This window comes from Lonchura striata, chromosome 4 (genome assembly GCF_046129695.1).
Source record: "Lonchura striata isolate bLonStr1 chromosome 4, bLonStr1.mat, whole genome shotgun sequence".
Taxonomy (NCBI): domain Eukaryota; kingdom Metazoa; phylum Chordata; class Aves; order Passeriformes; family Estrildidae; genus Lonchura; species Lonchura striata.
This window is the reverse complement of record NC_134606.1, coordinates 19,274,157-19,418,335: the sequence shown is the minus strand read 5'-3', so window position 1 is coordinate 19,418,335 and position 144,179 is coordinate 19,274,157. Positions and strand designations below refer to the sequence as shown.

Here is a 144,179-nt window from a genome sequence, read left to right as displayed (position 1 = left end):
TCATGTCTAAAGATATCTTTTTACTCATAACAAGCAAAGCTACAAATATATCTGACATAAAAAATATATGATAGATGTTGTACCAATCTATTTATGAGTGTGCATATATATATGTATAGATATAAATTTTTATGCATGTTCATATGCCTACACATCTTTTTATTATTACATTTTTTTTACAAATGCAATATTTCTATATATTTTAAGTCAGAAAATATTTTATTTATATGTTCTAATACACAACCTGCAAATAGATGTCTTTTTTTCTTTAAGCAGATGATAGAATCTAGAACTAATTTCAGAGAGAACCACAAGTGATGAATTAAATATCTTGCAAAACTTCAAGTCCTGTTTTTCATGTAGTATGTAGACAATTAAAATTAACAAACTTCTGTATTAAACCTGCTCTACTGACTTCACCATAGTTCTGTGGTTTCACAGTCAATAATAAAACCAAATTTGTTTCTTCAAAGTGAAATACCAACAAAAAACATACCATTTTAAGATTAACATGAAAAAGCTCTGACCTGTTCTGCTCCTTTTAGGACCTTTTTGATGATAAAAAAAAATCACACTGTGGAATCTATGTCCTTTCCAGAAGCAATTCCTGGGAAGTGAATGCAGGATCTAAGCTGCAACATGGGAAAGAGAGAAGGAGATGTCATTCCACCCAATTTTATTATGTTATATCAGTGTTTATATCAGAAAACCCACAAAGGAACTTTCCATGTCACAGCCTAATGTCTGATGCATTGAGCTTTATTATAATAAAGCAGTAGAAAAAGGCAGCAGAAATCTGTGAACCAGAACTTAGGAATTTTCCAGCAATAATTCCTATCCACCTCTAGTATGTGCCACACTGTATAGTTAAACTACATGTGCTATGCATTACAGACTGCCATTAATTTAAGGAATATTTTACATTTAATTTTGTACATCTTGTTACCATTTCTATTTTGGTTTAAATGGGGAAGATTGGGTATTTGATTTTTATTTTCTCTGAGCACAGTCTTTGAATATGTGATTGAGAACAACTATGTAACACATGTTAATGAATTAATGAATTAATATATAATTTTACTTTCAAGAGTTTGACCAAAAATTGATATTTATGCCATGTGAGTGAAAAAACACTCAACAAAAAATTATCACTCATAGAGGTGAAAGCTCTAGGGTTTTGTTTGAAAAACTTGTTTATTCAGAAAAAAAGTATTATAGCAATTTTTTCTCTGGATATCGTGAAAATGTGGAAGCAAGGACCTGATGTCTCAGTTTAACCTTAACTTTCAGTTTGTGTGCCAGAGAAATCTATAATAAATAACATAAACTGCCAGGTTTACATTTCATCCACTTATGAGATTATTTTTTTCTCTGGAACGGTAGATGGGTAAATCAGATTAAAACCATACCTGACTGTCATCCAGTAAACCCACTCTTCCAGTTATGTAGTTCATTTTTCTCTTACCTCTTTGAATGAGTTTCAATGTCTAATAAAACTTTATTTACTGGGAGTGCCAAGAAATGAGTCAATAAATTTATTGAGCAAGATATGAAATAGAAATGTCAAAGATGAATAAATTTTAGCACAGTGTTTACTTTATAATTGCATTTTTTTCATGGAATTCAATTTCTCTGTAGACTCTGAAGCATAACAAAAGCAGAAAATGAAGTCACAGTACCCAAAATGAGAAAATGTAAAATAGTAAACTTCTTTTTTAGAGCAATAACTGAAAACATTATCAATGTTGTGAGTATTTAATAAAATACAGCATTTTCTGTATTACAGTCTAAATTCTAGTCTGTTCTTTTCTGGGAGAACTTTGTTTCTTTCTTTTAATTTTTGTACCTAAATAATAATCTGGATTAGTCAGCTTGTCCCTGTACGGCCTGAATTTCTGTGGTACTTTTCATTTGTATTGTACCATAGGCAGTAAGAGCCAAAACAGGAACATAAAGCTATTAGCCCAAGCTACAAACAAAAGCATGTTTTATATTCTGCCATGAGAACTTTAATAGAATTATTCAAGTCTTGGCGATTCTGAAAAAACAATGGCTTCTGGGATACAAACTGATGTATTTTTAATCCCTATTTTAACCACAAAACCTCCTACTTCATTGAATAGAAACAAATTATCAATTCAACTCTTTTCTTCAGGGCTGTGGTGTGTTCTTTCATCAGACTTGCTATATCACAACCTGGGATTCTTCTGCATACATACTGAACACTACACACAGCCGAGCCCATGCTTTTCCAGACAGCTTGGATTCACATAGACAAGTCTCAAAATTTTCTTGGACAGCAGGAAGGATATGTATGAACCTTTATCACCAGTGTCTGCAATACAGCTGCTGTCATTATAGTGAGGTCTAGGCAGATTTGAGTTAGCAGCCAAGCAAACCTGTCAAATGTAATGTTTGAGTCCGCAGCCTTCACTGGATGCCGCGCTCCCGCCCCGGTTCCCTTTGTCTCAGCCCCGGCTAGCTCTCATCCTGGGGCGAGGGCGGGCGATGGAGGCACCCTCCGCCGCTCCCAGCTGGGGTTTGGAGAGTGCCTTTGTGGGTTCCGGGCAGCGCTGGCAAGCCTCGCGGTGGTAAATGAAGAGCGGATCCTGCTGGGGGCTAAGTCCGAGTTTATTGTAGCCCAACGGGGCCAAATGTCCTAGAACGGTGCCAGCCAACAGGAACAAGCACAAGGTGCTTGCACTGGCTTATAAACTGTAAGGGAGGGGTATCCAACGACCAATGGGGATAGGGATAGGGGGTGGCTCTGGGATGGGGGGATATGGTGGGGTCCAATGGGGGAAGGATATGGGGGGAGCCCCAGGTCCTCGCCCAATCACCCAGTGCCCTGAGTAGAAGCTTCTGGATGGATGGGAAGGGGCACCGAGTGATAGACAAGGCACCCGGGGGGGGTAAAATGCCTCTTTCAGGGTGATGGATAGATACTGGGAAGGCGGGAAGGGCGGACAAGGCGGGAAAACTGGGGATAAACCAAGTTGCACACGGGGGTACAAAAGAATAAACCAATACATAATACAGGGATAATAAAACATATACATAACGCAACTCCACAACTGGACTTTGATGTTCTGAGGACTCAAGTCATCTAGCTAAAAATTAGTACAGGTTTTGCATTACACAAATCATAGTGACAGCTACAGAGTAGGCACACGATTTGTTACTGCTCAGTGCTTTTTACAGTCATAAGTCTCAGCAATCCCCATTACAGCGCCCACATATTAAGTACAAGTTAGGATTAATGAATTCTCAGCTGAAAAAAAAAAGTCTCAGCCTCAAAACGATAACTGTTTGACAGCTTGTAAACAGAAAATATTGAAACTACATTATCTAACCCTGAAGCTCTTTTTGTTTCTTTGGTCCAAAAATATAGAATATTAGAAAATGCAATAACAGTATTTACAGGTCTTTTCTACAGGCTCAATGAAATTCTGTTCTTGACTGAGATTTGTAAGGGCAATAATTACAACATTGTAGCTCACAAAAATATTTAGGCAAAGATTTTAAATCAGCACACATAAAACAAAAGTAAGAATGCAACATTTTTAGCTGAGATTCAAATACACCTACAGAGGTTATATATAGATTCAGTACTGTGTTATCACTGACCAGCCTTATGATGTTTTGCTAATCAGAATGAAGCCTATTTAGAAACAACATAAAAATAAATAAATAAATAATGAGGCTTACACAGTTCAATTTCCAATTGCTTTAACAAAGAGAAGCATACTTCCTTTGAAGGATGAGGGAAAAATATGGAATTTTTATGAAAGGCTTCTTAAAGTAGACCAAAAAATACAGGATTTATTTTATGTGAGTGTATGGTACAACAGAAGTATGGAGACAAAATTAATGAAAACCACTGAGTAGTGTAAATTTTAAATGGCTACAAAGGTATATTAGGACCCACCTTTGCAGCTGCTCATATGGACCTATGAAATGCTAAGCCATTTCAGCTGAAAGCACTGCACAAAACTGGTGAGATCCTTATCCAAATAGGAGAGTTTGCCTGTCAACTATCTGGATTCTGTCTTGGTTTCACAGGTGAAGATATAAACAAACTTTAATAATTTGCCAGAAATTTATGACCTGCTTATTATGACAGTTTTTAGCTAATATTTTTTCTTTAATGGATAAATAGATTTTTATTAAAAATATAATAGTATGTTATCTGATATGAATTGCTTACAGACTATTTACTCTTTGTGATTAACTGTTTCTGAACTGAGAGCAGCTTTATTATAGTTAGCCTTAATCTCCTCTTGATCTCATTTACCACATGTTCTACAGTACTATAATCTTAAATCTTGGGTTCATTTGCAGTTTAATATTAGAATAATAACTTCAGATAACAAATACTGCTTCAGGCTTAGCCCCATATTGACCCTTTTACAGTCAGTATTTACACATTTCAAGAATATATTTGTATGAATAAAATATTCAGTTTCAAAAGTCAGTTACAGGGATGTAATCTCGCATTAAAAATTTTATTCCTCTTGAATACACGGAAAACAAACAGTAGTGCTATCTTGCTCAAAAATCCACACCTATGATTTCATCATCAATTTGGTCTCAAATATTTTTCTTTCTGATTCCTCTAATGATTATGTTCACAAATCCATCTCCAGGATATATGCCATACAAAAAAGTCCTATGTTACTAGCCAGGGAAATTTCTACTCCACAATTTTTGCTCCTAGTCAGCTCTGGGCAATGGTCACCTATGATAATCTTTGCTGGTGGCTTTTGTCCTCTGTTCACTTATGCTGAGTATTACAATCATAATAAAGAATTTTTATTTATATTACTTCTGTTGTCCTTTTGCTACCAAATACAAAGGATAAATTCCATGTAGGAAAACTTCACATTCTAAAATGGGATTGGGGATTATTTTAGGTGATGTTGGTGGATAAAGTGTTGAAGGATTTGAATGCTCGTTTTGTTAGGCAAGGCATGCTTTAAAAGCCTCGTAATTTAAATTTTAGTTCACACTCCATTTGCGGAAATCGTAACACTTCAACATTCAAAAGTATTGAAGATCAGACAGGTGTTTTAGTATAAGGACATTACTATTATTAAATCCATGCTACCAGAACTCATGAAATCATGGTTTTGTAATCACATACAACTGTTAGTAGCCTGGTTATTTTTACTTGCATTTGACTAGGCAGAATATCTCTTGGGTGCAATTTCCCTACTTAGCTCTGTGAAATGTTAGAACAAAAGAATACCAATTTCATAGTAGAATTGTAGCACAAGTATTTAATTTTTCTATAGAAGTCTGTAATAGGTCAGAAAAAATATTTGTGATGGTTGATTTTTAATAGTTTAAAATAAAAATTTAAAAGCAACGAGGTCATTTGAACATCTCATTTTTGCACTCTGAAGAGCTTTTTAGTAACTTTCTGACTGTTCAACCTATGATAACAATAATAAATTATCTCTAAATTAGATATTTGCTGTCTTATTAATAAATGCTGAACTTTTTGTGGATATGTGACACTGTTATGCATCCATGAAAGGAAAAATAGCATTTGGAACTAGATAATTAAAACAGTCACATTTCCAGGCAAATGTTATGTTCCAATGTAAATTAATCTTCTGCTACAGCAAATTACCAAAATTGTTCTAGGCACTTTAATGAAAGCAGAGTGTTAACAGGCAAATATAGAGTCCCCTAAAAATCCAATTCCCAAAATGTGTAGTTACTGGTGAAAAAACACTGAGAATAAAAAGTATTAAATTATTCTTTCTAAACTATGAAAGCCCCTTTTTTGAGATAGGAAGCTCAGTGGTGAGTTTTCACCAAAGTAATAAAGCCATTTCTCCAATTTTATTGAGTCTGTTTTTACCTTTTTCATCAACAGGTGTGCAACATGGGAAGGTATTTGGAACATGAAAGACATTAGCTCTCTTGGTTTTGTTGCCTTATCCACTTCAAGTATAGGAGCCTGGATTCAATTTGATCCATTCTGATGCTGACAGATTATTATAGCTCTTGTGTTCTGTTAGGTTCTCTCAAGTTCATGTCTTGAAATTTCATTTCTGAAAGCCCTGAGAACAAGATGGGGAACTAGATTCATTGTAGTCCAATAAAAAACATAGTAATTTCAATTCTCTGCATTTGAAAATGCATGAGAAATCTATCTTTGATTATTAGGCAATATCCTGAAAGGTAGACTTTCCAATCTACTTATAATTGGATAAAAGCAGTATTATAAAGCCACTTGAAACACAGGTAAGTTCTCCAACAGCTGAAATACAGGAACTGACTTAAGAAGTATGGATTTCCACCTTGCTGTGGTTTGTATGGTTGAGTTAAATATCTGTGTTCAGAAAAAAAATGTATATGGAAGTTTTAAAGTCTTTTTCAGCCTGCTAGAATTGAACAGTCTTCAGTATTTGTAAGGTAATGACCAGAAATATAATAATTTACTAATGAGATTTTAGGTATCTCTAAGATTAGGGACTTTAGGGGATCTATGTTAATGTTTTATTTCAGATTGATAGAGTGTTTTGAAGAGAATCTTTCCATTTTACCCTCTTGCTAGCCTCTAGTTTACATTCTGACTGCAGAAATTACATTTGAGTACATATCACTGGGAGACTCATTCCACTTGCTGAAACATAGCAGCAGACTGAAGTAAACCCCACAAAATTAGTAGCTTGTTGTTGTTAGGTCCTCAACACCAACCATTTCACAATACAGATCCACTCCCACACTACCACAGTAACTGTGATCATTTCTGGGATCTTAGTTTTGGACGGTTACAACTTCACGGTTGCCTGTCTCAAACACTGTTAAGACCACAAGACTTTGCCATGAGATAAGCACAGAGAGGAGCAGCAGGGTGGCAGTGGTTCCAGGCCTGGGGAGTCTGGCTGGCACTTCCTGGCTAATGCATCCAGGCAAGAGCTCCCACTGCGGCAAATTGTGTGGAGGGACTACTGCCCATACAAGCATCAAGCATCCTGGTCAGAAAAAGCTCCCCATGTTATGGGTCAAATGGCATCTGTGGCCTCTCGTGTCCCCACCTGCCTCTCCTCCACTCTGAATATGCTTCAGTGGATTCCCGGAATTTGGACTATATTTGTCCAAATTTGTATCTGATGGGAATTTAAGATAAAGGTGGTACGACTATCCAGGTGTTAGCTCAGACCTAGGGAGAGGTAAAGAAAGCTGAGGGTAGGGCACTGAAAATGGACACAAAGAATCCACAAAAAAAGCCAACTCAGAAGCTGTGTTGAAATGAGGTCTGATGGAATAAAAGATAATTCCAGCAGAGGATTAATTCCCACATGGGAGGAATTCCACCACAGTCCACTGACTCAAAGAAACCCACCAACTCAAAAGAAGAGAAAGAGAAGTGTGGGATTAATTAACATTAGAAGTGAGAGAATAATTTAACCAATAGAATAAGAGAACTGTGCAGCCAAAGAGCATTAATTCCTTTGTTTGATAGCATGTATAAATAATGAAATGTTCTGAACAACTTTGGGACCCTCACCATCAAAAAGCTTAACATAAAGAAGGACAAATTGGATGTCAGTGGATGTATGGGTGGTGATTATCTTCTGCATAATTTGTCTCTCTCCCTCCCTGACCCCCTTTCTATTTATTTCTGTCTCTCAACCTTGAATTTTACTGTTAAATAAAATCTGTACTATTGTCTTTGGCATATGGTCTTGTTTGCACTTTAATTTGGGTAGAGGAATTTTGAAACATCATGTCTTATGTTCACAGAATGTAAAGGATCCCTGGATTTTAGAAGAGACGTCTTCAGCCTATTCAGAGATATACTTGAAACAGTCCAGGAGAGCATGTTGATACCCAAGGATCATCCCCTAAAAACTCAGAACAGTCCATTCCAAGAAGTAGGAAATAAAGCAAAGGCAGCAGGGGGCCAGCATGAACAAGGAGTTCTAACTGGACTTGGTCGTTGAAAGGGAATGTACAGGAGGAGCAAGCAGTAACAGGAGATCCAGGAGGAATAAAAAGATGCAGTCTGATTGTGCAGGGATGGGTTGGGAAATCAATGGTCCACCTCGGACTGAATCTTGACAAGGGCTGTGAAGGGCACAAGGAAGGATTCTACAACAATATAGATGGTAAAAGGGGAAGCTAATGTAAATGAGGAACCAATGCTGAAGAGGGCCAGGGTCCTTGTGACAAAGCATGTGGAAAAGCTGGGTGCAAGTCCAGGAGGAAAGTCTAGAGTAAGGTTTATCTTCAGTGGAGGGGAGCAAAGCAGGGAGAACATAATCAATCTGCACATACATAAGTTCAAAGGCCTGATGTGTTGTACCCAAAAGTGCTGAAGTCCAACAGCATGTGAAGGGATAAGAGTTTTGAGATAAAAAAGAATAAGGAAAATACTAGTCACACTTGTTCTTCCAGAATTTAAATGTTGTCTTGAAGTTTTTGAACTCCTGAAGTTCAAATGAATGACAAACTGAGGACAACACTTAAGAAGCTAGAAGACAAAAACAACTCCACAGACAATTGTTCTTACTTCATGGAAATGGAGGAAACTAATCCATACAAATGATCAAATCAGCTTGACCAGGAGAGGTAGGTAAAAACCCTTTCTGAATTCTTATATCCACAGAAATGTGTGATATTCTCAGCTTGAAGCCCTGAGCCAAGTTATTGCAAATCAATCAAGCTCTCACTTTTCTGTTATACTGACATCAGTTATATTGATATCAATATTGACTATATTTAGATTGCCACGAAAATAAAAAACAAAAAAATTATATCCATTCCATTGATTGGAGCTCAACAAATAATGGAATTTTACCACAAATGATTTTGAGATAAATACTTAAGCTCTTAGCCACTTTACCTCTAAATAAAACATTTTTGGTCCATGTTTAACATATATTTGGATGAAACAGAACTTTTTCCTACATTGGTTGAAGATGGCAAAGTGATTTTTCATTGTTAAAGCCAGGAAAGAGTATGAATTTTTGTTTGTTGGGTTTTATAAATAAAATTTTATTTAAGAAAATTTAAATATTTGAGAATTTAGTAGATTCCAGACAGCTACAGATTGTATATCTTTAATTTCAAAACTGGATTAGAGTTAAATAACTTTTCTTCAGTAATTTTCCCATTCTGTATTGTTATATATTCAGCTACAGCTACCTGATAACACCTAAAATCCTTGAGTTATGTGGAACAGGACATCAAGTCTAAAGCCAATCTAAGCCATGCTTTTTGCATTTCAACGTGTTTTCTAGTCAGTGCAACAAAAGCAGAAAATAGGACTCATTAGTATTCCTGTCTATTAAAGGTCATCATAAAACACAAGCATTACATTGCTAAATATAATATTGAATTTAACTGCTTTTTACATGGAAACATTAAACTTAATTATGTTTTCTCTTATCACTTTTATTAATTTGTCCATATATCTGCATCTATCTCTGCCTGTTTGTGTTATGGTGTGCTCAGCCCCCCAACCTGACCTTTATATCACATGATTTTACCCAAGTGATAATCAGCAGTGGCAGAAATGGAGGTGTCTGCTCTGGTCATGATGGCTGCAACCAACTTGTAGTGGATTTGGGGGAGATAGATAAAAACACAGCAGCAAAGAGCTAATCTTAGCAATGTGCCTCCCCTAAATATGGTGCTCAGGTCAAGAACCCAGTCAAGCCAAGCTGGGAAGAAACTAATTCTGTAGTTGGTATGCAAATGTAACTATGAAGCAATTACCTTAGCCCATAGATAGTGGACAGTCCAGGGCCCATTGAGCTCTCCTGCACAGCAGTGGGCTGCAGACCAGGATATCTCCTTGAATAGTGGTGCCTCTAAAGGTTATTCCTTGAGGCTGATATATTTCTTCCCACAAGCGATTCTCATTAAATTCTCATGCTAAATTTTGAAATGTCAGCTAAGTGATATGAAGAATTTATTTTCCACACAGAATCCTTTAGATATAAACCATTGATCAAGCTCTGGAACTAAGTCTGAATCCAAATACACCTAAACTCCCCTTTGAAAAGGACAAACAAATGTTCAGAACACAAGGTGGCCCTTTCTGAACCTCATGACTCAAGAGGTCTCCCTGACAGTTTTATTTAACCCAGTTCCTCTGTGCAGTAAATAATTTAGTGTACCTTGCCACAGAATCTTGTTAAACCAATGTTTCACTTGCCATCAAACTTTATTGAATCACTAATTTGTATTAATAAATGTGTTGCTACTTCTATTTTGCAAGTGAAGTGTATCCCTTCATCTGTAAAAGTTTGTCACATAACTTGTGTTTACATATAATATAGAGAAATATGTGAATAGGTAAATATTAACAAACTATCATGGCTTCTTATGGGAATTTCATCCATGCAAACATGTTGAAATGTGTCCTGAGGCTTTTTGGAATTCAGACTTCTAGCCACCAGTGGCTGCTTCAGCTGTTGTTATACTTAAGAATAAATGTTTAACTTAAAACCGGTCAATTCTCCCTAATGTCTGGGCAAATATGTCCCTACTTTTTAAGGGCTTGCACAACATATAGCTTAGGTTAATTGAGCTCTGCTTTCAGCTGTTTACTGCTGGAAACTTAAGGGGACAATAGCTTTGAAATCCTTTCTTACTCCAGAATTCACAATAGACTGAAAACTTTGGAGTTTTCAAAAATTTTCTGCTATAAGTAGCAAAGACATAAGTGCTGACACTTTCAGATGAGCAAGCTCACAATAGAAAATTAGTTTCTTTTTCCATATGGAACTAATCCTTCCCAGCCAGGAAATTCAGAGACACAATGAGTTTGGGTCTCATTGTCTCAAATTTCTTCTTAAATTCACTCTGCTTAACATAAAAAGGAAGTAAAAAAACCAATGCGTGCACATAGTAATTAACAGAATTTTTAAAGTCATGCTTGGAAACCTTTAGCAAACTCTTCCTTCGGAGAAAGCAATTGTATGTTCTGATCTGGCAGCTTCTTTGAACCAAATAAAAGATTAAAAGAGGACATACTGTGAAAGAGATTACACAAACTGTGCTGTGCAGCTATCACTGTTTTCTATTAGACAGCAAGAGCACTTACTTGATTACAGTTTTCTAAAAGCAAGATTCATGTTTTCGAGCAAAATATCTCATAAGGAAAGCAGCTTATGAAATGATTTGTCAGTAATAACCAGCATCTGGAGCCTAAGGCTGAGAGAGACTTGGCCTCTTATTTAGCCACTTCCAATGACTCTCTAACCAGAAAATCAATTAAGTGACTTTAAAATAACAGAGGCATATCTGCATAGCAGAACAGAATTTAGCCCAGAGGTATTGCTTTTCAGCCTCTAAGATGATGATCATCTGAGAGTTTGTCTGAGGCAGAGAGGTCAGCAACACAGTGAGACAGTCAGATGGTGGGCAGAAAAAAGGAAAAACAATAATAATAGTAATAATAAAAAAATTGGTTAAACATGAGAATTGAGCAGGTAAGTAAGAGGTAAAAATTTTATTCTAATATTATTTTCATGGAACAGTGACTTTAGAAAAGAGACTATGAGAAAAATAATTTTAACTGTGTCTGAGTTTGTCTGTGTCTCAGACCATTAAACTGGAGTGTCTTCACTGTGAACTGAGGTGTGAACTGAGATAATTATACTAATTCTTCTGACTGGGAAAACTGACGGTAATGGGAGAAAAAGAGCAATTTTTAGAGGGCATAGAAGAAGCCAGGTGACACAAATCTTTTCCACCTAAAAGGATGCCACATTTTATAATGGAAATTCAAACGTGTGGAAGAACAGTAAAAAAAAGAAATAGGAATGTTTTATCTTCCCTGTCTTCCACTGCCATTGTACAGCTTGTCCTGTCCTATAAGCTTCAGGAGGCATTTGAAAACCTTCTCAATATCTCTTCCTCCACTCTGTATTTATTTCCATCCAATACAGCTGGTCACAGTAGCTAATCAGTTACATTAGTCTGCCCTGACAACTCTACTTTCCCTATTTCTATGCATTGCATTCAGTACAAAAATATACAGGACAAAAATGCACACCTGCCAAAAAATATCTTGAAATTACTACTTCAGAACTTAGCAATGAAAGGGTTCAAAAGAGACCAGAGGGATGGAGGAATATAATGGCAATTCTGGGATTACTGTTGTGACCAGAGACTGTTATTCCATCATTGGGCTACAACTTTCAGTTAGCAATAGTGCTGAAATAAATGATCCCACACAAACACATGCCTGTACATTTGCTATTAGCATTTGTAGGACCATTGAAAGAAATTGGGTGATGGAATTAATTTGGAATACAAATTAAAGTTTTTTCAATACTTTTGTATTACTTCCTTGATGATATTTTTTCATCAGTTTTCATTTCTTCACTACTTTCAAAAGTAGATACTGTACTATATATAAATAAACTTATATATGGTTCTTCCATAAAGTGTTATGGTGCTTGAGCTCCTCCAGAAACTGGAGTCCCTCTTGTAGGCAGGAGAGACATGAAGAGCCACACCTTTTGTTCCTGCCAGTACTGGGCAAAAGGATAAATGGTGCCTAGACACTCATCAGGAGCTGTCAACTCATATGCTTTGACCTTTCCTCAGCTGCAGCAAGTCAATGTTTTCAGGCAGTGGAGAAGATCAGTACTCACCTTATACCTAAATATGCCTCAGAAACATCAGAGCTTTCCAGTCTTATGAACCAGAGAAAACTTTTCATGTTTTGGGTTTTTCTAATCTAGGATTTATTCTTTTTCTTAGGACTTAGAAGAAGCCTCCTATTTGAAGAATTGTGAGCACCATGTCTGAAAAGAGTGAAGGCTCAAAGATCCTATTTTATTCTAAAAAATCTCACAATCCAAGCTTTGCTAGATTATTATATCTGAAAAATATAAATGGATATATTTTAATATCAAATATTTATGCAATGCAATGGTGAGTTGCAAAAGCTGGAACCTTTATTTCAGCAAATCAGCCAATTAGTCAGAAGAAAATACCAGTTGATTTTTTTTTGCTATAGACTAAATCACAATGAGAATTTTGTGCTCTGGAGCATGAGTCAAATAAATCCATTGCATTGTGCAGAGGTATGTACAGGGATGAAATGAAGGAATACTGGACAGTTCCTTCTCTAGTCTACATTCAGAAAGACTTGGTAACTTTTTGAAAACCTTCTCACACTGAGCAATTTGAATATGTCTTCCTTATGCTACAGCCCAGAACAAAGAAAGTTTTAATGTGTCTATTGCTGATTTCACCCTTTTGTAACACATTTGGGGCCAGGAAAGGTGAATGACAGAAACCATGGAGATAACAATGATAACTGCTAATCAGCCCTAGATACAGAGAAAGTCAAAGTGATTTGCCTCATGCTGCCTTATTAACAAGGCCATTAGCAGCTTGTGCTGATGATCCACTTTACAATGTAATAGGGAGACAATTACCCCATAGGAGGTGAGATCAGCACATCATGTGTGGGCCTCAGACTTAATATCAAAGACTGAGGACAAGATGAAAACTTTTGCACAGGGGCCAGGCCATCAGTCAGAATATGGGCAAGGGTGCATCCAGCAAGAGTGGTTTGTGAGCCTGGATCCTGCAGCCAGTCTTGCCCAGACCAGAGGGAAAGGGACTGTAACTGGTGTATGATGTGAAAGACACAAACATTAGACTAAAAGTTGCTCTCTATCTGAACCATCCTGCTTAATAAATGAATTTGCAATCCATTGAATTATGTGGTTCTCCACATGACATGGAAAGGTGTGAGTCTCTATATTTTGTTCCCTACCCAAATCTAAAAATAAATTATTATTTTCATAAAAATCAAAGGATATATTGTAATCAAAACACTTTTCCCAAGGTGTTTTTTTCCCAGGTAAATTATTAGCTTGTCTGTTTCCATGGGAGAAAATACATAGGTATGTAAGTACCACCTATCTGCAAAATGTGAATGAAATTACCTATGAAGGTAATATGTATTTTTCACTCAGTAATGTGATTTTTCTTTTATAGAGTCCTTCCAAATGTTGTTTTGCAGAAGATATTCCAGTAGATCTGCTTCTGCCCCCTAGAGCAAAAGAGTAGTGGTAATGGGCCAGAATGGCAGAAGAGATCAGTTCAGGCAAGGAGCAGCCAAAACTGTATCTTTTTCCCTAAGAATTTATTTCTTGTCATAATGACAACGAATTCACTTGTCATCATTCCCTCTTTTTAATTCATATTAACCATGTCAGCAGTCTATTTTATTAAACAGAGATCTGTTGAGTCCAACCACCCTCCTTGGTTCCTTCCACCTTACTCTTGTCCACCACCCTCAAGGTTACCAGAGTCAATCCTTCAGCCCTGGTAATATCCCAATCATCTGATCCATCTTCACCTCCTACTCTGGCTTTTCCTCTTAGGCTCATTGCCCTCACTAAACAGGGAGTCTAGGAGCACCATTCAAGTCTTGGGATTCCACGTGTCACACATTCATATTGACTAGCAGGGTCTTATGTATACCATTAAAATTGGCATGCATATATATAACAACAGTGCACATTTATCAGATACCACCTATTTCAGAAAAAGAAGGTGGCACTTTGAGAGAAATATTTTACTCTTGTCTTATATAATAATCCTTCTGCACTTATTGCAAGTGTAGCAGAGATGTCTGTGGTGTTGACACAGTAATTCAAAAACTACATCTTTGATTAAGAATTGGTTTTACATTATAAGGGATTTGGGGCGGGAGTGCGGCAATAAGGGAACCACACACATAAGTTTGATTTATTTATTTTATTATATTAGGAAAAATCTTGTATTGTTTTATTTTAATGAGGTAGCTCTGACAGTTTTCACCTGAAATAGCTGAAAGTGAGGACTAGAACTAGTCTCAGCATAAAGCTATCTGCCAGGGAATTTTTCTTCAAATCTGGAATGCCTTTGATAATATCCTTGACCTTGTAAAAACTTTTTCCCTGCTGAAATGAAAGAATAATAAAGCTGTTAAGTAGTATAGGGGTTGACTAATCAAAATTCTGTTTGCTTCAGGATTCCTTAAGCTCAAAATGAGGCAGGAAATATTGTTGACCAAATACTAAAGACGAAGCAACTGATCTGGCTTTTCCCTTTGCTGGCTTTGAGTCAATAAAGATAGCATTTAATTACATGTCACTAATGGAAACAAGAAGAAACTTAACTCTTTTGAATTGTCAAATTCATTTCTCTGTGTTAATCATGTTTATTTTACATTGGGTGTCTTGTAGATCCACCTATCCCGTGTGATGTTTACTTTCTCAGTTATATTAATATCTGTGGAATTACCTTTTGAGAATTACAAATAAGAGCACATTTTCAACAAAGACTCTGGTTGTGGGAACTTGCCACAGTCTTCTGTGTTTTGAAATAGATATAACTGATGAGTCAGAATTGCATGTAAACCAAATCATCTGTCAGCTACAGATACACATTAATTGCACTTACTTGATCAGATGTCAGTTTTACACTTTACTGCTCCTTTTTTAGCTACCAGCAGTTTGGATTCAGACATGTTCACCCCTATCCCATAAAAATCAATAAACTTGTAGTTATTTAAGGGTAAATATAATGCTTGTTCCAGGCAGCAAAATTGACTGTGAAAATCTGAAGCAGCTGAATGCAAGAAAATCTTTGCAATTACATTGTTAACACTGGCAACTAGACAAAATTAAAATATTTGCTTTTGGTCATTTGAGTATACCTGGGGTGTTTGGTATCACTGATATAAAACATAAGGATAGTAAATAATATCTATTCAATTTTTCTGTGTAATTTTGTGATTTTTTTCTTGTATTTTTACTCTGTGTGTTTACTTCAAAAACAAATTTCAAGTCCAATCTATAGACAAGAAATTCCTCCATCGCCAGTGTGAGAATGGTGTCTTCTTGAACAAAGTCTTGAATAAAGGCTCATAGCTACCACTGACTTAGCTAGAGACAAAAAAGGATGGAATGCAATGTTTCCAGATGTTAAATTCCCTAATACAGAACAGAATAAACCCCATGGTAAGGCATGGACTCTGGGATTTGCAGTGTCTAATATTGTTTGAAATACTGAAAAATATTGTTTATTTCATGGAATCCCATTGTTCCTCTGTTGGGATATAAGGAACAGGCCCTTGGTCTACAATCATTGTCTCTAATTTTGTAGTTGGAGGATTGGCATTTTCTCTGATATAATTTTACCAGCAAAATTTTAAGACTAAAGTCTTAAGCAAGGAGTTTTGACTGTTACATTGTGATATTTGATATTTTTCTATATTGGTCTTTTCCTCTGTCTACAGGAGTTTATAGATATAAAGTAATTTTTATTACAAGAAAAAAAAAAACAAAACAAAACAAAAAACAACAAACCAAAACAAACCTCAGTTTCTTTCAGTTTCTTCCTCTGACTGCTATATAATTCTAGAAAAATATGATGCAAGTCCATAGACATCAACAGGAGGTAGGGGAAAAAAGAGGCAATATTGTCTTGCCTAATTTTTTATTCAATAAGTTAAACATAATATAAAATATTTCAAAGATCACAGCAACAAATTACAGTACCTTAGAGAATTGGTGTTTATAAAATGATAGATATATCAGTGCAGTCCCTGTGGGAATGGAACAGCAAGGAAAGGAATAAACAATTCTGAAGCTGTGTCACAGAGGAAAAAAGGGTAGGATTTACCTAATCTTTCACTGTCCAGAAGTTAAACATGTAGTCTAAGGCACTTGACTTAACTCCTTTCTGTGTTGGAAAGGAAGGAGATCAGCTTCTCTAGAGGAAAATTTATCTTACCTTACTGAAATGCTGGTCTTAAGAATGGATGAATTGCTCTCATGAGTCATCTCTTTATGTTTCTTCACTTTGAAGAAAACGTTGGCATTAATGACAAGCTTGGATTAGGTGTCTAACTTTGAGGACTAAATTAGGTGAATGGCATCTTACCTTTATCCAAGGCATAAGTCTTATTCCAAGGGATACATGCATTAACTTGGTCTCCTAAAAGCATAGTTTTCAAAGGTCTTTATTCTGCTGCAGATAGGCCTCTAATGGATTTTAAAAGCATATAAATAACTAACAACCTCAACCTTGCAATTATTTTGGCCCAGACACACAAGGACTTTACACTCTTAACTCACGTATATACACTTAGTTCTTCCTAGATTCTACTGAGAATTAAGTTTTTGAATGGGACTTTTCAATTTTGCTGCATATTTGTACTATTAAATGGCTGTGAAAAATTGTCCTTATATGGCTACAGAAAAACTGGATTGCAATACAATGTCAAATTCTTTGGGGCTACCCTTAATTATTTTACTTCATGTATTAAAACTTCTTTAGGTGAAACAAACTCACATCAGCTAAATTTAGGTTCACTTTTTTCATAAGAGTGCACCAGAACAGGTTGCCAAGAGAAACTGTGGATGTCTCATCCCTGGAAATGTTTGAGACGAGTTGGATGGGGCTTTCAGCAATCCAGTGTAGTGAAAGATGTCTCTGGCCATGGCAGAGGGGTTGAAATGAGATGACCTTCAAGATCCCTTCCAACCCAAACCATTCTATAATTCTATGAATCTATGATTCTACAGAGCTGTCCTATTTCTTAGTACAAATTAGATATTAAAAAAAAAAAGAAAAAAAAAAGAAAAAAATACCAAAACAAAACAAAAGGAAAGCCCTTCTGGAAGGATTAATCAAGCCATATGGACTGTTGTGTTCTTTGCACTTTGGAATTTGATCTCATTCATCTAGAGCTAGAATATGTGTCTATACATCATACTGCTGAAAAAAAGAACAGAAACACTACAAGTATTCTTAAGCCAAAACAAACAACTTTAAATAGTTTCTATTCTTGAATTGCAGATTCACAGTATTTCATCAAATTATGGACCATAATATATAGTTGTGTAACTTAAAGCACAATACCCTTTATTGTAACATGCTGCCATCTTCAAAAATCACAAGTCTTTGAAACCAAGTCTTAGAAAAAGCAGGCATACAGAGTTGGTAAATATACTGTGTTTCTTAGTAAGGAATGCAGCTCCTCTCTTATTATCTACATAGAGAATATCAATACACAAGCAACTGCATTGGGGAAAAAATGCATTTGTTTGAACTTATTACAGATGGAGAAATTGCAGTCAAAATTAAAAGTGCAAAAAATTGCAAAAAGAGAGAAAGCAGCAAATGAAGAAAAAGTGCATTAGTGCATTTCATATATATATATATATGTATATATATATGCACAAAAGAAACAAAGCAATTCAGTATCTGCAGTAATTAATTTATAAAGCAGGTATGTGGGGAAATAAATAATGAAGGTTCCTAATACACTACAATACCAAAATTTTATTTTTTGAAGAGTTAAATTTATCATTCAAACAGATGCTTTGGAAACTCTTTCCAGGAGCTACTCCCCAAATATTAATGCTTACATGTTACATTCTTTTCTGAAATCTATTAAAAGAAGCTACCCACTCTTTCAGCTTTGAAGACTTAGCACCTTTGGGGAATTTTATTATTACTGTATTGTTTTTGACATTTTTTTCAGAGATTGTCCCACCGATACAATGTCAAAAAGACTGCAGAATGTCATGCTCTAAGTAAAAGTAAAACTTAATATGATATTTCTTTATTTGAGGAAAACAGTTATTGAGAGAGAAAAAAGTGCAACCATTTGTTTTGCAATTAGAGATGAGAATGACACAACTAAAAATGAAACACGGTAAAACTACTGTATGCACAAGTTGAGATCCACTCCATATTACCTAAACATTTAATTTCTACCTACTGATTTTCTGCATTCTGGGACAGTCAATGGATATGTGTCTTAGTTTTTACAAAAGGAAAATTTTTTACCTAAGATATGGCAATTAAATCAAGAAGAGAAATCTACTCTTTTGATCTTCAAAGGTATTTTTCTCATTTCTTTAATTAGAAAGAAATTCACACACTGTAGGTTTAATTCAGTCACTTTACTGATGGCTTGCTTGTGTCTTTTGAGATGAGTGTCAGTAACGAGGGCATATAACCAGTCCATATAACCAGTCCTCCAGCTGCTAAGAACAGTGAGTCCCTTAAAAGTCTTTAGTATCTGATAGCCTCATGGCACTGCCTTACATATTGTAATATTGTAAAGAGTTTCAAATGGCACTTGACATATATCATTATTTTTGAGGAAGTGAATCAATATCTTTAGGAAAGTTAGGTCATTAGAATTTAAATATGAGTGTAAATTGTTTGCCTTGATTAAGTCTGTTGAAATTATCCCTCAGTAAATAAGTAATAATTGGAATAAAAGTCCTACTGGAAGTGAGCATCAAGTGAAAAAACACAGGTGATAGGTGTATCTTCTAATTTAAATTAGCAATTTGATGCAACTTAGAGAAACTTACATATAATTTCATTTCATCCGATCTTAAGTCTGTCTGATTTTGTACATCAAAATCACCAAGGCACACTTTATAATGCAAACACATAGTTTGCCAATCCACAATTTAGCAGGCTTGCTTACATTTATTGCCAATGAAATATATCATTCACTACCCTCTGTAACAACTTCCGGGACTGAATTATATTTTGGCATACTGAAACTCTCTTTCTCTTAGATTTTTATTCTGGAACCTTAATTTGATGATGTTAAACTATAATAAACTTAGCTCTTTACCAGAAAATCCTGTACATTATTCTACATACCAAAATGTATAAACATACCTAAAGGTAGCTAAGACAGAGAAAAGGCAAGAAAAATCCTCTCAGAGAGCTGTGAAGTGATGCTACAGATTTTATTTCATATAATATAATAGATATTTCACCCCAAGGCTCATTCTGATAAAGTTTTTTTGTCTCAGTAATAACCTCTATAATAAAGTCAGATCATATGGATATAGTCTAATTAGTCCTCACTTTTATTTCACAAGTCAGATTTGTTTAAGGTATTCAAAAATGTAGGCAAAGATTAACTCTCTGGCTGTAAGGAAAAAAAGTAGAAGGGAATATTAAACAAAAGGCTTTGAGAAAAAAACAGTGGGAGTCTGAGAATGTATGAAAGGGTCTATAGGCTTTCAAGGATTCTGAAAAGCTGAGGCTTTTGCTTGTATTGCTCTCTTTTCAGGATTATTTATTATTCTGTTTTGAGTATATGCTGTGTTATAAGTTTTAGACACTGATTATTATCTCTAGGTTTCCTGGATTTTAAATGAAGTCAATACTTGCCTCAGAAATGTCACAGTGTCCATTAATATTAGACTGACACAGAGATGAGATTGTTAGTTTTCTGTTAAATTAGCTTTATTCCAAGAGCATCGTGTTTATAATATAGCCAGTTGCCAGCCCATTGGTTTCTTCCTTAGTGTCCAGGAAACTTGCAAGGGTGTAAGTATCACCAAAAATTCAATACAAGAAATAAAGCAGGCAGTAGTATAGAATATTTATTTTGTTTCTTGAAAAGAAAGCAAAAGTAAAAAACCCCCTCTTTTATTTCTTCCCAGTCTGACTTGTATTGAGAGATATTGAAAGTATGTGAGTACTTAATTTGAGTATTATGAGTATTTTTTGAGCACTTAGTTTTCTGGACATGGATAATAGTGTGCTGAGCTTATATTAAATAATAATTGGTATATTGATGACAATATAGTCTTCAATCAGTTATTTTTTAAAATTGTATTATTTTATCATGTTATTTATCCATTACATATTTACAACATCTAGGAATAAGTATACATTTATATACTTCAAGTAGATGCTTTTATATAGAAAAGTACATACACAATTGACCTTCTTATGGAAATAAAATAATTATGAAAATGTCTGTTTGAAAATCTCTAGACTTGATCTAGTATTTCTAATAAAATATAAAGAAAAAAAAAAAAAAAAAAAAAAGACAAACCAGGACTAAAAAAGGGATTAATACTGTTTTATGAAATAACTTCATATTTTCAATGGGTAAAGATCACAGGTTTCAAAAATTCAGAGAGGAAATACTTATAGAAAAATCATTTTGTCAGGAGTAAATGCCCTTGTAAAATGCCTAGAATTTCTTAACATCACTACATAATAAAATCATAATAAAATTTTTTTGTACCCTAGAAGACAGAAGTGATAACCTGATTTACAGAGTCTGCATATTTCTAGCTAAAGACTCAAACTCAACTGCCATACCTTTCTTCAAATGTTTCAGCAGTGACTTCTTCTGAATATTCAAAATAATTATTAACTGTGTTCTATCAAAGCATTAACAAAAAAAAAAAAAAAAAAAGAGAGGAGTAGAAAATATGTTTATGTGCTCTCAACAGAGAAAGCTGAGAGTGCTGTCACTTCCCTGTGGTACCATCCTCTAGCAATCATTTGAATTTGTTTTTCAAGTTCATAGCTGTACTCTCCCTTGCTTTCCTACCCAGAAAATCTTGCCTCTGTCTGTGCCACTAGGCTCTCCTCAGCACACTGCAGAACTTGGATGTCATCCAGGGAAGAGCTGCAGAGTTTGCTCATGCCCTACCAGGGGGGAATCAAGATCTGGTGCATATGCAATGTGTCATCCAGTTTTCTCAGAACTTGTAAAAGATCCAGCTGCGCTGTTAATCTGATCAGGCCTCAGGCCTTCCACAGCACATCAGTTTTACTTGATTTATATTCTAGAGCCTACATTAGATTTCTAGGAATCAATGTGAGATAGATTCTTACCAAGGTGCTCACACTGAAAGAGAAAAGTAAGGGTCAAGAAAAGGTAATGGGTATAACACATTCTGTAAACATGTTTTCTGCTTGTTTGTTTGGGAAATAATTTTTCTTCCAGAGTATCTCACAAGAAGAAGGATCAGAGAGAAGATAATTGTTTTTAAACATTTATATTGTTTATTAAAAAAAAAAAAACCATAGGAACTGACAAAAACTAGCTATTTGGCTACTTGGAAATTATTTTTTTATTGCTCTGAATATACAATATCTTTCCTTTTGTCCTGTTATGATAAAATTATCATTATTATAATGAAATAATTCAGTTGTTTCCACCTTTTTTTTTAATATCTTAGCAAGAAACATCTTCTGGGAAGCAAAACAAATTAAAACAAGAAAATCTGAAAGCACAAAGGCAGCGAATTCAGATGGTCACTGCAGAAAATTTTTACTCAAATAGAAAAGTTACTAGGAGTGTTGCAGTAAAGTATAACAACAAATCATATGCATATACTAAGGGAGGATTTTCAAAAGTAAGACTCCGGTACAAAAAATCCAATCCTTTCAAAGGAAGAAGGAGCACTTTTTCAATTAAGCAAATAAAAGAATGTTTATTTTTCTTTAAAATGGTTTCAGAGAGTCTTTTTTTTTTTTCCTAAGGATAATTGAAGAATTGGGAAATACCTAATTAAGATATTTCTTATTATGTCTTTTGAATATTTGTTAGGGAAAACTTCCTGTCTGACCATTCAGGAGTTATAATCCCACCACCTGCAGCTTTAACTCCTGGTGCTGAAGTTCTGGATTGCTCCAGTGACCCAAGGGGACCCACCTGAGTCAGACCAGGTTTTCTACCAGCTCTACACTGGGTTTCCCACAGCAGAGTCTCAGGGCTTTGGTTCCTTTGAGTAATTTCCTCATGGTGCAGCAACAGAATAACATCTCAAGCTAGTGCTTCTGAGGTGGGACCCCCCAAAAAAAGAAACACTGAGCTTTTATACCCTCTCAGTCTAAGTGCATGAGAATCTGTGGCAATTGGCTCCTGCATCTCTGAGTGTGTGGCCAGCAGGCTGGTGCCACAAATTCCCGTGCTATTTGCAATGCAAAGATTGGTGCCAGTTCACAGCCTCTTGCCTCTGGCTTGCACCACCCAGACCTCAGCCTGCAATGGGCACTAGAGCATCACACTGAGCTACCTGCACTAAATCTATTCTTTGGCATATTTTGTTGGTACTTGGAATTAATATTCAAATGAAACAACTGAAAATCAGAGGGTTGGGGTTGATGTTTAGGTACACATGGGTTTGGTAGCACCCCTTGAGGAATACTGCAGAAAATGGATGTTGAGAGTTTTTATTAAATTACGTAAGTATAGCATCTTGTGACAGAGAATCACAAAATCACAGAATGGGTCAAGATGGAAGGGATCACAGCGGGTCATCTGATCCAACCTCCTGCTCAGGGAGGATGGCTCCCTGCCATCCTAGAGCACATGGCACAGTATTGTGATCACTGTGACCAGATGGTCTTTGAATAGTTCTGGTGAGGGAGACTCCAAAATTTTACTGGGCAATCTGTTCCAGTGAAAGGACACTTGGACAATAATGAATTTCTTTCTCATATTCAGGTGAAGCTTCCTGTGTATCAGTTTCTGTCCACTACCTCTTGTCCTGTTGCTTGGCACCACTGAGCAGAGCCTGGCTCCATCGTCCTGCCACCCTCCCTCCAGGTACTGACTGACACTGATGAGCTCCCCTCTCATTTGTGTCTCCTTGAGGCTGAACAGGCCCAGCTCCCTCAGCCTGTCCTTGTAACAGAGATGTTGCTGCTCCTTAACCTTGCTCATAGACCTCCCCTAGACCTGTTCCAGGAGCTCCACATCTCTCTTGTACTGAGGAGCCCAGAACTGGACACTGCACTCCTGCCTCTCACCAGGGCTGAGTAGAGGGGCAGGATCACCTCCCTCATCCTGTTGTCAGCGCTCTCCCTAACACACCCCAGGGTACCACTGGCCCTCTCAGCCACAAGGACACTGCTGGCTCATGGACATCTTGTTGTCACCCAGAACCCCCAGGTCTTTCTCTGCAGAGCTGCTCCACAGTAGTTCAGAGCCCAGCCTGTGCTGGTACATGGGAGTTTTTGTTTGCCAGGTGAAGGATCCTGTATCTGCCTTTGTTGTTCTCCAGAGAGTTCTTTTCTGTTCATCTCTTTGACATCAAAATTCAACTATATTAAAACTTAAAAACAGCAAAAGAATAATTGACTCCCTAAAGCTGCTAACATATGTTTTAAATATAAGAAATAGTCATACATGTATGTACAATATTTACAGTCTCAATAGCCTTGATATGAGAAATTAATTTTTTTTTTTTGTAAGCATGTGAGAAGCAACTGGAAGAAACAACAAATTATAAGAGGAGAAATATTAAAAATATTGACAATGATCTTAACGCATGAGCACTTCTGCAGGTTGATGGCAAATTTACTAGTTTTATAGGGCAAAAACTCTGAAAAAAATTCCAAATATTTTTAGTTTACTCCCAAAACAGTGTGTTCCTTACAAAATTAAAAAATGTTAAAAAAGGATTTGTGAAAATGTGTAGATTACATAATTATGCAAATTTCTGAAATTTTGAATAGTTATTAGAACCCTACCTTTCATTTTATTTTGCAGTGGCTGCATTTGAGGTTTTATTTTGGTTCAGTGTGGGCCTTTCTTACTGTTATCCACCAGCACCAATATTGGATATTTTAGTCATTACTTGTCTACCCAGACATTCTGATTGAATCTGTAAAAGAGTTTTGCTGGAAATGATGAAAAAAATTTCCTACTTGTTTCATAGAAATAAAGATGAGGTAACAAATTTTTACCCCCTGATGCATTTTTGAGGAATGTCTTAAAGAAAATAGGAGGCCAGATACAATCTTTATCCAATTGGATCTGAACCCAAATTTCCCAAGGAACAGAACTGATCCTATTTCTGTTTCTCCAGCTGTTGATTTTTCCCTTGGGGCATAATTAGGGTTTCCATATGCCCAGTTCCTACTTCATGCCATATGTGTTTCCTTTATATCTGTACTTGATATCTCAGCATTCTGATATTTAAAGAACCTTGAGCTCATTTGACAAAGTATCAAACAGAGGTAATAGGATTAAAGGGGAACTTCAGTTTAAAGTTTTCCAACTTGTAATAGGAATCTAAATACTCAGTTCTCATTAAAGTTGTTGATAACTGTATATGCAAATGATTAGAAGCTAAAATTAAATTATCTAAGATGAGAATCTTCCCTTTCCTTCCTTCATTCCCATCTCTGTTGTTGAACTGGAAATTCTACTATTTGTTCTATTCCCATATGAAGAACTGTGACTAGATTTTGAGGCCAGATACTTTACAGAAAGTTGCAAAGTCATAAAAAATACATTGTTGTATTAAATAATATTCTTTTTAATTTTATTCAGAAAAAATACTGTATATATTTACCCATAAATCAAAGTTCTTAGTATTAATTCATGTTCAGGTAGCGATGGGCAAAATCTTGAAGAATAACCACTTAGGACCAACAACCATCCAGGCCATTGTGTTTCAATAAATATATTTCTTAGAATAAGTTTGGAAAACAAAGCATGAATCCAAGAAACAAGAAATTAATGAGTTTGCAGGATTGGTTTTTAAGTCAGTGCTGGTGATGGTGCTTTACTTATGGTTATTTAGACATGTTCATCATTATTGCTGACAGTATGCAGGAGAATAATTAGCCATGTATAATTATTGTTTGACTGAAGAATTAACTTTTTTAATTGATGCAGTTCTCTACGCAAGCTTATGGGGTAAGGGGTTTCTATTACATTTTGATGGGAAGCAGTTGAGGGCTGTTGAAGGATGTTTGAAGGATGAACAGAGATAATGATTTTATTCAGTTCAAATCTTTGATCAAAATATAAGTAGAACTTCTACCCCTATAATGTGCTTTTGAGGCTGATGTGTAATGGTTTTTCTCCACTGATACTTTAGATAATTCATCTCTAATGTATTTCTGGGTCATGCAGTGTACCTGCAGGTGCTCCTGATGGTCTTATGAAGACTCAGTACTTTAAACTCAAGGTCTAATGACCAAAACAGCTTCTAAAATTGAGCACTGTGTGATTATTCCAACTTGTGGAGAGATACTAGGGAATCTCCAGCTGCTTTGGGGCTTGTTAAAGTCACTGGTGCTCATACAGCCTGAATTTGCAAGAGTTTATGCATTCCATTTAAAAGAGAACAGTCTGATTTCAGCTGAAGTTAATTTGCTTGTCAAAGTAGCACAACTCTGAGTTCTACTCATTTGAGATTCTTACCATGAAGTCTCCTTCAACTTCAGAAAGGTTTAAAAAGTGAATAATAGTTTGAGAAATTCAAGCCTTTAGAATATAATATCAAAATTATCTCAAAAGTGTGAATGTTTATAGACTAGTGAAAAAAACTACACAATCTCTGGGTTAAAACAAGAGGAAAAAACAAACAAACAAACAAAAAAGCCCACTGAAACCCAAAACAAAGAACTTGACTATCAGTGTTCTCACAATCAGCTCCCTCTCCCTTGGGAGTTGTGCACAGAAAATGTGCAGTAAAGAGTGAGACTAGTGCAATAAAAGCAATATTAGAAAAATCCCTTATAACTGACAATCAGTGTTTTGATTTGTTTCATGTACATCTTGTCTGGAGTGTGACAAGGTAAATGCATAGCTAAAGTTTCTGTGCATGAAGAAAGACTCTAAGTATCTGAAAGCAGGAAGATTTGAAGCATATTTAATTTTAGATAGAGCAAAGCTTAAACATTTAGTGGTTATGCTAGGGAGAAAATTAAATTCATACCCCAGTGTATGAATTCCTTTAGTTTCTTCAAAATAGGCTTTGAGATCTGCTACTATCTAGTGATTCGTTATGCTCCTCTTCATAGCTATTTCCAGAACACAAATCAAGGCCTGACAATGATTGAGTCTTTAGAGCTATGAAAATGTAACATCTATAGAGATATATAGGTATAGTCACAGCCATTTTGTTCCCCCAACTGTATCTAAAAGAAGGTTTAAACTAAAACTGAAATTTGCATTTTATTTTAAGAACATATTTTTTGATAAAGGCTGATTGCTAGCATCAATGCCATGGAACAGTGTTGATGCAAGTGCTTATATTTTTTGCTTTTCTCCAGGAAAGGAATACAGACTGATTTAAAAACTAGAGGAGAGAAAGAAAAAGATGTTTTGAATTTATTTGTAAAACATATACTTTCCACATTAAATTACTGGATTTTTCTATATTTTTTCCCTTTTTTAAAATATTATATCCTTCACATCCATGGCAGAAATGAGTGATTTTTATCAGGCTAATAGTCTCAGGGTTACAGTATTTGGATGAGTTGAGTAGATTCCACAAAGGTGGTAAGAAATAACAGGTGGGAATGCATTGGGATGGGAACAACCACCTTACACCTATACTTAAAATAGATAAAAATTCTTAATTGTCAAAATTCATATCTCTGAAAGTGCTAAGGTTCTTGTATCATCTTGTCCTTGCACAAGAATGAGAGACCCATATATTAGTGGGGCACACCCAAACCATGTTTTACTGGAAATCATTACTGTTTAAAGCAGAGTGGGTTTGGCCATCAGTAGGTAATAAAAAAAGTGTTATGTAGTCTATTCAAAAAGTGCAAAGTTTTATCTTATGAAACTGAGATACTAAGATATATTTTCTATTTTTCAAATATAATATTTGAGTAAAAAGTCACTATTATTAGCACTAAAGTAATACATTAATTGAGTATTTTGAATGTGAAGTAGACTATCTGAAATAAAATCAAGGACTGCTTAAAGGTCAGACAGAACTGATGGGAAGAAATAAACCAAGTCATTGATATGTTACAAGCTACAGATCTAACCTGGATAAAGCTGAACAACAATTAGGAAGAAATTAAGGTAGAGGGAGAATTAGAACACATTGAGGTGGGAGAAAAAATTGCAAGATATTTAGCAATCCACTGCATTTCAGTGTGTGAATTCAGTAAGAGCACTTTGTTTCTTTATCATATCCTTTTTGTGCAACTCATATGAGAGCAGTATTTTGGGAAGAGATTTCAATGTTTGAAGTGAAACACAGTAAATAGTAATACATTAGGGAAAACAGTAAAGAGGATCACAGAGCACAGGCCATATTTAGCAAATATTACTTATTTCAGTAGCAGTGTCTAAAAAGAATGCTTATTGGTAAGTTTGATTTATCATCTTAAGTTTATTTTACTTTCAAAATCTTTGGAATCACACAGGCAGTTTGAGCTTTATACCTATGTAAGAGTAAATTACATGTTCATGCTTGGGTATGTAAGGCAACTATTTGTTGGTGATTTTATACATAAACACCTCTCATCTCTGCTTTTAAAACCTTTTTACCCTGGAACAAAACATCTGTTACCAACATGCTACTTTAGCCCTGCCTTCAACTCTGTCATACACCCTGACGAGATAGACATCTACCATTTCTTCCACTTGTTGACTGCAAACGTGCAATACCAAAACAATTCAAACAAAATGCAGATGGACATGGAAGACTGCAGATCCCTGAGAATGACCAGGCACAATTCAGTCAGGAAATGTGCTTTTTGATGAGAAAATTACCTTAAAGAGCACTGGTACATTGTATACATCTTGTCATTTCCAAAGGCAGGTTTGGGGTTAAAAAATTACTGAACAAAACATGAGAATGACAGTTACTATTATTTTTTTTATGAAGGTTTAATAGAAGTATTGTAAGCAACCTTGCTGTATCTAATCAAATATTCCTTTATCTTCCTTTACAATACTTTGTCTATTTACAAATAAGTCAACTCTGAATCTGATATACAGATGTTCGATGCACAATTCTCACATTGTTAATTTTGCATGACTATTCTTGTATAGGCAGTTTAACCTGGAATAATGAACTCTGAAGATGATCTTGTATGGAAGAATTGGATACTGTTCTGTTAGTTTTTCTTAATGTACATATATTAATTATATATAAAGAAAATTTTGCTATTTAAAGGACCAGGATAAGCACATTAAAAACAAAAATTACAAACCTCACAAAGACTGCATGAGAACTATGTTAAAGGTGAAATCACTGATTTTACATAAGATCAGCAGATTGCTCTAGCAAAACTCACTACTGTGCAAGCAGCCCTATCAAGAAGGGTGCATGAAAGGTTGGTAGAAATTCTGTGCAGAATTTAGATTAGCTACTTTAGTGTACTAATATAAGTTTTAATATCTTCCTTAATAATAAAATTCATTTATACCCCAGACATCAGGTTATTGGTCTCTTGGCCCCTTTGAGCAAGTAATTGAGCACCTGTATGGGGACAATGTGAATTGAGGAGTTCTGATTAGTTTTCTCTAGTTATAAATTATTTATCACCTCATTCCATTTTCCTCTTACACCTATTGGGACGTTTTCACAGTCTTGTTGCATAATAAGAAAGTGAACATCAGGATTCTATTTGCTATGGTTCACCCTCATGAGCCATTTAGCATTTTGTAATTCCACAGAAAAAGCTATCAGATCAGTGGAAATGAAGTGAGAGTTTTATAGATGTTTTCTGTTATATGATTTCTTTTTTAAAAAGGTAATGACTGACATATTTAAAAATGAGTGAATTGGCTGACAATTCTTAACCTCTGATGTTATGCAGGACATATACTGCTGAAAGAGCAAATATCTGTCCTACTTCCAAAATACATACATCATAAAGTACATACAAAATGCTTATATTTATTCATGTTGAAAGCAAATACCAAGTTTTAACGCAGCTTAACACATTTAAAGTGCACTTCTGCATTTTCCATTCTGGAAAATGTCTTTCTTAGAGTGGAAGGTTATAAAACAGTAGTCTTTACAATCATGTGATTTTTCACACCCACTTCCTTCTGTACACCTTTTATCTTAAAGGAATAGATCACAGTTTCTTTTCTTCCATTTGCAAGTGAGACAAAATGGTGATGTAAAATCTGTGAGTAAACATTTAGTCCTATGAATAGAAGATAGCCTTTGTACTCATTGACTCCAGTCCATCAGTTTGGACTAGGAAGTGTAGATTAGTGCCTTCTCAGACCTTTTATTTTTCACATAAAATCCAATAACATAAAATATGGTGTCAAGTATTTGGGTTTGCATATAAGAGATCATACAGAAACCAAAACACCTATAATCAAAAACTTGTTAGTTAGAAAGGACTTAGTGGCTATGTCACTTGTTTGTAGCACAGTTATGACCTGCCCTCTGTTACAATTAAAGGCCAATACAACTCCATATTGTTTGCTAAAAGACCAACTAAACTTGTGAAGAGATCATAAGCTGAATTCTGTGTCTGCTTCCTTGAGTTCATGTTGCAGAAGGGTGTAATTAAATATGACCAGAGGAAAGAAATGGTAAAAAAATATCAGCAAATTTGAGGCCTACTTCTGAGAAGAAGCTAATCTGACCATCCAAGTTCCAGGTTCTGCAGCAGCTTTCCAAGGTGGGAGAGACATGAAATTCCCTGTAAGTGCAAGTTACAAGGTGAGGGACGAATGCCTATGGTAGCAGACAACTTGATCCAGGAGCCCTCTTAGCTCAATCTTCCTATGTTTCTCTGACATTATTCCAATGAATTGTTATTGTTGCACGTTGGAAATACTGGATATGCCTAAATTCCTCACATTACTCCTGTCTGCTGGACTAAGCCCCTCCTTATGTTACTTGGAGAAGCTGACTGGTTTCCCCCAAAGCACAGACTTGCTTGAGACCTAAGAAAGGCAGTTTAGCTTCATCTTGTGTCATGTGTTTCAGTATAGTACTATTCAGAAAAAAAAGTACTGTAATTCTGCAAGCTATTAAGTCAGTTAGAAACCTTACAATGACCTAAATAATTAGGCCAGGCTATGGCACAGTCTCGCATGGTTATTATTGCTGTATTTTAAGGGTGGCTGGAACTCCTCATCTATTGAAGTTCATCTAAAAAGTGTACATGAATGACAGTATGTTCCTCACCTCCTGAGGAGACAATGCCTCCTTGAGACCTCACCACCCACTTCTTCATGGGTCTTTATAACAGTATTTGTAGGAGGCATTATAGCACATGTTGACATCCATTTGGCTTATTATAACTGATTTTAATTATTTGGTGCTTTGAACAAAACTTTCTTCTTCTGTATTATTAAAAATATGATATATATTCAGGGAAAATAATGCATTTATTGTTAAATTATCAAATCCAGTTTTATGGACAAAGTCTAGGTGGAAAGCAATGATGATGTGTGATGTATTCACTAACTGATCACTAGAAAAAAGGAAACAAATTAAATAATTCTACACCTAATTTAATTTGTCAGAATATATTAATCATATAGGGCTAATGCTGCCCTCTGACTAATAAATTAATTTTCAACTGGTATAGTACAGATTGTGATCAAATGTCTGAAGGCAAAATTAAACCTCCAATTTGGATATTTCCTGAACCTGGGTAGCTGTTTGACTGTCTTATTATTTCCATTATTCTATGGGAAAATAATTATTTTAAGTGGATTGCATAAGGAATCATCTCATTTGTTTTGCAGAAAGGACACACAATTTGCAACATCAAAAGGCAGCTCTTCAGAAGGAACACGGCAGGTCAAATCTTCACTTAATGCACTGCAATACAGCCATGTAGATAAAACATGACACAATATTTTTCAGTACTCCTATTTTTCATTACATCAAATTCAGGCTTATGATCTAATTCAATTCTAGGCAGGAACAGTAAATTCTGAAAGAAAAGGAGATTCAGGTAAATTCTAAAGAACAAGCCAGAAAAATCTTTAAGAAATTCCCGAATACTATTACTACATCTAAAAAAGTTCAATGTGCTTCCACTTTATAGATTGGGTTCATGAAATCCATCTGGAAGGAAGAATGTTGAGTAGTTGAGGTATTTAATTAAGAAGTATTATATTCACTGTGATATGAAGATACTTGAAGACTGATGAAATAAAGGTATTATCTATATATTTATATTAATGGTTTACTCAAAGTGTTTAGATAATGCTAATTCTTATTCTTACACTAAAAATGAATTTGGCATTTGCATGGAATTGAAATATAATTGAGAAATGCTGTTGGAAGATATATTCCACAAGCTTTTTTCTGGTGGGGATTTTGTAGAGGCTGTTTGTTGTGGGGGTTCTTTTTTTTTCCCTTTTTTTTTTTTTTTGGATGCAACAAAAATATAGATTATGAGGCAATTTTGAAAATAAAAGGGATTGTTTAAATTGTTTAAATTGATTGATTCCTATACAATATAATTTGATTCAATATTCTATTCAGATTGTTTTGTCACAGATAGTAACTAACCCATTAGACCAGAAAACCCACCTTAATTTTTTGTGTGTTTTGTTTTTAAACTAACCAGCCAAGAAAGAATATGCATCTGTTTTCCATTTTTATCCAACTTTGACTACTTCCAATACTGAGCTAGTTTCTTACTGCAACCATACCAAACTGTCTGGAGCACCTTGAGAAAAAAAGTGGTTTGTTCTCAGGAATGCCCAAAACCATTCATAAAAAGATACATAATAATTTCTGTCCTAGAATGAAATGCGTTATCATGTTCACAAGCATGAACTGAGCCATAACTATGGCTCACATGGTATGGCACTGAGGTATATGGTTGGCATAGGATAACCTTCCAGTCCTGTGCCTCTTATATATGCATTCAGATCAGGATCAATTGTGATCCCTTTCTGTTCTTTCCATTCAAAGGAGACAAAGGTGAAAAAAAAATACTTTTCAAGTTGTTATCAACATTTTAATTTCTAGTTTCCCAATTTTAAAGAAAAACTTGTTGATATTTTCTGCACATTTTGGATTTGTTTCTTTGGGGTTTTTTTCACTCTAACACATCAGTTTGACCATTAAACTGATAAATTAAAATTTTAATCAATTCCCTTCAGCCACATCCTCTGCATCCTGAAATTAGAGTGGACCTGAGTCATGCAGTGGTGAAGACAATATTGGCAGAGAATTGATTCCTCAGTAGATTAATTCCATCTGTTATATAATTTCATAATATATAGGGTGGACTTAATGATCTCACAGGTCTTTTCCAAAAGAAATGAATTTGTGATGCTCTGATTCTGTGACATCAATGTGCTGCTACTTTTTAAAACCATATGTCCATAAAGTATGTTAGTAGATTCATGGTTAAGATACAATTCCAACTGTAAGTAAAGAGGACAAGGATCTAGTTCTAAAACTCGAATTTCTTATGTGGGTTTTGTTTTGCTTATTTTTACTTATTTTCACCATATTCTTCTAGTCTGCCATATTTCAGATAAAAGACTAAATTAAATTTCTTTAATTGTTTTTCTTTGTGCAGACAATAATTATGTGGACCACCATAAGAAATACATTTTTTTCCGAAGGGTTGCCCTGAGAATTACTTTCAGTGTTATGGTTATTACTCTGAGTAGCAAACACTCTGTATAGGAGATTTCTTGGATTCAAATTGCTTATTTGTCAAAATGTGCTATAAAAAAACATGAAAAGAATTTTTTATAAAAGCATTTCACTTTTCGTAAAAAACATATTTAACAGCAATTAAAAATCTGATATCTCTCCATGCCCTCAGAGAGCAGATGAAGAGGATCACTAGAGAAATATTAGACGCTTTACTAGTTTTATATTTTAATTAACATTGATTAAAACAACACTTTCTATAAACCAAAACATTATTACTATCACAGGATATAGTAAAAAAAAAGATTTAAAATAAATTGTTGCATTACAATCGCTATGAAAAATAACAATAGTTTATAATAGAATTGGGCAGTGTTAACGAATTCAATTTATCTCCTAACTGATGAATTCTCCTTGCTCTGTTCTGCCTGATCCATTTCTTTTTTCTGTGACTTCTTATCCTAAGTAAGGCAAATTTTGGAATTGTGTTATAACTCTCACCAGAAGACTTCAGTATAAATCTGGAATTTTTTCCCTCCTTAAGGTCTGTGCTATGAGTTTATATTAAAGTAGTAATGAATGAGGAAAAAGCTAGAGTGAAGGATAGTTGCCTAAAGAATAAATTGATGTGTAATTTGCTTTCTCTCTTTATATAAAATTATTTTGTTTTCAAGGAACATATTCATAGCATTTGTTCTCTTTAAACTTAACCAGTAAAGTTAAGAATAAAAGAATGGTAATGAAAAGCTGAACATTGAAATATTTCAACTTTAGATTTTGAAATAATGTATCATTTTGAATTTTTCCAAAATTAAATTATCAATATAACTATTAAAAATGAACAAAAAATAGACAAAAATGTTTAAGTGCTAATGAAAAAAAGAGTGGTTTCAGGTAAAATTTTGTTTCGAAGAGTGATCCAGAAATTCTAAGGATTTCTAAGGAATCTAAATTTATGTTTCATTTCACATCATGAGTGTAGCTTCAAAGCAACTTTCCTTAGCACCCCAATGTTAAGCAATATGCTCTGTTTAACATTACATAAGAGACCTTGCAGCCTTCACACTGATTTCCTTCAATGACCCTAAGCTAGAGGGCATCTGAGGTACCACAAAATCTAATAAGCCTTTGAACCCCAGAAAGCAGGCACCCACAAATGGAGTAAATACTGTACACCCACCACCCTAAAGATGCATCTCCTAGTGCCACACCTTTTGCTGATGCAGACACCAGCTTTGAGCTCTCATCTTAAGAAGATGAAATGGAAGGAGAGCAAATACAAGTGATATCTAAACAAAGGTTAGAGAAGAGTTCTACCCAGAGCCTAATGTTTTCTCCCTCCCCAAAAAACTAATGGGCACTCATGGAAATGGTAAATCCTGAAAGAAAATAATGGAAGAAAAACAACACATCACTCACTTTCAGAATGAATATTCCTCAAAAAGATCAAATAAAAATGATACCTGATAAGATAGCCAGTGGAATATGCCCAAGTTCAATATACCAAGTTCATAGGTAACATGACTTTTGGAAAAGCCACTTTTTTTTTGACTGAAAATTGCAATCTTTTCAAGCAAAGGGGAGTAGTCACTCAAAATATGTAGAAAAACTCAGGAAAAAAAACCCTCCAAAACACCTTAAAGTGTGTTGCTCTTAGAAAACAACTGAGAACTGATTTTGTTGCACTGTGTAAGCAGCTACACAGGAAGAAAATACATACCACTACAGGGCTATGTAATCTGGAGGGGGAATGCATGCTAAAAAATTATATATTGAAGCAAAACTTAACTATATTCAGATAAGAAATAAAGCACACAGATTTAAGAGTATGTCTAATTAACTACTGGAACAAATCATTAGAAGCGTGGAAGATTTTCTGTCTCCTTGTATCTGTAAAACACAACTTTTAAATGCTCCACTGTGTTGTCCTTTGGGATGATTGATGCCTCTTTCCTCTACTTTGTCAAAACTGTGAACTATTTTGTCTCGTTTCAGTATAAATAGATCATGTATGATGTGTGAAACTTGGTGAACAAATTCGGTACATTCTTAGGCAATTCTTTTCAATTTGAGCTTGCCTGTATACATCTAGTTTTACCTTCAGTAGGAGCTTTTCCAAAAGTTATTTAAAAATAAATAATTCTGTACAGTTTTTTGAGAGATATATAACTATGGAACTAAGAAAAAAGGAGTACCAGAAACACAGTTTAAGCCTTAAGATTTGTTGGCTTGTGTGGACAAAAACTCTTGAGCTCTACATTGATGAAGTGGGAAGATTAAACATATGTTTTACTTGCTACCATATTTATTTGCATATGCTGCCTTCTAGATGATCATATGGTCCTTTTACCTTTTGGCAAGATGACATATTCCAAAGAAATATGACAATGTGATCAAAGTTTGTAAAATGTAACTATCCCATATTATACTTTCTTCGTCTGTTTATTGTCTAGAACTGCAAAAATGATTCACAGATAGTTAAATACATTGCAGTTAGTTTTCAAGTGATGTCACTTCAGGCACGCTCATATGGATTTTATGGTATGTCAAGCCCCAAATTTATAAAAGGAATGAGATCCTTTGAAATAATGCTGTTGTTCCAGAATATAGACTGTTTACCATCAGATAAGTATCTTTAGACCTGTGTCTAGTAAGATAATCACTTTCCAAGCCTTCTGGCTTTAAATTGATAAGCACATTGGGAAAGGTCAACTAAGACCCAAGACAACTGGAAGGAGCCAACTAACTCTTGTGCTGTCAGCTTCGGCAGGGAAGGAAGGGAACTCAGTCTGGCATTAGCAGAAGACAGATTCCCTGGTTATCCATGCATGTAAACATATCAATAGCTCTTTTAATAAATTGCACTACGTTCTCAGCAATGTGTTCAATTCACACAAGACAGTGAGTATTACATTTGCCAAATTAAATGAACAATTCGTATATTCATGTTTCAGTTTTATTTGCTTTTGTATAAATGAGAAAATTAAAATAGCCTTTCTGAGAAAACCCTCTGTGTCTCTTTTCTATTATTACATCTTCCTGAAAAAGGGCAATTGCACCAGATCATAAAACACAATTCCACATAGAACAGAAGTGAAAAAAATATTACGGTTCATTTTTTATATAGATTGGTTTGTCACTAGATCAAAACCATAACATAATGACTGCAGTAGCCCAGATCAAGGATTCTTTTAGCCCACCACTCTGTCTGTTAGGTAAATATCTGATGTTCTCTTGTTCCAGGAGAGACTGTAAAAGGCATGTGCCATTTACTTGTTCCTTGGCCCTCAGAAAATAACAGAAATCTGTTCTTCTGCTCCCTCTATTGTATGCTCCCTCCCTGTTATCTCTACTGTAACATTAAGAACGTGGGTCTTTGTTTAGCATTGTGGGTTTCCCCTCTCTTTATATGAAAATTGTCCATTTTTATTAGTTTTGTCAACCTTTTATCAGTTTTTTCAAGTTTTTTGTTGCTTTATTTTCAGGCTTTGAACAATAATTACATTTACACAGAGACATAAAAATACTTTCTATTTTATTTTCTATGATACTCCTAATAAACTCTAAAATCTGGGGCTTTTTTTTTTTTTTTTTTGGTTTTGAGACAACAATCTCACAGTACTATCAAAACACCAAGATTTCACTTCTGACAAGAGTTAATCAAATTAGGTAGAGACAAATATGAGTTGCTATGGTTGAGGATTTGAGGTGAAATATTCGACCAAACTAAATATAGATTATGCACTAAGATTTCTGCACACAGTCAAGTCTGTTTCAGAGATGATTCAGACCAGAAGCCTGAATAGGCTGCCCTCTTTTTCCTAGCAATGTGATTGCTTAAGACACAAATTTGGCTTAATAATGGGGCTGCCTGAGGCTGTCTTATTTTTAAGGAATGATAATTTACAAAACATATTTTGTTGCAACAGAATCCTATTGAATGAATGAGCAATGAAGCCCCAGCCATACAATTAACTTCTTTTGAGCATTTTCTCTAGATATTGTTACTAATATGTGGATGTAATTCTGCTGGTTCTGAAGGACAGGAAGCTTTCCCATTCACACTGAGGAAGGGATTGTTCAGGTGACATGATGCAGCTCTGCAGAGGGCTTTTGAGCCCCCACCACAGCTGGATTGAGCCCACTCTGAACCACAGTTACGTGGTGTCATGGAGTCTCATGTGTCAGTAATCAGTTGTATCAAGCAACTTACTTCATAGCTGAGAAAAGCAATGTTCTGAAATCCATGATTTGTTATTCTCAGGTTTTCCTATGAAAATAAGTTGTGCCAGCTAAGTGGTAAAGAAAACATAAAACAACTTTGGTAATGTTCATTTTTTGGAAGTTTTAAAAGCTGTCTAGCCTCTACTGTCAATAAAAATATGAATCAATATGCTGAATTATCTGGGAATAAGGCAAAAGCTTGATGCTGTATCAGATTTGAAAATTCATAAATCTACCTTGTTGCTTATGGATACAGCTAATGACCTCTCTGGTTTCTTGTGGGATATTTTTTTGTTTGTTTGGGTTTTTTTAAGTATTATTTAAATTACTATTTTTATTACTAAATTATTTTAAAATTAGTATTACTAAATTATTAAAAAAAAAGAAATCTGAAATAAAAGCAATCTTCAGTGGAAGACATTGATTTAAAAAATAAAAATGGCAATGAACTGCTAGAATTCTATCACTAGAATGGTACAAAATAGTGTAAAATTTCATGTGCACAGTTTTAGCAACCAGACTATGCATTTAAATGCATTAGACTAGAACAGACAATGATAAATGAACATAATGGTACCTATACATACTAATTTCCAGAAGAACAGCAAAACAAATAATGGCTTTAGTGACAATAATATTATATAGATTTTGCTTAGGGGAAGAAAATCTTAGCTGTGCCTTGAACAACATTTGTTTCAGTTCCATTTAGGTGATCACAATAGCATTATGCCTCAAATAGAGTGGTCTCTGTCAATAAAACAGAACCTGAAATGGCTCCTAAAAAACCCTCAGAGTCTATGATAAAATAGCAACATTTTGATAAGAATTAGAAGTGATAATTTTATTCTTTTCTTAACGACAGCCACAAATTTGGTTTATATGTGCCTTTTTGTTCTGGAAACACTTTTATCAATAGCAAATTTCTCAGATTCCCATGGAAGATAAACAAATACAAAGACTACTTTAAAAATATTCCTAAGGTCAAGTACAGTTAGAAATGAATGTGCATTCTGTTTCTGGTTCTTCTCACTGTAATAATTCAGAGTAAATTATAATGTATTATGCTGTAAGTCCATAACCTTAGAAAATAAGAGCCCAGTTGGTGCTTGACTTACAAGAACAAAACAAGCTTACAGAGCACAGGTCTGTGTTGTTTGGCAAGTAGTCAATAAAACTGTACCTTATGAATTTCTTTCCTAAAGGTTCTAATCAAAACAATTTATTTCAGGTATGTAAACTCTGCTGTTCAGACTTCAGCTACTGTCAGTGTACGATACCAGCATCCGCAGGAGCTTCAGCCACGCTAAACTGAGTCCCAGAGCTCCCCCATCTGTCTCAGTACCAGACACATTTCCTGCTGGATCAACGTAGTGTGTCAGCTACAGCAAAAGAGATGTGCCTTTTTTCCAGCTCTTACTAGCTTTCACAATAACTACTTGAATAACTGAAATCTTCCCCATTCCAAGGACTATATTTCGGGCAGTTATACAATGGAAAATAATTAGAAGCATTATTCTGCGTGAGTAAACTATGCTGAGAAAGGAATGCAAACTGAAAGCCCAACTACCCATAATGAATTTGGACAGAAAACTGTAGACAAATATTTAGCAAATTAGGAATCCTTAAAAGTGAATGTATGCAGTCACACGGAATTGGTTTTTTGCTGTTAATCTGTTCCTTGTATGCCTCTGAACTATGTTTACTTAAGGCTGAAGCATAGTATATAAACATGTATAGGTTGGCTATTTTTCTTGAACCTTATGGTCGTTTTATTTTAGAACATTTACTGAATGCTTTTTTCATGCTAGAGATAAGGCTTAGATGGCATATATTATAAATCTACTGATCTCTGCAGTTACATTTTGATGCATCTTCCTTTATAAAACCTGCAAGCAGATTCCAGTCTCAGCAACCTTTTTTTTTTTCCTTAAAACAAAAGAAAGTATATATCCTGTTTTTTCTGAAGACCCCCTAAGGGAAACATACTCAAAGAAAATGAAGTCTCCTATTTTAGATTCTTGTTGTGCAAACACAGTGGGTTTCCACCTGCCCCAACATGCTGTCAAGTTTCAGAGGATGATGTCACTTTTCTAAATTAGTTCAGTTCTGATTTCTCACAGATTAACAGCAAATATCTTTCAGGTAAGATAACTTTTATTGAAGATTAAAGGGAAAAACAAACAAAGTAAATCATAAAGTACATATGGAAGACTATCTAATATATGGCTTTTTATATCACCGTGTCAGCCTAGCTCTTAACTCATGGCTCTGCTCTTCCAACAGGTTTCACTTCACTCTTAAAGGGTAGTCAAAAAAAAAAATAAAATAGCCTCATTCCTCTTTCATATTGACTGACCTTTTTTAGTTAATCTCCTGCTGAGGGATAAACAAGAACCTTATTATTGCTGGGCACCAATTGTTGTCACAGGAACATGGGAGCTTGTAGAAAAGGTTTTTAAATAGTTAAGAGTTATATGCTGGGCCTAAAAATAAGATTACTAACCAAATTATTCACTTATTTGATGTTTTGTGCTTTGTTAGGGACACAGCAATCATGAATTGGTAAAAACATGCACGAGGGTTTGTAGATTTGTTTTTTATAGGAATATCATACTAATGAGGCAAGTAAGTACTCATGTCTGGTCTTCTAAGGTAGTCACTAAGATGGTATTTGTATACTTACAAATCTTGTTTTCTTCAATTAAATTCATTCCATTCTTTCAGAACAGACAAACTGATGTATTATATTGATCCACTGTTCTTTGGTTCTTGCCGTGACTGACTTTGTTCATCACTATCCAGCTGTGCAATTTATGCCAGAACTGACAAGGACTCATGCTACCCATGTCACAGGAACCTGCCAGAAAGCAAGTATGTATTTACCTTCCCACTTCATCCCTTCTAATTGTATTTTTATCCTCATCTGAATTTTTTTTCTGGAAGCTTTGTTTTTCAGCAAAGTGAATAGGAAAGTTGTTGTAGAACACCAACAGAGTTAATTAAGGAAAGGTATAACTGATTATTTAAGACTTTTACTGAAAATGTGCTTTATTAATTTTCCTATATGAATTAAATCAGATTTTAAAAAAAATATGCAGTTGACGATTGGGGGCATAATCGTGTATTTTTATAATTAGTGGTAGTTTGAAACTGGTCAAAAATGTTAGTGCAGTCAACATGAATCAGTTTAACACATCCACATTATCTCATGAATAACCCTTAGAAAAGCTACCTTTATTTTATTTCTGACTTATGAAACAATTTCCCCCATAAAGTTTGTGCTAAAGAGACAATTTCTGGTATCGAATCATTAAGACCTCACTGAAAAAGCTACCTAGGCTTATATATTATTTTATACTGTTCTTTTTGCATTAATAAATGTAAAAATCTGTCTAAAATTGTTTCAGCCAGTCACATCATTATACTTCAGCTTCTTTCCAGACTCTTCTTTCATAAAGTGCTCTTTGCATCATATAATGCAAGTGACCATGATATATAAAGCTCAGGTTTGATGATGAGGTGTCCCTTATTTCAACTGCACTAAGAACAAAACATACTAATAAAAATATTAGTAGGAATGCTATGCAATAAATTGAGTTGTTCCTCTACATCTCAGGTACAACTGAGATGAATATTGCTATGCCACAAAATCATAGCATTATAGCATAATTCAAAACAGGAAGGGATTCTGGAGGCCGTTTAGTGCAAACTCCTGTTCAAAAGAAGTCCAGCCAGATCATGTCCAGGCAGTCCTAGAATTTACCATATCAGTGATAAAGGAATAAGAAATACCTCAGTCTGTGCAAGCAATAAAAATTTTAGATATATGTATTCTTACATAAGCCGAAAACCCCAATATTATGTTATTTTTTAATAGAACCAAGCAGATAAAATTTATGCCAAATTTAGGAACGTATGTTATTTGGCCAAATCTATGGGAAAATATAAAGTAGCTATTTATTGCTGTTGTTTAATTTATTTTAAAAATAGATTTATCTTTCAGATGCTTAAAGAAAGCAAGTATTAAAGTACAAAAAACCCCAAAGCAGGTTGGATCACTCTAAACTGAAACAGTTAATAGTGACAAGCACTCATTTGTCATTATGGGGATAGGAAAGAGTAAGAGACATGCGAGTTTTACTAGACTTTCCTTCATGAGATATATGTTCACTTTACCATACCACAGTGTATTTATTTTGTTAATACTGGAACTGTTGCAGAAAACAAAACAATCTGATCTGGGATTTTGAAAGGTTTTTTCCACCTTAGCACCTAGTTGAAGCAAGTTTCAAGGACAAAAGGAATTGAAATTGAGGACAGGGCACCTATACTAAATGTATCTCAAATGGTTTATTTTAAACCAGCTCTAGTCAAATCTTATCTAATATCTATTAGCAATTTCAGGCTCACTGGGTACTCTGCTTAGAAGTGCAGCTGTGTTCCATTTGAAGGGAATTCATCTTGTGTGCTCTGAAAATGCTCTGGAGTGCAAACAGGGGTAGCACATGGGAACAACATTTTTGCCTTAATAAATCATTCCTCTTATATCTAAAACCCTGATATAGGAGTACCAAAAGAATCAGAATTACAAATATGGCTTCTTATATAGAGAATTAGCAATCTAAATTTCTCCTAGATCTGGGAAGGCAACCTTAGAAAACCACTTAAATCTTAGCATCTGTATTTCCTCTTATGTTGGCACCTAAACTTATCTGGTTTGGAGTCCTAGCCAATTCTGTACAGATCTCAGCAGGGTCCTTCTCCCAATACTCGTTGGTCTTCTCAGATCCAAAATCTCAGTGTGATCTGATTCCACCACTGATGTGATTTCCACGTTAGAAACTGACACCATGAGTGCTCTTATTCAAAATTCCAGAGATGGAATTTAATAAAACAATTGAGACATTAAAACTGTAATCCTTTCTTATTGATACTTTAGGATGGCAGTTGTTTATCAAAGTTTTTACTGGATTTAATCAATTTACTACATCTCTTTTATAAAGAGAGACTAGATGCAGCCTTTCTGTTGTGGTTTGGGCTGTTTGCCTATGTTGTGATTTCTATAAAATCAAACTGTTTTAAAGATATTTCATGAATGTATTGTATTTAATATTAGAGCATAGCTCTCAAATTTTGCAAGACATGTCTGATGTTAAGAGTAGTATTATGATACCTATGCCAAAGATGTTTGCAGTGATTGCATGATGCAAAATACAGGAATTTGTTTAGGAGTAATACCTTTCTCCCTCTGGGTGAGCATCTAAACCAGAAAATTATACAGACACTTTGTTATTACTCTTCTGCAAGGTGGGATAACATTAATAAGAGACAGATGAAGACTCTCTCATGCTCTCAAAAAGAAATGAAAAATGAAACCAGCCCAAAACCTTAATCAAATTCTGTTATTCTTCCTGAAGGATTAGTGGACATAAAACATTTCTTTTAGAACAGAAGCACATATATTTTTTCCTGTCTCATGACTGGCCACTCTCACTACTTTTCAATTAATTGAGAGAGGTCAAATAAAGACCATATTTCGTCCTGTATTTAAACAGTAAGTTAAACTTTCTCTGCTAAAAAAAACCAAAAAACAAACAAAACCAAAAAAACCCAAATTAAACCAAACCAAACCAACAAAAAAACATAAAACCCCAAAAACAAACAAAAAAAATACCCCACCAAACAAAGGAAACTGTTATCTGTCATAGCTAAAAGATGAACACTGGTACAGGGAAAATACCTGTTTTTCCCCACTGCATTTCTTTTTCACTAGTGTATTGATTCTGCTACCTTTCTTGTTGCTTTGCCTCCTGTTCTGTGGTATTTGATTTCTTTTATCCGTATTTAGTAGATCTGGGCAGAATTATGGACTGTAGGCCTAGAGGAACTATGATAGTGGCTGGCATATTGATGTTCATTATTACAATCTATAAATCCTTTCATTAAATCAAATTGACCTTTCATTCTTCTGTATAAAATTTAAGTGAGTCTAACAAACAAACAGTACATATCTCCCTCTGTCATTTTTTTTCTATTCTTCTTATTTCTATTGATAAAAACACCATAAATCCCCTTATTTTCCAAATTTTTACCCCAGAAATTTCATTGTAGTGGAATATTATACAGCTGAGAGTCAACATCAAAGTAATGCTCTCTGCCTTGTACTGCAAGAGTTTCACATTTTAAGTCCATTAGTTAATAAAAAAAGAGTGTCTAGTAAAATCAAGCTTTAGAATTATAACAGCTTCATTAAATCAGCCTTTGTCATTGCAAAAAGTGGCCTTGTAAACCCTGTAGGATTAAAAAGCAGATCTCTCCCAAACACTATGTCCTTCCTGCCACTGTTGTAACCTCTTAATACCGTGGAGAAACACGGGTATTCAATGTGTTGGCTCATCCACCCAGGAATAAGACAGTGTTACTACCAACTCTGCAGTCTTTCCAGAAACAGAGAAGCAGACCTCATGATGTACAAGTATAATAGTCTTTAAACTTATACATTTCCTCTCTGATGCACTGTTCAGATGTATGTACAGATATGCTGAACCTTTCACTGATACTCATGTGTTTAAATGGGAACTTTTGCAAATCAGTCACAGAAAGTGACTGAAAGCCTACACAGAAAGTGTAGGCTACCCCTACACTTTTAATGTAGCTGTGCTTTGCTCAGTGATGTAGAAATCTGTCCATCTCTCCCAAAATCCCCAACCCATACATATGTGGGATAGATATATGCATATATTTTGCAGTATTTGTCTGAAAAATCTATGAGGCTAGCATGTAGGAAACAGTGGGGGAAAAATTCCTCTTACATTACCATCTTCTTGTCAATAGAGGCTTTGTTATTTTTGACAGAAAGAGTATCATTTGCACAATAAATATGTAGGTAGCCAAAAAGGAAAAAAAATGGTTTTGTTTTTCACAAATAGGTAGCAAAGCTGCTTTCCATTTGATTCATTTTGCTTGTACTTCCTTATAAGCATTACAGGTTGTGGACCTATATTGCCACCTTCCCTTGTAGTTCCAGAGACAGGACAGCTTACAAAAGAGCTTCATTTTGTGTTCCCACAGTGTGCTGAACCCTGTGAAAGGTTTCCAAGTAGTTTGTCAAATCTGTTATGATTTTATCAGGTTTTATACACTTTATAGTAGGAAACAGAATTAGACTTAATGATATATACATATATATGTGTGTGTGTGTGTGTGTGTGTGTGTGTGTGTGTCTGTGTGTGTCTGTGTGTGTTTGTGTAAAGACACAAATGAAGGCAGAAGGAGACAAATATAAATAGTTATAAAAAAATATATAATCCCATGATATTACAACATACATAACCTGCTCAGAAAGCCACCTAAGTACAAAGTGTTAATTATCAGTAGAAGTACAGTTTAAAAGGTGTAACATTTCCCACCCATCCTTGACACTACAGGCCATTCCTTTGTCCTTGCCTGCTTCTTTAATTGCTCATGTTATTAGTTGACAGATCCCGTTAACCATTGTAAGGTTAAATTAAAGGCAGAAAAGAAAAGGAGGACAGCAAAACAGTTTAAAGATGTAAAATTAGTCACAATCATGAAAGGATACTTGCAATAGGGACAGTAGCCATTTGGAAACTCTAACCTTTGGAAGTCACTTGGCTGGGAAATTAAAACAAAGAAACAAACAAACAAAGCCTCTCCTTGATCTTTAAGGCAGAGAGAATCTCAGAATTTTTTTTCCATCTTGCTGTTTGGAATGCAAGAAGTGAAAGAGACAGGCTCGTTTCTTATCTGACATGAACTAAATAACCAGCAGTGAAATAATGTAAAAATAATTGTGTTTTTACAAGTCAAACTTCCTTTTGGAAACTAATCTGGTAGTCTGTTTCTTTAAGGATAAAACAGGTAGCTGGAGTCAGTGAATTGTTGAACTGAAAAATCTCATTTCCAGGATTCTTCTTTGACTTCTTTGCTTTACTAAGTGTTCTTGGACAGCTCCAAGGAACATTGTCCTGAACAGAAAAAAAGATTGCTTTATTCTCAAGCTGCAATTATCTTCCCCAAACCTCAGATGGCTCTGACACAGCTCATTAACATGTCATGCCTACCAGTTTCATTTTTGCACCCAGTCTTACCTCTTCTTTCCCTGAGGAGCTTTTCTGCTCAGCTATGCACAATACTTGCCAGCTCACTATGGGTCCTTCACACCACAAGTGCTGTGGGAACATTTTGCTGTGTCTGTGTGCATGAAGCTTTGCACAAGTGCCTTTCCCTTCTGTGCTCATTGCTCAGATCCAGAAGACTCCAGCAACTCCATCACGGCAGACTCTGGGTTGAGGTTGATTTAGGTCACTGAGTAGCAGTGATGGGATATACACTCTTCAGAAGCCCTCCATAGTTTCCTGATGTGTTTTGTTTAATGAAGAGTAGTAATTAACCATGACCAACCTTGTAATTATTAACATGATACTGTTAATGAGACTATAACTTCAGCTATCACTTTGTGAATGCCAATGTCAACCATAAAAAGAGAAATTAAAAATATAATGAAAAATGTAGGCACAATGACCATCACAATATTTATTATGAAATTACCAATCTTCAGTAAAAATTAAGCTTGAGGCAAATTGACTTTGTTGATGCACTGACATTTTAATTCACGGCACTAGTTGTTTGAATTGTTTTGCAAATGTAGGTAATATTTTTAAAGCAGATTTGTCCTTTGTTAAGCCTTCTTAGCTTTCACATTTGAAGTTTATCTGTTTAGATACTTGATTTCTCTGTTCTCTTTTTGGGTTTAGGTCAGTAATTAATCCTAAAAGAAACAAAATTCCTACAATTTTTATCTGAACTAACTGGATAGATACATGCAAAAAAAAATTGCACAGTTGGTTTTGATTTGGGATTCAAGTTTTGCTTTTTTTTATTCATTTTCTCCTAAGCCTTGTTTTTTTACTTCCTCTTCCAGTTTTGATAATGGTAAGCACTGCACTTCAAAGTAAGAGCTTCCCTATAAAGGAAATCTATAGGGGTTATTTTTTAATATCATATCTATTTACACATTGACTATTCCATCCAAGTGTCCATTAATGGTCTACCTTGGAAGAAAAAGTATTCTTTTTAAAATATTTGTTTACTCCATTTCAAAAGTAGACTTAGAAGGGAAAAAAAAAAAAAAAAGCAATCTTAATGAGATATAGCAGGAAAGAGAATTATCAAAGCTTGCCTACACTGGTATTCTGGGCCTTTTTCTAACATAGACATGTCCAATGCCTAGAAAAGGGCAATGCAGAGGCCTAACAGAGCAGTTCTGATTTTTTAAGTACATAGTACCAAAGAATATTGGAACATTTTCCTGGGACTACTTCAGCTGTTCTATTTCATCTATAGTACTCACTTACAGTCTGCTTTCAGCTGCCTGGTCTTGCTCTTCCTAAGTTCTTTCACTATCAGGAATTCAAATTTTAAGTGCCTTCCTTGTTAGTGCATGTAGGTCTGCTTATTATTCTGTTTGCTGGGGGTACAATAGGAAATTCAATTTTTGAGTTTAGCTACGCCAAATATATACCTGACACTGATTTACTGGAATTTTTTGTAAACCCAGTTTGACATTGTCTGTGTTCCCAAAGAGAAGAAAAATCACTGACATTTAGAAATTGTTCCCTGTTACAAGATAATGTTCTTTCTCATCAGAAAAAATAAACAAGACACAGGATGTCAAACAGATCTTTCAAAATGCCACTCAGAATTTTCATTTCAATTTTACTCATTCTTATCTTGAAACTAAATATTAGCCCCACTGAAGTCAGCATTGAACTCCCTTTTTAAAAAGGTCTGTCACAAAACAGTATGTGGGTGGTTTATGCCTCCTAATGTCTTTTCAAAATATGTGTCTCACCAAGTGCTGTTATGTTGTCACAGAGGCTCTCTGAGACTGACCACAGTTGACTAGGTACTTCTGTTCAGAGAAAAGGATTTAAAATCTCTTGTAATGTCTTTCTCAAAATACATGATCTGCAGAATGTGCTCATTAACCACAAACCAAAGCCAGATTTACTATCTGTAAACGTTCAGTAATAACACATCAGTAAAAAAGAAAATCCAGCAAAGGGATGTTATAAAATTACTTCTTTGGAACCTACAAGGATTGACAAAAAGCATCTTTTTAAGTAGCTGGTTATTTTGTTTAGCTAGCAAAAGCAGCAGCTGAAAACTGATGTCAATCGACTCCTGAGAGGAAAACATTTTCTTTAAAATAAGGAAGCAATGACATTGCAACAATTTTGCTCAAAGATTGTTTTCTTGTTCGAAGTCTTGCTAAAGAGGCAGTAAGTGCAGGCTTGTATGGCTTTTTTCAAGTTTATCTGCTGGTTAAAAACTAATATTTCTTCCCAGAAGCCCTGTTTCCTTTATGTCTATATTCAGGTGTCTTTCTTGCATATACACTACATTTCATTGTAATAAAGACAACTTCATTTCATAAACCATTGAGCAAAGCACTATGAACTTTTTTGTAAAACATGACCATAAGTGTCTCTCTGAGCTAGATTTCTGTCAATTACATATTTTTTAAACAAATTAAAAATTAAAAACAATTGAAAAAATCAGCCAAAAATGTCTTCATAGTAAGAAAACCAAGAATGGGATGAGAGTTTCTCTATGTGAGAAACTGATTTCCTGATTTCATAAGAAGGTTATAGGGAGATATATTTTTCCTAAAGTAGATTTTGTTAGGAGAATCATTGTATGCCAGACAGCTCATGGCCTCTGTCTCCATTCTTTGCAAAATAAGTTCTAAAAGATCTAAATGAGTTCAGTTAAAAAAAAAAAAAACACACTGTGCTACTTATATTTTTAAAATTTTAAATTTAATTTTTTTTAAATCCCAGTATTTTGCTATTTCTTTGGCAATAACAAATAAAGAAAAATTTTCTATGAGGTGTCCTCCTGTCCTTCAAAAGTTACATATTTGTATAAAAAGAATTAGAGATGAAAATTAGCTCAGACTCTCCTTGTGTTGTTCTATTGTAGTTTTCAAACACCTCACTTTTTAAGGTGGGAACTAAAACCCAACATTCAAAATTTAAAGTTCAAATTTTTAAATATCTCACAACTGCAGATGAAAAAAAAGCAAGAACCTATATGGGATACCTTCTACTCTCCCACAAATGGAAGTACTGAAGTTGATACTCCTGTTATGCCAGTAAACTGGAATTTGAGGTCTAGGTTCTGCTGTTCTGCTCCTGAAGCAAGGGCTTACAGACACCTAAAACAGCTGTAATGGCATGCCAGCTGCAGTTCTGTTGGACTCCTGCATACCCAAATGGCAGGGAAGATATTGCACCATCAACTGCCAAGCCATCTAGCAGCCCTTGGAGACAAGGTGGAAGGGATGTGTCACTGCCTCTGCATTCAGCACCATCAACAGCATCCATCACTGTAAAAGAAAGAGTGAGTGGGAGTTAACCTGCAAACACAAAACCTTATTCTTAATTCAGTATATAGCTAAGGCTGGCAGAGTTGGGAGTAAAAGGGAAGGCCATAATGCACTCACTGAATTTTCTGCACATTTTCCAGAGTTTGAATTGTACCCCCAAAACACTGAACTATGTCTCTAGCTTCCATCCTAATTTGAACACAAACTCTGATACTACTCTTGAGCACAAGTAGTGACTGAAGGTTCCCCTCAAGGAACCAAAGGAATCCTTGTCTTTTGTTTCTTCCATAGTTTTGACAGACCTGTATGGAGAGCCTTTCAGGCTCTCATAATATTAGCATTAGTATTAGATTAGGATGAATCACAGTGGTTGAGGTTAAAGTGAGGTTTGCATTGAAAATTATGGATTGTTCGTGAGTCAATGTCTCCATCCTGCTAAAATATCTGAAGCCAAAATGGGATGTGTGCGAAACCTCTCACTGAGTTTTTGCCAGGGAATGGAAAAAGAGTGGAGATAGACCTGGTTAAAGAACAGATGGACACACACACACAGAGCTGCATGAAAAGTGTCAGTTTATGCAATAGCCAGAGCTCAAAACTGGTAAGGAGTGGCTCAGGATTTGCTCCACTGTGAGCCACTGATGCTATAGTTAGAATTGATAGTACAATTACATTCAGTGTTGGGAGAAAAAGAATAGGTTTATTGCCAAAATAGCAAAGGCTAAATTAAGGACTGTTTTATTGTGGGCTATATTTTGCCTGTGACCGTATGTTACTATTAATAGTATTTTAATGGCTAGAAACAGCATACATTTTGGGACAAAGACCTCCATTTACTGCTGCGTTCCGCAAAGCCCACAAATCTGGTCTAGACATTCAAGTCACAAGGAATAGTTTAGTATTTAGAGGCTATAAATAGGGTCACAGCTGGACTAGACAAAAGTTAGATATAGAGATCTAGTCATCGAGAGAAGGAGGGTTTGCTACATTTCCAAATTCTGTGAGGCCTATGAGATTATTGAAGGATAACTGCTCCAAATCAAAAAATCAAAAATTTATGAATCACCAACTTACAGTTCAGTACAGAAATAAAATTAGGCCTAGAGCCATTTGCGATTGAAGAGTTCAGATTAATGTCCTCACAGGGCTCAAGATGCATGAGTGAATATATCCCTATAATATGTCATATTACTTTTTCTTAGAATTTTTCTGGCATGTATATTATGTTTCTGTAAAAAATTGTAAATATAGCACCGAGAACAAGAAAAACCTCACTATTATGAATTTTTCTGTATAAGCCTATAGTAAATTAACTGCACCAGAGCTGATCAAAAAATATGTCTCTCAGAATAGGGAAAAAGAATTCAGAATAAATTAATTCAACATATGTTAAATATGTCTCACAGTTTGATTACTGGGTTCATTTAACACGTATTTCTAAGCTCAACTTGGCTTTCTTCATTGCTTTGCAATTTTGTTTTACAAATTTTGTACTTGACACTTTATGTAAGGTGGGAATCACACTCCAAGACTTACAGTAATATGAATGTAAATTGGGCATAGAAGCACAGAACAAAATGGTATATCTGGATATATACTGATGCCCCTGAGATGAAAATATATCCCACTTTCTTGGACAGAATTATGAAAAAGATTGAGCTGAGAATAATCTAGGGTACATACAACCGTCTGCTCTTCTGAACACATTCTTCCTAAATGCTATATACTCTGACAGATCCACTAAACAACTGTTTTGCAGTGACATCACTGGAAATGCTTTCTTTCTTTTTTTTGGGCAGGTCTTTGACTTTTTATTTTCATCTAGGCATATATTATGTTTTTGTGATAAAAAATGAGATACTGGGCATTATCTTACCTGTTAATGGTTTTGAATATTTAAATGGGAGCTATCCACTTGTCTATGACCTTCCAAGTTTAAAATAAATTTAGTATGTGCTTGAGACTTATCTGCACATATTCAGACCTGTGATTCTGAAATGAAATTTTTATTAATTTCACCACTGTTTTTTGTTTAAAGGATAATTAAAGTTCATTAAAGGCTCCTTAATATTATTTTCTTGTTTAAAACTACTTTTTCATTTAAATTGATGAAGGAAAACATTAAATAAAATGTCTACACACACAACATATGTGATGTCTAGTCAAGGCAAATAGTTAGAATTTAACCAGTTGGAAGAAATGTAATTGTCAAAGTGGCTTAAAAATTCAAATGGTTTATATATTTGCAGGCACTGTTTTTATAAGTGTAAACATTCATGCAATAAAGGTTTCAATTCACAATACAAACTGAAAACAGCACTCTACAGAATGCATTATCAAGTGTAAGCAACCACATAGAAGACTAAGAGCCAAGTATGTGTCATGGTGTGTCAGGGCCTCAGTGCCAGCTTAGGAGAGGCCCTGATGCCAAGGACAATGGCACAAGATTCAGTTCTGTGGGTACTAGTCAACCCAAGAGAAGAGTATATCCCAGTATATTATTTTTTCAAGCTTGTTCTTCCTCAACGTCCATTACAATTTAAACCTGTACAAGCCACATTTTTTTGAATTTGCATTTTCATGCTTATATTAATATAAATTGAAGTAAAGAAATCCTAGCAAAAATTTTACATTGTATTTGTAGCATGTCCAGAAACACTGAAATTCTTTCTAGAGATGAGAATACACATTTGATTCTTTTTCTTTGTTTGCATTGTCTCAAACCACACAAACTGGTTGTGAAGAGTTTACCTTGTATACTGAAATCACACTGGTTGTTTGTAACTGAGCACAGAACTCAAATTGTGCCATTTCAGGTTTCTAATTTATAAGTGTATGTCACAAAGAGGGTGATATATTTAAAAAGTGATACCTTTTACTGATTTACTGCAGGTTGGGCTCCAAATAGGGTTTCTTAAATGTAGCTCTTTTACTTGTCCATATTTTTCATATGTGATTTTTCTTGGGGGAAAGAAAAATGAAGGATTTACCATGAAATTAAATTATTATTTACCCTTAATGTATGAATCCAAACTTACTCTGTATGCATCAGTTTCCTAATTATTTTGAATAGATTTAGAACATTTTTGGACTGAGATTACACAATTCCTATGTTCAAAAGGATTCAATTTTTTTTTTGTTAAGAACCTCAGTCCCCTTTTGCCTTATACATTCATGCATGCCACTGAAATATTCTAAATGGATTACTTTTTTTGAGATGCAGTAATTGCAGGTTGGAAGAAGCAGGTCTGCTTTTGAAGAAAGATGAACCAGATCTTTCTCTGTGATCGCTAAATTCTCAGAAAAGACTATGTACTTAATTTTTCTCTGGAAATACTACAATAATAAATGAATAGAAAAGATGAAAAACATAGTGCAAGAAAGACCTACGTCCTATCATAATGAAATTATTTCTGGATTTTTTTTATTTTTTCTTTAAGAAAAAGTTAAAAAGTACTTTGCAAAAGTGCAAAGCCACCCATGACTCACCCATGAAGCCATGGGTGAACCCCAAAACCTCCTCAGTGATTAAAAAAAACTGATAAAAAATTATAACTCTTTTTCTCCCTATACATGCAGATAGCACTGGTGATTACTCCTACCTTTTGATACAACGAAAGTCCTATGGTGGCTCTTTGAATGCTTGTTTGTTTTCTTCTTTGTCCCAAGTTATTTCTCATATCCTAAGGGGAAGAATATTAAATGACTTCCTAGTTAAGACAAATGTAAAAAGGCACAATTTATTCATACCAGCTAGAGTAACAAATTTTATAAAGACATAGATGAATAAACAGAAGGGAAAAAAATCACATTTCATTTCATCATGTCAAGACTACCTTGTAAGAATATCTCTCTCAAATAGCTGATTTGCCACCTGCTTCTTACAAGATGGCAGTCATGATTTCATGCTTCATGCTGCATTTCTGTTTGGAGATTCTGATAAAAGCACCTATCCATGAGAAATAATGTCCTTTCTTTCACAGAACACATTTCAGGACTGGGCCCTTGGGGACTACCCTCAGATATTCATCATGGACAAGCCTGTTAACTCAGTTAACCTGTTCTCCCTTCAGTTCTTCCAGGGAGTTCAGGCAGTTTTAATGTCTTGTCCCGAAGCTGATTTTATCCACTTTTACCCAGGAGCAACTCTGGCTTCACTTCTTAGATATGTATCTGTACAGCTTCTTCAGATACACAAATGGTACTGTCTAGACTTGATCAGATATCCCATGGTTTACAGAAGAATCCACTGACTCAACAGAGGTTAAAACTCTTTCTTGACAGAGTCCAGAATGAATCTCCAGTTTCATAAGTTTAGTTAAGATAAATTAAGGACTTCAGCCAGTTAAGGCCAATGTCAGCTTTCTGACTAAGAGCTTTTGGGAAGTAAGATAGAAACAAGGGTTTTAATCACTTTTTCCATAAGAGCCTTGTTGAGTCCGCAGCTCTGCAGCTTGATCCTGAGCTACACCACAGCTGGAATGTTTACACCTGAATCTGGTACTTTACCTCCTCGTCCCAGACCTGGATGTGACTTGCTGAATTATCACTGGCCTCAGACTGGCCCTGAAACCACTTTCTAGACTTAAGTCTGACCCTGACTTTTCTTGTTCAGCATGCTGACACCTTGCAGGTGAAACAACTACTCCAGCTGCCTTGCTGCCATCCTTGCTTCCTTTGGGGCACAACCTTCCCTGGGAGACCCTGCCGTGGCCGTCTCTACAGTGACTGAATGACATGTTTTGCTGTGGACTGTGTGAGGACATTTTGTCCGCATGAATCTGTGAACTATTACCTTTGATAGAAACTTCAGATGGAAATGGCTCAACACAACTTAACTAAAACCAGGCTTTGGCTCTCCATCTTTGTGGTTTCAGTGCATTTGAAATGACTGCTTCTCAATGCTTCTCCTATAACCACAAGCAGTTCTGTTTTCTCCATCCCATCCTCTAAGCAGGCTGAGGCTTGGTCTGTGCATTTGGACTTCAGTTCTTTCATCAAGGAAGCCTTACTCCCTGTCAGATGCAAGTGTCAGACAAACACATAGATAAGCATGTCCTGCACTTTTTGGTATGTGAATATGTATTATTCCTTGTAGTACAGCAACTGGCATTAAGTTTATCCCAGTTTTCCATATTTGAACATTTAGAACAGACAAAAGAGAGATGTTACAGGCCATGTTCACAGGAAGATGTTAGTCTAGATTTACATCTAATCTCAGAGATGTACTTAATGCTATTCATGTTAGCCTGAGGACAGCATGGCACAGGAGTAAAGAGAAGTACAATGACACAATAGGGAATAGCATAGATTAAAATAGAAAATGAGGGAAGAATTTTCAAAAAATATGGAACTAGCAAAATGCATAAATATAAGAATGCTAGAAATATAACCATTTTCATGAAGGAAAATTATATTAACCCAGAAAAGCTTGATAATCATTACCACCAATATCTGGAAGAGCTGCAAGGGGGCAGTTTAATAATTTATTATCACAAAGCAGAGTTCAGCTTCTCAGTCTTCTCTGCAGTGAGTGCTAGTGTGTTTCATCAAGGATGAAGGACATGATTGTAATTTCAGACTTTACATGTAACATATCCTTCTAATTACACTTTTTATAAAATATAAAAAATGCTTAAAATAATTCTACTTTTGACTATCTGTGCACACTTAAGAGACAGTAAAATGAAATTTTAAAAATGTATGTACATAAGAAGGCTAAATAGGAAGAGATAGTATTATATCCTACCTTATAATAGCTCCATCATAGTTCCTAACAATTGCTCCAGTAAAATCTGTATTTTCCCACCTTTTATTCCGCCTATAGTCTAACAATATTTCCCAAAATTTCTCTGTCCTACTTTTTTCCCTAAAGCAGCTTTATGGAACTGAGGCCAAGATCTGTGCTTCTATTCCTGCTCTGCTACATACACTTAAATACATGCCTATAAATGAGTGAAGAAATCTACTTATTCAGGAATCATATCCATGCTGCCAATTCAGAGTTCAAATAAAGTCACTGATGAATTCTGATTTTCTACCCTGACTTCTAGAGAAAGACTACAATTTCCTGCTGCAAACCACTTTATGGGGCCTTAGCAACATCTATGAACATTTCTCAGAGGAATTCTCTTTGTTTTAAGTAGTTCTTCTCTTCAAATTAAATATATCTTAAAGCGATTTGCAGGCCTCAGCTGTATAAGCAGCTAAAAGTTCTACTGTATATTTGTATTTAGACAATTCCTATTTAAATGGCTTTCAGATGGAAATTCAGTCTCATGGCTCCCAAGGAAATTTGAATTTTAAGAAATCATGTTTCTTGGTTCATTAAAGTTGAGCAGGAAGGACTTTTCGCTGATATGTTTTTGGGTTTTTTTCCCCCCTCAAGAAGTTATATAAATGACTAGAGAATTGTTTGGACTAGAGGTCCCTAGAGGATTCTCTTGCCAAAGAGCAACTCCTCAAGGACATCACATTAGAACTGCCTACCTGTGTGCAACTATCTGTCACTTTTAATGATAGGGGATCACAAAAGGTCATTATGCCAGTCATATATTTCCTGAAAACACTTGCATACTATGTGCATCACCGGGTTTTATGGCACACATTCAGGACACTGAAATTCCTTTCCTGACTGCTGATAACTCTACATCTGCTGCTGGACTGGGGAGAGCCTTAGCACGGGAGAGACTTGGCCTTAGGCCATCTCTGGGTCCTCAAACCTTTGCAGGCAATTTAAAAGGAAACAACATGGATATTGCTTATCTACATAGCATAGGCAGAAAGTTGCAGTTAAATACAATGTCCTCTGCTCCCAAGTAGCATGCAATACCATTTAAAATCTGATTTAGAATGGCAGATTACTTTTGTCTTCCAAAGGCAAAAAAAAAAAAAAAAAAAAAAAAAAAAAAAAAAAAAAACACCTAATCAAAGATACATGTAGTCTGAGTATAATTACCAGGACATAAGCTATGCATTTTTTCTGGATGGTTCTTCAAAACAAAGTTTAAAAATGAAAAAAGCTGAAATAGTAGGAATAGCTCTTTGAAGATTACTTTTATATATGCCTCAGAAAAATATAGAATGGAAAATAAATAAAAATAACTCACTGCAACACAGTATAAAATCTGACACTTCAAAACAGTAGGTTCTTTTATCCCCAGGGAGATAAACAGGAGAGTTGAAAACTACATTAAGGGTACTTTATGGTATAGTCTAAACATCTAGGAAAGAAGTTTGGCTGTCTGCCACCACCTTCTGAATTAGACAAGCAACTTGGAGCAAGAAAATTCATGCTTATTCAGCAGCACTTTAGGGATGTTCTTCTTTAATATTTTAGCTTGCAATGAAAGTTTTCTTCAAGATGTTAATAAAGTCAGATGTGATTTTAAAACTTCTGAGTAAAAAACAAAACTGATGTATAGTTTCTTTTTAGTTTAGACTAGTTTCTTATTTCCTATGTACCACATCTTGTCTCTCAGCTTCTACCTTTCATGTTTTGAATGTGAATTCCAAACACATTTCAGCCTAAATTTCTACAGATTTTATGAAAATTCTCATACGGTGACTGGATGAGAAATGCACAAAATATTTCCTTTGAAGTAAAGGCTTCAGGATGATTGTACTGCACTACTATTCTTGTTATTCTTGTTATTTTTTTGGCTATTATTATTGTTGCTGTATAATAATAAATGCATGAGCATATGCAAAATAAAGATGTTATAAGCTCCACAGCAACTGAAAAGATTAAGGCTTCTCCAGTGTAGGTAAATGTAAATAGAAAGCACAGGATCAATTAAACAAAAGTTAACAATTTGCATTGCTCATGAAAAGACTTGCATATATGTAAATTTCCTTGGACTACATTTTCAGTTTTTTTCAGGTTTTCTCAATTTTTGTATGAATTCATAAATTGCATGATTAGATTTCTAAATCAATAAAGAAGCAAGAAGGTAAAGTGAACGTGATATCATATAAGTTACACAACTGTTGGCCCTGTGGCATAGAATAATTTAAAAAACCTTTAAACAAGCTGACCCAGGGTACCACAGCTTGTGTAGACACAGGGTCTCGCACACTGTGGGTTTATTTGCTCTCATTCCCTTTGTATGCCACTGTAAATTAGGAGTCATGCTAGAAACTGAATGAGTATAAAATTTGTATGTAAACAACAAATACATCTACCATGATCCATGAAGATAGAGCCCTTGAAATGCCTACCATCCAAATAAAATTTACAAGCAAGGTAACCCAGGCCTTTTATCCTCATTCCCTAACATAAGGTTTTATCCAGTTATGACAAAGGACACAAGCACTCTCACTAACTTGCTCTTCCATGTTACAAACAAAGCATGTGAGATAATATTAAATGACTGCTCCCACTATGTTAGCATTCATGTATGAATGAGAGGTTGATTACTGTTTTAACTTGTGGTCAGCTCCTCTCGCTGCGATACCCCAAGTGGTGCCGTGCTGGGCGGCGAGAGGGAAGAGAACGGGCGGCCGCTCCCCCGGGAAGCTCTGCTGTCCCAGTTGTTGGTGCGGGTACAGACGGAGGCGACACGGGACTTGGGGGTGAACAGGATGGTTTTATTCAGCGAGCCCCAAGACCCTCCGGGGAAGGTGAACAAAGGTTTTATACAAAAACTCAAGAGGAGGGGTTTAGGAACAGCAACCAATGAGGGTAGGGCTGGGGAGGATGTTAGGGTGGGACTAACATATCATAAACCTATCAGGGGAAGCAGGGGAGTAGAGGAACACAAAGTAACCAACAGGGTGTTGAGCCTCACTAAATAGACAGGGAATACTCCAGAAGCAGGGGAGGGAGCCTGGGAGGAGTGACAGGGAATGTTCTGGGGAAAGGGGCAGGGAAAGGGAGGATTGGCAACTTGGAGAGGAGGGGGTTAGGGAAGAGCTTGGGAAGATTGACAACTGGGGAGAGGAGGAGATTAGGGAGAGGGGGTTGAACATACACAGGACAAATATCAAATTAAAGAAAAACACACCACAATAGATTACTGATGATGCCTATAATTACCCAGAGAAGGAAGAGACTTCAGTATGTAACGTGCCTTTCTTGTACAAATACTATACTCCACACCCTACGGTGTAATGGAGGTCTGTAAGAAAGTCTTTAAAGTTATTTAAAACATCTTTTTTGTTGTTGTTGTTTCTATCTTTTTATGTTTTGTGTGTGTGTGTGTGCTGGATAGCTGTCCGTTTTATCCATCTGCAGGTGTTTTTTTAAAATGGGTTTATTGCTATTGCAAGGACAGAGCTGAGTGGGCTGCAGCATAATTGCAGATAGGAAGCACACTGTGAAAAAGCTGATGTTTTAAATGTCAAGTCAATTTTTAAAGGGAAAATGGCCCAGAGAAAATATAGATCTATGATTTAGGGACACTATTTTTAAACAGCTGATTGCTGATAACTGAAATAATGTTCTAACTTCAAGCAATTATGAAGTAATTTTGAAATTTAAATTGGTACCTTTTAAGGAAGATTCAACTTTTCATTGCCAGATGACTGACTTAAGAAACTATGAAAAGTATTTTAGTAAATAATCATTTTAATGGAATTATATTTTATTTAATTCCATCAAACCTTGTATAAAGCTTTATTTGCTTTCTTCATACTTACATACTAATTTAAATTACTTGTTTCTATTTTGTAAGAATGTTAAAGTTTAATTTGAGCTGTAAACAGATAAAAACAGGTAAATTCGTAACACAGTTTTAAGTTTTTCTACCTGTGTTAGTTAAATGTAATTATTGTTTTTGCTACTGCATAGACTATTTTTTGGTTTTATCTTTTTATCAGGTTTTTCGAGATTTTTTTAACTGGCCCTTATTTACCATGTATTATCCAAAACTGCATTTCATATAAAAGTAATTAATTTGTACTGTTTTTATAAAAATCTTTTTTAAAACTACTATTATAACATCAAAACACTTCCTAGATGTACATTTCCACAAAGACCTTTGAAATTAGGTGGCACTATTTTTTCCCTTTCTTGTGTTTTTAAGTAGAGATGTAAACCAAAATTAAGAAAAAAAATGTTAGTTTTGTTTGTCAAGCATGCAAATGAATGAACTTGGTTATTATCTCTCCAAGGATTTTAATACATTATGATACATTCAAAGCACAAGTTCAATTAGTTTAAAATGAAAGAACCAAGAAATTCTGAAAATATGGCTTCAAGTTGCTTCCCTATGATAAAGGAAAAGCATTGTAAATATTGTCAGACAGAACTTTGTTCAGAAGAGAATCACAAGTCAGGAAAATAATATACATCTCCCTAGTTTTGTTTTTTTTACTTTAATGCTAAAAACTTTACACCATTTTCTCTTTGCTTTCAACATAAATGCCTAAAATTTCTGCAACCATAATCCCTGAATATAGTAGGGACCCTAAGTTTCTGGTCAGGTCTTAAGTATCACTCTGCATGTGTACAAACAGGTGAATTCATATTATAGAAATTTTTTTTAAATTCTAAAAATCCTATATTTCATTTTTTTTGTTTTGATGATATGGTAAAATTTGGAGCCATCTGTGGCTTCTAGACTTCATGTCTCTGATTTTAGACAAGTTGGATGTGCACACAGTCTCAGTTTATGCATATTTATGCAGTGTAAGATGCTGATGATAGAGCAGGAGTGGCAAAAGAATACAATGTGCCATTGTCAACTTCCTTGCTTGCGTTTGCTCTCCACTCCAGGCTGTCAGGAGCCATGGAGCCCCCCTGGGAGCAGGCTGGGCAGGTTTGTGGTGGATCTGGGAAGCAGCATCCTACCTCATTCTGCATCAGAAATGAGTAACCCCAGACTGGCGGCTGGGATGCATCTCCCAGTGGGCTGGAATGGAAAAATTCCTCTTGCATGGAACAATTTATTTCTCCTATACCCCTATACCTTCTTTTCTTGTTTAAGAAGTTTCTCAATGTGTCTGCATTTATGAAACAGAAGTTGTTTTCAGCCCTGGACAGATGTTTAAGTTCAGCTAAATAGCAGTTTTAAACACAGGGCACCGAGTTTGCAAACTGCAAAAGATTGGCTGGTCAGAAGAAGAAAACAGATGTTGCACATATTCTTACAGCTCCTTTTGAAATAATGATAACATGTACAAATAAGTTAGAGGAAATCTAGCTTATGTCCGTGCATTCCGGAATATTTACGGGAATTAAAATATATACAATTAAAATCAGGAACAATTTAATAAGATTTAGTAGCTAAGTACTAATTTCCTTTCCAAGTATCCCAAAGCATATTATGTATTTCTGTCTGGTAATGAAATCCTAGTATTTGTTAGATGAAATGTGGCATCTGATCTGCCACAGGCCAATAAACCAGCTTGCACAAAAAGAAATGGAGAAATAGTTCTTCCTTTGCAAGGTCAAAAGTTTTCAATTGTAGAATATAAAAGGAAAATGTAAATTGGGATCTGGCCAGAACTAGAGCATAAACATTTCTTTTCTACTGAAAAATGTCATAGAAACTTTTTCCTGTCTTAGGAGTGGTCTCAGTGTATTACCCTCAGTGCCCATTTGAATGATGCACTTAGAATGACAAATGTCTAAAGAATGCATTTCAATAGGTTGAATATGATTTTTTTTTCTTTTAATGCAGGTATCAAAAATATCACAAAAGCACTTAATTTACTTTGATTTTATATCAAAATCTTTTATGCACAATAAGGAAAACTTGTCTACAGGTTCCTTGTGTTTCACTGATTCCTTTCAAAGTTATGTATGTCTTTTGCAAGTGCTTTCATTTCAGAACCAAGATTTTCTTTGGAAACTGATGTATTTCTAAACAGCCTATGTCTCAAAACAACTTGAAACTGTGCAAAGCAATTCTGAAGGATATAACTTTACAGCCATTGCCAAAGAATTCATTGATTTCTAAGTTTTAAAAATCCTTTCTTATATTTATCCTTTTGTAAGGATGTGTCATTTGAAATACATGATCTCAGAATGGTTTCTTTCCAAATTTATCCTTCACCATTTTGAACTGGTAGAGGTTTAACAAATTATTTTGAAAATTAGAGAATTATTTCTGGCTTCTCTGCTGCCATTATGAGATAGACAGTATTCAAAACATCGCTTTCTATTACACCCCATTTTTGAAGTTCATTTCTTTAAACTTGGTCTTTGAAAAAAGTAACAAACACTGCATATTTTACAGTGTGCTTTGACAATGCATGGCACTGACATTGAATACCATCAAATTTCAAGTGGTTTTTTGTTTCAGTTTTTATGATTATCAGTAAATACTGCAAAGTTGCATACTACCATATCCTATGTAAAACATGTTAACATACACTATTTCTGAGAGGAACTCACAAATAAACTAGAAACCTATTTTACATGAACTATAAAATTTAGACTTATGTAAGAGGACAAAAACATTTTGTTCTGAATCTTTTTCAAACTCCACTTTTTATTTTGGCCTAGTTTGAATTTAATTAAAAAAAAATAAAAGGTGCTACCAATGTCATGGGAAAAACAAAAACAAAATAAAGCAAAAGCATTCTCATTCTTCATTGACTAGTTTTGTTTTTACTGTTGTAGTTAAGGAAGAATTCCATAATATTTTCAGCAGCCGAATGCTCTGCAATCCTAGAGGACTTTCCTCCATGACCTCTATAGCAGCAGAAGAAAAGGAACAGCTATGAGGTACTGATACTCAAAATTTCACAGCCAAATTTGTTTCTAAGGAAACTGTACTAAATAAAGTTTGACACTCTTTCATCAGGGCTACTGTATCAGTGTGTCCTGGGGAGACAAATTTAGTTTCCTACTTTTCATTCCATCAGGATGGTAATAGCAGCAGTTTAGAGTTATTTTAACTTCCTCTCTATGTCACTTTTCACTGAGTTCTTAAAACTGCTTTGGGGATTATTTTTTCTCTGTCTACTGGTGGTTAATTTCCTTTAATCCCAAATCTTTCAGCCCCTGAAACACATCAGACGTACAGAATTAGTCTCCCTTTCTAAATTACTCTTCACACCTTCATATTCTGTCACTCTGTATATTTCACAAAAATAGGTTCTCTTCCAGAAGTATACATTTCTATATTTCACACCCTTTATATATATGAAAGTGCTCAGAGCCTAACCTTTCTGCAAGTGTAATTTCAGTGCCCAAGGTATTGACACAATGGGTTCAGTTCATTTGCTCCTTGCCGACTCCTTGTTGACGGGAAGTCAACATCCATTTGAAATGCTTTAGGATGATCTGCCGATGTCCATCCATAAGTCCAGAGTGGCACATATCTCCTGTGGGCTCTTTGTCAGATATGTCAGCCACATTTAAATCTCCCAGGTCATCTCAGATGGCACTAGACACCTTTGTTTACAAGGCAGAATCAAACACTGCACTTCAGCACATCATTTTTCTTTGGGACCTAGATAACTGTTTAAAGTTAAACAGAGCTTCAGGGCACCTCTGAATTTGGAAGGTATCTCTGCACTGCTAGAGTCTGTTCAGTAAAACCCCTGATTTGTTCTCACACAAATGGTAAAATGAACCCCAAAATAGCCACTTGAAACCTTTTCCGGGTAATACACCAAACATTGTTCTCCTAAATCTACAACACAGCAACAAAATATACAAACCACAGCACTTAAAGATATGAAATGAGATTGCATGATCTAATAAACAGGAATGCACTACACAGAAATGGTGATTGTTTTTGTGGTGGTGTGACAGTTTTACAAGGATTTATAAGGGTTTGGTAATTAAGTTAGAAACTAGCTGTTAGATAGGTCGTGTTGGTATGTTCCATGTGTCCCCTATTCCTCCCTAGAAAGGTTTTTCCCCATTTGCTGACCACAAAGTTTTCCCGCCACAGGGTTGTCAATCTCCCTCTGTACCTAAAAATACCCCTGTCAGTCCAAGTTGTACTGCCCCCTCTCCCTGTCAATCCCTGAAACCACCCCCATTTTCCTCTAGAATGTTCAATGTCAGTCATCCCTGTTCTTGTTAGTATTGGTCCCTGGAAGCCTTTTCCCTCCCTAAATTCTCCTCATTGGCCCCCTGCAGTGATGTAATCCCTTCCTGTTGGCTGTTCTGTGTTCATCCCCCTCACGCCCACACCCTTTATAACCCCCTGTCAGATCCCAGGTTGAATGACATCTGTCACTGTCCGGGTTTGGGAGAATAAAGGCTCTGCAGACCTCATACAGGTGTCTGCTCTCTATTCCTTTGCTTTGGGTCTTCATAGCTTTGCTGTGCCTTCGTCACCCACGCCGAGGCAATCACTGCCACCCGGCCCTCTGAGACAGGAGCTGGGGGCAGCCACACTCGTGGCTCCCTCCGGTCACCCGAAGGGGATAAGCTAGCCGGCGTAGACGATCCCCGTGACGGAGCAAGCGAAAGCTACAGTTTTTGTTCATTACAAAATTACAGTATAAGTAGATAGGTATTCTGCTTTTAAAAGTTCTCTAATTTTCTGCAATTGCTTAGAGGGTGATGTTCTCTGTTATTTTTATTTTGGCATTTGTTGAGGGTTTTTTTGTTTTGGTTTGTTTGTTTGTTTGTTTGTTTTTTGTTTTTTTTTTTGTGGTTTTGGGGTTTTTTTGTTTTTGTTTATTTGGTTTGGGTTTTTTGGTTTTTTTTAAATTTTTGGTTTTTTTAACTCATTGATTTACTGCCCTGTGGTGGAGGAGGCTTGCTCCAAACTGGAAAAAACCTTCAAGAGTATTTAACTCACACTTTGTCTTCAAAGAATTACTTATTCCTTTACACATGTTGGTCTCATTTTGTTGTGCAGGAAATGTCAATAATTTTCAATGAGAATGGGGTGATACCGCCTCAGAATTTCTAACTTTGCTAATGCAGACTTGTAAAGGTCTACACATGAGCAGCAGCACTAAGTACTTGGTAGGCTGATGGCCTAAATATATTTGATTTACACCAGCAGTTAGAAACTCCAGCTCCTTTGTTCTGCAGCAAAAGTTTCAAGGAGCGCCTGTTGACATTTTTACCAGGCAGTCCTAATGAGTCAGAAACACAGGAGAAAATTAAATGAAAATACAAGAAAATAGAAATAATATTTTCCTCTAGATAATTTATGAAGAGTGCATGTTCAGGCTTCCTGGAAGGTTAGCTCAGACAATAAAAAGATAAGGCCTTGCAGAAACTGATTCTTGTCTAAAAAAATTTAGATAGGCAGAATATTTATGTAGAAGTTTAAGTCATACTATATTTTAAATGTGAAAACTGAAGCCTAAAAATTAAAATCAGAGTCCATCTTTACCAAATGAATCAGTAGTAGAATCTTCCTGACTCTGCCCTGCAGTAAGGGGGCAGTGAGTGACAGTCTGTTTGGTACTTCGCTGCCAGCCAGAAGGACCCATGACATAGAATAGCAGGTACTTTCTACAGGTATACGTGTATATATATATATATATATATATATACATATATATATATGTACACATACAGAACTATATATGCATATAGAACTTCTGGAATTTCAGTGCAGTTTTGCGTATATGGTGTCCTACAGTATCCTGTATAACATGTTCTGTTTGTTCCTCCAAATGACAAAGCCTCAGCATTTTAGTGCAATAATTTGATATTTCATCATTTCTAGGAGATTTAATTGTTCTGAAGTGCAGACAAAAGCTTTCTATTCATTTGCCGTTTTGGCACAATTTTATGGTATTTCTAATATTTGCAGTAGGCTACATCAGACAAGTCACTGTGCTTGTCTAATTATCACCTTTAGGATTTTAATTTTGCTTTCCCCAGATGTCTTAGGAAAACTGTTTAGCTTATTAAGGACTGCAGTAAGAGCTTCACAGACTTCATCTTTACAAAAAAGAAAAAAGATGTGAAGCATTTATGTAATTATGTTATTCTCAAAAATCAAAAGCAAGCACTGATTTAAAATTATTACAGTTTTTTTTCTCAGATTCCTACTCTGACATGTGCCTGTAATACCGTTATTAATTACACATACCATTAGTACATAATTTTATTAGAATTCCTGTTTGTTTGTCTCCATTTCACTGCTTCCTTCCTTTCTCTTTATCTCCATTTTATAAAACATTGTCCTTGAGATTTTTTATTTCTACTATGTTTTATTTAGAAACTCTTTTTTCTCATTTTCTCTATTTACTTATATGCTTGTCTTCTTGTCAGTTGGGATCTACTTTTCATATTGTATCCCACAGGATTTGCACTGGAACAGAGGAAAGGTTTGAGGAGGAAGGAATGACAGAGAGAAACTAGCATGAACTGACCATAATCTCCTCTTCCTGCAGCACCTGATTCCTTGCTGAATCAGTGCAGTGGCTACAGTAAGGGGGGAGGACAGGAGACTGGGGTGAAGGACTGAAGATGAGACTGTGAATGGGGAGTGAACAGGAGAAAACTTAATGTTTGTCTTTTGGTTTCCCACCATCCACATCTAGAACTAAATATTTATTTTAACTGGCAATACATATAGTCAATTTTCCTGAAGTTAATTCTGTTTTTCCTGCAATGCTAAGTTGTATGAGATTTATCCATCTTTGTCCCAACCCTTGAGATTCCTGCTCTTCCTGTTTTTTCCACTATTACTGTCTTCTTTCCCAGAGGTTGGTTGAGGGCAGCTGGGTGGAATCTTGCCTGTTAGTCAAGATTAAGCAACCACACTAAATCAGAGCAAGGTATGCATAAGGGTTTTTTGCACCCTGCAGAAGAAATCATACTAAAACTTCATCTCACTTACAATCATCAAACTCAAGGGTTATCCTTCACGATCTCTAAAAAAAGCTCTAGTATAAATGTTTGACCTTAAACCAAATAAGAACTGAGCAAAATTCAAAATTTTATTTCAACTTATTCTTTTTCTCCTTTCTGCCTTCTTCCTTTTCTGACACAGTGTCTTAGCTTTTTTTCTCCTACTCTCTTTCCTCATTTTCTTGTGTCTTCAGTACCATAAAGGAATTAAATTGTACCCTCATGTATTATCATTGTCAATACTTTAATCATATCTGCAATAAGTTGCATTTTTAAACAATGTGTGTCACTGAATCTCCATTAGGGTTATGGTATCTATGATATTGCAGAGCAACTAAAATCTGGTCAAGAATTCCTCATGGTACTTAATGGAGTCATTCTCTTTTTATGCAATCAACTGATAAATTAAATTACTATGTTCAGACTGAGGGCCTCTGAATAACAAATACCCACTGGTTTAGTTTTTTTCTTTATTATCTCATTCTGCAATTTAATAAAATCAATGTTATTGGTCTTGTCATGTCTAGGTTATCATGGCTAACTTAACGTATAGTTCTTTAGATACTTTTTTTAAGTAATAACAAGTGAAAACTAACCTTTGCTGATGACCATAGATTTTTTTCCTTCCATTTTTTCCTTTTGATATATGCTGCAACATATGAACTTATACATTCTACTATTAATATAGTAAACACAAGAGAATGTAACATATATTTACATAGAATACATCAGATGCTCTTTTACAGATTTCTGAAACAGATGATATTTTATTGTCAGTGACATTACCTGAATTGGCTATGTCATTGCAGGAACAGTATGGTTTGAGCATGCATTGGCATAATGTACTGGCAATTCTCAGAACAGCAGTTTTCATAAACCCCAATTAGAGATGACAATGCCAAATAATCATAAATCTTGATGAAGATTGGGAGACAATGATTTGTGTTCTAACAGCAGTATGACAAAAAAACTACAATTAGTATTCATTGAATTCCATGAAAATGAGCCAGAAATCATTTGAAGAGCAATAAATCTATACAGAGGTGCCTGTCTAAGATGATTTGAAAGAAACACAGGGTCCTAGAAAATGAAATTTGTCATGAATCCATCAAAGGAACATTTTCTGGGACTGTAATTATTCAGGATAGATTTTTGTAATAAGATACATTTCACTAATTTTTCTTTGCTCTTTCATGCTCTTTGGTTTTCATTGTGTTATGTTTGTAACATGAATTTGTTTAGTCCCGAGATCTTGCTATAGAAAAATGTAAGCAGATACCTCTAAGGAATAATAAACTGAAACACAGTTGGCATAAACACATTTGGTACTGACACCCAAATGAGTAGTGTGTGGGCAGCAGTTTAAACACCAGCTTGCAAAGCAAAATGGCAGTATAACAGAGCAGGAAGGTGATCATCTTTCTCCATATGGCTCTGCTGAGACCACACATACAATCCTGAATGCTGAAATTTCCTGCGTGTTTCAGTATGAGGGTGATACTGACTAAATGTGTCTCTATTCTCAAACATATTCATTGATATAACAGCAGGTATTCTGGAGCCTTTCATGAGATAGGCGCTTTATTTCCGGTATTGACATTGCACAGTACTATCCTTATGCTTATGTTTCTGAGTGGTTATTTTTAATATTCCACTGAAGAATATATAATGAACATGTGTCAAATCAGTTCAAGCATTGTTTTCTTTTAGAAGTCAATTATTTTAGGAAATATATTTTTAATTAAAATAAGAACTAAAATTTAAACAGAATTCATATAAAGCTTTTCACAAAACAAATATCTCTCTATCCTTTGTCCAGCGTGAAAACATAAAAGTTCCACTTCTATCAATATTTTTCTCTAAGCACTATATTTCCAAAATAAGAGAAAATTAGGGAGAGTGATTTGCCTATAGCATTCTTTACTTTCAGAGTTCCAGAGCTGGATTTAGAATGTACGTAAATAATTTTGAGTGTTTTGACCTAACTACAGTTGCTGCAAGTTTTCTTCCTAATGTAAGGTTATTAAAATGGAAGAGTGAACTAAGCCCTGTTCTGTTACTTTCTGTTCTGATAAACTTGTATTCTAAAATAGTCTAATTTAGTTTCTATTCTTTTCTCAGGCCAAGAGTATGTATGGTCACCACTTTAGAATCTTATCAACCCCTTGATGACTTGTTAATGTCAGGATGCTTTGTATCATAAAAATGAAATAAGAAGCCACACTTCTAGGTATCCTCAGATAATAATAAGTGTGTTATTATAGATAATTAAAGTAATAGTGTTGATATTATACCATTATCTAAACAACTACTGAAATAAAACAGGCTTCTGTATTTTAGCTTTTACTTGAAATAGTTTAACTAGAATCTAGTCACTTAACCAGGTGGAATAGATCTGCACTTCTACCAGGAAATATAATTTCCCATTGTGTTCAGATATATTTTAGTCTGGCACTCATTTCATTATTCACTCCTGCTCTTATTGGTATTCACATTATTAGAATTTTTTTTTTTTTTTTGGTGAGGCATATTTACTGTTAGAAATAATTGGCTCTGTATAAAATACATTTTTCTTTTCTCATAGTAATCTTTTCTAATAGTAAGTAAATCATCATCATGATGATATATCATCAAAACTCGTAATTAGCCTTGTCCTTATTAACGTATTATTGAGAAATAAATTGAAAGTTGATGCAACCCTCGTAATTGTTAGTAGAAAATATAAAAATAAAAAATGCTGCTAACAGATGGAATACATTGATAGCACCTGTCTCAACCATCTAGTGTTGTGCAGATCTACTATGTGGATGAAGTGATGCCAGCATGTAGCTTGGAGGACATTGACTCAGGACACTAATTTATGTAAATTAATCCTCTACTTGATCAGTTAATATCAAGATCCAAATAAAAACTCTCCAAAGACCTAGGGCATACAAATAACTTGTCCAAATTTTATGAAAATTTTATTGGAAAGGAAGTGCTAAATTAGAAAATGTAGTGCAAATTACATAATTTGACAAGGGTGTAAGCAAGTGGTAGCAAGTTTCCACCATTTAGTACCCTTTGGACTAGACCAGATCATCATCTAATTACTAAGTATAAATTTAAAGCATTTGGAAAGAGAATGACATTGTAGAAACATTGAAGTACCACATAATACGTAAGTTCAAATTTATGACTAAGATATCTTTTGGTTATGCCAGAGGTTTTTCTACAGCTTCCCTGACACAGAGGCATGAATGCACACAAGGTCAATGTTGTACATTGTACAAAAATCCCTGAAAGAAAAATTTCAAATTTATAATGTCACTATACAGGGCAAGAAGAGATCCACATGCTAGATATTTGTAAAATTAGGTTGACCCATGCAACATGGCAAGAGCTCTAAATCTCTATTATGGCAACTAAAAACTGTGTCTGGGGTGAGATAGAAAGGTAGAATCATATCACCACCAGCATCTTTGTAACACATTGGTCATCCTTGTGAGTCTGCTTACTACCAAAACACAGTTACACAAACTCAATTAAATTAGCCCAGGCTATGAGTGACCCAGGCAAGTCCTAAAACCTGCACTGCCACATCAGTGCAAGTTTATGGATTTCTGTCGGCAAGTCAAAATCATATATACCAAGTAAAACACAGAACAGTATTTTAGCATGAAGAGAAAAATCAAATAGATTCTTCACTGAGACTGCAGTCAATCACTGGAACAGGTTTCCCAGGGAAGTTCAAGCAATGTCTGGACTACAGTCTTTGTCATATGATTTAAAGTAGTCCTGCAAGGAGCAGAGAGATCCTTGATGATGCTAATGAGTCACCTCCAACTTGAAATATTCTATAAATCTATGAAAATAATTTTAACTAGAAAATTGAAAATTTTTACTTTTCTATTAAATATTTTAAGCTCTTCATTGGTAAGTAACTCTTTCAGACATCAGATATTCAGACATCAGATAAACCAGATAATTTTTAAATAACACTAACTGGTATTATTCCTCTTCTTTCATCTCCTCTGAAGTAAAGCTAAGTACTTCTTCCTTTGTAACCTAACATCCTGTTCCTCTTCTTTCTGCTTAGGGCTGCTCAGACCATTTTCTTTTTGACAGAATATTGTTTTTCCTTAGGTAACATTTCACATTAGAAGCTCTTTAGCTTTGCTCCCTCTGCATTTTGCTTATTCAGAACTGGTATTTACTACAGTTGGTTGTAGTGGGTTTACGTGATTTTTAAAAGTGCAGCAATAAAAAAAAAAAAATTAAAAAAAGCTAGATTATCTACACTTAGAGAAAAATTTAACAAGTAACAACAAAACTAATATGTTGGTTGTTGTCAGTATCTCCATTATGGCATTATGTTGTCACTATCTCCATTATGGCACAATGTGCTCACCTGAGGATTAGAGGCAGGCAAGCAAAAACATTAATTTGAAATATTATTCATGGTTGTGCTTTAGATGGTGATGCAGTGATTACAATATTGGGCAAACAGCCAAAACATGATGTTCCCTTCCTTGATAATATATTTTAGGATAAATATATTCCAGTTAATTAAATATAGTATTTTTTTCCTATAAATCTTGGAGTTTATGTCTACACTACCAGTAAGTGCAGCAACATCAAAGATCTCTAATCTTACTTTGGTCATTGTTGCAAGAGAAGTAAACTAAATTATCTAGAACTGATTGGAGGGATCTCTACATTACAAAAATTACAGGAATATTAAAAAAAATACTTTTCCTTCTTACCTGTTCTACGTCATTCTTTTTAAAACTATTATTATTTTGTCATACATATGCAGTTTTAGATAGGACTGATATCTTCTGCATTAGTAGAAATAATAAGTAACAACAGCACAGAAAAGATCCAAAAGTTTGCGGGTGGTTTTCATCACTTTGAAGGCCAGATACACTTTGTAAGACATAAATTTCATCCAGTGATTTCCGTGGTATTTCTGAGGTTTAAAGCCTGACTTCAAACACTTCAAATGGTATCTTTTAAAAGAGACATGTACTTTGAATTAAACATTTTAAGTAATGTTAGTAAGACCAAGCCTGTCATACAAGATTTGTTCCAGCAACTAATTCTGTGTGCTAAAAAGTTTGACTTTATTTGGTAAATCTGTCTAACTATAGTTCTTAAACTGTGGATTTTTATCTGTTGCATTTATGTAGCATCATAAGGTGAATGGACTGTGATTAGAAATTATTAAATTCCTGTTAATGAATTAAATAAATTAAATATCTCAAGCTTCCCAGAATCCATGTTTTTGGATAATTCCTTTTTTTTTTACATTTCCCAGTTTTCCATGTTCTCTATGAAATTTGGGACACAATGCACTATTCTATTAATGGCCTTACTACACTGAACAAAGCTTTACTATTTAACATCAGCATAAATTTTACTAATTTCCTGCCTTTTTATTATTTTCATGTTCAGATTTTAAAGTACCTCAAAATTTCATCATGGTATTGATGTGAAAACTCACATTCAGTTATTGCTCTCCTTGATACAACTTGCCATTCCATGATCCCTTTTTCTTTTCTTTCATTCTTTAATCCCAGCAGCAATTTGTCTTTTTTCCAATTATTTCAGTTTATTGAATCGTGCTGATTGTTCCACTAGCCCTTAATGATTGATCTGTTCACATTGTAATGCTTCATTTCACCATTTACTCAGTGAGATCAACAACTCCTTGATCTATAGGTAGGGTTAGTTCCTGCTCCAGGTGAAGGAACAGGATGCTGTCTCTGTTCTGAAGATGGTGGTTTTCGAATATACTGACAGACAATGGAGATCTTGTTTACTCTGGAAATGAAGACTACTAGCACACAGATATTCTCCTTTGGATATATGCAGGCATAAATGACCCTAAAATATTGAAGGCAAGCATGGAATTAGACATTTTCAATTTTATGTCATCTCTCCTACAGGTCTATTTTAAATTTTTTTTTCTTTAAAATCTCATGAACTAAAAAAATTACTAGATCTTTTTTAATAGCAAAACTCTTATTGTATTCACAAGCTGATGTGGAAGTATCATCCTTATGAAGTATTTATGGACATGTTTTATTTATAGAACGCTCTGACAGTTATATCATGCAGAGCACTGAAAAAATGGCAAGGAATTTTTATATTTTATAAAAATATAGTCCTTAAGAAAAAGTCATTATGCCTTTCTAAATTGATAAAGTACACAATAAACTCTAGCACCTGCTCATTTTCTTAAAGAAATATCAATTCATCTCAATATTATCTATTTGTACAAGCGAGAAATATGCATGTAGAGGACACAAGACAATCCTAACTACATTGAACAGATGCTTCATACTTTAGTGTTTTAAATTATGTATGATGCATGAATGTTTATTTTCATTAATGTGCAAATTGGAACTGAAATTTTGCACAAGTTTTGTGTGTCCTGCCTCCCAAGGAATATGGCCAATTAAAATGTGGGGGTTTTTTTCTTCATATTAAAAAAAATATGCATTGAATACTGTTCATTAGAATGCAAGAGTTTTCAGTAGATCACACTTTCCCACACAGCAGATACTTTTAATGTGGCCATTCCTAATTTCTGTCTGAAATGTTGCTGCCTACTCACTTATAACCTAGGGCAAGATTTCGTTTTCTAGAGCATCAACATCAAGTTCCCTTTCTCCCTCCGATTTTAGAATCTGAGCCCATTAAAGATCTGTTCCCTAGCAGGATAAAAGAGAAATAACCATAAAACAAGCAAACAAAAAAACCCTCCCTCCACATTAATTTTGTTAAAAGCAGCTCTTCTGAGCAACATTCACAAAGGATGATACAATTTCATCCCATGGTCTTGAACCCATTTAGGTCAGTATTAACAGCATCTGTCAGTAACGGACCATTCACACCTGCCGTTGCTATCATGTAAGTAATTAAAAAATGACAAGAGGTCCAATTATTATGAAGTTATCATGCATATTTTCAGCTAATAGAACATATCAGCATGTAGGCAGACATTTTTTTAAAATGATTAAATAATTAGTTTGTGAAAGGGAAAACAGTTACCAAAAGCCAGTTTTTATCAACAAGAAAACCTTTAACACTGGTTTAACATTATTTCACAGCTCTTTACCATTGCATATTTTTGTAAAACTTAGTAGCACCTCCATAACTTCCTAAAACATGTTGAAGGCATGCCTAATGATGACAGTTCTGTTTTCAATGAAACTGTAGTTATGAAATGAGAACTACTAAATAATTGCTGTTTCAGTGAATATTCTTCTCTTTTGTGGTGAAAGTTTAGTACATACCTACATCCAGTCATGTACTCATTTCTGGAAAATATCTCTGATGTAATGGCTGCTCTCTAAGTTTTATTCTTAGGAAGATAAAATATAATAATTTTTATTTAAATTTATTACAAGCTGACAATACTTGTTACAATATTTTAGTTTACTTTAATCTTAAAGATCTTGCAGAAAAATAATCATTAAAAGAAGTTTTTCTTAACCTCAGTAGTTCCCATAGCAAACTATATAATACCATTATGTTTCAGGACTAGAATTCTAATTTGATTATTCCTCTATGACTTTCATAGTCAATAGACATTATTTATATGGCCTGGGGTTCCCAGGCTCCATCTGACACCGGCTGCCGAAGGTGTCCCGGATAGCGATGTCCAGCTAAGCACAACCTGCCCAGGTCCCTCAGGCAAGCTCCCAGCAACAGGCAATCTTAGCAAGCAGCTCATCTCTTCAGTGATTTCAGCTCTTCAGTGGTTTCAGCTCTTTGGTGAATTCAGCTCTTCAGTGGTTTCAGCTCTTTGGTGAATTCAGCTCTTCAGTGAATTCAGCTCTGGTGAATTCAGCTCCTCAGTGGTTTCAGCTCTGGTGAATTCAGCTCCTCAGTGGTTTCAGCTCTCTGGTGAATTCAGCTCCTCAGTGGTTTCAGCTCTTTGGTGAATTCAGCTCCTCAGTGGTTTCAGCTCTTTGCTCGTTGAGTGCCTGGGCAGACGCAGGGAGAGAGAGGAGAAGGCTGCATGAGGTTCCACAGCGGTGTCTTTATCGGCAGCTCCTGCAAAGGGGCTCAGTGACAGCTCTACTGCTGAACTGGGCAGAAATGGGGGTTTATAGAGGGTGTAGGGGTTTTGGGAAATGGTCCAAAAGTAAGGGTCAAAGTGAATATGACTTATGGTCTTACAGAGAGATAACAAGGGTACGAAGGTGGAAGGTGGAATGTCCAGTCATCGTGACCAGTCATTTCTTATCTTAGGCAAGTGACTGCCCTTGCAGGGCCTCTGGCTGCTACAGCTATTTGGCTTTGAGATCGCAAAAGCTTGCTCTCTAAAAGAAAAGATTATTCCTCCCTCCCACAAATTAAAGTATACTTTCAATTAGCAGAAATTAGAAGAGGAGAATATGTCTTAAAAAGTCTAATACAAAGCCTGTTAAAATCAATAACAGAACATCCCATAATTCCATGAGCATTTTATCATGCCTCTGTTGTTTTTATAGCTAGGCCTTTTAGTCTCCTTGCCATTTAGCACAACACACAACCTTGAGGGAACATCCAGAAGTACTTATGCAATACACAGAAATATTGAACAGCCAAAACAGAGGTTCCTAAAGTGCAATACACACATTATTTAAATTAAAAGGCAATTAAATGAATTGAGGATGGAAGTGAAAGGCAAGACAATAAAAACATTGGATGTGCCAGCCTGATTAAAGACCAAGGCATACTGAATGCTGCTGAGTAAGCCAAAGAGTAGGAAATAGAGACCAGCAACAAAAAAAGAATATTTTTATATTCTGATTTAGTAAAATACATGAATTTCCATGACAGCCTTCGCTCAGCATTTACAGTTATGAATGACTACTTGCACACAATGGATTAGTGCTGGGGTTTCTTTGTGCATTGAATTCACTCTAGTTTGCAGTTAGGAAATAGTCATTTAAGATACTCAGTATAAATCTGTGGTCAAAGGTGGAATGTCAAAATAACTCTGCAGTTCGTAAGTTCAGTATTTATTTGAAAGGTTCAGATTTCATAGCAATTATGATATAATAATAGTATTCAAAACAATGCTTTTGAATAAACAACAAACCGTGGCTTAGGTAAGTGAAGGAAAGGATCAAAATGGATGCTTGCATTCAAAGTCTGAAAATCTGAATTTTGCCTGTGAAGATGTCACATTTAAACAGTGTTCCCCATAGGACTGGTTGATGAGAAATAACAGATACTAATCCTAAGATTGCAGTGACACAGGTAAGGTCCCTGATCCCATTTAGGAAAGTTTGTGCAACTCCTACTTTGTGAATCTTTCTCATCTGTTGAATGTTGGACACAGGCATGGACCACTAGGCATGGTGAATTCCTAGAAATTTTTCTGTGTACAACCCAGCACAGTCATAGGCACCAAAAGAGATTTCTAGCAACACTGATCTTTTTTTTCCTATCAATTGTTTACATATTTGCTTAAACAAAGTATATGCTGACAGCTACTTAAATATTTGTATAAATACAGAAGGAATATATAAACCCATCTCATTCAAGAATCTCACTCCTCCAAGAATTTAATTTTTCTTCCTATGACTTTTTCTTGGCTTGTATGTGTATATGAGAGAGGATAAAGAATTTTATCTGTGAATTCATAAAATCACTGTACTGGTGTCCACTGGTATAGAGTTAATTTCCTTCACAGTGGCAGGTATGGGCTATGTTTTGGATTTCAGCTGAACACAAACTAATTTAATGAACTATATCATCCAGGAAAAAAAAAGAGTGGCCTAGAAAAGTGGTTTTTAATACAAGGACATTTTGTATAGGAAAACAATTCTCTATCCTAAAATTCAGCAAATCATTTCAGTTTTGAACACAATTTACTTAATTTTTGGACTACATTAAAACTGAGCATTCATGCATGTTGGAAATGAAGATGGCAGGCATGACAGCAGGCTGAAGCCCTGCACAGCATGCTTTATCTAAAAGAGTATACAGAACTTACTTTGTGTAATCAGCAGTCCAGGATGTCCTGTAAAGGTCATGTAAGTACATGTGGACAAAAGGCAGGCACTTCCAAAATACAGTTATGAAAATGTGAAATTACAAATAAGGCAGCAGGCTGATGGGCTTTAACTTGTCATATACAATAGCTGAAGCAGCTAAGACCAAGCCAATGCATGCTGAAACTACCTCTGAAAACTGCACCCGTTTGCTCTAAACTTTTCACTAGTTGATAGATGTTCCGTGGATACAATAGTAACAACATTTATTTTGGATGCTGGACTATATGTTAACAAATTTTGATAGCAGACATAAACAAAATGAGTTCTTAGACATTTTATTGAAGACTTCAATAAGAAGGTGTTATAGGAACTTTTCTTAAAAAATAATAAAATATGGAGGCTGAAACACTGAATTGGACTTGAACCTGTGACTCCTATATCCAATGCAAACATCCTAAAATTTGAGAAGGCAGGAAGATTTGAGGTTTTTAAATCTATTTTGCTTTCTTTGTAGTGATCTGGTTGAAACTTTCCAATAAAGATAACTGGAGCAGTCCAAGCAATTAAAAAGAAAGTCTGTGCTAAATCTGCCATTCCCAATGAAACTTGTAGTGCACTGGGTACCTCACCTCTTATTGCTGTCAATGCCCTCTTTAGGTGAGCAGTGAGCATGATGGAGAACACTGATAGTCTCCAGTTCCAGACATTTTATGCATTTCAAATTCTAGGCAGAATCTGAATAAGAGTTCTTAAGATCTAAATTTAAAAATTGACTGGAAATGGAAACATTCATTCACAAAGTATTTTGGGACATAACAACCCATGTATTTCAATAGTACTGAGTCCCTATATGTTTTAGGCAAATTCTTCTGATTTTTTTCTCATTAAATTAGCTAAATATTTGAGAAAGGAACACCTACTGCTTAATCTTGCCCTCTTCACTGAGCCTTTATTTCTGGCCATTGCTAAGTAGGCCTGAGGCTAAATGGCTCTTTAAACCAACCTCCAATATGTTTTCTCCAAGGATTTGGACTACATCTATTAAATACTAGCATCTACATCTTAATCTACAATTAAGTGTTCTGTGTTTTTTTATTAGTATATAATCTTTGAACTAATCAATCAATATCTTAATAGATTTTATTATATATATCTAATCTCCAAAATTTGAGCAAATGTATGAGAAATTACTGTTGTTCATTTATAAAAGGAACATCTATGCAGAACACTCAGCTTTTGTTTTTCTGCACAGCTCCTCAGAAAGAACATTTTTTATAATAACTCTTTAATGATTTTATATATTTACACTAGTGTAATGAGATTTTAAGGTTAGGAAATGTACAAAGAGTTTAGAAAATTTTTGGGGAGGAGATTCTAACACACAGATTCTACAAATACTGTAAGAAGCTGTTGTGGAAAAATTAAATAAGAAAACCACGCAGTGAAAACATCTGGCCTAACGGTAAGGAAGAACTCTGAAAAATCCCCTGAAGGATTCTGTGCTGGCTTACAGACTTCCAGCTAAAGTATGGACTGTGATGAAATACACACAGACAAAAATTTTACTCAAAACTCTCTGCAGAAAATATAGTATGTTAAAATAGGTAAGTTATTAATTTTATTTTGTTTTGATTAGTATCTTTTCAAAGTGAAAAAATATCTCTCATTTCCAGTGCATTCATCCTACAACTATCCAGACCATAACCAAATTTACAAATTTGGCAAAAATATTAAATTCAAGTGTATCAAGAATATGCAACCTATTATTTGCAAAGGAACTTTGTCATAAAATCATGTTGAGACAGCCTTCAAATAGGACTAGAAATTAAATGTAGGTTTGAGGTCATTCTAGTTCAAGGTGATACATTTGAGATATAATTTGCTTTATCTCCTTGTAACACACACTTCTTTTCCAGAACATGCTAATGGTGCTATAATTTTAATTCTACAGGTGTTCAAATTTACCTCTATGTAAAGGGCTCATCAAAAGAATAATGCACTTAAATTAAGTTTTATGTGTCATTTAAAAGGTTTTCATGTTATTTCTCAGAACAATAGTCACTCTTTTTCTGTGTTCTGGTTAGTGTGTATATTCATAATTGCTATGGGCATTTGCAGTGATCATAACACTCATTAAAACAAAGGCTACTTAGCATTTAACATGAAATGGTGGGTTTAAGTAATTTTTTTTCTTAGGAGTCCTATACCCTTGCAATGACATTCTTCTTTTTTATTCTGGTATGCAACAGAACTATGCTCTTCACAAGGTTATTCTTTCCTCTTTTTCTATGTTTTGATTTCTTCAATTTGACACGAGCCTCCTTGCAGAATACTGCATAGTGGAAGTGTTAGAATGAGATCTGACACATGGCATCACAAAAATAAGTGTCTTCATGAGCAACAGGCACTTGAAAGCTTTATTCTCCCAGAAATGTTGAGTTTTATCACAAGAACAATTATCTGCAACATTGCAACTTTGACGTGGTTACATGACCTGAAGCTGGCTCTCTTAAAAGATTGCCTTCTACTGTGTTTATCATAATCAAGTTTTACCAAAAAAAGTGATCAAGTGGAACAAAAGCCAAAATACACAAGTATGAAATTAATGCATGTGAAGAAGAGGAATTTTTCAGCTACAGCTCTGTTTATACATGTCAGTGAGGTTAACTGAACACTTGCTGTGGTTACAGCTAAGACAAGGTTAATTTTTGCAGTAGTTGGGAGCAAGTGTAGCTAAAGTCCAGGTGTTATTCCCTATCATCTCACATCATCACCAGGGGCAGCAGAAAAGGGAATCTTTACTTCCAAGGAGAAGGGGTTCCTTCCAGTCAAGCAAGCGTGGTGGACAGAACGGTGGGGTAACGCTGGTTTGTGTCGTATGGAGGCAGCTGGGTCAAGCGCTACACTCTGTTTTGTACGATTTTGTTATTAATATTGTTGCTGCTTTCTTATCTCAATGTCTGCAGTAAATTTTTTTATCACAGCCTGTGATCTCTGTCTTTTGTGCCGTCAATTCTCTCCAATGCACTGCAGCAGGGAGGGGAAGGGAAAGGCAGGTCAGGCAACAAGTGGCATGTGATTTGGAAAGTCTCAGTGGGAGCACTGAAACCCTTCCTAAACCACAGCAAATGTAAAAGTCAGAAAGTAATTTATGAATTGCATTTAGGAAGCCAGAAGGCAAATATTTAATTAAAATAACTTCTATTTCAGTGTCATATTTTAGTATAGAAAGTCTTTAACCTAATAGTATTCAAATCTTTTTTTGATTCAAATTTTTAGTAAGTTTTCATGTCTCATCTTTATCAGCACAGACTTCAGTCTATCTGCTAGCTAGGTAGAGCTATAGCATAAGATATAATGAAACATACATTATCAGAAAAAAGATTTATTACTGTGATACCAGAAAAGGTGTCATTTGCATATGAAAGGAAAAAATAAGGCAAGTTTAATGTTCCCTACTGTTTGTTTTCTTTTTGAATGCCCAGGGAGAGAGGATTTTCAGAAGATCTTTACCATTTATCTCAGTTGTAATCTGACTGTGTAAATGGTAAGGTAGCTCAGATAAAGGAGACAAAAACTGCCATGTTACTTGAGTAAGAGAAGAGCAATTCATTAACTGTAACATCACCCTTCCATGGAATCTTTGTTTATATGAAAGAATTAAACCTACTCAATGCGTGTAACAAAATAGTTTTAATACAGAAGTGGGAAACATCCTTGAAGGACATAGGAAAAAGCACAGTGGAGAAAATATAGGTCAGGAAGCGTGCCAAGTATGGCCATTTAAATTCAACTGAAAGGGAAGGTATGATTTTCTCATAACAATATGGAACTTCCTACTAATTCTATCTGATGAAAGTATAAGTAAACATACAGACAAGAAATAGACAACCAGCCACACAAATCAAGATATTTTCTTCTTAATTCAAGCCTTGATTTAAATCAATGAATATTTGACCCATGAGGGTATAACGGTGAGAGCTGCAATGGCAGTCTGTGAATAGTAATTTTTTCCCTTTCAAGAAGACTTCTAATTTTACTGTAAAAAATTTTTTGCTGTTCTACAATAAAAGAACATTTCTCCTCCATTTCAAGAACCTAATCACTATGCCCACTTACCTTGGAAGTCTTGGCATCCCAGCAATGAAGATATAAAGGAGCAAATAAAGTAACTCTGTAGCATGAACAGACACCATACATGCTCCATTTGCTGCAAAGAAATATTCCAGACCACCTCTGTATGACTTCACTTGTATATCAAAGCTAGATGGACAGAGGACCAGACTTGTTCCATATATTAGAGAATTTTACCCTCAGTATAATTTTCTGCAAGAAACAAATGCCATAAAAAGAAAAATATGCAGCATACAGCCTTACTTTTGATAATTATTGTTTCTGCAACACTAGCTTTCTGCTTATTTTCAGTCAGTTTTCACAGACAACAGTAGCAGCAATAGCATGGGACAGAAGTTAAACTGTAACTCAACCAAAAAATAAATATAAAACAGAAGCATGTTTAATCACATGAGAAGAAGGAAAGTTAATGCTTAAAATATCTTGTGAATAACTAGAAAATTGTATACAGGTATATCTTACAACACTGATCTTACCAACTGATTCACTGGGATACCAGGTCTCTAGGGGAACTTGTGGCAAAGGCCAAGAAAGATAATTAGGAAGAAGTAGAGTATGGGCAAAAATATGTTCCAGACTCAATAGGTGCAGAATCAGGACAGGCTGTAGAGTGAACAGGAGTCTGACAATATGAAGAAGAGGCTACCCTGAAACAAAAGACTTTCAACACTACATATCAGAGTTAAAAAAAAAAAAAGAAATCTTGGATTTACAGTGATCCCCCAACACAGTGTATTGACAATAGATGGAAGAAATGCAATGGATTCTGCAATCTTGCAAAAGTCTGCAAATCCTCAAAGTGTGTGTGAAGCAGGGATTATGAAAATAGGTTATGCTTTGAGTGCACTCAGCAAGCATAAGCCAAAGGGACTGTGAATGTACTTATAAATCATTAGGGATTTCCATAGGAATCCTTGCAGAAGGTTAGTAATACAGTGTGCTTAACATCACTCTTGTTGTTTTACAGTGTAAGCTTGCAATATTTCCTTTTATAATTTTAATGTGACTTTTAAGAAGGCTGAATCCAATTTAAAAGCATGTATTTAATGACCTGCCTTTCTCTCATACTAAGCAAAAGAAATAGAATTTGAAAGGTTGTTTAGAAACTCAAGAAATCAATAAAATGAAGCAAAATAAAGATAAAAATAAAATTATTAGCAGAACCCAGGAAAAAAATCACATACAAAGATAGTAAAACTGAAATATTTTGTATGTCATATGTACTAAAAAAAGACAGAGGAAGGATGTAGAAAATTGCTCTTAGAATCTGCATCACCTGTATAGTGACTGAGGGCAAGTCATTTTAGTGAGATTTGACAGAGGTGTAAAATGTAAGATGCAGATGGTAATTATTCTGCTCTACTTGGCACTGGTGAAGTTTCAGTTGGAATGCTGCTTTTTTGGTCACTGAACCATAAGAAAAAATGTAGATAAATACAGAATCCAGAATATGGTGACAGGAATATTTAGAAGCTTTGAAAGTTATCCACAAAGCAAACACAAACCCAAAAAATTGCCTTAATTTGGTCTTGAAAGGATTGATAAAAAACAGGTAAGAGTTTTCAGATATTTTAAAGGAAATATATCTTTGTCCACAGAGAGTATATAGAGAGTAGCATGCCTAAATGACAAGGTGTTCTGACAGGTGCTCAATATGTCCAAAAAAATATTTCACATGGGTCAAAAATGTTTAGGTCTGTTGATAAGATATTTAATAGTACAACAAAAGAACTTGTGATTCCGCATGTCTACCCTTATACCTATATATCAGTTCTAATGAGAGGCTTGAAATTCAAAGTGAGTGAAGGTTCAGAAGAATCAATGTCTATCTCCATGGGTGCTCCTCCAGGCTATATCAATATTTCACTTCCATTGCTAGTAAGTCTGAAACAGTGAACTAATGACTATAAAGTGATATTGGCATGAAAGTTACTCTGGTCTTATCTGCTGAAGTGTGGAAACAGCATTTTTCTTTTTTTAAATCACAATAAAACAAGATTCCTACATAAGTTCCAGTGCAATTCACCATCACATTGTCTTTGAACTTCTTAACTTCTAAATCATAACCAAAATTCCAAGATTTCACAAATGGTTTTCGTAACCAGTTATTCTGTGATTCATTACACTAATGAAAACAACAGTGAAATTTGCTTCATCTTTTTACATGACTGTAGAGTGCCAAAACTTTTCAGCCACAATGTTTGAAAGGTCGTAAATGTGTCAAAGCCGTTTCAAAGCTATTTTCTCTTTCAACATAGAGTTGAAACTTATTCATAAAGCTATTTTTTTTCAGCTGTATTAGAAACCATTGCACTTTTTTCTTGCTCTACTAGATCAAGTTTATTAAGTCACAAAAACACACCCAAGATGTAAGTACTACCTGTTAAGCAAGACGTAACTTTCATGCAATGTTTTAATAAAACATTAATATGATAGTTTTAATAAAAGTTCAGGAAAGTTACTTGCATTTCTGAGCTCTTTGGAAAAATTGACAAGTGTTTTTGATAGCTACCTCTTATTAGAATGCAAAGCAAACCACCATGCTCACAACCAGATCATCACAGAAAGTTGAAAATATGTGTGACTTCATCTGTCAAGCTTTGATAAGGCCAATTTCTTTTCATGGCCACAGTCAAAACACTTTTTTATGTGAAGTCTGTTGTTTTCTGGTTGCCTGTGGGTGGATTTGTTTGTGAATACACCAAAGCTCTTAGGAAATATTAGTGACCATCTTTTTAATACAGAAAGACTCCTTTTCACTGATGCCTCCTAGTCCATATAATTTTTCTGTAAAAAAATTACTCACATTTTATATAAATATATCTGTATCTGTAGGACAAGGGTCACAAAACAAGCAACTTCCAATGGTTCATATGATAATTATTATTTAAATTAATATAGAAAATTATTGTTAGTTAAACCTCTCTAGTGTCATCTAGCTGCAAAGTAGAGATTATTTTAACAGTAACTGAAGTAAATATGGTTTTGGCCAGGTCTTCAATATATTTTATATTTGCATTATTTGCTATTAATTTATCTTGCTTGAATATAGTTCTTCATCCACTACAGGAATTTCCTCTTTTCTCCTGCAAGGTAGTTTCTGGTCTACTGTGCTTTTGTGATTTTTTTTTCCTAATATTTATAATTTGGTGGCTCATACAAAGAGATAACTTGAGCACATCTGTAGTCAGAGGAGCATCTGAATGGAAAATTTTATTTCTTGTTTTCATTTTTTTCCAGTTAATTTATGCTTGAAGGAATTTTCCCTATTGACTTTGAAATGAAGGTGCCTTCTTTCAAGGTGGTGTCAAAGATTAAATGGTTTCATTTTTCCATTAGCAAATACATTGTAATACAGTTTTGAAATTATTGTTCATCAGTTGACACAGTCTAAGTAAAGCCCATTTAAACATAATTTGGTCTATATGAGCTAGTATTCTTTTAGAGTTCTCATACCATTCATGCTTTTGCTTTTAATGATAATAGAATTTAAAACATGATTTCAGGTTTTTCTCTTTTTCTGATTAGCACTTACAGCTAAGAGTTCAGTACTTACTGCTAAAATATAGTAAAAGTGAATTTCCTGCCCTGTTCCTTTCTTTAGGCAACTGCTAGTCACAAGTTGCAACAGCACAGTTTTTGGTAGCTAAGCTACTGGACATGACTTAAATTTGACAGCCTTGTTATCATAAGAGGACATTTACAATTATTAATATTGTTAATGTTATTGGAATAAAAGTAATCATGTCCACTGCTATTATGTCACTGGTGCCAGATAAATTAAAAAAAAATAGCTGAAGGTGTAGAAAACCATGGCTATGGACTCTGGTTCTAAGCAATTCCTTAAGTGTTACTCTTACCTGGAGCACAGTTGTGGTCTAGGCTCAAAGCTGTTGCAAGTGTGACAAAAGAAGGAACTCCTTCTTTCATCATTAATGCAATTGAGCTGTTCCACTGACTTCCTCCTCATTTATCCCACCAGTTGTCTTTTTCTGAAACCAAAAATTAACATCTCTTCTGAACCACAGAGTCACATAAAGGGTCATTTTAAAAATTGCAGGAGATACACAAATCTTAAATGTGACTAAACAGCAGAAGTATAGAACACCTTGTACAGTTTTAGATACTTAAATTCTTATTGATCTTCTACATATTCATAAGAAATAGCCCATGGATTTTCTAGATTAGTTAACAACAATTTGAAAACTACAGAACTGTATGAACCTTTAAAGTACCCTCCATGTCTATTGTTTTATAACTCTATTTTTAATGTTCCCCTAAGTTAGCTTTACTGGAGAATATTATAGCAAAAAAAAAACGTGACTGCCTGCAAATCAAAACTGGTTTTGTATTATATGATGGTTTTAATATAATAATGTCTAAGAATAAGCTGTAGATTACTCCCCATGACTTGAAATAATATGCCATGAAATCCAGGCTTAGACATAAAACCTACATAGTATATGATACTGGAAATCAGCATCAAAATAATAAACATATATTGAAAGCCTTCAGGGTGAAGTAGTAAGGTAGGTAGTAACATTACCTTGCAGGAAGAATACCAAAGAATCACTGATTGACACCTAGAGATATTTTATTTAACAGACTTTAGAGATCAAGAATATCTGCAATGTGAGAATTGTGTTAGCTGGACTGGAAATTTACAGATGTTTGAAAACACAACTGAAAACAAACAGAAGTGTCAGTATAATGTGGAGTGCCAGAAGCTGCCATACACATCATTTATAGTCAGTATGAGGCACAGTATCAGTATTGCCACATGAAGTTGCCCAGCTGCCTTATGAAATGGCTTCCCAAAAAATCACATCATAAGAAGAAACAGGGTGCTGAGTGGCTGTATTGTGTGCCACTCATTTTTCTTGGGTTTTATCTTTCTATCCGTTTTATTATTATGATCTTTTTTTTTTTTTTTTCTACTGTTCAACTGTTCTTATCTCAACCCATGAGTTTCACTTTTGGGGTTTTTGTTGTTGTTGTTGTTGTTTTGCCTGATTCTCCATCCTGGCTCACCAGGGTAGGGAATAAACAAGTAAGGCAGCTGCATGGTACTAAGTTGCCAGTTGTGGTTAAGCCACAACAGTACTTCAGTTTCCAAGTAGCAGGAAAGATGTCTCCAAGTAATGTCAATATCACATCTGTTCCTATATATTCTTATAGCAATCCATAAAAGTAATACACTCTATATTATTCAAGTGGTTGCTATTCTGCAATATAGCAGAAATCCATGAAATATTTATATTATTAATACATATTACACAAATCCTAGCTACACAGTCAGTTATATAGTTTCTTCAATGGAGGAAACTCTTATGTGGGACTAACACTTTCTTTTGCACTTCTAATTCATAGACTAGCAAAAAAAAATTATGCTACAAAAATGTTAAAAAATTCAGTAATTACTATTTGTAGAAAAAAAATCTCTGATTTCTTAGGACTTCTCAGTACAAAAAATTGTTTGAACAACTTTATTGCCAAATTGTTTATGTGTGAAGATCTAATTTCTAGCATCAAACTATTTGAAATCCTAGTCACCATATCTATGTGTTATATATATTATATAAATACATATATCATATATATATATGATATATGCATATCACATATATGTTTACCTACACATACATACATATAAACATACCAGACAAAACTATGTGTATAAATATGTTATTCCTGTGTACCTCATGTGCACATTTTTATACCTAAATTTGTAATTCTTTTTAATTTGTCAGTTTAATAAGAAACAATAAGGTAATTAAATTATTTCTATGTGAAATTTCTAACTTACTTCTCTATGTCATGCAATGTATAGACATTGATTCCTCTATGTCTGTGGCACCCAGAAGATTTCCATTCACTACAAAATATCTATCCTTATGATTTTTTCGTATAAATCCAGGCCAAGCACAAATTGGAAGCTATCAAGTTGTAAGATAGTTATACTGGCATGGTGGCAACTTGGAGAATTCTTACTCGCTTCAGTAGTTTAAGAAGCATCATTTATACTGTAGAGAGTAATATATATGTCCCATCTCTAAGAAATGGTCACAGTGAGGAAGGTGCCTTAAATTTCATAGGTTAGGATATTTGAGGAGTAATGAAGAAGAGGGAATGGCAGGAAGATGGAAATTTGCCACTGGTTAACCAAAATGCAACAAAATTTTTATTTTCTTGGGACTCGTCCCTTATCATTTCAGCTCTGTGCTCTGCTATTCTTCATACTGTGCTCTGCTTTCAAGGCCTCTGGTATCATACGAGGCATATATTTTTCTTGGCTGCATCAATATTTTACAGTCATAAATATCCAATTTTATATAGAATAACCACTTTATCTTTACAAAACTATGGTTGGACCATAAAAAGAGAGATAAAAGAAAAATAAATTAGCTGTGGGCCTTGTAAATTAGATAAATTGATTTCACAGAGAAATCAAGTAAAACAAAATTACAGGCAGGTTAAGAGAAGTTCAAACAGGGCAAGTTCAACAAATCTCAACCTTAAAATATCTGAAATATCAGTAAAAAGTTTATAGTCCATTTCCAGGAATGACAATATGGCTCTGGATTCTGCAACACAGAACTTTGTTCTACTCTCTGCTTGTTTATTGCTGTTTCTACCCATTTGCCAAGTCTGTTTTATCTGATCCTTTTTCTCATGAATGATACATTGAGTAGGGGTAGCAATTTGCAGAAAGAATGTCATAGTGTATAAATATTTGTTTTTATCAACAAAGCTTATGGGTATAACAATGTCAATCCAACATTCATTATGTTTGGTAGCACGCTTCTAAAGCTATGTGCCATATGTTCTTTTCCATGAGACAGGGAAATTCCACTAATCCAATGCAAATCAGAGTAGGGTATAATCATAGCAGCCTGCAAAAGGAAGCAAGTGACACCAGGTTGGAAGTGATTGCCATGAATATGTTGTATCTGTACCAGTATTCATCCCATGATAATAGCTTCTGGTGGTTTGTCTAAAGAAGAAAATGTGAATAAGCTGGAGAAGGAAAAAAGGCATAAAATAACACTTAGGAGGCCAAAATCTGTTAGCTAGTTTTACTGATGGTATTGGAAATACAGGGTAGGATAGAAAGTCAGAAATTTTTCAAAGGTTAAGTAAACAATACAGGAATTCTTTTGTTTATTTCCTCACAACTCATTTCTTGAATAATTTCCTGCTACGGGGTCCTTCAGCTATAGATCTACTACAGTGAGATTCCAAGAGGATTCTACACAGCAGTTCTTACACTGGACTCAAATTATACAAAATTTCAATTTGACTTTGAAGTACAGAAATTTGCATGTGCTTTCATTGAAATTTTCTTGAAACCAATAAAATACATTTTACCTGTAATTAATCTCACTCTATTAGAAGTTTTAAGTGCTAACTTCATAAACTAGATGCTTAGAGGGTATTCCTAATATACAATTTTAGTATGTGTACTTTAGTTTCATTTTTTTCTTATTTTGTTTTTGTGGCCATTGAGGTCATTCCTCTCTATCATGTTTTCCATTTCCATTTTGCAGTCAGACCTTATCTCACTTTTGTCTTATCTAGACTCTACAAAGGAAATTCTTCCTTTCATTCTTATAAATCCAAGGTTCTTTCCATACCTCCTACACTACTGTAGGCTATTGTTTTTTATTACTGTATTTGTAATATCTTAAATTAAATGACATTCTATAAAAAGTATTATTTACACTTAAAATAATAAAATAATATCTTCCTGCTATCTTATATAAGATTGCCTTTCTTCAAGATATTTCATATTGTGAAGAATATGTGTAGTTTCACAGGAAAACCTGCTCAGTTAATATGGTTTAAATCAAATTTACAGATCCATCTGTTCCTAGGTGCTGAAAGACAAGTTGGGGAAGTAGGCCAGCATGGCTGAACAGAGATTTAACTGGAACTCAAGTTAAAAAAAAAGGAGAGTGACTTATGAAAAAAAGGAGAGTGACCTATGAAAAAAAAGGCAGGATAACTCAGGAGGGCTCACAAAGATATTGTGAGGTCATGCAGGGAAAAACTCACAAGGGTAAAAGCCCAACCAGAATTTAACCTCGATACTGCTAAAAAAGATTAAAAAAATATTATTCTAATTAGATTCAAAACAAAATGGGGGGTTCAGGATAATCTCCTTCTTTATGGAATGGGGAAGGAAATTTTGTGACAGATAAGGAAAAGGCTGAGGTACTCAGTGCCTTCTTTGCCTCAGCCTTTAATACCAAGGCTGGTTACCAAGGTAACCAGCGCTATGAGCTGGAAGACAAGGACATGGAGCAGGGTGGAGCCCCTATTATCTTGGAGGGAGTACTGGGTGACCTGCCACACCACTTGGACACAAGTCCACAGGGCCAGACGGGATGCAGCAAGGGTGCTGAAGAGCTGGTGCACATGCTCAGAGTCACTTTGAATAGCCAAAAGGAGAATGAAGGGAACTCCAGGCCTATCAGCATCATCCTCAGTGTTAGGGGAGATCATGGAGCAGAACCCCTGGAATGCTGTCACATAATACACATAGGTAAACCAGGGCATCAGGCTCAGCCAGCATGGGTTTATGAAAGACAGGTTCTCTTGATCAACCTGGTCTGCTGCTATGACAGTGACCCACTTAGCAGACAAGGGAAAGGCTGTGGGTATTGTTTACCTCGATTTTGGTAATGCCTTAGACACTGTTTCCCATAGCATTCTCCTGGAGAAACTGGCTGCTCATGGCTTGGATGGGTGCAGCAGCTAAAAAATTATCTGGGTATCCTGGCCCAGCAAGTGGTGGTGAATGGAGTTAAATCCAGTTGGTGGCCAGTTGCTAGTGGTGCTCCTCATGGACCAGTATTGGGCCCAGTCATGTCTAATATCTTAATCAATAATATGGATGAGGGAATTGAACATACCCTCAGATGGTAGATGACACCAAATCGGCTGGAATTGTTGATCTGCTGGAGGAAGGTTCTACAGAGGGATCTGGACAGGCTGGATCAGTGAGTTTCAATACAGCAAAGTGCCAGTCCTGCACTTTGGTCACAAACCCCCCAGGCATCTCTTCAGGCAGAATGACTGGAAAGCTGATCAGTGGGAAAGGACCTGGGGGTGCTGGCTGTCAGATGGCCAAAGCCAAGCAAGAGGCCATGATGACCCAGAGAGACTCTGACAGCACCAAAACATGCTCCTAATGCTCCTCTGGTTTTCATCCTCTTTACTGACACTATTAAACATTTTTCTGGTTCTGTTTGGCTTCTTTTTGAATTTTCTTAGCTGATTCCTTCATTATTTATGAAGCCCTCTGACAACCCCTTGTTAGTGTATCCGTATGTCATAGTAGTTTTTTAGCATATTCATTTTTGGCAAACATTATAAGAACAGAATGCTTTGGCTGTAGTATACAAATGCAATCTGCAGATTTGCATTCCCATTGTATCATCTATTGTTTTCCGGGCCACTTTAGCAAGGAGGGAGGATGTACCAGCTGCATTAACAGTATGAGGTGCTGTTCCATACATGGCTCATGGTCATTTTCAGGCCTGTTTTTCTCCAGTTCATACTCTTACTTTTATTTGAAATATTGCTTATTTGTCTTGAAATATTGCTCTTTTTAGTACTGTTATTAGTTTTTTGTTTCAATTTTAAACTAGACTTTTAGTTTGTCAAAGTCATTGGGCATTTTGATCCTGCCCTGCTTCTTGCCTTGGTGTGTGAATTGACACAGCTAGCTTAGGGTCATCCACAAGTTTTATACAGAGGCTCCAAAGTACCCTCTCTGAAATGCCCAATGCAATCAGAAAATTTTGAAAAATAAATAAATTTTCAACAAACTTTATATCATTTTCCTATCTGCTTTACTTCTAGCTCTTATTTCCATAGTTTCAGGCAATTAACAGATAATTTTTTAGCTAGTTTACATATGTGCATCTGTGCAGTTTTTCACAGAACCCTTTTATTTAATACATTAATTTTCTTCAATGCCATTTTTGCAAACAATGTATAAAAAACTTTTTACTGAAATAATTGACTGATTATAAAGTGCATATTTTGTTTGGCCTCTAAATGTACCAGTGCATGAATTAGAACAGCCTTTTTCACTAGCAGATCTCATTACTTCTCTAATATTTTTTCCATTAATCAGCATGTGCAATTGATGCTGATATGAAAGTAGAGATTGAGTCTCATTAAAGACATTGCTAAGAAATATTGGAAGAGTTTAATTATTTTCATATATTATTTTCATTATAGTCATGTTCCCTGAATAATAAAATCTTTCCAGATCATATTTCTCTTAAAAATTTCAAGCTCTGAAAAATGAACCTGCTGCAATTTTTAGCCCTAAATAGTACTTGAGGAATATTTCAGTGTGTTCCTGCCTGGATCAGATATATTTTTTTTGTTATAAAATGGAATTAATTTTTATTGTTTGCCTACATGTATGTGGAAAGCTACAAAATATTTTAGTAAATATAAAAGGGTTATTGATTCTATAAAATTAGCATCAGTATTGTGTTATCATTCAAATTATCATTTGTTATTCTGATCTTCAAATTCCATAATAAGATTGGAGCTGAACAATAAATTGAAGCTTTTACTAATCATCTTTTACCTACGTTATGAACTAGATATAAATCTTCATTTTTTTTAATAAGACTTTTCAAACATCCATAAATAAAAAATAATAACATTATAATGTATTTCACTTGTAGCTGAATGCAGTACAAGAAAAAATAGATTAAGACAGAGCCAATCACCTAAGACTAGAAAAATAGATAGTCCAAAATTGGGATAGCAATTTTCTGAATCAAACTAAATACTGATTTATATAGTCACACCTCCATATCTCTAACTTGAATTTCATTTGTTTCAGTGGGATATGAATACAATTAATATTCATATAATAACATAAATAATACCATACATAAGGCTAGTTTTGTAAAAAATGCTGTGCATAATTTAATATTTAAGTTTATCTATATTTGCAATCACATTGTGTTAACATCTATTTTTATATACTTTATAATTGTTAATCTGTATAGCTTTAATTCTTAAATATCAGGTATATTATTGAGAAGAATAGCACAAAAGAAGAAACATAAACCAAGTTTTCATCAGAAGTCATATAAGAACAAAAGGTAAATGATAAGTTATTTTATCCCATGAATTATTCTAGATGAGTAGTAAAAATTTGTAATGAAATTTCCCATTCAAAGCATTTATTACCTGAGATTTTGAGAAACTAGATGATGTAAAAACACTTATCTTTTTTAGTTTATCTCAATTTCTTATTTATTCTGATATTTTAAAGCTCATTGTTAACTATTTCATCTCCAAGAAATTTCAACCTGTAAAATGATTGCACTTTGAGTTGTGATTTGCACTGAATCTATAAAAAATATTATATTCAATTCAAGTTTAATTAGTTGAACTAAAATTGTGTAAGGGCAGAAAGAGTCAGAAACATTGCCACTGAATGAATGTGAGAGTCATCCACTAAGATACTTCACTTGTATAAAGGAGTTTTACACAAGTAAACTCTTGTGTAAGAGTTTCAGTATATAAACTGAGGAAGTTGCTGCTAAAGTGGGTCAGTATTGGTTTGAGGATGGGTTTGGCACTGGTCAGCAGCTGGGGAGCAACTATACTGTGCATCACTTGCCATTCTTGTGTTTTGTCTTTCTCTTCTTCTTCTTATCATTTAATTTGTTTCAATCATTAAACTCTGCTTATCTCAACCCACAATATACTTCTTAATCTCCTCCCACACCCACCAGTGTGCTAGGTAAGTGAGCAAGAAACTGTGTGGTAGTGTGTTTTTTAGTTATATTTGTTTAAGTCATTATTCAAATTGTTTGTAATGTCTCATTATTGTGTACCCTTTGTTCCTTTCAAAGTAGTTCAGTCCTAAGCCGTACCTTCTCCTTTCCCTATCAATCAACCCTTTATCCAGTTCTTTCTATATCAATCCCTGTAAATCTGCCCCTGATACCCATCCATCAATGTAAACCCTACCCTTTTATCTAGAATCTTCCCTGTCATTTATAAAATCCTTATTCTCCCATTTGTTGTGCATGTATGCAAAGCCAGGATCCTCATAAGACAGGAAAACTGGACAGGACAAACGCAGGTCAAACCAATATAGTTAACCAAACGTTCTCCCTCTATTAGTGAGAAGATGGCAGTTTTTATACACTTCTATATAGTTTACAGTTTACAAAGGCATGCTCATTGGCAAGCTAACATTGTTTGTCTTTGTCTTAAAGTGGACTAAACTGCACACTATAAACCTATACTACTTCACACCCAGACAGCCCAGCACTTCACATCACACCTTAATACAATTTCTGACTGTGCCACAAACTCTTAATTTCTAACTGCGTCAGAGGCTTGGAGGCTGCACAAGGCCCAGATCTGAGACCTAGACTGGAGTAGCTCAAATCTTATTCCAAACATAAATCATGCCCTCTCTCTCTCAGAAATGCTGCAACATGTATGCTCTTGATTTGGAAAAGGATTTATCACCTTTTCTTACTCAACATATTTAAATTTTGGATTGTAATTGCTTAAAATTTTCTCCTGGTATTTTTTGCATGAGAAAAATTAGGTTGTTGGAAAGTAGTTGTTTTAAAGAATAACACACATTGTTTCAGGGAGTGACATGAGGAGGTGCAGAAAAGGCATACGTTTGGGAATGCAATTTAGGCCATGTGACAAAAACAACTATCTTGTTTTGTAAATGAACCTAAACCATTTAAAAGTACGTACTTCAAATTATAATTTAATATTGGAACTGTGTTAAGAACATCAGATTGCCATAAAGATCATTGTTTCGAAAGTGCCTCCTACTGTATTGTAAATGAGAACTAAAAAATTTTATTCTGCTTTCAAAAATGATGAGTTTTATCTGAACTTGGTGAACTGAGACTTGTGTGTGTCACTGGCCTTGGTGAGAATATGACTGGAAATGCTGTTTGAAAGGGAAGAGGAAATAAGTCCTCACTGACAGAGAAAGTGTTGAAATTTATCAGAGCTTTGACTAAGAGGGTGAACTTTGGAAGACTTTTATTAAGTATGTTATTTTCACTAGTTACAGATAATGTTGTCCTCATCAAACTTATTGTAAATAGATAATTTTCTTCTTTCAGAGGAAGCTGGAAAAGCTCTTAAAATTTTCTGCCTTTCCCTTAAATTGGTTTTGCATATGCTTAAAAGATACCATATGAAGCAGAAATCAAGAGGCTGAAGAAATACCAGGGAACAGCAATATTTTTTTTTTGTTTCAATGAGAAATGTCATTAATATTTCCTGCATTTTTTTCATGTTGAAATACGTACTAAATCATTAATTGCACATTCTTGTTTCTTTATGGCAAATTACCCAATGGTGTAACAGACTGCAAATAGCACTATGTATTTGCAACACATACCAAATGTTACTAAACTGAGAATTAGATTGAGAATAATAAACTAAGATATAGATCATTGCAAAGAGGAACTGTGAGAACTCAACTTCTGATTTTCCATTTACCCTATAAAATAATGTTTAAAAATTAGCTGACTATATCTGAAACAAAATTTCTAACATGTAAGAGGGTGGGGGAAAGAATAAATATAATTATTAACTCTGCATTTTGAAAATTAGCCCTAAGTTTGGTATTGAGCAGGTTTTGGGGTAACCTCCCAGTCATGTTGGGTATTGTTGCAATAGCCTTCAAATTATAACAAGTGATTGCCAGTCAGACATTTTCAATGGTTAGTGGCCATTTGATTTGGTTTCTTTTGTTTAATCTCAGGTAGAAATTGAGGAATTAACATGTGAACATATTAGCCTTTTTTTTTTTTTTTTGTGAACAGAAGAATATCTATGTTGCACTAATAATCCTCATATGAATAAATGTAATGAAAACAACAAGGGATTTTGCAAATAGGTTTCATATTACACATTTTGGACCACAATGAATGTTAACTAATTTTATATTTCACTGTGTTACTTTGGTGGGACTTGAGGGACCTATGGTTGATTTTAAATTGTTCCTTGTGCTATAGACACTGTTCTGTCAAGTGAGTATAATTTTTTTTCTAGAATTTTGGCAACACTTAGTAAATGTTAGGCATCTGGAGAGGAAGTAGAAAAAAATTAGTGCAGGAATAATCAGGAATAATTGGGTAAATTTGGCATACCATTGCAGAATAATTTCTCAGAAAGAGCATCCTGAGAAAACTTCTCTTGTCAGGGTACTTATTATCCTACTTCCACTCATACACATGAAAACTCAGCTCCTTGGCATCCTGAAAACTTTGAAGTACTGTTTAAGTTTTTTGTTTTTTCACCTCTCTTCATTTATTCCTTTCCAACTGCTCTGAAGTATAGGATGTGGCTTGCAGTGCTCTTGTTACAATTTATGCTAAATTCCAAAATTTAAATATCTGTTCATAGGTACTCAATGAGGTATCTTTCTCCTATTTATCTGTCTGTCGACCACATTGCATATGTGATTGAATATTTCCCTTTTATGCACACAAATTAATAAATGCTCATTTATTAAGGTTGATAATTCAGAGGTTTCATATTGGATGTATAGATTTAAGAGATTAAGTTATTGTAGTCTGCATACACTCATGGGAGAAGAGAATGTAGAGGTCTTTAGGTTCACCTTTAGTCTCTCTCCTATTTCCTTACTATTGTGCTTGTACTTTTTGAGGAATGGAAGTGAGAGTGTGTCTATCACTGCTCAACAGCCATGCTGCCACTCTATTTTAACAGTCCTTCAGTCCACCCCATTCTGGTTTTGCCCTGCAGTACACAGGGAAGACTACTCTCTTCCAAATCACATTTGAGCTGCATTAGATCTTGAAGACATTTTTCTTAGTACAGGTGTACCCCAAAATGTTTTAATCTTAAAAGCTTTCCCTTTTAAACAATTAAAACTGCATAGATTGGCAGTTTGCTTGAAAGAACTCCCAGACTGAGTGCATAGAATAACCCAGAAAGTAAATATTTGAGCAAAATAGAAATAAGTTCAAGGCTGATATCCACTGTCAGCAAATGGTATTAGAAAGGAAAATGTTTCAGTTGAAATTTGGATCACTTAGTGTTGTCTATGTCAAAACCAATTATTTGAACTTCATTCTGTAGTAGATAGCTGGCACGAATGGTTTTGTAACATAATGTACTAATGTGCTAAGCAGAAAGTACACTTTTAAGGCAGATAGTGCAGCCAGTATAATTGCAGTTACCTAATTGATGCCCTGGCGTACATATGCTTTCTATCCAAAATTTATATGATGATAGTCTTAGGCACCACCATTACAGGCACCACCATACAACAATTCATTGTGTGGTATCATAATCAAAAAGAGAGAACTGAAAATAAAAAACACCTGTTTTATCAAAGTAGTGTTATGAAGAACGGATGTAGAAGGTTCTCTTCATTAGAGATCTTTGCCACTACAATGAATTTGTAAAGGGTATGTAAGAGTGTTTTCTTAATCTGTCATCACATTTTTAGATTAAATGGTAACAAGTAAAATAACTTACCCTGCAAACAATCAAACAAAGCTAAAATTATAAATTTTCTGTCAGCAATAGGTAGACGACTAGCATCTTCAGATGTTTTGAAGATCCTCTTATTCTGAACTTTATTAAAAGTCTATTGTACAAAACAATCCTTCATAGACATATAAGACCAGCAAGAAATATAGAAGTGAACCGAAAAATATTTTATAATTATGTAGAATGGCAAAAATATACTCATCATTTATTGCGATAAATTTTTCCTATATTTCCACCAGCTTGCTATTCTTCTCCCTAGATTTTCTTTAATTTTAGTGTTAATGAGTACAAAATAACTATTCTTAAAACCATGAAATTTAAATGTCTAGTAATTCAAATATGGACTTAAATAAGAAGTAATTTTAGAGCCTCTCTTGGGACAAAATTTTAGTTACTATTAGCAATCACTCAGAAAAAAGAAACATAGACATTTAATATCATACATCTTTCATGCTGAACTCAAATAAAAGCACTGTTTAGTACATTGATTTAAGCATCTAACTGAATTATAGCTCAGAGTATAAGAGACAACAGAAGACAAGAAGTGTGACAGATGTTACAGAAAAAAAAGATTTTAACAGATATGATGTGCTGGTTTCAGCTGTGGTAGAGGTAATTTCCCTCACAGTGGCTGGTATGTGGTTGTGTTTTGGATTTGAGCTGAATACAGGGTTGATAATTTTTGTATGGAGAAGGTTTTGTTCTTGCTGAGCAGGACTTACACAGAGCCAAGGCCTTTTCTGCTGTTTGCACTGCTGCACTGGCAAGGAAGCTGGGGGTACATGGGATGTTGGGAGGAGACAAAACCATGGGATTCACAAATAGAGGAAGTAAAAGGATAGACACTAGGTCAAATCTGATTTTGTGGTAAGACAGGAGCTAGCAATTTTTCAGTAAATGTTTCTGCAGGAATGTAGCATGGATAAAATTGCAGGCAAATAAAAAGAGACATCAATAGTGATGCCTCAGGTTTTAGATTTTTCAGATTCTGTTCTGCTTTAGTGTGCAAGTCTAGGTTTCATGTTAAGGGATAGTAAGGAATAGGTAGACAAAACAATTCCTTCTCTATCTGGGGACCCAAGGACAGCTGATCCAGATCTCAGGCCCAAGAGCATAAACAATGTGGACTGAAGACAGAAAAACAAGGATGGGTCTTTATGGTCTAAAGCTGTAATTGGACAATTAGCTCCAATACGCCAGCAGACCAAAACTTATAAACATGTGAGACCCCGCAACCAGTTGTCCCTTTTGTGGCCATTTTGGGTTGTGATGTCCAAGGTGGATCTATTGAGGCCTCTTAATAAATACCTACTTTATTCTTTAACTCTCTCTAGTCTGTTCTAGGTCAGCCTTCGCAAGGCATCAATAGCACTTCACAGTAAAGAAGCTAGACATTGTATCAGCACAGATCTTCCATGGTGGGTAACATCGCTATAAGCAAAGCATTAAAATGTATTATACATTTAGGAATGTTACATGCTAGGAACAGGTTTTATTGTTATTAAACAAAAATACAGAACTGGATTTGGGACAGAGATATACAGCAATCTGATAGACCTTCCTTTGAAGAAAGGGTTTGGCCATTTCTATTCTTAAGGTTTCTTGAATTAGATACTCAGCAAAGTGTGACTAGAGATGGCCAGTCTCAAACATAATGTTCATAACCTATATCAGCATCACAAAAAATTACAGAGAGTAGATGATACAACTGGAGTTGTTTTCTACCAGTTTGACCTCTTGGTGAAAAAACTACCAAGACAGAAAACCCATCAAGTGTGAGAAGCCACAGTGGAACAGCATTGTGAGGCACAGGAAAATCAAGTATTTCTGTTCCATAATTGGCAGCAGAAAACAGGATGTTTTTGAAGCTTCCATGTTCTTCATATGTGGGTAACTATAGGTCTGTGGCACACTACAAGAAGAGATTTAGAGAAATTAGCAGGTGTAGTGGTGTATATAAGAGCAGTTAAAGAGATAATGGGAACAAGAATGAACTGGAGGAATTTTTTTTTAAATATAAAATGAAAATAAAGCTACTCTGCACAAAACTTGTTTTAGAGAATATCATAGGGTTGGAAGGGAACTTAAGGATCATCTTATTCTTACCTCCCTGTCACTTTTCACTAGACCAAGTTTTTCAGCTATGTGGAAGTTTAGTTCATCACTTGGTTTTGATATAAAAATAGATGATACAGAACATCTTAGAGACTTGTTTGTAATGTACCATAACATTTTATTTATGCGCACTTGAACACAGAGGTGTAATAGAGCCATTTGAAATAGTCTTGTGACTATTATTATACTAGAATTGCAGTAGCTCTCCTAGTCAATATACCTTAGGACAAAAATATTGCTCATGATGCATTACTCCGTATTTAAAAATGTATTAGAGTAGAAAGGAGCAAGAAGTCTATACCTGAGTCCTAAATAGTTAATCTTTGATTAAAAATGTTTACTAGGACTGTTTTTTATAAATACACATTAGGGGAGTTTGTGCTAGAAAGGGTTGTGGTCTCCATGCTGCCTGCTGCTGATCTATAGTAATACAGGCAATAAAAACTTAGCACATCATTAGGAAATGCATATGAGGAGAAACTCTTGAAGAGATCATATAATCTCTTGTGATCTTTCCCTTACAGTTTCAAGGTACAGGTGACTATCAGCAACAAAATAAATCATAGGAATATTTTGAAATAATTTAATCTGAAGTCTTATTTATAGAAATAAATCAGATCAGCAAAATCACATGATTTTTGTCTTTCTGAATTACCTGGAATTTTTTAAAATTCAGGCTATGGTGTTATAATCTGTAGCAATTCTAAGTAAACAGTATAATGAAAGAATATAGATATGGTCTTTGCTTTAAGCCTGGTGAATATATGTACTTAAAAGATATTGCCTTGATATGTCTTGAAAAAATTATTTTTAAATTTCTTAAACTTTCTATTCTTTATTTTCCACTAATTTTAGGCTCTTTTTTTGTCTTTAAATTCTACATAATTAATATCTTAACTCTGATATTATTTTTCCATTGATATTTTGGATAACTTTTTGTAGGTATAAATGGATTAAAACTTAAATCCTGGACTGGAAAACCCAAGCTCAGTAGGAAATATTTCTTATGTAAATAAAAAAAACTCCTCCAAACAACTTAAACAGGGCTGTCTTGAATTTCTTTAAAAGTGAATTAAAGTTTCAGCTATATTTACTCAGAAAATGTGGCAAAAGTGGCTGCAGTTATAAATGCAGTTACTTCAATCAGACAAAGGGGTTGAGTGCACTCTCATCAAGTTTGCGGACGACTCCAAGCTGAGGGTGCAGTTGACACACCTGAAGGAGGGGCTGCCACCCAGAGGAATCTGGACAAGCTCAAGAATCGAGCCCGTGCGAATCCCATGCACTTTAACAAGACCAAGTACAAGGTGCTGCGTCTGAGTCAGGACATCCTCTGGCATCAACACAGGTTGAAGGATGAACAGATAAAGAGCAGCCCTGTGGAGAAGGACTTGGGGTCAGAGGTGGGTGAGAGGCTGGACATGACCCAGCCATGGGCACTGACAGCCCAGAGAGCCAAACGTGTCCTGGGCTGTGTCAGATCACCATCGGCAGCAGGGCCAGGGTGGGAATTCTGCCTCTCTGCTCCGCTCTCCTGAGACCTCAGTGGAGTAACTGCATCCAGCTCTGGGATCATCAGCACAGGAAAGAGATGGACACATTGGAGTAAGTCCAGAGGAGTACCACAAAGCTGACCAGAGGGATAGAGCACCTCTAAAGACAGGCTGAGAAAGTTGGGGTTGTTCAGCCTGAAGAAGATTCTGGTGAGATCTTATAGCAGTCTTTCAGTAGCAAAAAGGGGGGTTTAAGATAGCTGGGGAGGGCTTCTGACTCAGGCAAGTAGTAGTAGGATAAGGAACAGTGGCTTTAAACTGAAAGAGAGTAGGTTTAGATTTACATGTTTTCTGTGAGGGTGGTGAAGTAGTGGAACAGGTTGTCCAGAGAAATTGTGGATTCCCTAATCCTGAAGGATTCCCTATTCCTGTTCTCCCACTGTAACTCACACTGAGTGGAAAACTTTTCCTTTTGTTTTGCTAACCATAAAACCTATATCAACCATGAAATGAAAACTTGTAGTTGGTGGGCATGTACAATGACTAATTCACAATCTGTTTTAATGGCATATAAACTGTGGATTCATGACACAAGAATTTTAGCAGTTATATATCTGAATGCAAAACAAGATAGTTTATTTTTATTTTATTTAGATAATGTTAATTCTCTTTTGTGTTTAAAAGGCTCAAAAGAAAATTTCTCCTTTTTATATAATGCAGAGAGAAAAGAGAATACAATGCTCTTGTTTGATATTATTATGGATGAATCTGATGAATCTGTATAACTACAGGTTTAAATCTGTCAGTCCTACACTATTGAGACAAAAGTCTGTTTGTAATGAAATGCTGTTAAAAGCTAAATGAATGTGCAATGGTCTTTTAGCTCTAATTGTATTGTGCCGACATTCGGTATAATTATATGCAGTTGAGTATAATTTTCATGCCACTCTAAGAAACTCTGGAGTAAATTGAGGTAGCTATCTGTTTTCAGATGAGTTTGATCACTTTATTTTACCCCAGTCTCAGAATTTAGTTAGAGAGGTCTGAAACCCTGTATTTATCATAATCTGCTTCATTTGTTCAGTCCCCATGCGGCAATTCCAATTAGAATTTTATCAAAGTCGTCCTTACAGCAATAATGATAATCCTTTAGCATCTATCTGGATTAGGCCTCTGTTTTATTCTACTAATGAATACTCTAGAGGGGTCTGGGCAATTTTACAGAACAAATTAACCTTAGAGCATAGCCATTTAAAGTGTTCATTATACTGGACACCTGCAAAGTGTACTGGGCTTAAATGCAATTTAATAGACCCTTCTAGGCCTGTTTTAAAGTATCCTGAAGACAGTATGAATAAGATGATATTTAAATTATGATGGTTAGAATGGTGTTTTTTCTAGCATTTTCAATAAATATCAGATGTCCTGTATATGAAACATCACTTTTGAAATACATCAAATAGCATCATGCAATTGCAGCTTTTGAAACCTAAAATGAAAAGTTTCAAAACACTGAAATCTGAATTGCATGTCTCTTCAATTCCACCTTTGTGGTGCTCAAAAATGAATGTCCTACATGTGATACATTTTGTTTCTGATTCAAATACTCCTATTACTGCAAAAATTCATGAACTGTAATTCTTAAATAGGCTATAATGGAAAGGGATTGAGGAAGAGAGGTCAAAAGAGCAGACAAATGGAAAAGGTAATTGGTATTCTCTGTTTTCAACTGTTCATATCCCCAAGCCTACCCCTTTTATTCTTTTTTAATTTAAAGTCAAAGTCTCTTCGTTATCTCATTACACTACAATTATAACATACTCCAGTGCCAAGGACCCAGAATAACTCATCTGCATTGTTCATCAATCTAGACATTGCCACTAGAAATAAATGCAAGCTCAATCTGAACACATCAGATACTGCTTGCATGACTATTGTTATCGTACTCATTCAATAGGCAAATAATTTGGTCTTTACTAATGGTTATGAGAGTTAAATAAATAGACTTTATATTTTAATACATTAATCCAATTTCTAAAAGTATGAACATATTTTCCATACATAGCCAAATTTTTCTAATTCCACACTGCAAATCATGCTAGCAACACTACAGGAAAACTTGCTGCATTCTTGGATAGAATGAAATAGAAAATGCAAACAAAACCTAAAAGCATTCAGCTTTCCATATTTGCTTATTTTTAATTTTTTTTTTAATTTATCTTGGAGCAGAAAATCTTAAGCAAAAAACAGAAGTATAGACTTAGTGTGTGTAAAATCAAGACAATAAATGTTTTCCTCATTGAAATACCAAATAACCTACTGTGGTAGAAGACAATGACAAAACTGAAAGCACAGATTAGGCTATATTTTCCCTATTCAGAAGGCACTGGTGGAAAAACAGCAGAGTTCCAGGATCAAGAATGTCTGAAAAAACCTGCTGTCATCTCAAAAAGGTTTTTTTTTTTTCGTTCAAGAAATCTTCAGACTTTATTTTATATAAACAATGTAAATTTTCTCAATTTTATCTTTTGACTTTTTTTTAAATAAGCTGCTTATTTGTAAGCATATTTCAGCTATTAATTGATATCTACTAATCTGTTTCTACTATTTACAGGGTTTTTTTCCAATGTCTTCTAAAAGATTGTTTGCATTCTCTGCTGCTGCTGAGGACTTTCATTCACCCACAGTGATACAACAGCCACTATTCTGCAAAGTACTCTACTGAAATCTGTTGCTAATAAAATGCGAGCTGCAGACAAGATTAGAGTTATCTGTAAATATTTTGGTTTTTGACTAATGTGATATACTTGTAAAGTCCTAATATAAACACAGCTGAGTTAGCTCAGGTACTGTAACATATAAATTAGACAAAAATGATGTGACAGCTGTGTAGGTAAAACACAAAGGGGGATTTAGAGTGGGTATAGAGGAAAAAAGAGCCACCTAACCCAGTGACATAACTTGAAATTTATTTACTAAGCAGCATGGATTTAGCAGGTGAATAGTAATGCCTAATATACAGCTTCTAGTATAAGATTTCTATGCTGTGGCACTCACAAGCTGAACAGGATTGTGTCTCCCCAGCCCAGTTTAGAGCACTAGCACAGACCATGTAAACAGTTCTTACTGATCAATGTGTTTGAGTCCTGGAGAACATTCTGGCCCATATCTGTTGCCCATGCCCATGCACAGAGCCCTTTTCCCAATACTCACAAAGGTTAATGTCTTAACAGTATATTTCTTTTAAATTAGATAGACTAAGTCACGGATGATATTGCTAGTTTTATAACCCTTTGGCTTTCTCTATATTTAAAACCAATTAGTGGTTGTTTTCAAAGTTATTATCACCTTCTGGTTTCCTATTCCAGATGTGCTAAAATATGTTATATCCTTTCTTCATGTGCTAAAAGATGTTACATCCTTGCTTCAATGCTATGTCAATTCATACCAGAGTACTTTAGAGTTAGAAATCAGCAGAGGATATGAGGATATCTTGGCCTCATTTTATTATATTAAAGTTCTGGAAGTTTCTAGTTCATAACAGTCCATAACAAAGATATAATCAAAACTGAAAAGCAGCCACCTTTACAACACAGTTGATCTATATATTTTCTGCAATAGAGGTAGTCTCATGCACATACAGAGAGGACTGTGTGAAGTTAACACAGCTATGAGTTCTTTCTAGGAAAATTACAAAGACTTTATCCTATTCGAGCATGCAGGTTGCTGTGACAGGGCCTCATTATCATGCCACAACAAGAGAAAGGTAGAAAATTTAAGGTAAGATTAGACATAATATTTGAATTTTTCCAGGCTAGGGTTGTACTCTTGTTTACTCTTTTTCATTTTTATTTAATTAAAACTATCATCACTTCCATGTTATTTTGACCAAACCATCTTTCCTATTTTTTTTTTCAATCAGAAACTATTTTAAAAACCCTAAAAACTCAAAAACTACACTGCTTTCACAGCTACAGATAATACCTTATGTATTAAATTCTATGAAAATATTGTATAAATCTGACTGACAGCATTCTAAAGGTGTCAAATATCCATGTTCTGACTTTCTGAGGAGTAGACAATTAGAGGGAAGCCAGGTGTCATATCTTCATTTGTTCTGATCTTAGTACACCCTAGAAATATATTCAGCCTACTCAAGTAACTAATATAATGGCTACAACAGCAGTAAAAATTCAGGCTTATCTCAGTTTTCTCACACATTTTGTTTTCTTTCTCCTTGCACCATTTGTTGCTTCTTTTTTTTTCTGCAAGTTTCATCAGGACATGTATTGTTATCCTTATGAATTTTTCCTGAAAGTGAACATATTCCACCACCCACGTGATAGCTTCTTAGTGATACTTTTATGGAATACAATGGCTTTAACCGATATTAGAACTTGTCCAATTCCCCCTCTTTCTCTAGGTGGCAAATAGGTTCTATGCTTTCCTTCTCATTTCAAACAACTTACTCATTGTCTCTGGGCTGTGCCTTGGCCATAAATCTTTGTTCCCCAGTGCAGCATAGAGAAAATAAAATTAAAAAAAAAAATCCACATTTTGGAAGGACTGATATGCTGTGGTCTGTTTTCAGCAAAAGTGTAGCTTTCAGCTGGGGGACACTGAGTGTAGAATTCATTGTGTAAATGTAGACTGCATGAAATGCTCTAGGGTATCTAAAATGAGGTGAGTAGGTATGACAAAAGACCTACAGGATAACCATACCTTAGTAAGGTAACTGGTGAAGGACTAATGGATCTGAAACCCCTGAAGTTGCAATAGTGGCCCATGTTTAGGCAGCTGACTGTCACACTCAGATTATTTGAAAAGCCAATGCTTGACAGCTGTCCTGAGCTGATTTGTAAATAATCACATAACTTCATAGCATTCCAACCAGACTTTTATTTCGTTTTTATTTTTCTTTACTTAAGGAAATAATATAAAGTATAAAACCACAGAAAATGTACCTTTGTTATGAGTATGCTGGAACAGTCTTTAAATTTCCTCACTTACACACTCAGTGTTCTTAGATGTTCTGGCAGGTACACCACTAAGATCCTCTGTCACTGCATTTCATGAGAGACTTATTAAATAATCCCATCTGCCTGAAGCAATAACTACCACAGGAATGAAGCGATTATCTATTGTTACCTCATTTACAGTTTTTCTAAATGTAATGAATTTAAACACACTTTACTTGGTGTAAAATATCACCATAACATTAAGAAGCTGTCATTTAAATATGTTCATACAATATCTACAATTCAAACTAATATGTTTTGTGATATAAAAACTGGTCATTTAATGCAGCATGGAAAAGCAATTTGAATTAAAATGAGAAAAAAATCAAAACTATTTTAAAATTACTTGAAAGTAGAGAGTGTAGGTAACAAATGAGAACATACTGGCTGCTGGTCTAAAAGCTGTTTTACACTGTGCATATAAAAGGGCCTAAAGCATAGACAAACCCACCATTAAAATAATATAGGAAAAACAGGCAATTAGGTTGGAGCTTGAAGCCTACAAGCTGAGAAGTCTAGGTTCTCAGAAATTTCACAAGACAATTGTAATTGGAGTAATCTAACTTGCAACTGCATGAGAGTTGAGTTTATTCAGTCATTGGATTGCAAGCTCATTCCAGAGACCAGTTTGAAAATCCAAATCCAAGATTTTTAAAGTTTTTCTTGCCTTGTGGTACAGAAAAATAAGTAATTTTCCTAGAGTAAAGAGTGCTTGGTTCTGATCACATAATTTCTTGGTTTACAGGTGAGATGGGGCCAGCTCTACCTATATTCTCCTACTTGCTTCTGTACTGTAGTAGATAGGGACAGGCGAACGGAAGATTTCGGGATGTGACGGAAAGAAAGACCCCTTCCCCCTCTCACCCTGCAACATGTTATCCATTTACCCCAAAGAATGTAACCACACCTAACCCAGTAGTTTTCCACTCCTGACTAACCCTAGAGACCCTACCAACCCCCCCTGACGTAGCACAGTCCCCCAAGACTATTTAAACCCATGAGATAAGATAATAAAGGCTTTCGACCGTCCACCACACTGGTGCCTGCGTGTGTCGTTGGCCCGAGTGGCCCAGGGGAGACTGGGCTGCCGTGCTGTTCCTTGAAACCAGGTCGCCTTGCCTTCCCCTGAAGGCAACATAACTGGTGCCGAAACCCGGGAATAATTCGCTCGGGCAGCGGGTGTCGCCTGGACAAGAGCAGCGGCCAGACCGGTGAGACCGTGTTCTCGGCGAGGGAGACGTCCCAGGACCCGCAGTCGTCATGGACGCCACTGCCAGGGTCGTAAGTGAGGTTCATAAGCAATGGGGAATTGAGTGTAAGCTCAAAGACTTTTATCTTGCTATAGCAAGGCTGCTTGAGCGTGGGGCAATTGAACGCCCTGTGGATGTTTTGCATCCGGAGATATGGGAAAAATGCACAGCCGCGCTGGCCGAGGACACGAAATCCTCAGGCAGCGGCAAATGCCTTAAGGCGTGGGGAAAAGTAGAGAAAGCCCTGCGCAGAGCAATAGAAGAGCAAGAGACATGGAGCGCAGCGCGTACGTGTTTATTGGTTACACCCAAGCTAGGGGTAGGAGCGGCAATGCAAACTACCCCTGAGGGCGATCCGCCCGGGAGCGGGGATTCGGGGGGGCCCGGCACATCGCCCCCCTCCCCGGGCCGGGGCCCGGGACCCCCCGCGGAAACCTCCCAAAAATCCGCGGCTTCCCCACCCACCCCGCCACCGCCGGTCGGTGACCCGCTACCGGAGGTGCAGCAGCGCGCAGAGCTCTGTCGGCGGGGACTGGCGGGGGAAGCCAGAGGCGCGGGAGCCGCGGCTCGGGAGGGGATGCTGCCCACGCCGCCTCCATACGCCTTTGAAAATGGCGCTGGCAGCCAAGGGGAGGGGCGGGGCGCGGGCAGTCTCGGCGCGAAGAGCCCAGAGGCGCGGAGTTTCGCTAATGCGCGTGTGCGGGAGAAAGAGGAGGAGAGCGGCAGAGGGCTCGGAGCCGATCGGCAGCCGCGCCTGACGCTGCCACCATATAAGGGAGAAACCCACCCCTGCAGGAGGCAGGGCGAGCCCGGGGAGCGGCAGCGGCGCCACCCCCGGGGGGAGGAGCGGGGTCGGAGCCGCACAAAACGGCACCGAGCCCCGGAAGTGCGCTGGCACTCGACTTCCGACTCGGAGTCCAGCAGCAGCTCCGGCAGCTCGGAAGAGCTGACGGGAGCCGGCTGGGACTCTGAGACAAAGAGAATAGAACCAATGCAATTTAAAACAAAACCAAGTAAAGCTTTAAGCCGCACCGAAAAGCAGCCACAATACAAACCAGCCCAGTTTACCGACTGGGGAGAAATAAAAATAGCCTGCGCTGAGCTGTCCCCAGCTGGCATGGCAGCCCGCCGCGGCGCCTCCACCCCAAACACGCCAGAGAGGAGCCTGTTGGAGCTGCGGGAGGAAGGGGCATCTGGCCAAGGAATGCAGGTCCCGGCCCCAGGGAAACGGGAGAGGGAGGGGGCGTGCGGGCTGCACCCAGCCTCCTCCCGCTGCAAATGCAAGGCAGCCCATCTATGCCAACCCCCAGTGGGACGGGGCGCCCTTATACCCCATACCCCCACAGGAGACAGCCAGCTTCGTACCCTCACCAGCAAATTTCGCAACACAGCCTGCGGTACCTTCGTACCCACTACTGCCGCAAGCAGCGCCTGTGCCGCAGGGTCAGCAGGGGACGCCCCAGAACGGGACCCCTGGGTGGCCCTGGCCATGAAAATAGGGAAGGAGCCACCGAAGGTGTGGGGGACGTGCCGCCTTTATGGCAGTCAGGACCCCCATGTCATAGGGCTTCAGTTTTGAGCAGACACAAGAGCAGACTGCTCGATTTTTCCCCAAGCACTGTGGCCCCGACACTGGCAATGCAAAGAAGTCCCCCAGTGAACGGAGTAGGAGGGCCGTCCCGAGCTTGGAAAAGCACCCAATTAGTAGCCATAACGCTTCATACAAAAAAGGGACCAGAACAAACAGTAGCAATCCACCCCTACATTTTGCAAAACTCTCCACCCCTGATAGGAAGGGACATCCTTGCTATGTTAGGAGTCAGGATTACAAATTTATAATAAGGGCCACTGCCGTACACCCACTGCTGCCAATCAAACTAACTTAGAAATCACCAGACCCCGTATGGGTCGAGCAGTGGCCCCTGTCAAAGCCTCGAATAGCAGCCTTGCTAGAACTGGTCGACCTCGAGCTGCAAAAGGGTCACATAGAACCCTCCACCAGCCCGTGGAACACCCCTGTGTTTATATACTAGAAGCTACCTTTCTAACCCTAAACGAAACCAAACCAAACCTGACTAACTCCTGTTGGCTTTGTTATGATGTTAAACCCCCTTTCTACGAAAGCATTGCTTTAAACACCCCCTTCAGTTACTCCACAGCCAGTGCCCCCCACCAGTGCAGATGGGACACTCCCCGCAGAGGAATCACCCTGAGTCAAATCACAGGACAAGGCAAATGTTTTGGTAATGCAACTTTAGCAAAGCAGAAAAGCAACTTCTGCACTAAAGTTGTCAAGCCCAACAGAAAGATCGGTAAGTGGGTGGTCCCATCCGCATCTGGGATGTGGGTTTGCCAGCGATCCAGAGTGAGTCCTTGTGTGTTCCTTGCCAAATTTAATGACTCTATTAACTTCTGTGTCCAAGTTCTGATTGTTCCTAGGGTCCTATACCACTCAGATGAAGAAGTGTACCACCTTTTCGAAGAACCTGACAGACTCCACAAAAGAGAAATAATCACAGGTATAACTATCGCAATGCTGCTCGGCCTGGGAGCAGCTGGTACAGCCACAGGTGTCTCAGCCATCACAACCCAACAGCACGGACTCTCTCAGCTGCAAATGACCATCGATGAAGACCTGCAGAGGATCGAGAAATCCATCTCCTATCTAGGGAAATCAGTCTCTTCGCTTTCAGAAGTAGTTTTACAGAATAGGCGAGGACTGGACCTCTTGTTCATGCAACAAGGAGGACTGTGTGCAGCTTTGAAAGAGGAATGCTGCTTTTATGCAGATCATACAGGAGTCGTTAAAGACTCCATGGCAGAACTCCGAGATAGACTGGCTCAGAGAAAGAGAGACAAGAAAACCCAGCAGAGCTGGTTCGAATCCTGGTTCAATCAATCACCTTGGCTCACCACTTTAATTTCTGCCCTAGTAGGTCCACTGGCAATACTGCTTTTAGCTGTTACCATAAGACCATGCCTGCTGAACAAGCTAGTCTCATTTGTTCAGGCCCGTCTAGAACGGGCAAACATTCTGTTTGTAGGCCAGCAACAAATGCTATAAACCAAAAACTGCTAACACAGTCAGCTGCAAAAGCCTTCGAAACTCACCTTGCGAAATTTACTCAAGTTTACCAAAAACCCTTTTTTCCTTACCAAGTTACAAGTTTGTACCTCACTCCAGTGCCTATATCTACGACTACCTCATGTTACTTATGAAAAGGAGGGGGGAGATGTAGTAGATAGGGACAGGCGAACGGAAGATTTCGGGATGTGACGGAAAGAAAGACCCCTTCCCCCTCTCACCCTGCAACATGTTATCCATTACCCCAAAGAATGTAACCACACCTAACCCAGTAGTTTTCCACTCCTGACTAACCCTAGAGACCCTACCAACCGCCCCTGACGTAGCAGAGTCCCCAAAGACTATTTAAACCCATGAGATAAGATAATAAAGGCTTTCGACCGTCCACCACACTGGTGCCTGCGTGTGTCGTTGGCCCGAGTGGCCCAGGGGAGACTGGGCTGCCGTGCTGTTCCTTGAAACCAGGTCGCCTTGCCTTCCCCTGAAGGCAACACTGTACACATATTTTTTGATCCTTCTAGGAGGAACAGTGAAAGTACATGTCCATATCCCTAGGCTGTGGAGTGCAGAAGTGTATTCACACTGCAGAAATGCACATGAAGTGTAGCACTAATGCAGGTTTCACAGTGTCCATTTGAGACAAGGGATGCATATCAGACCTCTGTAGGACAAGAGTGACATGGGGCAGAAAATTGGTCATTCTTTTGCACTACTTCCACTCTTGTTCTGTTTGAATGAATAATTTCAAGTTTTGAAAACAATGTTCAGTATTGTTAATCAATATCCGTGAATTAACATATAATACTAAATATATTTAAATAAAATTAAAATTACAACTAATACATTTAATACTAAAAAGCTACTTAGTTAACCATGAACTCTATTCAACAGCAACTAAAGTTGGGATAAACCATTGTGATCAACTCCAGTAAATTAAATATGTGCACAGAATACTTAATAAGCACAAATGCAAAATGAATGCAAGAGGCTTTTTCTGCACATAACTGAACACTACAGATGAACTCAGGATTAAAAGCTATAGGTGCCAGTAAATTGTTTAGTTCACACATCAAAATACACCAAAAAATTTACTAAACACTCCTGGGACAATACTCGAAAACACTGTAGAAGAAATACTGGAAACTAAACACCACTACCAAAATCACTATTTTTTATTCCAGGGCTTGCTTCTGACCTGCCCTGATCTGGCATACTTATCAAACTAATACTAGCAATGAACACACCTTAAAAACCAAAAAACCCACTAAGTATAATGAGTTCAGAAGCTAATATAAAAAAAACAAGGAAGAGGGGAATGGTATTAGTGATCTGGCTCAGTATTTCACAGGATGTATTTCAGATCCTGACATAACTTACAATAGTATAGGCTACTTAGGTCACAAATCAACTAAATAAGGTGATTTGTTATCTGTGTAGCCTATTCTACTGTTCATTCTGAAGACAAATCTTTGGGTGACTCATAAAGTCCAAGAGATTTGACATATGTCTGTCTGTCTCTATTTTAGTGGGAAATTTTCATCTCTATCTTAATTTGGGCTGAGACATTCTGGCTATTTGTTGTAATGCTGATTGAAGGGCTCCACAGGAATAGTCCACAGCAGGGTAAAAAAGAAAATGTTCAGAACAAATTAGACAAGACTATATTGCTTTTCTGTACCCACCTATGAAACTTTTACTTAGTAGTCTCTCCAATATTATTCCAGGAGATTTATAATTGCATTTCAGCCAACGCTCCAAGCAGTGCCTGAAAACATTCATTTACATTTTCTTACCACTAGCTTTGGGTTTTGGTTTTAGTTAATTCTTCCTTATCAGCTGATGCACTCTTGAAGTCAAAATAACATTTCTGACCAAAACAAAAACATCTACAAAGCTATTTAATACACAAGAGAACTTTGTCAATCCTAGAGAGAATGATGAACCTTGTATTTGAGAAAAGCTTAATATTTAAGGAAAACAGTCTATCAACTATCAATCCTATGAAATACTATTTATTTTGTGCACATTCCATTTTCAGAAAATAAATGGTATTCAAAAAATAAAGTAGATAAATGCTTTATTTATAAGATAACACTTTGGCTTTCAGCAGCTGCTTTTCTTATATTATCCTCTGAAGTTGGTGAAAACAGTAATGTTACAGCATAAATAAAATCTCTTTAACCTTCAGAGAACTTGAAATAGCATTTTTTCTGTTTAACAATGGGACATGTGATAATATTACTTGCAGAAAATGAACTGCAACTGCAGTTGAATTTCAGACGCCAATCTTCTCCACAAAAGGGAGAGAAGGGAAAAAAACTTAATATGTATTTTCATTTTATGCATAGAAAAACAGACAAAGATGAGCCAAGATGAGACAGTTAAAAATAGACATTGAAAAATATGCATTATTTTCACAATCATATATTTCAGTAAACCCTGGATTAAACTGGTCTGGCACTGCCAGAAGCTAATATTTAGTGCCAAAATCTGTGGGTTTCTCAGCTCAGCCTAACTGTGGTTTCTGTTCCTTTTAAGTTTCATGTGCATTAATATTAGGTGCTTTACAATTTCTTTTTTCTGCTTTCCTCAAATCATCACCTTTTTGCTCACTTGACTTCACACATTGTGGCTTGGCATAGGCAATTGCAGATGACATTTCCAGTCGCCCAGGGTTAGTCCAATATTAATTAAAACATCGTTCTAGAATATTATCATTTTTCTTCATCATTGTAATGGATTTTATGCTATTTTTATAATTCTGCTTCTTTTAGATAGAAATAAATCCTAATCTTACATTCCTAAGCAGAAATAGCAGGTTGAATTAGCAATTTTAGTACCACTTAATGCAGTCCTAACATTAATCTTCCCTCTCCAGTTCCATTTTCAAAACACCTAAAGCTAACATCTATATAGAAATAGCTTTTGCAAATCTAAGTCTGATTAAAACCCTAGTTGATCATTCAGTGCACTCAGAAGATACCTGGAATGGCCATTATTTCTCACAAGCTCATGGGTCTCATTACCAATCAACATATACTTCTAATAAAATTCTCATGTTAAAGAGTCGATTTACTACCAAAAGCCACTTCTCAAGGATTGTATATTCAGATACACCCCACTAATTCCTGAGCCATATCAGATCAAGGTATCATACTTGCTTATCTCCATGAGAATAATTAGAGTTAATTGCTTATTGCCTAATTACAACACCAAACCACCTGAGAACAAGTATTGGAACTTATTCCATCTGGTACCTTAGTCCTTTTACTGTGCCTGCATGGAAACAGGGGAGATGTTTCTACATGTGTCTGTGATGCCATGATTTGAAGTTACTGAACCAAATCCCCTTAACTTTATATCAATATAGTATGAATTTCTTAATTATTAGTGAAAATCCATTATCTTATAAAAAAATATGTCTGACAGATTTACATGGGCCAAAAGTCAAGGCAGACTATTGTACTGTTGTCTAGATTCCAACAGGTAAGCATGTGTTTTTGTGTTCAGCATAGCTGAAAATCTCTTGGAGGAAGAAACCCTAGAGCCTCTAAACCCATAATGTCATTCCTGCAGAAAAAATGGAATTTAAATTTTGATTTTTCATGTTTCTTTTGTCGTGGTTTGACACGGAAAAAGAATTTTTCCAGAATGAAGAGGTCAATTTGGATATTGACCAATTGAAGGTGGACACGCCTCTGAGAACACAGAGGGGTTAAAAGCAGAATTCCCAGGGGAACTCGCTCTCTTTGGTTCCGCTCAGTGCACAGTGCAGCCTCTCCTGCCCGGCCGTGGCTGGGTGGGGAGGGGAAGGCCCATGGCCTGACTGAGGTAGGGTGGAGGGACTGGAACCGGGCTGGCCCCTGCAGATGGAAGGGTGGAGAAATCTGGGATGTCTCCATTCCCCCCCCCCCAGAGTTTCTCTCTCGAGAGGGAGAGAGAAAGAGACATCGGCAGTGGAGGAGCAGCGGTGGGGGGGGGGGCAGCAAGATGCCCAGCCATGTGGGAGCTGCCGGAGTCTGGGCATCGAGCCATCTGGGGAGTTTGGACTTTTAACCCTTCCTTGAGAAAATGAAAGCTTGTGAATTTTTCTTTCCCCTCCTCGGTTTGAAAGAGAGGAAGAGGGACACCTTGGACCCTGGGATGTTAGAAGGAGAAATTCTAGATGGGATGGGGACAAGGAGTGGTTTTTGGCTGGACTTTTCCCTGTTGGCCACAAACTGAAGTAATCTTCTCCTTCAAGACAGACTGTATTTTGGGAGGATGCCAATAAGCCAAAGAGACCTGCTTCAGCTAGGAAAAGACAGAAGTGGAGTGAACAGAGAAAAGTTAGGGAGGTTTGTGGTGGTGCCCCCTGTCCTCAAAAGAAAGAGAAGAAGATCTCTGTTCTTAGACCCTCGTCCCCAGGGAAATGGGAAAATAGGGGGGACTGTGGTCCCAAACAATAAAAAAACTGAACTGTTGTATTTTCCCCTCTCGGCAGGGCATCCTTGAAAGGAAAAATCCTAAAAGCAGTCTGTCCATCCATGCATTGGTGGTGAGAGAGCTGTGCATGGAAAGGAGAAGGGTCACCATGGCAAACTTTTTCTCCGGGCGGTGCCATGTGTGACATGGAAACACAGGATGTGGAGCTGTGTTTCTTTGGGGGTCTGTGGCACAGGAGAGACTCCTGTTTCCCTTGATGGGCTGAGTATTGATTGTCTGGAGGGTGGAAACCTGATTGGGGTCCAGATTGTGTCTCACTGTGGTTTGTTATAGTTGGGTGGTGGGAGGAGGAATGCTTTGCAAGGTTTTCATTTTGATCTTTGTGTGCTTTTTTTTTTCTTTTTTCCTTTCTTTTTTTTCCTTTTGTAGTAGTAGCTTAATAAAGGTTTTTCCTGTTATTAAGCTTGGGCCTGCTTTGCTCTGTTCTAGATTCCACTTCACAGCATTCAAGGGAGAGATTACATTTTCATGGGGGCACTGGCATTGAGCCAGTGTCAAACCATGACAAAGGTAAAAGAAGATAGTATGTGACTTAGGACCACTGAGCCTTTAGAATACATTTTATTTCACCCTCAAAAAATTTATGGGTTTGTTCAAATATATTTATATGTACAAATCTTGTATCCATGTGCTTACAAAGCGCAGGCACTAGTAATATGGAATTTGCTACCTTGCAAATATAAGATTTACTAAGTATCACCAAATAATCAAAAGGGAATTTTTGACCCTTGTTTTGAGTAATTAATCCATACAGGGCTGTAAGTCTCTACAAAATCTCCACTTTAGCAGTTTACATTATCATTTTCTCAAACATCAGTATCTCAGAAAGGCTTCAGGTGTGACTACTTTGCAGCACCCACCTTCAAACTAAGTTATCATAGGCTATGTTTGTGAATAAGCTGTAGAAAGATCCCATGTACATTGTTTAGTAGAGAACTTAAAATTGTTTAAGAATGGTTTAGTTCCAGCTACTCAAGATTACCATTCTCAATTTTCATAATGTAAATGGAGAGAAGATATCTGACTGCAAACCACTTCTCCTGCAAGAAAGATAATCTAAGTTTCTTCTCACAAAATCTTACAAAAATTGTTTTCCTGTAAAATTCTCACTGAAACATGTCTTCACCTAGCATTTCTCTGTTAAATAGCTCAGCTGGAAATGGTTATTATTTAGAACTGCAAGTATTACTTCAGTAATCACCAGGTGTGCTAGCCATCTCTGCAGATTTTTCAGCTAATCTCATGTGCTCAACAAGCTATGTTTTTTCTACTAGTTCTAATAAATTTTGCTATATTTCACACACAGCAAAACACAAAAATTCTTATTTTAACATCAGCTTTCTACAGTACTACTACACATTCTGGGCTTCTGCATTTAACATGGATTTTTTTTTTTTCCTAAACTAGCAATAATGGTACTAAGTACTAATGCTACTTTTTTCTCTTTTTTTCAATGAAAAATTAGTTACTTAGAAGTTCATTTTTTTCATAAATACAAATAAATAATATTTATTATTCCTCCTGATTCTAAATTTGTATATGCCTAATAGTTAGTAGCTATGCTTGGAAATGTACAATTTTTCAATAGTTAATATTAATTAAAACTAGTTTTTATTACCTGACAGTAATGTTTTCAATTTCTAGTGTAAAAATGAGTTTGCATTCATTCTGGTTGCCATGACAACAATATGGATTAGCTGTTCTCCATCAGAACATTCTCAGTGCTTTTCATCATTTTGAAGCTCAAGTTTATTTGATAGAAAGGGTCAGTATTTAAAATTCCATAGTTCTTTAATTTGGATTTGAAGACACTATTCTTTATATTCTTTTAGGAAGATGTAGTTTGATGGGAAGAACATAGTGAATGGTGGAGACAATTTATGACACACAAAGCCTAAACAGAAATTTTGTGTTCTTAAAAAACTGAGTTCTAGTAATCTTGCATAATTAGGGCTTTATCTTTTAAATTTTGGCAAAAGAGTCACGGTCACTGTCATACACATTTTAATAATATTTGTTACAGAAGTTAGACCTCAAACATAGTAATAATCTTAATTGAAGCAACCAGAACAGAATATTACATAGGCATCAAGAGAAGTGCTCATATAAATTTGACCCAAAAAGAAAAAATAATGAAAGACAAAACTGCCATGAGTGTTTTTAAGAGATTTAATGTGATACATAATTTAAAAGGATTTAATAAATTAATCTTAGAAATATAAATGCTTTTACTTTCAGTTGTGCTTAGTCTGTACTGAAAAGGCTAGGTTTATATGCATTGACTGTACTGGTATTAAGAAATTTTAGATTCAAGAAGTAGATCCACAAAAGTGTTGACATGGTAGTGTTAGAAATTTTGCAGAATATGGTGCATGCTGAAGCGTAAATATTAAATATATTACATGCAAGTTTTAAGCAGCACATTAGGCATCTACAACAGATTCCATCTTGAACTGGTCAACAGAAAATGAGAAATTAGAGTGGACACAAAATGCTATACATTTCAGGAACTATAAACTTAATTCTGAGCTGTAAGAAGGAGAGGTTTTTTGCAGGTTACTATTACATCTTAAGGTCTCTTCTCAGGTAAGATGTAGAACCTTTTCTTTCTGTAAAATGAGAAGACACTCTCTTTTTAATTCTGTTGGTAGCTGTGCCAGTCTTACTATGTATCATGTCAGATATTAGACCAGTGATCCAAGATGCATTCTGTACAATCATAAAAATTAGAGAATTTTTACCCATTGTTCTCAAATCCTTGAAGAGGATTCAGCCTACTCATGGTGTCTTCCCTGTGCTGCTGAACTCTGCCATCCTGGGATGCACTTCAAGACTTAAGGGATCAGAGAGAGGAAAGCATGGGGATGAAAGAACCTAGGGTTCTGAGACAGGCTTGGCAGAATGGATCCTCTGGCTCCTGCTCTGGCAAGGGGTACTACAAGAAAGATGCAGAGGGACGTTTTACAAGGGCATGTAGGGACAGGAGTGGGGTAATAGTTTAAAACTGAAAGAGGGTAGATTTAGATGAGACATTAGGATGAAACTTTTCACTGAGAGTGATAAGACCCTGAAAAATATTACTCAGAAAAGCTTTGGAGGTCCCTTCCATAAAAGTATCCAAGGTCAGGTTAGGTGGTATTTTGAGGAACCTGATGTTGTGGACAGTATTCCTGCCTATGGCATGGAGGTTGGAACTAGGTGACCTTTAAGGTTCTTTCAGCTCGAACCATTCTGAAATTCTATGATTTCATGTATTTCCTTTAATAACTGCTTAATGTCAATGACATTACCTGCAACTTCTGTTCTCATGGATAGTTTCCACAAGAAAACATGGTTTTTACTGTTACTTAGGAGCCAGATAAAAAATATCAGAATTAATTTTTAGCAAGAACAATAACAAATACAAGGACAGAATACAAATACTATAACAAAGAAAGGAAAAAGGGAACAAAAAAAGAAAAAAGAAAGAAAGAGAAAAGGAAAAAGAAAAAAGAAAGAAAAAGAAAAAATTAAAAATAAAAAGAAAAAATAAAAAAAAGAAAAAGAAAAAGAAAAAGAAAAAGAAAAAGAAAAAGAAAAAGAAAAAGAAAAAGAAAAAGAAAAAGAAAAAGAAGAAAAGAAAAAAGGGAAGGGAAGGGAAGGGAAGGGAAGGGAAGGGAAGGGAAGGGAAGGGAAGGGAAGGGAAGGGAAGGGAAGGGAAGGGAAGGGAAGGGAAGGGAAGGGAAGGGAAGGGAAGGGAAGGGAAGGGAAGGGAAGGGAAGGGAAGGGACACGTCTTGCTTTTCATCAGGATGGAGAGCTGCTTTGTCAGGAAGCAGTACTACAGTCTCTACTGGCTTGGAAGTAAGTCTTTTCCCCAATTCATAGGGATCCTCTATTTGAACTGGCAAGCTACTTTTAGTGTAAGTCTAATCTATATTGAACACGTTATATAGTGTTTGTACAGTTCACATACTGTGTTTTACAACTCAATTATATTAACAGTAAGAAACCCCCTGCAATCTAATTAGGATTCCTTTCTTTTTCTCCAAGATTACCCTTTCCATCTCACTGCAGATATGCAGCAGTTGTGGCATTCTGTTGCAACATGCTGTTGACGCAACATTCGGGCAAATTTATTAAATAATCTCAGGGTAATATATCTGAGCAGCAAAAACTTGTCTCAGGTATTATAGACATATATGCAACCTGTTGTTAGTGAATATGTAATTTCCATCATATGCTTGTTTAAAGGTGGAATTACAGAAAACTTGTTACTGTGGTACAATCAGTCTTGATGTATAAGTGCAATTGAATTATTCCCTCACAGAACTGGAACTATGGACATTAGCTGAACTGGAGCTACAAATGTGGAAGCACTTCACATTTTAGTTAAAAGAATTACAACAAAATGTTTTAGGCAATTAATTTTTTACTCTCATTCTACATCACCAAGATTTCCACAATTTAAAAACCATTTGTTGGCATGGAAACATCAGTTTAATTAAATGTGGATTAAACTAATTAACCTAAAATACATCATACTATAGACTGTTTGATTTAGAATACATTAAAGGAAACAGAACGTTTTTCATAATTTCATGTCTTTTATTGACTGAAAATGTTTTGCTTTCAAGAAAATTTATATGCTTGATCTTGAGGCTATCTCCTGAAGATAAGGATACCGTTGACAAGTAATGTTAAAAATTCCTGTTTCAACAATGGTGAACCCTATGTGTGTATATGTTGTCTATCCCTCATGACAGTTTTGCTTTATAATTGTCTGTCAGACACAACCATGTGCCCAGCTACAAATTTTATTTCAGATTTAATGTGCAGACACACCAGAAATGGATTGGATTAAATAGAAAAGGTAGATACAAAATACTAAAAAAGATCCTTATTTTCTGTCAGTTGGGTAGATTGCAAGATGACAGAAGAAATCTGTTAAGTATTTAGCTAAAAAACTTGCCTGGAAAAAGAAGATTTAAGACTCAGTTTCTTTCCTGTAACTGGCTTTTCCCCTATAATCACATATTGCTGTATGATCCTCTATATGTATTAAGGTTAATAAGTAGTTATTTCTTATGTACAATTTCCTTTTTGTTTGAATGGCCTTGAAGTAGTAGTAGTAGTCACAGTATTCAAAGGAACTATTAATAATATCATTCAGTGTCTGACATTGCATCAATGATTACATCAGCATTACTTAATGGATCTACAAATATAACTGAAATTCTAGCTGTATTCTCAGTTACTCACTATTAACTTCAATAGGAAGGTCAACTCTTAAAGTATTCTTCAGGCTTCATGAAAAAAGACTCTCTTTTTGCAAGGGCAAGGAAGAATGACATGGAGGTCAGGCTGAGAGATAGACAGCATCAATCTTGTGAGTTTCATTTGGTTTATACAATTTAAATTGAAATAAGAATGTATTTGAAGATATTTTTCTGCTGTGAAGCAACACTTCCTCATAATAAAAATCTTGTAGTCCACCAAGCAGCTGCTGCTTCATTCATATGCAGAGTTTAGGTAATGTCAAACTGTTGTATCTATGGTATGTAACACGACTATAAATGTGGAGTAAAAAAAACCCAACTACCTCAATGCTGCTTGAATTCTTGAATTTTACTCCTCAGTTCTTCTTACTCTTCTTATTCCCAGTTGAGGGTTGAGGGAGATAGAAGGCTGAAATTCCATTTAAAAAATATAAATATTGCAGTGTTCTCTTGGGTGGTTATAGATGCTTGTCCTGAAACACTAGGGTTTCATTTCTTGCAGGATGTGAAAGATCTATTTTATTGAGCAGCTCAGTGTCAACCTTGCCATTCAGCCTTTAGTATGGCACATAGTGAATGCTGCTATGCCTAGCAGGTGGCCTGAGGCTTCCCTGTCAACATTTTTGTCATGCACTGCAGGAACAGTAAAACCATTCATAGCATTCTGATAACTCCAAACACTTTACTATTGCTCTCAGTTTGCACTTAAAATATAAATATTAGTGGCCTTTCAGACTTTCTATTTCAAAAATATTATTTTTATTTTAAAAAGGTATCGCTCGCATTACTGGTTGGTGAAGTGACATCCATGTTCAAAGCAATTTTATGCTAGTTTCTTCTGCACTGTAATAAGCTTGTTGGCTAAAGCATCATACATCAGGGTCAAAAGTAATATACAGGTTCAGAGCCACAGCATAAGAATTTGATGAAGAAACACATAGGAAAATCCAATGTGCCTGAGCCGTAGGGTGGTTCAGATAAGACTTCCAACAAGCAGAGAAAGTCTCTTTATAATAAAAAGGTAGCAAGGTGAAAAACATTCTGGACACTTAATAGTGATTTTATCTTCCATGCTCAGGTCAAATTTGGATTATGGCCCACTGAGGAAATACTGAAAGCTTCTGAGTCTCTATTTTGAAAGGAAGTTCCAAACTTTAAGAAATACTAGATGAGACTCAGTTCTAAATCTCCTAAGATTTAGGGTAAAATATTGATGCTTATGTGACCTGAAACTATGACTGTGATTCTAAGCAGAGAAGTTTATAGAATCTGAAGTAAAAAAAAAATAAAAATTAAGCATCTCAGGTTATAGACAGTAACTTAGTGGGGTTTCACAAGCATCTTGAGCACCTGGTATTTAATTGCCACATGGGGGTGCCTAAATTCTGTATCACACCAACACATTTTTATAATATGACTTAAGCTTTTTTATCTCAGTAACCCATGATAAAATATCTGAGAAAAAAATATCTGTATACTAAACCCTTTCTTCAAATACAACATGAACCATTTAGGAGAAAACCCCCCCAAATGGATACTAATTGCAAAAGAGAAGCATTAAGGATATGGTAATGCTTTGTCCAGTATCTGTATCTTTCTAACTAACTATATATTTTTAAAATGTCACTGCACACACTTACATCACTGTATATTTCTAAGACTTTGTCCCTCAGGGTAAGAAAATAGTTGGTTTCTTTTGTGACCTGAGAGGTATCTGATAAATAGTTAAATATCTGTTACTTTCACTACAGTATGTCCCCCCATGTAATGGGGACCAAAATTTCATTAACAAAATTTATGTCTGTGCAACCAGCTGCTTCTGCAGGTGGTTTGATTCTAAGCCATACTTTTCTGTGGCATAGTACCAAGCAATTTCCTTCATGTAGACCTTTCCTTTTCTTACCAACCAACTTGGAATGAAATTTCATAAATACTGAAGTAAAAATGGCATAATTGAAAAGTACATGCAGAAAAAAAGATAAAGTACCCCATTTTGGCTAATATTTTACCATTTCAGAAGCCTCAAGATTTTGCAGAAACAAAAATACCTTTATTTTTTAATTAAAGAACTGGTTTCATTTCACTCATAAATTCTAATTCAATATGGAAAACTGGAATACCTAACCATAATGTCTATGTTTACTTTATGATTCAAGAAGGTTTCAATTTTTTACAGATAGACTCAGTTTTACATGCCATGTTGAAAAGATACCTAAGGTAATTTTTTAAACTTTAGAGAAGTAACTGAAATTACCATAGGGGCATAGTACATTCTGCCCAAGATGCAGAGCACATCTTATTTTGATTCAGGAAGGCAGACAAGCAGATATGTAGAGACTGTGCTAGAACCAGAATATGCGTGATGAAATTTGGTACCATAAAGACAAGCAAGATGCAACTTACTACCATATAAAGCATATTGCAACATTCCTTTAGGGTCTCACATCTTTTAAGGTCTTTGTAAGAAGTCACTACTGGTTTCCATAGCATTTTTATCAGCTCAATGCAAGAACTTTCCTCAGGTTTTTGCTCAACGTCTGCCAAAATAAAGGCCAGAACTCCTGGTCTCATTTACATCAAAATAATTGTTATTGGGAAGATCTCTTCCTTCTATGAAATATACTGAAAATCTTGAGGTGGTAAAAAAGCCCTGTAAGTGCACAATAAGAAAATGTTGTCTAGAGGGGAGTATTCCATACTTATCATACTTGATAAAAAAATGGGAAGGATGATGTCTTCTCCAGATACATTCCTTTAATTTTTTTCTTTCAGTGCTCAGTATTTGGGCACAATATTTTATTTGGGAAAGATGGACATTTCATTCAGTTATTACCAAAGTTGGTAATAGTCATTTGACAAAGCGTTTCTCCTAGAACAGATTTTACAGTTATAAATGAAAATATAAGGTTGAGGTTAAAGTTCCCGTTCTTTAAAAATTTTAAAAATCTTCCAAGAACAAAATTTCTCAGATTAAGTAAAACCACATGCATAAGAAGGAACAGATTCTGATCTCCATGAAGAATCAAACTTCCAGAGCAACCCATGACAGGATAATTTATTTCTCAGTCACTTAGCTACAGACAGGAAACAGGACATAACAAACTAAAAACCACATTACGAATTGGTGGAGCTGGTAAAAATCTGGATATAATGCACATTGCTCTTTGTGAGGTGAATGACTTGCAAAGACAGTCAGGAGAAGAAGACACAGTTTTATCAGAAGCCCATTGCCAAATGTCAAAGAAAACTTTATATTTCTGTCTGTGGCTGATAACGTTATGGCTTTTGATGAAAAGGCTGCATTTCCTACTGCAGTCTGCCTCTAATAAAATTTCATTGTGCAGAAGAAAGAGAAACCAGTTTAGTGTCTTTGTAAGGGTTCAGACTATTTTTAAAATAAGTTTAAACACAACACTGGGCATGGAATTGTTTTTTGTCAGCCTACTTGCTTCTTTGCTTCTTCAACAATAACTCCAGTATTTGTTGCATGCCCATGCCCATAATTTTTGTATACACTCGTATTTTTGAGGAAGACAATGAGATGAAGGAAAAATACCCTAAGGCAAGAGTAAAAGATCACACAACCCTAATATTGGCTTTGTTATTTGCTGACTTCTATCTGACCCTTATACTCTCATGCTGATCCCACCATAATTTTTCATTGTTTAGACTTCAGTAGCACTATACAAAATTTCTAAAGATCTGAGGCAAAAAAAATTACTACTTTGTTTTCTAAAGGAATATTGAAAGAAGCACTTGCTGTAAAAAGTAAGAATTGTATGCTCCAAAAATTGAAGTTGCATGTCATTCACAAGAACTACTTAATTTCAATTAAGCATTTATATTATTAAAATTGCTTAGGTCTTATTATACAAAGAAGGACTGGTAGATATTTGTGTTTCTCCCATGATATAATTTTCAGATTACTGAAATTAATAAGAAGTAACTTTCAAAAGGATAAAATTATGTCTCTACAGTTTGCTATAAAGCCTTAATGTTAAAAAAAGAGTCAGTATGGTATCTGTGCAGTGTTTTGGCAATATACACTATGTAGGCTGGAGTTCAAAGGCACATCTGTTTTTCATGTCTTCTTGAACATTTACATTCTACTACTGATTTTCGCTAAGTAGTTAATAACTGTGAAGTAGGACTACAGTCAAATACTCATTTTTCCTACCTATTTGAGCTTTCAAGGGAAAAATTACACACAGGAATAAGTATTTAGGAAACTGAGACTATATCTACATTATCGAGTAGTTTTCCATGAAAGGAACAGTTCTGCAGAGTAATGTAATAAAATTGCCTTTTGTTTTGAAGTATTCTTATTTTCTAGTTGGGCCATGATTAAAATAAATTGCTCAAAACAACTTAAAATGCTTAAAACATTTTTCCTCAAAATGCTTAAAACAACTTTTTTTTTGGCCAACTGCTATACAGCCTAATGATGAAGAACAAAGAAGCATCTTAACATTGTTGATGTACAGACAAGTGAAAAATACATAAAATCAGTGAGATTATTTTCCAAAAACTCTTTTGGGGCCCAATACAGGACTTCTTACATACACCACCATGAAAAACCCCTAAGTCCTCTGACTTAGCATGATGTATGCTGATATCTATGGGACACAATCATTATGACCTGGCCCCATAAGGTGAGAATAACCAAGATTCTTGTTAACATAATTCCCTTGTGACAGATTAAAGTGAAATGAATGATTGATGTTTACATATATATATATATATATATATATATATATATATATATATAGTGTTTTGGTTGCAATGGAAAGCAACTATGTAGTTTTGTACTATTATCTATTATAAACTAACATATTGCTAATAATAGCATTAAAAATATTACTTAGGAAAATGTAGAAAGGAAAAGAGAAAGAAAGAGAAAGAAAAGATAAGAGTAAAAATATATAACCACCTGAAGATCTTGCACTGAGACTTGACTGTTACAATTCAGTTGTCCCTTGGTCAAAGTGGTGATTTTCACCTGTCAGGGGTGAGTGACAAAGCCCAAAAAATACACTCAGACTTGGTGGTAACACCCAGGAATCTCCCTTGGGAGCAGAAGATTTCAGTCCTCTGGTGGAAGGCCCCAGAAATTCTCTGGGGGCACTTTGGGGCTCTTTGATGGTTTATGAACCCTTCTCAGCTGCCCCTCAGCATAGTTGAGACAGTAATGCCTCATCAGACCTTGGAGGAGGAGGAGGAGGAGGACGACGAGGAGGAGGAAGCGGAAAAGGGGGGAGAGGGGTGAGTTTTACAACTGAATGAGTTCTGTAGGGGAGGTCAATCAGCATAATAAGAAACACCAATTTGTCTTGCTTGACAGTTCACCTCCTCTATGCTGTGCAAACTGGTGATTACACACGCCCAAAAACTCACCTCCACCCTTGAGGAGCACAAACCTAACTTCAGCAAGGCACTCTAGAACCTCCACAAATCATTAAATCATTGAATCATTAATCATTGAATCATTAATCACTAATAGTCCAGTCTCTCACAAGTCACCATATCCAAAACTTGATCTGTCAATTCTACATCTGCCCACTGCCTTATGGAAAACTTCCATATCACCTGAAAGACAGAAATGGGACAGTCCTTACAAAATGTTGAATACAATAGCAACCTTAATAGTTTCATGTCATTTGGATTCACTAGATATAAGCAAAATTATGTGAATTTTCTGCATTCAGCACAGTGGGTCAGTCTCATCCTTGCCTTTCATGATATGCTTCCTGCGGTTACCAATTTTTTTGAAAAAATAACATTTTACTTAAGCTATTAGTGTACCTTTAAAATCACAAATAGATGAGATAATTAACGTGCCTGCCATGTCTACAACATTTTTAATTCAGCTTGCTCAAGATAGCTTCTTTTTAATTAGTTCTTGGCAGACACTGCAACTTTGATAGTAATTCTAAGCCATATTCCCATTAAGTGTTTCAGTAAGATTCTATATCTTAAAAATGCAATATAAAACTTGCAGTAAAATCCATTGTCTTAGTTCTGCAAAAACATCTCTGGTGGCTAATCCCCCCAAAATGTGGATCATATGTATGTGCAGAATTATGCAGGATCATGATTGTAATTGTTGGTACTAATTTCAGGCACTGAGATACTTTGTTACATTATTACTTCAGTTTTAGCCACAACCCACAGGAGAAAATATAAAGTGCAATACTCTGTGCATAATATCTTTGGGTTTTGTTTTTGGTTTTATTTGGGTTTGTTTATATGTTTGTTTTATTTTTGTTTAATTTGGGTTTTGGGGATTTTTTTGTTTGGTTTTGCTTTTTGGATTTTTTTGTTGTTGTTGGGGGGATGGGTTGGTTATTGTTTTGGGGTATCTCTTTTGTTTTCTTACCGTGGTTGTTGTTTGTAGTAAGCAAGCATACTGCTAGAATCTTACCCAGGAAATTTTTCTGCTCTCCAGCACCAAGAAGATCAAATCAGTTTTAGCATAAATGCTTACTTTTGCTTGTTAGAAGCGTTGATCTGTACTTTAAACAGTATTGTTTTTGTACATATATACCATAATAAAACAGGTCCCAGTTCATAATGAATGTCAAAAGAAAGCACAGAAGCTTTCCACATCCTAACCCAGTGAGTTACAGACAGGAACTTCTGCTTAGGCAGGAATTTGCAAGATCTAAAATAGAATGGTAAACTGCACAAAGCAGATTAAAGCATCAGCCTCTATGAACTACTGTGTTCTTTAGGCAGTGATGAAGTGCCACTGTTACAGCTGGGATTTGATTATTATTTGGTTTAAACCATTTCTATACTGAAGTAGTGGACTTCAAAAAGGCCTTCTCATTGTGCAGACAGTCTCTACATTACTGGGCAAACCCACAAGAGTATGAGACACCACGAGGGTTGATTCATTTTGCTAATGTTTTGGCTTCTACTAGTGATATCCCCTGCCTCTTCAACCAGAAAAAGAGAAAGATAAGAATTCCTGGTTTCATTAATTTAAATACCATTTCATAGGCAGACAAGAAAATACAATAGCAAATGAGGGCTTTCACCACTGTGGTTATACTTAGTGTAAAAAAGCCTAAATTGTAGGCTTGAGTTACACCTGGATAAAACATTTCTGTCTTTCAGGAGCATGTACACATGCAATTTTTGCAGTCTTCTGAAACAGATAAATGTTTTCCTGTATGCTTCAAGTCATATGTTAATGACTTGAATTGTTAATTACACTAATTTATGAGCAAACATCAATCAAAATAGCTAGCAGTCATTTTGTGCTTCAAAATGGACTGTCATTGGTCATTTTTCTGTTCTCATTATTTGATTGTCTTTTCACAACAGAACCAACAATACAAAGAGTTATTGTTAGCTTTAGCATTGATCTTAGCAGAGAATGTTTATATCAATGAAACTTGCCAACTTTCATCAGTTTGTTTCAGTGTTTTCATTCTATTTGTATGACCCAATTTTAGTTCATTGATGATAACATGCTTTGATTTAAACTCACTTTGATGTCAAGTCAGTTTGATTCAAAAATCCTGTTGTATTTAACTCATTTCAGTTTTCCTGATGTGATGTTCTTGTACATCGGTAAGTAAAGATTATCTTTACATTTTTCTGAACTAGCAGAGAATGCTTACCTATAAGATTACCAAACCAAAAATTATAAAATTTTTATTGAGCCATTTCTTTCTCAATGAGGAATAATAAGCTTCTATCTTCCCTAAAATTTCCAAACAATTTTAACCTCATTCTTGACTTACCAAACATATTCGTTAATTCTCACTTTCATTTTAATACATTCCAACACTATCTTCTGACAAGATGCCATATTATTTAGACACCAGTTTTTTAACAAACAGAAGGAGAACATGCAAATATTATGTGCCAAGATTGTATGTCAGCATCCTGAAAGCTGCCAAGTTTCATCAATGATGATTTGCCTTCTTGATTATTTTGACAAGACTATCCATCGCAATAACCTTACCACTATTTTTTCACTTTCTTAGATATCATCAAAGTCCTCCCCTAATATTGTCAAATAAATTTCCAACTCTCTTCTGTCTTCCACTGGCAGAAATACTTGAAGCCTCAGGCTCTAGGATTGGCAGTGAATTAGATAAAGAGAGTTTTAGTGCTACAAGTGTTAGCTGTAACCTTTTGTCTGACAATAATCAAAAAAATTTCTCAGGAAGAAAATATTCTGCATTAAAAGTAATGTTAGACACAGTCAATAATAATTTTTTCTCTAATGTATATAACATATTCAAGGTTCTAGTTTAACAGAAAATACAACTCAAGGTAATATGGAGGATATAGAACAATTACAAGATATAAAAGCCTTCTAAAATGAATATGTTCTAGAAAAAATGATAATGCATATCCTTGATTTTAAATCAGAGCCAGTGTGGGGTTTTCAACAGCACAAACTTATTAATCTTATTTTTTTAACAGCTCAGAGTTTCATATCTTGTCTGGGATAAGATAGTCTACACTTTAGATCAAATATTTGATACCCATTAGATATGTGGATATGTGTTGTGGTAGAGAAAGAGCTGGAAATTAAGCTGCAAGTGTCTGCAGCCGCTTCCTTTCCCCCACACTCCTCCCATGAGAAAGGGACAAAGAGTCAGAAATAATAAGAGGAGATAACAATTTACTGGAAAAAACAGAAATATGATGAGGAAAACAAGCAATAACAGCAACAATATTAATAGCAACAGTGTATAAGAGAAGGTGATTAAATTCAAAACATGCTTGAGGAACACCTGACCAGCTCAATGCTGCCACAGCCAGTGACACACAGCTTCTGAGAGAAAGGAGAAAATGGCAGACACTACTGCAGCTATTTTCCCCTGAGCTGGAGACAACAACAAACAATGATGGACAAATCATCTGCACCATGCTCCTCCCCAGACCTGAAACAGAACACTATTGGACAAAGCCTACAAGTTGGACCATGCTGCCTCACCTCTCTGTGGCTTTGCTCTCCTGGAAAAAGGAACAAAAATGGTGTAAATTCTACTCGGCATTTCTGGTTTTCTTCCGTACAAAGCCACATTCCCAAGAAATTATGTGAAGGTTATAGAATAACGTAAATGTGTCCCCATTGCTCCAGGATCCATCCCCCTCACAGCAAGAGTGAAAATATAACTCTGTTCTAGCTGAAATTAGGACAGTTATGGAGCCAGTTCACTTAAAACATAAGTTCATGGGATTTTAGAGGGAATCAAAAATGAAGGCCTTACAAATCACATTCCTCACTGGATTAATCAGGAAATCTTGTATTCGAAAGAGTTTACTCTCATATAATCTGACAACTTTTGTTATGGAATTGTAGGACTGCTTCAAATGCAATTGCTGGGGTTGAACTAAAATTACATGTTTTGTAATGTCTGCCCCATTAAAACTTTATCATGTGCTTTTCATGATAAAATTAACCCATAACCCCTAAAGGTACCTCTCAATGTTTTATGAATCTTCCTAATTTTTCTACCTATAGGACCTCATTCTACAGTTTTTACTGATTTTGAACAAACCTGGTTTTTTCAGGTTTTTTCCCTACAAGATATGTAAATAATTCAGTCACATAAATATATCCTTCTACTTACCTTCAAGATGTTTTCTATACTCCCTACAGAATACAGTCCAAGGCATAGTGTTATTTCAGAGGACATAATCTGTCACAGATCCTGTGACATATCTGTCAGCACTGTGTGGATCTCTTGAACATCCTCAAACATCTCAAGGAAATGGTTGAGTCCTTGTATATGGTGATAAAACTATGCCTTAACCCCCAAAGTAATCATATTTTCTTGACAAGCTAAATACTTTGAGGTTTTGAAGTCTTCATTAGAAGGAATATTTTTCAATATTCTAATAATTCTTGTTGACCTTTGATACATAAAGTCCCAGTTGGTACATTTCTTCAAGATCCAATCAATATGGTCTACTTTTCTGGTGCAAACTGTGTAAGTGTATTTTACTCATATTTTTTGTACCTTTTAATCAATAAAAATGTTTTGTCACAGTTAAGAATGTAGAATAACAGTCACAGAATGTTCTGAGTTAGAAGGGATCCAGGAGAATCATCAAGTCCAACTCTTATGTGAGTGACCCATACAGGGATCAAACCTGCAACTTTGGCTTTATTAGCACCATGCTTCAGCTAGCTCAGTTAGTTTCACGTGCTCATTCAACTTGGTTAAATAATGTATTTTTTCTTTCATATTCATTTGGTTTTTTGATGGTGATTTTCCCAGGCTTAAATAATGGCACTAAGGTACAGATTTGAACTGCTTTAACCTTTGAGCCTTGCACTACTATTCCTTGTTTCTTGAAATGTAGTTGCAACCTTGAGCATAGATAAATATGCTGTTCATTCTACTTCCAAAGCTGAAATGATTCTCAAGGCATAACACGAGTTATAAGACAAAATCTTTAATCAAGGCTTAGTGCCCAGGAAAATGTTTGTTTCTAGACTTATCTGTGCAATACATTTGTTGTGCCAGTAGTCTCCCTTTGAAGGTTTAAATGGATGTTTTAACATGCAATGAATTTAGAGTGGGTGATTGCCACTTATATATTTTTCAATGTCAATTTTTAGGGAAAAAATGAATGTAGTAGTACTTCATTTACTATTTTAAGTATGAAATTCTAGAATTAAACTCATTAATTAAAGCATGAATATTAGTATATTTTTAAGCAGAGATTCAGATTATACTACGCTGTGTTTTAAACATGACATGCTTAAAATATACTGTATGAAAATATATTTAGGTAATTTTTATTTAAAGTATACAAAATCCTTTTGTCTGATTAGGTATTGCTGCAAAAGCATTTTCTTCTAGGATTCAGGATCAGAAGGCACATCACCTGAAAAAAAGTCCCATGACCTGCTTCAAAACACTCCAAAGCTTCTTGCTGAAACTTGTAGTTAAATTCACCTTCCACTTTAGTTAATGAGGAAAGAGTAATGCAGCAAAACACTGAGAAACCATTGAATCTAAAGAAGGCTATTGGTACAGACACTCCAATTCCTCTCTGTCCTCCATCGATACAGGATAATACAGTACATTCAGGATTCCACTATCCTTAGCATAATGCTACTGGCATTAGTGGATTTCTTGCAGCAGAGTAGCATCCTACAGTAAGTCTGTGCAACTGGGGAATTAGTTACATTTATTCACCATTTGTTTGTGCTGCTGTTTCAGCTGATAATGATTAGTTATATGAGTGATCTGAATATAGTTTTGTGCTGTTAACTCTGACCCTCTTATATGATAGTTTGTTCTTGATCTGTAGGATTTAAGGTATGGCTGTGTGTTGACCATTTACCATCCTGATTAAAAAAACTTGTAGCATTATTTGGTATGTCTGTAAAGTGAATTGATTTGCCTTTATTGTTTTTCTTCCTAAGTTGCCAGCTTGACTGTGAACACAAATCAATTTTTATACTTTCTTTGTGTGTTTTTGACAACATGATTTTACTTTTTTTCTGAAATTTCCCTCAATGTAGCATTTGGCTTAATTGGCTTCTAGAGTTCCCCTTAACCTCATCACAAAAGAACACACTAAGATAGGGACTCTGAAAAAAAATATACAAATCACAGCTGAGACTAAAGTAAACTAAACCTCAGGATTTTTTCTGGAATTACGACTTTTTCTGGAATGAAAAAAAAAAAAAAAAAATCAGAATTAATTGTGCAAGCCTTTACTAGTTAGTCAACCAATGAAAAACCTCTAGTTTATTTTGTGTATACATTGGGTATAGCGACACCCAGAGGGAAACAAGCAAAGCCGGTTTTTCAGAATCCTGCAGCCAAACTCTCTGAATTATGGAAAATTAAATGTTAATGATGAAACATAAAAAAAAAAAGCATTATTAAATAATTTATCCAAGGGGAAAAATTAGGACATGTACTTTTCTCCCTATCAGTGCAGGGCTGTTCCTTAATAGCCTTTCTTAACAATTCTGCTGTAATCAGGAGACAATGGTTGTCACTGTGACAGAAACCACTGCCACTTAGCTTCAAGACATAAAAAGCTATGGCAGAAAGTTCAAACATGTAAGATTACTTATGCTTAAGGAGAAACCCACCTTAGAATATTAGCAGCAAAAGTCATTAGAGTCCTACAATTGTATCAGACTCTTTCAGGAAGGGCATCATTTCACTTGAGAATTTTTTTGACCTAAAATCTACAACCAGAATGACTGGAATTCTTTATATAATATATTTCTCACTATCAACAAGCTATCTTCCTGAAAAAAAAGTAAAGGAATTAAGATAATTTACTTTAAACATGTTTGGTTTTTTTTTTTTTTATGTATAGGAAATTAAAAACTAAAATATTGCAGTGAAACTGCAGAGAGTTTATAATTCTGCATCTCTAAGCTTGGATCATATTTCACACATATTTTTTTACGAGCCCAGCTTTCAGTGTGCCTAAATGCTGGTTCTGTTTCAATTCTTGCAGCTTGAATGTAGAAAAGCGTGTCATTTGGATGGCAAATATCAACTTTTCTTCTCTCCAGTTCTTCAAGGAAACAAATGGATAAACACAAGCAGCAGAAATTAGTCAAGCAAGTGATCTATTAACCTAATGGATATAGAATGGGGAGTTCATGTACTGCAGTTTAAATCTCTGGGGTAAAGCTCTTTGCAGCTCTAATTTACCAATTTGTTAAATTTCAAACACAACTAAGAAACATTACAGCCAATTAGTTCCAGTAAGACTATAAGGCTGTATATTTAAATACCCCACTTGTACTGCTGTCCTGATAAACTGAAATATCTCTCATTTCTTTCCAGACAGTTCCACTGCAGCAGTTGTGCATAAAAATCTCATTTCTCAAAAGTAAAAAGTCCTTGAAAATTAAATTAAATTCATTCAATTAGGCTAAAGAAATATCTAAGCCAACTATTAGTAAGAAGAATTTTGTTTAGTTAATTTCTGTCAAATTGGAACTTTAAATGGACGTCAAACTATCAAAACTGCTTCTATTTGAACTTAAATGTCAACTTTAACTCTGTGTTTATATATTTATTTATTTATATATTTATTTATTTATTTATGTTCATGCATGCAGAAATATGAGTTTCATATTAATCTGTAAAAAAAGAATTAAAAAAATAAACAGCACAGGGTTACTTAAGGACTGTAAAGGCACCAAGTCACAGTGAGGCTCTTATGACTATTATATATGTTCTTCTGTCTAATATTTTTCTGCAATTTTAAATTTTAATGATCAGCAGTCTTGCCCTTTTTGAAGTTTTTAAGATGTGTTTATTTCTTTGTCCCTCTGAAATATACCTTACTGTGTTGTACCTCAAGAACTTTACATTTCAAATGAAAGCATGAATAGATATACTCAACATACCAAATGAGAGCATGACAGAGAGGCTTAGCAGGATGCACAGTTGTCTTCTATCAAGCACAGAAAAAGGAGAAGATGAAAGCATATTAAAATAAATAAATCAGGTTTTTTTAAGAATTTGAACCCAAAATTACTTGCAGTCATATCATATCCTTGAGTATATTTCCTATTTGTTACAACATTCAATCCAAGCCATGCATTAATTTTCATCCATATTTTACATTTTGACTAGATTAGTATCACTTACCATAAAATATATGTTACATATTACATATATAGGTACATTTACAGAAAATGTATATTATAAAAAGTTATACCTATTAATAGATACCCATGGAAACAAATGCACATATACACACACACATATATATGTATATGTATGTATCTACTGAGCAATCAAATGAGGTATCATTACTTGCTAGTATGGTTAGAGAATTTGAAGATTAAAACCTGTACGTTCAGGAACATTTAAGACACTGGCTACACTTGATTTGAAATCTTCAAAAGTTATCTTTCCAAACTGCTTGATGGATTTAAGATGCTGTCATACACAAGATGATTCATTTTTTAACTCATTTCAGGAACCGTGTTTGATATAAAACCAAAGCAATTTCTAAAAGTCCTCCCTGACAATTGCATTCTGTTGGAGTTTATTTACATTAGACCATAGCTTTTTAATAGATGCCTGTATAATCCCTTTCCAAAACATACACAAAAAAGAAAAAAAAAAAAAAAAAAAAGCTAGAGAGAGATAATTCATGTTTTCTTTTACCAGAGATTCCTTAGTCAAACCATTTTATCAGGTCCAAATTCATACAGACTAAGAGGGAGACAATAAAGAAGGATTAGAATGGAGAATTCTTCTGCATTTTAATGCCATCAGAGTTCTTGAAGAGAAAAAATAATGGACACACAAGAATTGACCTAAAATTTGTATATCTAATAAACATTTCCAGTGTAACAACTGCATTTCACATCTAAGTAGACTAGAGAGGCATTAAGTTAGTTTTGCTTTTACTGCTCTTGGACAATCATTCCCCAATCTGGATCCATTTTTCTCATAATAACTGTGATAATTTATATATTCTCACCTAGCTGATCAAGGAAAGCTAGTTAATGCAATCTTTTTGGATTCAGTACAGCTTTTGATAGTGTATCTCACAGGATTCCTCTGGACAAAATGTCCAGCACAGCTGGATAAACACATCATGGTGTGATGGGTGAGCAGCTGGCTCACAGGTCAGGCACAAAGGGTTACAGTGGGTAACCTGTTGCTAGTGGGGTTCCAAATCCCTTCTCCATCTTCAGCCCTGTGTTCTTAATCATCTTCATAATTGGCTTGGACACAGGACTGGAGGGACTGAACAAGTTTTCAGATGATGCAAAGCTGGGAGGAGCTGTTCTCCCTCAAAGGTAGGGAGGTCCTGCAGGGAGACCTCAACAAATCAGAGTCTGAGCAATCACCAACCATATGAAGTTCATCAAATGAAAGTGCTGGGTGCTGTACCTGGGATGGGGTTACCCTGAGTGTACCAAACTGGGGAATGAGATGCTGGAGAACTGTGCAGCAGAAAGGGATGTGAGGGTCCTGGTCAGTGGAAAGTTGGACATGAGCCAGCAGTGGCCTGGCAGCCAGAAGGGCCAGCCCTGTCCTAGGGAGCATCAGGCACACATGGCCAGCCGGGCAAGGGAGGGATTGTCCTGCTCTGCTCTGAACTGGGGCAGCCTCACCTCCAGTGCTGGGGCAGAGTTGGGCACTGCAATGTAAGAAAGATAGGAAGCTATTGGAGAGTGTCCAGACAAGGGCGAGATGATGAAGGACCTTAGGGGAAGCCACATGAGGAGAGCTGAGGTCCTTTGATCTGTTCACTCTGGAGGAGACTGGGTGGAGGCCTCATTGCAGTTACAACTTCCTTGTAAGGGAAAGAGGAGAGCAGGCACTGATCTCTCCTGTGTGGTGACAATGACAGGATCAGGATCGGAGGAAATAGCCTGAAGCTGTGTCAGGGGAGGTTTAGGTTGAATATCAGGAAAAGGTTCTTCACTCAGAGGGTGGTTGGGCACTGGAACAGGCTCCCCAGGGAAGTGCTCACAGCACCAGCCTGACAGAGTTCAAGTGTTTGGAAAATACACCCAGGCATATGGTGTTACTCTTGGGAATGGTGCTGTACAGGGCCAGGGACTGGACTCAGTGACCCTAATGGGTACCTTCCAACTCAGCTAATTCCGTGATTCCATGATTCTCCAGACCTCACAGTACAGCAGGGGCTAACAACTTCTTGGGCCAGGGAGCTGGAGGTATCGGGGCTCCCTGGGGGCTGGCAAGGCAGCCAGGTCCATCCCACTGCTCCAGCCAGGGAGCAGGGAGGGCAGAAAAGCAGCAAGGGACAATCATGGGGATGGGATGGGTGGAGGCTGCACTGGTGTGCTGGCCTGCAGGTGGGCTCAGGCTCAGGCCTAGCAGGCAGAACCAGGGTCAGGCACTGCTCAAGGTAGCCAGGCAGCCTGGGCCTGGACCAAGGACCATGGCTAGGCACAGCCGCGGCTGAAACGGGGCAGGTCGTCTTGGCTCCAGCAGAGCCAAGCGCTGCTGCCTCAGCAAGGTCAGACTCTGTGGGCAGGGGATTGTAAGGTTAGTACTGAGCTTTAGTTATTTCTTTTCTACAGACAGTAGGCTGATCTGAAGCATTATATAGTGCAAGTGATATACAGAGTATATAAAACAGAGCATATAAACCATATAAATCCTTTTTTGACCTGGAAAACTTATTCACCTTAAACATAAAAAAAAAAACCAGCTAATTTTTTATCTCCAGGTGACATACTTATGAAAAACAGTAACTGATAATCATAATACAAATTTCCAATACTCAATTTTTTAATTTTGAGAAATTTGGTTCTCAGTTTATTTTAAAATTTACAAAATTATCCTTGGTTCCTTTGATCTTCTCCAACAAGGCATGAAGGTAGTGCTTTGCCCCAAATCAAAGAATACAGCAAGAGGCAGCATCTGCTTCTGTAACCACTGATTCCTACCTGCAGAAGAGAGCTTGTTTGCAACTCAGCCTCAGACAGACTGGGGACTATGCCTGCCTGATGCAATTACATGCCAGCTGACAGTAGTTACATGCATATCTTGTAACTGAAAAAAGGAGCTTATGAGTTATTTTTATCTCTTCTCATCTTTTATCTCTCTTTTCTTATTTCTTCATTTAAAGGAGAAGTTTCACTTGATGGTCAAAACCCCTGTAGGTAAGGTGACTGGCTAATGGTGGAAAAAATAATTAATGGAGGTGAGTTGCCATTAAAGAGGAAAGGGTTGTGATGATAGGTGCTGGTCTGCTGGAAAGCAGTTCTGCAGAGAAATACCAGGGGTTCTGAGTGGCACCAAGTTCCATAAGCCAACAGTGTGTTCTTGTGGCCAAGAAGGCCAATGGGATCCTGGGGGGCATTAGGAAGGGTATCCAGCAGGCTGTGAAAGGTTCTCCTCCCTGCCTACCCTGCCCTGGTGAGGCGGCATCTGGAGTACTGTGTTCAGCTCTGGGCTCACCAGTTTGAGAAGGACAGGGATCTACAGGAAAGGGTCCCGTGCAGTGGTATGAAATGAGTAAGGGACTGGCACATCTCTCTTAGTAGAAAAGGCTAAGAGAGCTGGGCTTGTTTAGTCTGGAGAAGAGACAACTGAGGGGGAATTATACCAATATGTACAAATATCTTCAGGGCAAGTTACAAGTGGATGGGGCCAGACTATTTTCAGTGGTGTACAGTGGCAAGGCAAAAGCCAACAGGCACAAATGGAAACACAGGAAGTTCCATGTGAATAGGAGGAAAAACATCTTTACTTTGAGGTCCATTCTATGGAACCTGCTCTAGGTGTACCTACCTTAGTAGTGGAACTGGACTAGATCATCCCCATCATCCTCAAACCAAAACTATTCTGTGATTCTGTGGTAAGGAGAAGTGAAATAGTTATTTTCCATGTAATGTTGAGGTTATCACATTTTGAGGAAAAAGAGTCCTGTGAGACATATACCTTAGCAGAAAAAAGTCACTAAATGTTTCAATTATTCAAGAGAAACAATTATAACAAATCTTTCTGGACCATTTTCAACTTAATAAAAGGAGAGGGATTGTTTCAGGTGTAACTAGTAAAAGAGTGAATCATGAAGAATGAATAATAACATATTTGAAAGAGATCATATGATAGACTAAACAGAATTCTGTGGAACATGGCTTTTCTAAAATAATCCAAGCGTTTTTTTTTTGGTTGTTTTTTTTTTTTTATCTGAAAATATATTCAAAGACTATTGAGAAGGCGTAAGTTTGGTTTTTGGTTTTGTTTGTTTGTTTGGGGTTTTTTTGTGAACTTGCATGTTTAGGATAGTCTTTAAAAATTATTTGAAAAATCACTGATAATATCCTCAGGGTCTTTTTTGATTTTCAGTTTTTAAGCCTTCTAACTTCAATGTTCAGCATGATAAATGGTTAGATTAACAAAGTGTTCATGAATGACTAACTGACAAAATGTTACAGTAATTAAGTGCTTGGTAATACGTATGGAATTTTTTTGTTTGAATTGGCCTTTATTGTGGACATTAAATGTGTGCTCAAAGAGGAAATTAATGGTATGAGTTTATGATCAGGCATAATATAAACTAACCATTACAAAAATCCATAGCTGCAAAGAATTATAGGAAACCATTAACAAAAAACAGTGTTCTGTAATGGAGTTGTAGCTTAGATATAAATTGAACTTAATGGTGTCATACTATCTTGGTGTGGCTTTATGTACATGACAGATGAATTGGGAATTCTCCTTTTCAGTCTTCTTTGCAGTCTTTCTTTTTTCCATATTAAGAAAACCTTGTTCTTATAATTTTTATGCCTAGGTCACTTCTACAAAATTTTAATCATTGCTATTACAGTGTTTTGTCTTCTATCTAGTTTTTCTTAATGCTTCCTGTAGTATGCTGGTCAAAGCTAAGCACCCTATTCTCACTGTCATCATAGGACTACATGGCAAGACTCAACAATAAACCCTATATCTTGGTGTTAAAAGTATCCCAGATTTATATATTTCCTTTCTACAAGAGAATCACCAATTTTTGATCATTTAAAAAAAATTCTATTTGAATGTTAGTGAAATATTCCTTATTTACAATTATTCCTTATTTTATATTTGTATGTGTGGTGTTTGCAAGTGAAGTGGAGCTGTTTGCTTTGTCCTTATTGCATTTCATAGTTATTATTTCAGATTGTTTCTCTGATTTATGAAGATTATTCTATCCTCTCAAATGTTTTGAAAATCTCATGTTTTGTATCACCCATCTACTTGGTACTTTTATGCTCAATGCCATCAACTAAGCCTTTCATAAAAATACCAAATCACACCAGTTCAGATTTCTCTGATCTATGGTATTTATAATGAAATTTGGCAACACAGTAATAATAACTTCAGGTCTTTGTGCATTTTGTCTTATTTTGTTTGAAATATGGTTTCAAATATAACAATAATTTAAAGAAAGCAGGGATTTACCTTATACATGGTATTGCTCTACAGAGAATTCATTCTGTAAGGAAAAGGCTTTGCTCACACATGCCAGGAAATGGCTTAGCTATATATTAATGCAAGGGTCTCAGAATGATCCCTTGGCAATAATGCATTATGCAGTAGTAAAAAAGGAAGCATTTCTCGCATGCTATAAGAATTAGATATTCCATATAATGTGCCAAAATGATTTATCTTGAATTTATGAATCCAGAACCCATCATAATGCTACAGCTTATAAATTTCAACTGAGAAAAGAGAGGAACAAGTAATAGAATACATTCAGAATATGATAGGTAGAAAATTAACCTTATTCTACTATTAAGTTGGTCATAATCAATAGGTTTCACAAATACTATAAAATGTCTGATTTTCAATCTACATTTCCTTAAAATTACATCTAGAATAAATTACTTTTTTATTACTATTATTGTGGGGCACCCTTTTCTTGGTATTACTGTTAAGGTCACATAAAATAAAATTATATCTTTAAGTACAAAATTATTTTGATAAGGAATGTAAAAGCCAGAAGATGCTGTCTTCAAATAAGCCAGTATTTTAAATATATTTGACATACCAGTAAATTGTCTGGATAGTTCAGAAACTGCAAGTGCTAGGGGAGTTCAAATTTATGGCCTTTTTTTTTTTGTTGAAATAGAATCAATGACAATCCTATAGATCAGATACATATTGTTAATTTCACAAAGAGGCTAATAGTTTCTTCATTTATGAAAATATCTTGCTTTAGTAGGCACAGCCTGAGCCTCATTTTATACCCCCAGGTTCTCAGGATTCATTCTCTTTCACTCAACTTTAGGCATTTTTTCAATGGAAGACACCAGAACTACATCAATTAAAGAGTAATTTAAATATATACGCACACAATAGAGAGAGAAAAGGAGAGAAGAATCAACTGTGAACCGAATGGAGTCTTTTCATCAGTAAAATACAATACATTTTTTCTAATAGGATAACACTCACTATACCCTGAAAGCCCAAGCAATCATTGTGTGAGAGAAAATGCGTGAATGGGATAAAAAGATAAAAATCAGACACTTCTCAAAGTAAGCTAGGGTAGGGGGCTGTAGCAGAACTTCCCTATGATGACTGTAACAACTAATCCAACAGAGGAATTAGGGCATCGTTCAAACTATGGCATTTAGAGAGCTTGTTGCATTTCCCTAAGCTTTATTGCATGGGTTTTTGGCAGATCTGCTCAGACCACCTAGGCTGCTTTTCTTCACAACTTAGTCCTGACATATCATAATCTATCCCTTTTGCTCTGGGCCCCCTGCTACTTCTTTGAGCCATGATTACAACACCATTACACCATTACACTATTACATATTACAAAGGGTTTCCAGTTTTTTAAGTTATGTCTCTCTCTACCCAGTTATAAAACTAGAAGTTCAGGTTAGGCTATATTTTGAGAGATCTGAAGTTATTCTCAAGAAATTGGGAATCTCTCTCAAATTCGAAAAATTTGATTGTGATCCTATATGAATATATACATTCTATATCATACATAAAAGATGACATTGTTAAACATGCTAATTTAAAAGCCAGATTTTGTCTTGGAATTATGAAAAGAAAGTTTAATTTTCTCATTTCTCACTTTGTCATGGCCTTTTTATATAGATGTAAATATCACAGTTATTCAGCAAATGTTCTTTTTGTGTTTTACATGTTAATTCCTGTTAATAAATTTATGTTGTTAGTAATCATGGAATTTGGTCTATTAGGACAAATCAGACAACGAGAAAAAGAGACAATCAGACAATCAGAAAAGGAGTTTAATCACCAGATTAATATGATACATAATAGATGTTTGTGAAGAATCAGTCTTTTAACGTGCGGAAAGCTCCTCAACTCACCACTACTGTTCTAATTTTTTTCCTCCTTAATTTTCTTTTTGCTTCCTCAAACATGCAGTTGTGAAGAAATCAGTAGTACGCAGCTACCAGGCATCATCTAGTCAAGGCAGCTCAATGTTTTCTTGATCCTTAGAGCTTTTGATATGTGTCTGAGAGTGAGTATGTGTAATTCTCGTATATAAATTTAGAAGTAAAGTTCAGTTTCTTTCTTGTAATCTCAGGAAACACTTCTGAGAAGTGTTTGAATGTAGGTGTTCAAAACCTGTTGTCAAAACCAAAAGAAAAAACAGTTTTAGGAAAGGTGAGTGGCTGATTTCTCTTTTGTGTGTTTAGAAGATTTTGATTTGGTTTTAAGAGTACTTCTGTCTCTATATTTCACAAGCTATGCATGCCAAAACCCAAGCTTTTGACCTGTGTGAATTATACTATAAATTGTAGACACATATTGGCCAATGACTGTTCAATCCCTATATGCTCACTTGATTTCTTGTTTTGGTACAAATGAAAGACATTACAAGGTCATAATAATGTTTTTTTTCTAAAGTAAGCTGCTATTTAATGAGCAGGTTGGATTGGTTTTCAAGTTTTATTCTCAAAAGGACACAAACTTCTGTGAATTTACCATCAAGGATTTTATAAATACCTGGCAGGATATGTCCAGAGTAAGAACAAAAAGTCAAACAGGAACTGGAATGTGAAGTTGCATATGTTAACTGAGCAGACATTTCTTTATTAAACAACCAAAGATGATACATTAGACAGTGTCTCTGCCATGAGACTCAGATCTAAAATGTCTTGTTTCTCACCAAAAACATCCTGAAAAATACAGATGCAATAAATGACAGTTACTATGCTGTGAACTTGCTGCAGGAGGGCTCTCCATGACTTTGAGGTAGCACACAGGACTTCAGTAACTTCTGTGCCTTCCAATATCCAAAATCATTCTGTAGTGGAAGGACCTGAGTCTGTGGAAGGTATTTCCTGCAAAATCCATTGCACTTCAAATAGCAGCTGATACGAAAATGATGTGTACAGCCAAAAGTACTACTATTTGCTACTTATGTGTGTTTATATTTATTTTAGCTGTTAGCGCTTTTAAATTCTAGCCCATGATTTGTTGTTATTTAATGTACCACATCCTGTTTTGCCAGACTTAAGGTCTAATATATAGGTTTGTTGATTCATTGGCTTCCATGTATGCTTGCAAGTTGATTTGCTAGCTTGCTTGTTGTTGATGGCATTGAAAGGATCTATAGGATAAGCTGTTTCTACAAAATCCTTCCAAAAATATATGAAATAATTTCTCTCAGTGGTCTATGCTGTGAAAATGCTAATGAAGTTAGATTTTATAGTAGTAGTGAACTGTTGAAACTTGACCTTAATCATTCAGGACACTAGTTAATATAGAGAAGGGTAATTCAGAGGTTTAGGCAAATTCCCTGTGAGTGCTCAATGTAGGAATTTTCTCATGTGATAGCCCTCAATGGACTTCCTTTCATTAACAAACAGCTATGCAATGCCAAAAAGGTATTTGACAGGCTAATTTGGAACCATAAATGCTGATACCATGTGACTAAATTTCTTAACCTACTGATTATGCCTGATACAGCATGCTTCAAAAAGTCACAGTGCATGCAAATAACATGACAGAATAACAGTACTTACAGTATTGTGCTTACTTTGATTAACTATGGTGTAACTTACTAGAAAAAATTATCAGCAAATGCAGCAAAAGGACACTGCTGTTGTAATAAAGACAATCTAAACTGAATCAGCAAATAAGATACATTATTATTGTCTTTATTACACAGAAAAATACTTATTTTACTTGAAATATATAAAAAAGCTTTGATATTTGCTTGTATTTGTTTTTTGTTAAGACTCATTAGAATTTTAGCCTTTGATGAAAGATCAACAGCAGATGCATACTGAGAGAAAGAAAAGTATTAGCTATAGTGCTTAACATTTTTTTCACTAATTGTAGATAATTGCAGATATTTTTTGGTCCCTGTGATTTTCATTTTTCTTCATTATAGGGACAAACCCTAGGGATCGTTAAAATAAAATAGGAGCAATACCACTGAGCATTCCCAGCATTATATACAGCAAATCCACTGATCTGACACACAGAAAAATAAATTTCAGTATATATCATGTATCTGATTAATTATGCAAGCAATAGAATTTAAGAATTAATTCAATCATTTATGCCATTGCTGAAAAATAAGTGTCATATGTATCACGCACATTATGTCTCACATAATTTATCATAATATTAGAGCTACTACTCAAGTGTTTTTCAACATATTCTATAGTTTTTAGTATACAATCAAGAGTCACAAGGAAAGGAAGCAATAAGTGAAACAAAGGCCATGCGAGAGAAAAACTGAAAAACTCACACACCAGAAAGCTTTATGTAGGTAAATTTCTATCTAGATATTTAATAATATCAGTAAATTCAATATCTTTCTTTCCAAATGTCAACTGCTAATGAGCAGAAATGCTGGGAAAAGTTCAAAGAATAATGATAAAAATAGTTAAGAATAATTACATAAATTAATTTGTAAATATTTTTGTATTGTTATTAATACCAGGTGTAATGTGAGGGTTTGGTGTTTTGGTTTGATTTTTGAAGAGAAAATGAAAGAATGTGCTCTCTTTTAAAATAATGAGTTCTGTAGGTGTTTCTCTACAATGCAGGCAAAGGCACTTCTTGCTCTGCCAGTTAAGGCTGAAAATGAACCAGCAGTTTGGAAGGCAAAAAAACCTCTTTACAGCAAACATTTTAGACCTAGTGTATAGCAGTTCCTCATCTTCCAGAACATCATTTGACAGCATAAAAATATTTTGCTGCTCCTGGGACATTAATTCTAAATATTTTATGATTTTAATTAACGTACATGCAGTTGAAAATAATAATTTTTTCTATGGTACGGTGTGTACGTAACAACACCATGGTAAACAGAATGTTCTTTACAAAACTGATAATTTGAAGTACATTGATTATATGAGAGGAAAGTTCCAGATAACAAATTCATACAAAGTAAACTTCAGCACTGTAAAAGTGTGTTTAACTCTTCTCAAATTCCCTGCTGATTTTATGACCACCTTTGAAGAAGGAATGATACTTGATGGTGGCTGCAGTGGTAGATTGTACTGTTTTATGACAGTTTGGACTCTTATAGAAATAGTTTTCTCTAAAGTTCCAAGAGTTCATCCCACACTAAAATCCAGCTATTTCAATAGCTCTAACAGTATTTCTTGCAGCTATCCTTGTATTGTTACATAAATTCTTTAATACAATAACTGTACAAGTGCTCTCAGATATTCCCAGTGAAAAACCATCTCCTGAGAACATTATTGTTGTCTGAAAAAGCATAAGATCTGTTCCAGCCTTTTACTTTAAAAAGTAATAGATAGAGATTTCTTACTCAAGGAAGAGTAAGAAAACACAGCTATACAAGATCTGAAAACACAGCTATTCAAAGAAAGTTATCACATTGCTGACTTGGGGGTATGGTTTAGGGGTGATTATGGTTGTGCTGGGCTGACAGTTGGGCTAAATGACCTTTAAGGTCTCTTACAACATTGATGATTTTTTGATTGTGGGAATAAAGTACATGCCAAATTTCCAATATCAATAAAATATACATCTCTGTCAGCATGACAAGAGGAAAAATCCTTCATTTAAGTCCAAATTTGAAGATTAGTTTAACTGTGTGTACACTACCACTGTTACAATACATTAACTGGCTACTCTGGCATATTTTAATATGATTTGTAGATCGGGTCACTCCTATATATTCTCCTGTATCTCACATATCTCGATGTGTCAGCTGTCCTCAGAAATGCCTAAGAGCAGCAGTGGTCCTGAAGTTTCTTATGATCCTAAAATTCCACCTCCATATATACCTTCAGGTGTTTAGAATCTAATTAGCCCTGAAGATCATCAGAAGTCATGAAAATGGCATTTTTCTTCCTGTCTTCTTTTAACAGGGGCTGATCTGATGAAAATGCTCTGAGAATAACTCAATTTAGAGCTTATGAAAATATAGGACATTCTTTAAACCTGTTGTGATTCCCGTTTCTTCCAAGTATTTTAGTTACAGATAATTTCTGTAGAGTTTAAAAGATGTCATTTCAGTCTCAGTCTGAGAGTTTAAAAAAAATATGTCCAGTTATTCAATATGTCCAACTGCAAACCTTAAGATGAAATAAATTCAGAGCAACGATGACTCAAATTTATAGCTTAGTGTAGTCCTTTGGGATATGAAGGTTCAGTCTTTTCACAAACCATAGTGGATTCAAGTCCTGAAGAGGAATAAGAATTAAAGCTATGCTCTGTCTTTGGGGGAGGGTTATGTACTTTAGTGGGCCACTCCTAATTTTATCATGGTTTTAAGCATCTAATTTCTACAAGCAGATCAATCTGGATAAGTGCTTAATCTAGATGCTGATTAGCTAGTTTGAAGCACCATGACATTAAGAAAGAGCTATCATAAATGCGGGGAACTTTTAATACTAATCTTCAGGGAATAAATGAAAAGATGGTGTTAAGGTGGTGTCAGGGTTGAAATAGGATTTGCTATCATTTTTTTTTCTCATCACCATTAATGTTTCTGGGGTTCCTTCCTATTTGAGAACCTTAATAAAATATAACATTTTTAATAAATTAATGACATAGGGTATGCAGGGAAACAAATTCTAAAATAAAATGCAATCATACTGTACTAAATTGAACACAGTAAATTGTCCCTTTACATATAATGGGAGATGAACAGTGAGAGGGAATCACAGAATGGGTCAGGTTTTAAAGAACCACAGTGGGTCATTTGGTCCAACCTCCTTGCTCAGGCAGGGTCGTTCTAGAGCACATTGCACAGAATTGTGTCCAGATAGTTCTTGAGTATCTCCAGAGACAGATTCCACTGCTTCTCTGGGCAGCCTGTTCCAATGCTTGGTCATTTACATAGTAAAGAAATTATTCTGCATATTTAGGTGGAACCATCAGTCAGTCCATCAGTTTCTGTCCATTGCCTCTCATCCTGTTGGTAGGCACCACTTAAGAGAGCCTGGCTGCACTCTCTTGAAACCCTCCTTTCAGACATAAATAGACACTGATGAGGTCCTCTCTCTGTCATCTCTTCTTGAAGCTGAAGAAGCCCAGCTCCCTCAGTCTTTGCTTGTGAGAGATGCTCCAGATGCTAAATTGTGTTTGTTCCTCTCTGCTGGAACTGGGCACAACACTTGCATTTCAGATAGTTCTCTCCAATCCATGGCAGTCCTTCTGAGGCTTCTGCACAGCACTCTGGGTTATTGGCTGCTCCTCCCAGAGTGATGTCATTAGTAAACTTGCTGAGGAGGCATCTGGACCTTCACTGAAGACATTGATGGATAAGTTACACAGTACTGGGCCCAGTATTGAACCCTGCAGGGCACCACTCATGACAGGTCTTGCACAAGACCCTGTGTCACTTATGATGACCCTCTGTGATCTGCTGTTCTGCCAG

The 144,179-nt window shown here is 35.7% G+C and overlaps 1 long non-coding RNA gene across 1 annotated transcript; it reads left to right on the top strand.

Moving 5' to 3' along the window:
* Positions 1-39,471: 39,471 nt before the first annotated feature.
* On the top strand, positions 39,472-101,418 carry LOC144246117 (uncharacterized). Its single transcript, XR_013339800.1, has 3 exons — positions 39,472-39,509; positions 40,170-40,238; positions 101,401-101,418. It is a non-coding gene; the product is annotated as an uncharacterized LOC144246117 (long non-coding RNA).
* The last annotated feature ends 42,761 nt before the right edge of the window (positions 101,419-144,179 follow it).